The sequence below is a fragment of the Pteronotus mesoamericanus genome, unplaced genomic scaffold (assembly GCF_021234165.1).
Source record: "Pteronotus mesoamericanus isolate MK-2021 breed Mesoamerican mustached bat unplaced genomic scaffold, CSHL_Meso_final contig_40, whole genome shotgun sequence".
Taxonomy (NCBI): Eukaryota; Metazoa; Chordata; class Mammalia; order Chiroptera; family Mormoopidae; genus Pteronotus; species Pteronotus mesoamericanus.
Genome location: NW_026555150.1, coordinates 9558775 through 9702953, shown reverse-complemented (window position 1 = coordinate 9702953; position 144179 = coordinate 9558775). Strand labels below are relative to the sequence as shown.

The window sequence follows — 144179 nt, the reverse complement described above, 5'->3', positions numbered from 1 at the left end:
GCTGTCCTCCAAAATCCTCTTGGAAATGACAGCTTGTAACTATTATATTAACCCCAGAACTCTCCAACTGAAAACCCTGAAAGGCCCTACAGTACATTCTAAATGACAGCTCTTTTAATTTTTTGCCATGGAAAAAGATTCTTGGTGTCACCCAAATGCATTATTTCAGCAGAAAATACAATCAGACCTGAGACTCTGTGCAGAGAGCTAGGTGATTCTGGGTGCAGGTAGTTCCTTCAATAGGCTTTAAGGACCTGCTTTCTCCCCAGGATGGCAGCTCTCTGACCTGTCTCAAGGGTGCTAACCTAACATTGTTAATGTAAAATCTCTTCAAGATAACAGGTAGAAAGTATACTATGCAAATCAAGTCTGAGCACAGGGTAAAAATTCTAATTTACCATGTACCTTGTGGAGTCATTCATTTCTGTCCAGAAAGCCTTTACCTGTATCATGTATCAACCAGCATTTATGAAATGCTCAAAGTGCCACTCCTACTTCATAAACAAAACAGAACACTACAGCCACAATTTGAAGACAGTTTATAATGCCTCAAAATCCACCTATGTCTGTGCGTGTGAATGGTTTTCAGATTTGGCATCCCACCATGTGCAACTCTCTCTGCCGTGGGTACCAGCAATGTTAAGTCCTGCCCTGGCTTCAAGGATGGTGTAGTCCTGTCTTTCTGAACATTGTAAGCTCTCAAGAGCAGAAAGCGTGTTGGAACACACAGCGCACAGCCATGCAGATGACCACTTATTAAATGCCGTTGAGGGAAAATGGTAATTATGATAATCTATTTTCTCTTCAGGGACCCAGGGCACTCTTTTGAAAGTCCCTAGAGTCTCATCATTGTGCATTGTGTGTGGGTGGGCACAGACTTCCTCTCACAGTTGGTCTGCAGCACTTGCAGTAAGCTCTCCCTTCCAGTCCACCACAACTTACCTTTTGTTTCTTGCCTGTCCACTGGTTTGGCGTCCTGGGTAAGCCCCGATGTTTTCCTAAGTGATCGCCTTTCTTCAAATTCTTTCAACAGAACGTCTTCCTCTGCCACTGGTCTTTCTTCCCCCTCACTTTCAGAAGCCTTATCGGCCATGGGCTCTGGAAGTTGTTCAGGGTTTTTCTGGATTTCGGCCTCTTTTGCGTCACCAGGGTGATTCCTGACCATCCAGGGATTTAGTCCATCTGCAGTCATCTGTGCCTCATTCACCGCATCAGGGACAAGGAGTTCACCCTCTTCTTCCACACCTTCCACCTCTTCCTCGCTCTCAGAGACCACTTGGAGTTTCTGCGTCAGTTCTTTGTTCCTGGCTAACTGAACCTGCATAGCCTGGCGAGCCTGGGGGAAAGAGTCACAGCACGTATGCCTTGCCATTAGTGACTGCAATAACACCTTTCAGGATCCATTTCTTAAAGCTGCCTCCTCTCAATATGTGTCAATATGTGTTAACTGTGTTAATAGCTATGGAATATAATGGAAGACAAAATCTGTGTCCACATGAAATCAACATGTGAAACATGGTAAAAACAAACAAACCAACAAACAAACCAAAAACTCTTTTCTTCTTCTTTAACTAGACTTGCCTTCAATGTTCTTTCCCCTTTCATCTCTTCTTTCCCACCTTGTTCCTGTCATTTTGCTCTCTGCCTTAAATATTTTCTGATGCCTTTTTAGATTCCTGGTTTTCCACTCATTCTCATGGCTCTTACCAACTCTATTTCCTTTCCTCCAATTCCCCCCATTCTCTCATCCTGACGGTCTCTTACCTCCAAGTCATATTTGGCCATAATTGCCTTTGACTTTGCCCATTTTCCACTGTTCTGGTGTTTAAGGCTCATTCGCTCCTGGAAAGAAAGGTCAGAGTGAGATCCTTACCACTTTCTGGGGAAAGCTGGCTCAAGGGGTTGGGCAAGAGACAGCCTCACCATCATTCTGGCCTTTTCGAGTTTTTCTAGTTCTTCCAGTGCAGCAGTAGGATCGACCTTCTGCAGCTTCTCAAAGTCTTTTAGGGCTTTCTTGGCCTTTTCTTTCTTCATAACTCTGTGATACCTACAGGGTAATGAGAGGGGTATGAGGAAAGATATTTAGTGGAAACACTGATGCCACACGCACAAGTGTCCCCACTACCCAAGGGGTTTCCCTATACAGAGGCCAGAATGGATGTCACAGAGCTACGTGACTGGAGGGAGCCAAGTTTGGGACCTGAGAGAACTGGTAGGCCTCTCAGTCACTGCAGCCCACAGGGGCAGACCTTTGCTCAGCAAAGGGTTCCTCTGCTCCTATAGTATAAGGGAAGAATAGAACATGTTCCAAAGAAGCAAAAAGGTTGGAAGGAAGCTCCCCTGGCCTCAATAGCTGTAGAATTCAGAGCTTATTCTGCAGAATCACTCCATCATGTCCTGGAAAGGAGAGAAAGTAATCAAACAGTCCTTTTTTTTTCTTTAGCAAAACCAAGACAGAAAACCAGAGGAGAGGGCACTACTGAAGCAGGCAAAACTTTACGAGATTGGTCTGAGGGGAAAAAAGGCTCATCACTCTTATTTGTGACCTCTTCTATATGACCCCAATTGCCACACCCACATCAAAGGTTCTTTCCTAAAGACTTGTGATTATCCACCTCACTTTCTTTTGTGGAACCCAAGGTTAGTTAGAATGAGTCTCGTTTTTTACTTTTTAATTGAATTTATTGGGGTGACAATGTTTAACAAAATTATATAGGTTTCAGGTATATCTCCTTACTTTTTGCTTTTGATTTTCTTCTCTCTTCGAGCCCTGGCCTCATAGTAGGACTGCAGAGCCCGGGCCCTCTGAAGCTCTGCTCGGCGTATCTTAGCCTACAATGAGTGAGATTTACAGTGATTCCCGGGCTTGTGGGCAAATGCTGGGAGAAACAGACCCTGCCTGGGTGTATCAAAGGCCTATCACACTTACCTCTTCCAGGCTCATCGCTTTGAGAGAGGCCTTTTCCACAGGAGTCAGTAAAGGGTCTGTCACTGGCTGCTTGTTCTTAGAGAGGAGATTAAAAATTTCCTGCTCCAGAGGAGTTCTTGCCTTAAAGAGGTAACAAAATATTCTGAGTCTTAAGCCGTGCTCCCAGTCTCCCTATATCCAGCCCTACGACAATCTACTTTGACACCATAATTGGAAACACTAACTGGATAGGATTGGCTATTACAGCAAGAGAAGGGGTTCTGGGTTTGCTGCCTAGCTGTGGAGACAAAGCCTTACCTTATTCTGACTTAAGACCACTTCAGCAAGGGGACTCTGAGACTGCTCTCTAATATTACTGAGGGTATCACTCAGTGTTCAAATTATTCATGTATATAAAACAGAATGCCATTCTCTTAAGAATTGAAGCAGGACGCCCATAAGGTAAATGCTGGCAGGAGAGAGGCAGAGCGGTATCAAATGTTGGTTTTGATAGCTGCAAAACTAAATGGTCCCTGTGTTGTTATGTATACGATGTAGTTAGGAATCTCAGATTCATATGAGCCTCCTTTTAAAAATATTTCTAGAGGAAAGGGGAGATTAGGTCTAAGGTGAGCACAAAAAGACACTGCCTTTAAAAACATAACCTTCACGTCCTGACCTGTGTGTCTCAGTTGGTTGGGTGTCATCCCGCAAAGCAAAATGTCACCGGCTTCATTCCTGGTCAGGGCACATGCCTGGGTTTTGGGTTTGGTCCCAAGCTGGGCTGCATACAAGAGGCAGCTGATCGATGCTTCTCACATAGATGTTTCTTTCCCTCTCTTCTTCCTTCCCTTCCCCTCTCTCTAAGATAAATAAAATCTTAAAAAAAAACCCACACGCATGACCTTCATATAATTAGCCTGCTTCCTGACAATTCAAATTTAATTTGAATAATCTTTCAACTCTGGTCCTAATTCCTCAGTTACCAGTTAACTTCGCATGCTTGGTAGTCTCTATATGTATGAAATGAATGGACTGTGAACCAGGTACTTCACATGTCAGCCAAAGACCCCATTTATTGCTTGAGTGATAGTGTGAGGATGGCTAAAATAATGAGGCTGCTCATGACATGGTCCATTTTGGCAACGCACAAAGATAGCCCTGGGCAACAGAGCCAGTTTCAAACCTCATACACACTTTATACGTGGTTTTCTTCAACAGCCATATACATCATGGTCACTATCAAACTTACAAATATCTAGACAAATGCACAAACACACATCATCATACATTACACATTGCTATTGATTTAACCATAAACCTATTCCACTGAATAGTAAAGGTAGATGTCCTTCCATTTTTTAGTATTTGCAGTAGTGATCAATCACAGGCTGCAAAGTGATGTATATTACAATGTTGTAATCTCCCTCCAATTCAATTCAATTTACAAACATTTAATGATTTGCAGCTACATCCCAGGTACTTGTAGAGGGTGCTGAAATGCACAATTGATTAAGATCATTTCTGTCCTCATAGAGCTCACAGCCTTTCAGAGGAAAGAGGCACATGCATCACTAACAACATAATAGGTTAAATGTTAGTCCATAGGAGTAATCACAGAGGAACAATGAATTCTGATCAAGGGGTGGATTAGGCTTGGGGAAGGAAGAGACTTGACTTACTTTTTGAAATAAGCTTTGTTTGAGGGGTAAATACAATTCTGTAAAGGAGGGGGCCAAGTGCAGAGATGGGTATAAGCCAACACAGATATATGGAAGGGAGACATGTGTAAGGGAACAATGTGTTACCCAATTCAGCTAAAATGCTACGTATGTCTGTCTCATTCTCTAAGTGGAGAGCCTTTTGAAGGATTTTAAGCAGGTGAGCGACAACTGGTTTTCTGTTTCAGAAAGAAAATCCTGGTGATTGTGTAAGGGGATGTACAGGGTGGGGCAAAAGTAGGTTTACAGGTGTCAGTACACAAAACAAGAGTTTATACTTATATTATTACCTATTAATTATTGCATTATTTTCCACACAAACAACTGTAAACCTACTTTTGCCCCCACCTTGTATGTAAAGTGGCAAATGAAAGTTGAAAATGAAAATAGGAACCAGGGATCTGGGAGCTATTATAGAGACAGAATTTACAGACTAGTCCCGCCTGGGCTCGGGAGGAGAGTTAATGGGAGAAGTAGAAATTGGATGACTGAGGTTTCCAACCTAAGTGACTGGGGTATGGGGTTGTGCTGTCGACTGAGTTTCAGAATGAAGATGGTAGTACAGGGTCTGGCAGCTCAGGAGAGGAAAATGCCAGGTTGAGTTTGTTGTGTGTGGAGTTTAAGATGCATAGGGGAGACTCAGGTGAGGCCTGAGAGTCATGGAATCTGGGACTGGAGCTCAGAAGAAGGAAGGGGTTGAGAATGATTTGTAGCATATACAGGCGACAGTCAAAAGTCACAGAATTCACAGACCAAGAATAAAAAGGACTAAGAAAGTCAGATAGATAAAAATCAGGAGTATGTCACAGAAGCCAAGGCAGAAGTTTTAAACAATGTCATGTGTCCATAGTGTCAAACTGGCTGAAGACTTGGAAGGCTTGGGATGTGGTGACTAGGAGGTCTCTCATTAATGGCCTTTGAAAGAAGATTCAGGAGGGCAGTAGGGCAAGAAGGTGAGAGAACACAGACAGCAGTGGAGACCAGCCCTTCCCAGAGCATGTTCTTCATCAGCTAACAAGATTGACTTGATTTTTAAAAAGTTTAGAATTTAATTTATTTGATTTTTAGTAATATCGCTGTATGCTCTGGGTTAGAGTAAGTAAAAGGGGTTCCTTTACTGTTTTTTCATAGCCTTTAAAGGGCTAACGTACATTGTGCATTGCCAATCTCCAGGAGGGGCAGGCAGCGTTTTCTAGTGATGAGATCCCACCCTCCCCCTTTTGAGAGCATATTGAGAAACTAAGGTTTTGAGGTGGATACTCTGGGAAATGCTAGTGTAGGCTGCTAGCGGAGGGAAGGGGAGAGGCTGGGAGAAGTTGCCTTATATCATTGCTAGCACTTTGCAGTTTACAAATGCTTTCACATGCATCATCCCATTTAATTCTTCTCAGCTAGAGTCCAATGGAATTTTAGGAAGTTGGGCCAAAACTATAGTGCAGACTTTCTCGATTCTTAATCTCCAGAAATACTAGTATATTTACTAGTCCTTGGTACTTTAGACTTTTTTTTTAAGAGAGGGGAAGGGAGGGAGAAAAATGGAGAGAAACATCAATATGAGAGAGAAACTTTGATTGGTCGCCTCTTGCATGTGCCCCAACCAGGGACTGAACTTGTAACCCAGGCATGTGCCCTCACCGGGAATCGAACCAGCACCCCTTTGTTCTGTGGGACAATGCCCAACCAACTGAGCCACATCAGTCAGGGCAGTAATTTACACTCTTAAGCTCTAAGAATAGAACTGAGAGTTGCTAGCTAGAAAGTACCCCCTGGCCTAAGCATTTCCTTATTTCTGTGCCACACTGGCATCATTTTTCAAAAATGAGTTTTAGCATGAATGGTGCAGCAGATTCAATGGATAGTCTTTGGGCCACTGTCTTGCACAGGGAGTTTCTAGAGAGTAGGGGTGCCATTATTAGTGCAACCTTCACCTCCATCTCATCCTAATACCCAACTCAGTATTTCCCCGTGATCTCTAACATTACACTGTCATTTGGAAAAAGCAAGGTGCAGAAGAGTATGTAGTAGTTCACTACTAATTTTTGGTAAATATGACGTAAACGGAAATATATCAGTGAAATTCTTAAGTTAGCAATAACAGAAAAAACTTATAGAAGTGGTTATACTGGGTAAGTATGGTGGTAAAAATGATCAGATGGGGACAGGGGTGGGATCAGACTTTTCACTCTATATCATCTCTACTTTTACAATATTTTTGAATCCTGCAAATTATATTACCTCTTAAATTTTTTTCCTAAAGTCTCCCTTCCATCCTGCAGCCACACTTTAAACCTGATCTCTTTTTCATGTGCAAAAGGAAGCATCCTAGAAAGAGAATGGCAGAAACAGAGCTTATCCCCGCAATAAGCAACCACTTGCTTAATTTCTAGCTGTGGCAGCAAGCCACGTTTAGTTTGATCAGCTTTAATTATTTCAAGCACCTGACATACAGGACACTACCATTCCTGGATTTTTAGGAAAAAACAAAACCATTCTCACATGTGTTGGAGGATGGACGGATTCTTAGAAAACAGGAAAAGCATAAACAGGGCCATCTGCTCTTGGTTGGGCACTGCTCTTTTTGCCCATTTAAAAAAAAATTAAGACAGAATATTCCATTACAGACTCCATAACCAGTGGTGTATGGAAAAGAAAGGCTAGCTGTTCTGAAGCACTTGTTCACAGACTAAAGCAAAAAATTCTTGAGACTTTAAGGACCCATGTAGCATTACCATGTAGAAGAACTTTGAATTCTGCCAAGAGCATAACTACTGGTCCACCCTCAACTCCATCCTTTAGCACTACTATCATGCCATAAAAGAAAAGCTATTTAATACCATTAAAGTGGAAAGAATAACCTCATAATAAAGAGCTGGCAACCTTACACCCACCATGCTCACAATTACCCTTTGGCTTCAGATGGATGAAAAATTTGCCAGGGATCAGTGTTTGAGAAACTCAGCTCTAGAAAATCTTTTTTATTTTGTACAGCTCAGTCATAATAAGGTACTTGCTAAGATTCTACCAGCAATGTTATAATTTAACGTGATGTTCCTTCACAAGCAAACTTTGAGCCTGCTGCTCACATATCCATACTAAGGCATCAGTAATGCCACTGAGTGCCCGATTTTCCCCAGATCAGAATGTGATTTTAAAAGTTTTTTAAAGACTGGGGTGTCAAAAAGAAAACATGTTTCCTCTCTACAGGCAATTTGATATTTTATCACAAAAACATAGAAATAACCACGTGTGCTACAAACTGATGCTATAAGAGCAACTATATAGCCACTGTGACCGGCAACTGGGTGACTGACAAACTACAGTGACTGCAGCCGGAATTTGTTTAACACGTCCAACCAAATAAACTGCAGACCCTGCAATCTCCACACTGCACAATCTCACTTTCCAAGGTATGGTTTCTTTGTATTGCACTTACCTTCCAGCCATTGAGCACATGTTCAATGGGAGCAAAGGTTGACTGCTCCTTCTTGAGGGGGAAAACCAACTGCTCTGCTTGTCGGTTCTTCAGAACAATGGGATCCCATTTGGAGAGGACCTGTGAGGTTTTATTGAATGCCACTTCTCGGTGGATCTGAAACAGGCAAGGTACACAAAAGAGCCACAAAATTAGGCATCAAACTCAAAGGACAAGTGGGAAATTAGGAAGCCATGTTTCTTAGCACCAGGAAGAATAATCAGGATGCTAGAGATTAACTCGTGCTTACTTCTCAGGACTGCATTTTCCCCGAAATTGGTTTTAATTTTTTCCTCGGTGAGGCAATCACAACTTCCCCTTGCATTTGTCAGGCTTGCCCCGTTTTTCCTCCTTAGCTCAATTTCTCTCCCATATGGACACTTTGTAACTCACCCGCTCAACCTCTTCTTTGTAAAGGGGTAACTCCACAGTCTTCTTTGATTTCACTCTGTTCAGTTGCTTTTTCACAGTGGCCAATGAGGATGAAGTTTTAACCGGCTCAAGCAGATCTGAAAGGACTAGCCTTTCTCCTGATCCTGTAGAAAGGCCAAGCTTTCTGGTCAGGCTGAGAAGCGAGGCAAAGTCTCGCTATCACATAGGCAGATGCCTAAGTAGAAAACGCTGGCAGACAGGCAAATGTGCAGGGAAGTACAAATAATTTCTCTTTAATCACTAGCCATAGTGGCATCATCACTTCCTTACATTCTCACACATTTTGGAGGGTACAAGGAGAAAATTATTTACTTAAAAAGGTTATTTGCTTTCTCTCTTGGTCTTTCTGCTTTCACTCTTGTGCCTGCAACTCATTCTTCATACATTAACCAAAGTGATATTTTGAAAACATGAAGCACAGCATTTTGTGATCCTGCTGAAAATCCTCCAATGGATATAATTCCCTTATACTTGGAATTAGTCATCCCTTTATATCCATGGCAGATTGGTTACAAGACTCCCTGTGATATCAATATCTAAGGATGCTCAAGTCTGTTACACAATATGGTATAATATTTGCATGTAACCTATATTTTCCATATAAGCTACATAGGGTATATCACTCCATTTCCATGGATTCAGCCTAGTGCTTGGCACATGGCAATTTCAAGTTTCCCTTTTTGGAACTTTATGGGTCTCTCCCCCTTCAAATATTTGTAATCCAGTTAGTTGAAGGCAATGATATGAAAACCAGGCTGACTGTCTCGACCTAAAGGACACAACCCTATGTGATCTGGTCCCATATGGGATCTTGGTCTGTCACTCCAACCTTGTTATCCCCACCTCCACTATGCTCCAGTCACACTAGCCTTCTTCCTGTTCTTCAAACATGCTGAGCCTGTTTCTTGCTTATAGTCTTTGCACTAGGTCCCCCCTGGCCTGGAATGCTTTCCCCTATGTTTGCATTATTGACTTTTCTTGTCATTCAGATCTCAGCTTTTTGCCTCTTAAGAGACCTTTCATGACCAGCCAAACTAAAGCCATCACTTAGTACTTCATTGCATCACCCTGTTTTAATTCTTTTTGTCTCCACCCCCCATCCCCAATAAAATGCACATCTCATGAGATCAGTGTCTTACTCTTTACTATAGCCCAATATTGAAACCAGTGATTTTCAACCCTTTTGATCCCTCGACACACATAAACTTATTACTAAAATTCTGTAGCACACCAAAAAAAAAAAAAAAAGTTTTGGCTGATCTTACAAAAAATAGGTATACTTTTGATTCATTCACAATGGAGGGCTATCATGTTGGCTGTTGTCATTTTTTTTTTATGTGGCAATATAAGGGAAAAGAGGTCAGTGCCCCTGACTAAATTAGTCAGGTGTTGCATCTTTTAAGAATTCTTGTGGCATCATGGTGCTATTCTGAAACTGAAACATAGTAGAAACAAAGTATTTGCTGAATGAAGAAGCTTGGGAGAATACATTGTTATTTGTTCTGGGAAGTTACAGTTAATGGTTACTAGAAGAATGTAACTCATTCAAACCACTTAAGTTGTGACCATGGTGAAAAAGATTTGGCATCTAGACTTGGTATCAGGTTGAAATCCCAATTCTGCCATTTACTAGGTCATAAATTCTCAATAGGGGTGATAATCACTCTCCCATCCAGGGGTGGAAACTGGTTCTTGGTGGGGGGATGTGAAAAAAATCTTAATACAAAGTTTTGTGTCACTCAGAAGCTTAAGCCTGTCCAACAAAATCACATTCCTTAGTATTTGGTTTCCTAGCCAGGGTGGTAAGAGAAGGAGGCCGCGAAGGCCCTCAGCACCTGTAAGCTGAGCTTCCACAGGTAACCTTGAGGCAGCCTCCTATTGCTCTTCCTTCACCTTGGTTTGCTCCTGGCAACTCTGTGCCCTCTTCTTCCTTCAGCCTCTAGCCTGTCACCCCCCCCATGTCATCTAGCACCTACTGGAACCTTCTCTCACCCCTAGGGCCTCTGTACCCCAGGATTTCTGGGGAAGCAGCACCTCAGGCACCTTCTCTTCTCCCAGCAAGGGGCCCCTGCCAGGCCCTCTCTGCCCTGGATATGGGACTCACATGGCTGCCCCCCTCTCCTTGAGGTCAGGGGCTGAGCACTGCCATCTCATTCACAGGGAAGTAGTGCATGGGGCCGGGGGTGGGGGTAGTGGAGCCCTGGGGGCTGTTGGGCTGGGTATGGCAGGGGCTACAGGGGCTAGTTGTTTTTTAAGCTAAAAGTGCTGGGGTTTAGGGTGCATGGAACCCCCCTCCCCGGGATTGGCCTCTTCCATCCAGGGAGTTCTTGTGGGGGCAGTGCGACCTTCTGGGACTTGGGGGCCTGTGGACAGGGGTGGCCAGTGGGGGAATAACCTCATCAGGGTGTTGGGGCCTCCCCGCCCCTATCCCTGGCCAGGACTCTGGTGCTAGAGGTTGTTCTTGAAGGTGCAGAGGGGAGTCCCACAAACGCTGCTATGGGTGGGATGGGGCTGGGGTGCTGTGTAGCCAGTGCTTGATTTTCAAGTGAGGGCAAATGGGAAAGAACCTAGTGAGGTAAGTTCTCCCCTCTGGCCCTTGTCTGTCTGTCTGTCTGCCTGCCTGCCTGCAGTGGTTTCTGTTTCCAGGAGGGTATAGTGGGATCATAAGTCATTCCCCTCCCCTCCCAGGCCACCTGCTATATCTAGAGGACCTTTCTACCTCTGGTTTGGCTGCAGTCCCATGAGGATGTGAGACCCTTCAATAAAGGATAGCAAACATAAAAAAAAAAAGGCTCCTCAGGGGAGCAGTAAAGAGAAAAGGTTGAGAAACACTGTACTAGGTGAAGGTCCTTAAGTAACCTGACTGATTCAAGCTCCAGTGGGAAAAATTATCTGCCTGTCAGAACTCAAAGCACTGTGAGAACTAAAAGAAAAATGAAATCATGGACATGATTAAGCTAATGAGAGGCAGCTTTCTTCATTCATGTATCTCTATCCTAGAAGTAGCTCATCAAGCTCCATGGGAGACCTTGACTATGGCCTTCTAGGCTTTCTTCTAGAAATGAAATAAACTCAAGGACGTCTGACTGCCCTTCTTCACCCACTTAAAGGTAAATATTTATAGGATGACCCATTAATCACATTTAAAAAAAAAGCCAACTGTTCCTAGGTGTCCGGCGGGGGTCAGGGGGGAGTGAAGTGACCATTATACTTTTGGAACTCCACAAGCTCTGTGCAAAGACAGCTTCCTTTGTTAACTTACCTTCAGAACTGACAGTGAACTCTGATACCTTCAGACTAGCCTCAGATCTCTCAGCCAATTTCCGCCTGAAATTTAGGCAAAACAGAATATAGAAGGAATGGACACATTTTGCTGGGGAACAAATACTTATCTCTTCACACAGGCTTTGGTTTCATGTACTTCTCTTGTAGATTTAGGTTTTGTCACAAAGCAACCAGGAAATCTGTTCCTAACCTGGACTCGGTATTCTAACTATCTCTTAATGTAGACTTAACCCCTTAAAAACAGAAGGCAGTACAAGGGAGGCATAGTGGAAAAGGTATTGGCCTTGGATTCAAACGTACCTGGATTTGAATCTTGGATCTTGGACCACTTATGAGCACAGTGACTGTGAGGCAAGTCAATTAACTTCTCTAATGGGGATAAGTAATGTCTACTCAATGCTTCAAAAATGTAAGTGTGGATTCAATAAAAATTCATATGCATAGAGGTCTAACACAATAATGGCTAAAAATTACGTAACATTTACTATATGCTGGGCATTAGTTTAAGATCTTCACATTTATTTATTAACTCATTTAAATTCACGACAACCGTATAAGGTGGGTACTATTATTAATCTTATTTTCTAGCTGAAGAAATTGAGGTACAGAGGACACAAAATTGGCCTATGCATTCTATCTCCAAAGTATATACTCTTGAGGCTGGCACTTGTGTCTTCATTGTCTTAGGCACTCAGTGAATATTAGTTGCAGATAAATCCCATGGAATCAGCTAGTCTTAACCTGTCCAAAATGACAGGAATGTTACCTATTCTTTCCATCAAGGGAACTGATTGCTTCCAGAAGCTTTTGATGCTTTCGCTCTCCACTGTCCCCCTAGGAACAGAAAAGGAAAAACCGTAAGAATAAGGAGAGAGAAAAAAACAAGTGTGGAAATTGAAGCCCATGTAAAATGTCTCATTCTTTTGTTCAGTGGGGAGTCAGGTGAGGTCTGGTGTACAGGTCTGAAAGAACTGCTTCAAAAACCAAACTCCATCATTATAGAGCCTTAGTAACTGGGAGGTAATGTTATGCCTGTCTTAACCTGTTTTGGGATGAAAAGTGCTATGGGAATAGGTTTTCCATATGGAACATATAATGTGATCTGACACAGAAACTCTCATATTAAAGAAAAAAACAAAAACTAAGTAGTTTTGTCAAGAGAATAAAGAGTTGGAATTCCATAGCATCTGTTGGAGATCCAGCTTAATTATGTATACTGCAGTCAGACACTTAACTCTCCACAGAAATCCAAATCTGGGAAATAGGGAAATCCTATAATGAGGACCATATGTTTTGTTCTTACATATTCAACTATACTTAATCAACTTGAAGACAGTGACTATATTTTATATAGTCTTCAAACTCCCATAGCAGTCAATGCAGTTATCTTGTACACGAAACACTAAATTATTGTTTGCAATTTATTTGTAAGACCTGAACAAATATAACAATGTTGACACCCCTTTCCTTTCCAGGAATGTGCTGTCTATCCTAATTTTGAGGCAGAAGAGAACTGGAGATGATAGTTTAGCAGTGTTGCCCACCTCATCTTCACTGGCGCTCAAGGGGTGGTCATTTGGCAAATCCTCTAGTTCTTCCTGTTTGCTTAAAGCCATAAGGCTGTTAAAGGAAATAAAAGAGAAATATTATCACTTTAAATAACTTAACAAGAGGTGATCAGTGGTTGGAGGTACCCATACAGAACTGCATGAAGAAATCTAACATCTTCGGTGATTGGCACTGTGTTTCCCACTGACCAATGGAAGGCTGTAAAAAGATCAGAACCTAGGTAAGGTGACAGAAGATGCTGTTGCTGGCCCTCGAGGCAAGGCTGTCTCACCATTAATATTTCTAAGCATCCTCCACATGGAGTAAACCCTTATGGATGCAGCTTACTCAGAAGTGACATCTTGATCACTTGTTCCCAGGAATGAGGAAACGGGATTGGATGAAAGCAGCCGAGTAAGCCATTTTCCCTGGGGTTTGCTCGGCAAAGTAGGTTCTTTAAGGATATTGGTACCCAGACACAAATTACGGAACCTCTATCAGTCTTCGCAAGGCAAGCCGTGCTAAATTGATTATATTTACTTCCCCTATTGGGTGGGAATGAAACATCAGAGGAGAAAACGTCGCAGATGGCTCCCATCAGCAAAGGTTCCAAGGGAGTTTACAGCGCAGGCACTGCCTGCGCAGAGGACTGAAGCGCGCCTAAGCAGCAGTAGAAAAAGGAGTCACGTGACGAGAGCAATGCAACAAATTAACTTAGCGGGAGAGGGAGAGGCCGCAATAGGATCACAGAGATAAGGCTACAAAGCTGAGGAGCGCTGGGAACAAATTAAGTTAAAAGGGTTTTAAAGGATGGATCGCGGAAACGGAAACGAATGGCGAGGTTCTGGGAGAGGGGCAAGTGTCATCTATTTAAAGCGGCTTCCACATCTCAAACTCTAGAGAACCCAGCCTCCAACGAGACCCAGACTCCCCCATCCACCTTTACCCCTCACCTCTCCGCAGGCCGTATCACGCTCATCTCAGCAGCCTGTCTCTCACATGGACCAGGAGCGGAAGCTGAAAAGAAAGCAATTTCCGTACCGGCCGCAAAGCAATTTCTGTTTCCTCCAATCACGCGCGACACGACACGTCATTTCCGGCCCGTCCCAGGCTTGCGAGGAACTGGAGTCGCTTCGGGAGGGGCCTGCGGGAACCCAGGAGCTTGGAGATCAAAGCCTGTTAGCGGGCGGAGCTTTGTTTGCCCCACCCATCCCTCTTGTGTCCTGAGCACGGGTGTACGTCCTCCCGGCCCCTGGTTTCCAAGCCGCCCACAGTGGGGCTCGAGCTTTCGCTGTGCCTGATCCAAAAGGAAATGCTCCAGCTCTCCTGTTGGACGGCGTCCTGTGAACCTGCCACCGGTCAGCTCAAGGCTTTTGAACACCGGCGAAGTGGCCAGCATGGCGCTACGCCCCTGTGATTCGTCAGTGAACAAAGCAAGTTTCCTCCTAAGGAGAAAATCCTCTTTCATCCTGTGCCCCCTTGTCACTGCAGCTCTCTAGGTTACTCCTTCCCTATGTAACAAAGTTTCACCCAAGATTGGGCTGTCGATAGCTACAAAGTAATGTATAAGACATTCTTGGCATTGATTCTTTTAAGCCACTCCCATTTTGCTTTCACCCCACCATTCCACTGAAACCGCTCTGGACAAGATCATCAGCGGCACCCAAGGTTGTTAAATAAAATGGATACTTCTCAGACTTTGTCTTCCCAGGACTTTGTGTGGTATTTGATACTATTGGTTTGTTTTCTTATATTCAAGGAGTTTTTTTGATCATTTGGCATGACACTAGACTCTGGGGAGACATTGGTGAACAAAAGAGACACGTTTCATGGCTTCATAGACTCTACTTTCTAATGGGATTAAAGACAATTTTGTCTTTATTGAAAGCCCACCCTGGTTTCCATGACACCATTCTCTCCTGGTATCTTAGCTTTTGACAATCTTCCTCAGTTCTGTTAGCTACTTTTTCTGTACTTAACTTTCCAAATGATGATGATCTCCATATAGTGTTCTCAACCCTGTTTGTTTATTCTACTTGCTCTTCCTAAGCCTTTAACATTTGCATGAGAACTCTAAACCTCTATTTCTGGTCCAGGTCTCTTTCTTGAGCTCCAGACTAGCATCTCTGATTGTTTCCTGGCAATACTTTATGTCACACAGGCACATCAAACATGAAGCATTCAATAATTTATATTTTGCCCTCCAGAATTCTGTATTTTTACATCTCCATGACTGGCACCATCAGCTACCCAGTTAGTCAAGTCAAAAGTCTGAGAGTCACATTAGATTCTTCTCTTCCTTATGCTTCAGAGTTGTTCCCTCATGTCAGTTTTATTTCCCAAGTTTCTTTCACATATCTTTCTAACTTTCCATCACTTTTGGCATGTATCAGACCCTTGCAATTTCAAGCCTGTATTATTGCCCTAGTCTGTTATAGAAAAGGGGAGGATTAAAGCATATTGATGAAGAGCATAAGTTTTGAACTGGACTCTGGGTCTGAATCTTATCTTTGCCACTTAATAGCTTTGTAATTCTTGAGTAAGTCACTTAACCTCTCTGTACCTTTCTTCCTCATTTTTAAAATGTTTATGATAATAATACATTGCCCGATTGGGAGGGCTAAATGAATTAATATACATAAAGCACTAGAATAAGTGGAAAGCCCTTAGAATAATACCTGTCACACATTAAATGCTCAATAAATGTTAGATATAATAATTACTTTTTACTGGCTTTTCAGTCTTTCGTCTCTCTTCATCCAATCATATAAGTCTGACTATGTCCTGCCCCTAGTGAAATGATGCAAATAGACCCTCATCACCTTCAAGGCAGAAAATTTAAAGAAATCTTCTTTTGTTCTTGTCTACCTCTCTAACCTCTTTGGAATTGCTTGCCACTTTCCCCAAGGCACTTTAAATTTTTATGGACAGATGATGTTCTCTTAATCTTATATAAAGTATGAATGAAAGCATTTAAAAATTGACATTTTTGCTGATCTATACTTAATCTAAGTAAAGACAGTATGTTTGCTATGTAAATACAGCTTTGGGATAAGTCCCCTAGGTGTCCCTCTTCCCAGCTCTAAGCAGGTTGCTGTCCCATTTCCCTCTTTTGTAGACTGTCAATGCAGTGTTTCAGCTAAGAACTAAAGGAGGTAGAAGGAGCCAGCATTGCGGAAAGCTGGGGAAGAGTTCTGGGAAAAGGAAACAAGTATACATACACTGTCTGGGTTGGGAAGAGCTTGTTATAGTTTAGCTATTGAAAGGCTACTGTAGTTGATTGGAGGTGAAACAAGAAGATAAATATAACAGAGAAGGATGGAGAATTGGGCAAGGTTAAGGTCTTTTTGGACTTTGTGGGCCATGGTAGAATTTGGATATTACTCTATATAAAATGGACCATAAATAAAGGGGGTCCATAGGAGATAACATGATCTATTTTTAAAATTTTTATTTTATTTTTTAATTTGTTGATTTGAGAGACAGAGAGAGAGAGAGAGAGAGAGAGAGAGAGAGAGAGAGAGAGAGAGAGATACTGACTTGTTGTCGGACTTATTTATGCCTTCGTTGGTTGCTTCTTGTATTTGCACTGACCAGAGATTAAACCTGCAACTTTGGCATATCAGGACGATGCTCTAACCAGCTGAGCTACCTGGCCAGGGCTAAATTTTAATACAATCACTTTGGCTGTTATGTGGAGAATGAATTGGAGGCAGGCATGGTGGAAGCAGAGAGAGAAATCTGGAAGCTATTACTAGTACAGCAAAAGATGGTGATGGCTTGGAATTGTGTGTTGACTGTGGAGATAAAGTAATTGATGGCTTTACCAGAGGTATGTGGGAGGTAAGGGGAAGAGAGAGATTATGCCTATGTTACTGGCTTGAAGAAGTGCAGTAGACTACTAAGATGCAGAAGATTAGTGACGGAGGGAACAGATTTGGGGAAGGAGACCAAAAGTTCAGTTTAGTACTTTGAGGCCTGAGAGCAAGTTATGTAAGTGGGAATATCAAGTATGTAACTGGATACAGGAGCTATGGAAGATAATTAGTTAAGCACTTTTGGTCTTGATTAGAACTATTAGTGATTACCAGTAAATAAAAATATGTTTTCCCCCTAAAGTATGTTTATATTTCAACTGATTTACATTTCACAAAAGGAACCCAGGTTAGCCAAAATTTCCAACATGGTAACAATTGTGATTTTACCATAAATTCATGAAGCTGTATGCCATGTAGCATCTAACTTAGTCCTTGAACATAGTAGGGTTGCAATAAATGTTTTCTGAATTAATGAGTGAATAAAGTCATATTGTGTATCTTTCATTATTCTCATAAAAATGCACACAATAATTACTTGCACATAACTTTAGCATTAATAATGTGCTTGCTATGGTCTGAATGTTTGTATCCCTCCCAAACTCATATGTTGAAATTCTAATTCCCAGGGTGATGGTATTAGAAGATGGAGACTTTGGAGGTGATTATGTCATGAGGGTGGAAAGCTCTTGAACCCCCCTCCCCCATGGAGCTCTCTTGACCGCTTCTACAATGTGATGACATGGCAAGAAGGCACTGACTATGAATCAGAAATAGAGCTCTCACCCAGTTATGCTGGCACCTTGGTCTTAGATTATTAGCCTCCAGAACTATGAGAAATAAGTTTCTGTTGTTTATAAACCACCTAGTCTTTCGTATTTTGTTATAGCAGCCTGAAAGAACTAAGACAGGACTTTTACATTGATTATGCCAATTTATTGTTTTTTTAATTATTTATTTTTTGATTTTGAAAGCACATTTATTAAAGCTAGGGAGAGTGAAACAAGGAAGGGCTTAGGGTAGAAGAAACAACTGGAGAGAGCCTAGGTGGAGCTGCTTTGGCTCACTAAAAGGGGACCTTGGAGACAGGTTCAGGGGGTTAGACCGGGATGAGCTGCTGCTGCCCATTGCTCCCCTGGTTGCAAGTCTCATGAGACCCTGAGAGTTTAGGAGATGCACACCTGCAAGGGAAAAAGAAGGGGAAAGGGAAAGGTGCGGGAGCGTTCCCAGGTGGAGGAACACACTTTATTTTTTTTTCTTAAACTTTTTTTTTGGAGATAAATGTAGATTCACATACAAATTGTAAAAAGTAAAACAGAGATCCTGTGTATGCTTTACCCAGTTTACCCTAATGGTAACATCTTGCAAAAACTCTAATAGCACAACCAGAATATTGATATTGATATAGTCAAGGTACAGCAAAGTCCCATTGCCATGACTATGAGTCATGTGACTTTTGTAGCACACCCATTTTCCTCCTACCCCTCCCTCCTCCTTAACTCCTGGCAACTACTGATCTGTTGTCTATCTCTATAATTTTCTCATACAGATTCATAGAAAATGCAACTTCTTGGGATTGGATTTTTTTTCACTGGCAATTCATTCAGATTGTTGTGTATAGTCAATAGTTCACTTCCTCTTTTTTATTTTTTAAGTGTACAATTTAATGGTTTTTAGTATATTCACACAGTTGTGCAACCACTACCACAATAAATTTTAGAACACTTTCATCATCACTAAAACAAACCTTATGTCCCTTAGCCATCAATCCCTATGGTGTTTGTAATAAGAAATATGTTGGTTTTTGTCCCTGAGTCCTTGCACAAAGCTCCCAACACTCTTGCATGATAGGAATGTCTTTCATCATTCACAAGGAGTGCATTTAACACCTGAGTTTATGTTAATGAGGTAACTTTCATAAAGCCCCTAAGTAACCTGTGGGTGGGGGTTTGTTCCCAGGAAACCAATCAGGATTAATGGGTTGGAACTTCAGTTCCCCTTCTTCCCGCCTCTGGGGGAGGGCAGAGGGGCTGGAGATGAAATTAAATTACTAATAACCACTGATTTAATCAATTGTGCTTGAGCCATGAAGCCTCCGTAAAACCCCAAAAGGATGGGGTTCAGAGAGCTTCTGGCTTTGTGAACACATGGAGATGCAGAAAGAGTGGCATACCCAGAGAACGTGGAAGTTTTGCATCCCCATAGTTGGCACTATGCATCTCTTCCATTGGGCTCTTCCTAAGTTACATTATTTTTTAAATAAATTGTTGATCTAGTAAGTAAACTGGTTTCCTGAGTTCTGTGAGATGCTTTAGCAACTTAATTGAACCCAAGAAGGGTGTCATGGTGTAACAGTGGGGAATTGTAACCCACACCACCATTTTTTGGACATTATTTATGTAAATGCTGACTCTGATTCATATATACCTGTAGATAAACAACATGTTTGTATAATAATCCTAGAACTGACTTCAGAAGATACAGACCCTGATCTTCAGTCATCCCAGTTAATCATAAAATCAGGATGACATAAAACCAGGATAACAAAAACCAGAGTGGCTCACACCAGAAATTTGCTTGACCAATTTCAAGATCCTTATCAGAATGGGGTGTGCTAATCTGCACATAGAGAACTTTCCAACTCCCCACCTTGATCTCTTTGTTCTGCTTTCCCTCTTCCTCCTTGTAAAAACCTCTGCTTACACTGAGATGTTAAGATAGACATTGAAACAAGAATCACCATCTCCGATAGCTGATATTTGAATAAAACACCTTCTTTCTCACCAGCACCTGTCTCATGAGTACGCTTTTGTTGTGGCAGGCGGCCAGACCTGTGTTTAGTTACAGTGGGAAACACAGGTGACAACCTGGACTTGCTATTGGCTTCTAAAGTGGGGGCAATCTTGTGGGACTGATACTTTAGCCTGTGGGATCTGACACTATCTCTGGGTAGTCAGGATTGAGTTAAATTTGAAGGACACCTGGTCAGCATCTGCTGAGAATTGGGGAATTGCTTGGTGTGTTAATGAGAAAAGACACATACGGAACCCCCTGACCCCCAGATTCTTTTCAGCTCTAGGCAAACACTAATTGCTTTACATCTCTATAGAATTGTTTCTTCTGGGCATTTCATATGAGTGGAATAATGCAATATGTGATATTTTTTGACTGGCTTCTTTTACTTAGTATAATTTATCAAGGTTCATCCATCTTACAGCATGTGTCAGTACTTCTTTCCTTTTTATTTCATAATAATTTTCTGTTTAATAGCTATACAATATTTGACTTATCTATTCACCAGTTGCTGGACATTTGGGTTGTCTCTGCTTTTTGATTATTACAACATAATTTTGTGGTATTATTTTTGATATTATGTACATAATGAATATTTGTATACAGTTTTTGTGTCAACTTATATTTTTTGTTTCTTTTGGGTATATAACTAAGAATGAAATTCCTGGGTCATCTGATAATGAAATGCCAACTTGTTTTCCAGTGTGGTTGAACCATTTACATTCCCACCAGCAGTATATGAGGCTTCCAATTTTCCCAGATTCTTATCAAAACTTTGTTATTGTCTGTCTTTTTGATTATAGCTATTCTGATGGATGTGAAGTTATATCTCAAGGTAGTTTTGATTTGCATTTCCCTTATGAACAATGATATCGAACACTTTCCATTGCTTAACAGTCACTTGCATATATTCTTTGGAGAAATATTTATTCAAATCTTTTGCCCAATTTTTAATTGGATTATTTGTCTTTTTATTATTGCATTGTAAAGTTCTTTAAATATTCTTTTTATTTTTTAAATATTTTATATATTTATATTTTTATTTTTAAATTATATTTTATTTATTATGCTATTACAGTGGTCCCAACTTTTCTGCCTTTCCTCCCCTCCACCCAGCACCCCTGCACTCCCTCAGGCAATCTCCACACCATTGTTCATGTCCATGGGTCATCCATACATGTTCTTTGACTAATACCTTCCCCTTCTTTGCAACATTTCTCCCCAGCCCCCTTTCTTCTGGCCGCTGTCAGTCTGCTCCCTGTTTCCATATGTCTGGTTCTGTGTTGCTCATTAGTTTATTTTGTTCATTAGATCCCTCTTATAAGTAAGATAATATGGAATTTGTCTTTGACTGACTGGCTTATTTCACTTAGCAAAATAGTCTCCAGTTCCATCCATGCTGTTGCAAAGGGGAGTAGCTCTTTCTTTCTTTCTGTTGCATAGTGTTCCATTGTGTAAATATGCCACAGTTTTTAATCCATTAATTTACTGATGGGCACTTAGGCTGCATCCAACACTTGGATATTGTAAACAGTGCTGCTATTCGAACATATTGACACATAAGTTTTTTTGAATTGGTGTTTTGGGATTCTTAGGGTATAATCCCAGCAGTGGAATTGCTGGGTCAAAAGGCAGTTCCAATTTTAGCTTTTTGAGGAAATTCCACACTGTTTTCCACAGTGGCTGCGCCAGTCTGCATTCCCACCAACAATGGACTAGGGTTCCTTTTTCTCCACATCCTCGCCAGCACTTGATGTTTGTTGATTTGTTTATGATGGCCATTCTGACAGTTGTGAAGGGGTATCTCACTGTGGTTTTACTTTGCATCTCTCTGATGGCTAGTGATGCTGAACATCCTTTCATATGTCTCTGGGCCCTCCGTATGTCCTCCTGGAGAATTGTCTGTTCAGGTCCTTTGCTGATTTTTTAATTTGATTGTTTGTCTTCCTGAAATGAGGTTGTGTGAGTTCTTTACATATTTTGGAGCTCAAACCCTTGTCCGAGGTACCATTGGCAAATATATTTTCCCATACAATTTGTTCCCTTTTCATTGTGTTGATGTTTTCTTTAGCTGTGCAGAAACTTCTTATTTTGATGAAGTCCCATTTCTTTATTCTTTCTTTTATGTCCCTTGCTCTAGGGGACATATCGGTGAAAATGTTGCTGTATGGAATATCTGAGAGTTTCCTGCCTATGTTCTCCTTTAGGACTTTTATGGTGTCATGACTTATATTTAAGTCTTTTACCCATCTTGAGTTTATTTTTGTGTATGGTGTAAGTTGGTGGTTGAATTTAGTTTTTTTGCAGGTAGCTGTCTGGATCTCCCAACATGATTTGTTGAAGAGTCTACTTATATTCCATTTTATGCTTCTGCCCGCTTTGTTGAATATTAATTGACCATGGAGACATGGGTTTATTTCTGGGCTCTCGATTCTGTTGCACTGATGTATGTATCTGTTCTTATGCCAGTACTAGACTGTTTTGGTTACAGTGGCCTTGTAATATAATTTGATGTCAGGTATTGTGATTCCTTCATACTTTGTTCTTCTTTCTCAAAATTGCTGCCGCTATTCGGGGCCATTTGTTTTTCAAATAGATTTCCAATTTCTTGTTCTTTCTCTTTTCCTCTGGCACCTCTATGAAACAAATGTTGGACACTCAAAATTGTTCCAGAGGTTGCTTACAGTATCATCACATTTTTGGATTCTTTTTTCTTCTTGTTGTTTTGATTGGTTGTTTTTTGCTTCCTTATGTTGCAAATCATTGGTTTGATTTTTAGCTTCATCTATTTTACTGTTATTTCCCTGTAAATTGTTCTTTATTTCAATCAGTGTATCCTTCACTTCTGATTGGATCTTTTTTATACTGTTGAGCTTCTCACTGAGTTCCTTGATCATCCTTATAACTAGTGTTTTGAACTCTGCATCTGATAGGTGGCTATCTCAATTTCATTGAGCTCTTTTTCTAGAGCTTTGATCTGTTCTTTCATTTGGGCCATGCTTCTTTGTCTCCTCATTTTGGCAGCCTCCCTGTGTGTGTTTCTATGTATTAGGTGGAGCTGTTTTGACTCCCTGTCTTGTAGCATGGCTTAATGCAGTAGGTGTCCTGTAGGGTCCAGTGGCACAGCCTCTCCTATCACCCAAGCTGGGTACTCGAGGTGTGCCCTTAGTGTAAGCTGAGTATACCCTTCTTTTGTAGTTGAGTCTCGATTGCTGTTGGCAGATCAATGGGAAAGATTTACCCAGTCCAGTCAGCTGCAAGGGCTGGCTGTGACCACTGACTACCAACCTCTGCCATCCATGGAGGATCAGCTGTGCAGGAGCAGGGTGGTGGTGCTCCAATGTGGTCTGTACCTGTCCACTGGGTATGCTGGCCCTGGGGTTTCCTGAGTGGTGCAGGCCAAGGCCAGCTCCCACCTGTGTTTTGCCTGGGGCCACCCTGCATGAGCTATAAAACAATATAATATGGCTGCTACTTATGCTTGTCTTAGAGATTCCCAGATGCAGTCAAGCTGTGAATCTAGGCTGGCTGCTGCTAGTGCTGGGCCTGGGGCCACTTAGCAAGAGGTATGGGAACTGGGGGCTCACTGAGGCCGGCTGTTGCTTATATGAGAGGGTTTAGAAAGTTGTGAAGCATGAGCCAAGATCAGGCATTCATATGGAAAAAATCACTGTTATCAGCTGGGGTGGGCCTGTAAATTGGGTGGGATGGGTCTCAGGGGTTCTCCAGGGGAGGGCAGACATTGTTTGCCAGGTTTATGGAGTCTTCGATATGGCATTTGCCTGCTAGCTGTATGGCTCTGTCGGGGGAGGATTCAGGAAAGGGACAAGGGCTTCTGCCTGCCTTTCTGTTGGGGATAAAGCTGTCCCCCAACTCTCTCCATGATGTCAGACACTTCAGTTCCTCCCTGTATGCCACTGGTGTCTTTTAAGCTGCTACCCCAGTGCTGGAGCTCAGAGTGAGTGGGTCTGTGTACATCTGTGTATGGGTTCTTTAAGGAGAACTACTTAAGACTCCAGCGGTTTCTTCCACAACCTCAATCCTTGCTGGTTTTTGCAACCAGAAGTTATGGGGATTTATCTTCCTGGCACCGGAACCCTAGGCTGAGGGGCCTGGTATGGGGCTGGGACTCCTCACTCCCAACATATCCCTTTTTAATTTTTATCCATCACACATGGATATGCGGCCAGCCCATTCCGCATCTCCACTCTCCTAGCAGTCTGGATGGATGTGCTTTCTTCAATTCTGTAGTTGTCAGACTTCCATTCAACCTAATTTCGGATGGTTCTAAGTGATGGTTGTTCTATATTTTAGTTGTAATTTTAAGGTGGCTGTGTGAGGAGTCAGCCATGTTTACCTATGCTCCCATGTTGACAAGAAATCTTATTTATCTTTAGAGATAGGAGAAGGAGGGGGAAAGAAAGGGAGAGAAACATCGATGTGAGAGAGAAACTTTGATGGGTTGCCTCTCATATGGACCCCAACCAGGGACCAAACCCACAACCTAGGCATGTACCCTGACTGGGAATCAAACCAGCAACATTTTGCTTTTGTGGGAGGACACCTACCCAACTTAGCTGCACTGGTCTGTTGGGGTCCGCTTTGAGTGGTGTCAGGGACTGTAGTCCTGTGCAAGTTGGGGCCTGGGAGAGGCTCCGTTAGTCTTGGCCAGAAAACTGGTAATGTGGTTGATAGGCAGGACCTGGTAATAGCTCTGAGGGTCCCTGGGGGAAATCAGGCCTAGAAGTAAATTACACTCCTTGAAGCATGCTTTGTTTCTCCCTCAAGCTCTGTTATCCTCACACCAGATAACTGGTTCATGTTGGGAAGGAAATTTACATTATTCATGGACCCTGACCCTAAACCATTTGGTGGCATTATGTTTACGCTCATCTCAGAACCGAGCAATTTGGTGTGTTTCCTGCCATTTGTCTTCTTCAAAACATCACCTATTCTCTGTAAACATTAACATACTGACGTAATGTGATTACCTGTACAGTCCTGCTACCTATCCCCTGCTGGTAACCCTTTCAATAAAAGCCATTGAACACAAGGGCTCAGGGCATTCCCCAAAAGAATCACCTTCCCCTTTCTTTGACAGGTAAATGGTGTCTGGAATGATTCTGCCATCCATGGCGAATCTGGGGACTTTGCAGGCCAGAGTCCCACATACTGGTCAGTGCTCTTTATATATTCTTGGTACAAGTCCCTTATCAGATATATGATTTGCAAATAGTTTCTCCCATTTGTAGGTTCTCTTTTCATTTTTTAAATGGTATACAATGAAGCACAAGAGTTTTAAATTTTAATGAAAATTTAATTTGTCTACTTTTCCTTTTGTGTTTTTGGTATCATATTTAAGAAACTTTGCATAATCCATGGTCACAAAGATTTACTCTTCTGTTTTATTTAAATGGTTTTATAGTTACAGTGCTTATGTTTATTTCTATGGTCCATTTTTAGTTAAATTTGCATATGGCATGGGGTAGAGGTCCAAATACATTCTTCTGCATGCAGATATCCAATTGTCTCTCTATTATTTGTTGATTGTTTAGATTTTTTTGTGTATAATCGTAACAGATATTGGTTTGTGGTTTTCTGTTCTTATAATTTCTTTGTTTGGTTTTGATAGCAGGATAATATCAATACAAATCTCATACAATGAGCTAGGAAGGATTCCTTCCTCTTCAGTTTTTCTGAAAGAGATTGCATAGTATTGGAGTTTACTTCATCATTAAATGTTTAGTAGAATTTACCAATGAAGTCATCTGATATTTTTTTATGGGATGATTTTTTAACAACAAATTTAATTTTCTTTAATAGATACAGGGCTATACATGTTGTTTTTCTTTCTTGAATGAGCTTTGGTAGTTATGTCTTTTAAGGAATTTGTCCATTTTATATAAGTTTTCACATTTATTTGAATATTATTCATAAAAGTTATTTATTCTTTTATTCTTTTAATATCTATAAAATCTGTAATAATGTAACCTCTCTCATTAGTAGTAGTATCATTTGTATATGCTTTTTTTTCCCTGATAAGACTGGCTGGAGTTTATCAATTTTGTTGATTTGTAATTTATTTTTTTCTTACATTTGCTTTGGGTTTAATTTGCTCTTATTTTTCTACTTTCTTAAATTTAAAGCTGAGGTCCTTTATTGGAAATATCTCTTTTAATATTGGCATTTAGTACTATAGATCCCCTTTCAAGTAAAGCTTTATAAAATAGCTCACAATTTTCATTAATGTTTTTAAATTTCTTTAGTTCAAATTCTTTATAATTTCCAATTTGATTTATTCTTTGATTTTATAGCTTATATAGCAATGTGTTATTTGGTTTCCAAATATTTTAGGATTTTCTAGGAATATTTCTGTTCTTGATGTCTAATTTAATTTGTTATTAGAACACATACTTTTTATTACTTGAATCTTTACAATACATTGAGACTTGATTTATGGCTCAAAATATGGTATATATTGGTAAATGTTCTATGTCTATTTGAAATATGTGTTATTCTGCTGCCATTGGTTGGAGTGTTCTATAAATGTCAATTTGGTAAAGTTGATGGATAGGTTGAATTGGTATGGTCCTCATTCATACACCCATAAATAATGAACCACAAAGCTTTTTCCCTGTGTTTATTTCTAAAAGTTTTTAAAATTTTTATTTTTAAATCATGTTTATTCTATTATGGTTGTCTCAATTTTTCTCCTTCTGCCCTCCTCCACCCATCCCATCCTGCCCCCTTCTTCCACAGTCAATTCCCACTCTGTGGTCCATGTCCATGGGTCATTCATACATTATCCCTGTTTAGTCCCTTCTCCTTCTTTCCACCATTGTCCTCCTTCCCCATCCCCTCCGGTCACTTTCAGTCTGCTCCATGTTTCTTTGCTTGCAATTTATTCTGTTCATTAGTTTATTTTGTTAAATAGATTTCACTTCTAGGTGAGATCATATGGTATTTGCCTTTCACCGACTGGCTTATTTCACTTAGCATAATATTCTCCAGTTCTGTCCGTGATGTCACAAAAGGTAGGAGTTCCTTCTTTCTTTTTTTAAATGCAGATTTATTTTATTTATTTATTTTTAACTGTCAAAATCTATTATAAAATATTAAACATTTAAATCTATTATAAAGTCTCAGCAATCAAAACAACAAGACACCAACACAGAAATAATCAAGTAGATCAATGAAATAAATGAGCATTCTGGAAACAAACGTATATATCTGTCTAACAATGGAATATATGTTTAAATTGATATTTCAAATGAATGGGGGAAATAAGGCTTATTCAATTAAAAAGGTACATGGACCACTATTACTTGAAATAAAATAATAGAGAGCCCTATTTCACACATTATACACAAAATATTCAGGTGAGCTAAAAATCAATATGTAAAATCTAAGGAGTTTTAGGAGAAAATATAAAATAACATTTTCTTATTCTGAAGTAAAATATTCAAACCCAGAAGCTATAAAGTAAAATACTGACAATATGACTATATTAAACACTTAGGACTACATAGTAATATACAGATAAAAAAAGTTAAAGGGCAAGTAATAGAATAGGAAAGTATTGCAACATATCTAAAAAAGGGTTAATAGTTGGGTTTTATTTGATGGAAAAAATTCTACAAACATTTAATCAAAAAATGGATAAAGAATACCAAAAAGTTATTTAAAGCTTTTTTAAAAAAATAATAGAAATAGGCAAGAAATACACAAAAACAAGTTTAGTTTCAACAAATAATATAAAGTAACAATTAAAATAGTACATAATTGTCACAATCAGATGAATAAGTGTTAAAAATACTGGTAATGTCAAGTATTGGAGACTGTAAAAGTAACTGGGTATTCATAGACTCTTCCTTCATCTTCTTAAAGCAGTTCCTTTAGCTTATCTTGCAATGCTGGTTTGGTGGAGGTATAGTCTCTTAGCTTTCTTTTGCCTGGGAAACTCCTTATTTCGCCTTCCATTTTAATTGAGAGCCTTGCTCGGTAGAGCAGTCTTGGTGGCAGGCCTCTCCTCTTCATGACTTGGAACATTTCTTGCCATTCCCTTCTGGCTTATAGTGTTTCTGCTGAGAAGTCAGCTGCCAGCCATACTGGGGCTCCCTTATATGTTCCTACCTCTTTCTCCCTTGCTTGCTTTAGGATTCTCCGTTTGTCTTTGATACTTGCCATTTTAATGATGATATGTCTTGGAGTGGGCCTCATTGGGTTCCACTCGAATGGGACCCTCTGTGCTTCCTGGACTTGTGTGACTTTTTCTCTCCACAAATTAAGGAACTTTTCCATCATCACTTTTTCCAAAAGGTTTTCTCTCCCTTCCTCCTCTTCTTCTCCTTCTGGTATACCTATTATACAGACATTATTACGTTTCAGATTGTCCTGCATGACCCTAAATGCCTCTTCATTCCTTTTGAGTCTTTTTTAATTTTTCTGCTCTTTCTGGGAGCTTTTTCTACCTTATCATCCAGCTCGATGATTCATTCCTCTGCTTCATCTAGCCTGCTCTTGATTCCTTCTGCTGTGTTCTTCAATTCAGAAATTGTATTCTTCATTTCCTCTTGTCTCTTATTGATAATTTCTATGTCCTTTTTCATGCTGATATACTTTGCAGTAAGTTCCTCATAGTTTCCCTGTAGTTTCTGGTAATTCTCTCTGAGCTCACTGAGCTCATTGAGCTCCCTTAGAACCATTGTTTTAAATGCAATATGTGATAGTTTACTTTCTCTATTTCATTTTGTTCTCTTTCTTGGGATTCCTCCTTTCCCTTCAACTGGGGGGTGTTTCTTTGTCTTCCCATTATTTGTGAGACTCTTCTTTTTTGCTTCTGCTTCTCAAATTGATCTGTCTGATTTTTTGTGGTGTGAACTTCTATGGTAAGAGACCGCTTTTTTTTTTTTTTCTGGATCTGCCTCTGATGATGTGAGATGTTGACCTTGTGTGACCTTAGGCAGTCTGTTCAAGACTTCCAGGAATCTACTGTCTGTGGCTGTCTCCTTCAGCTGTTAATCTAGTCACTGCACTCTGCAGGCTGGCTTAGACACCATAAGGCTGGGCAGAGTCCCTCCTGGGGGTGGGGTTATTGGCTCCTTTCATGCTGCTGCTCCTCAGGAGAGTGGTCTGCCTGAGCCAGATGGCTGCTGCCATATATGGGAGGAGTCAGCACCAGGATCTCTCCAGCTACTCTCTCCATTCTCTCCCCAAAGCTTCCTTCCCCAGTCTCTCCTCAGGCATCTCTAGCCCACTCTGATCCCACCTTTGCTGGAGCTCAGGGTAAGTGGCTGCAAATACAAATGTATGCATTGGCCCCTTAAACAGCTCTTTGCATCTCCAGCCCCCTGTCTCTGGCAGAGAGAAATCCTGCTGTTTTTCACAGCTGGCTGTCATTTGTGTACTTTTTGGGCTCTGGTGCTGTAGGCTGGAGATCTCCACTTATGGTTTAGATCCTGCTCTTCTCGAGGGCATCCAACTGGCCATTTAAATATCTGTCTGATGCTGCCACGTGCGGGCACCCCACCTGCCTTCCTGAATCTCTCCCACACTCCTTACAAGTTAGGTTGTGCTAAAGCTGATTCTTCTGTCTGTCCGAGGTTAAAGGGCTGCTCTCTTGCTATTGTTCAGTTTTTGTTCCAGGTGGTTTCTCCACAATTCAGTTTTAATTCCAGATTGGTCCTGGGAGGTCAGTGTGACTTCCATTCACTCCTCCACCATCTTGATTCCCTATTTCTAAGAGTTGTATAATTTTAGCGTCTATCCATTTTTAGTTTATTTTTTGTGTGTGGTGTGAGATAAAGATCTTAAATTATATTTTTGCTTCTGGATATTCAATGGTCATAATACCTTTGTTGAGAAGACTATAATTTCCACATTGAATTGCTATATGATAGCAATAAAAATGTGGATGAAATTAGGAAGACAGTTCTTTCACAACAGCATCACAACAAATAAAATATTTTAAAATAAATTAGCAAAAAAGTGTAAGACATATGCAAAAACTATAAAAACATTGCTGAATGAAATTAAAGATCTGCATAAATGGAGAGACATTCTATATCATGAGTTGAAAGACTCAATATTGTTAAGATGGCAACTCTCGAGTGGGAGAGGAGCCTTGGAGCTGCGGACAGTGGATTTGACTCTCACACATCCCAACTGGTGAGAAGTGCGGTGGTGGCTCGAGAGGGTGGGCTGGGTGCCCACGGGCATTAGCACCAGAGGGACATTGAAACGGCCAGTTAGCTCCCTGAGAAGAACGGGGTCTGAATCATAAACAGGGACCTCTAAACTACAGCAGCTAAAACCAGGAAAATACAGACAAAATGCAACCCGAAAAGCTTAGGGGCGCTCTCTGCCAGAGACAGGTGGCTGGGGATGCAAAGAGACATTGAAAGGGCCAACGCAAAAATTGCAGTGGCAGCCACCCTCCTTGATCTCTGGGTAGAGGCATCAGCAGGGTGGGCTGGTGCCTGGGAGAAGATTGGTGAGAAAAACTTTGTGAAGAGAACTGAGACGGTGGCCGGTGGAGCCCCGGTGATAACGCACCTCCCACTCTGCTGCTACCATCTCGCTCAGGCATAAGGGAATCAATCAACCTGCCTTTTGTGCTCTCTGTGCACAGCTTGTGCGTGTGAGCTGGGGGGCTGAGTGCAGACTGGCTGGGAGAACCTTGAGGAGAGACTGGAGACAGAGGTGTTGGGGAAAGAACGGGAGGAGGAACTGGGGAGCCCTGACTCCCTCCCCATTCCATAGTCTCCATTGTGGGCTAGAAAGGCACGCCCCCAAAGAGGCAGAAGCGGGCGCGCATGAACCAGACTGCCTGGGATTGAAACGCAGTCCGCACAGGGGGTGGATCCTTGGCCGAAGGGGTCACGGAACTGCCTGGAGACCCCTGAGGAGAGACTGGAAATGGAGGTGTTGGGGAAAGAACAGGAGGAGGAGCCAGGGAGTCCCGACTCCTTCTCCTTTCCGTAGTCTCCAATGTGCGGGAAGAGGTCACACCCCCAAAGAGCCAAAAGCTGAAAAGCACACATAGACACCCCAAAGCCACCCAAAGCAGGCGTGCACACTTGCGTGGAGTGGCCGGCAAGGTTTGGTGAGCGCGGGTGTGACCCGCGTGGGCTGGTGAGGGCTCGCACCGGCTGGCAAGGCCTCCCACAGATTGGCACCGATATGGCCTGCGAGGGAGTGCACAGAGCGGCAAGGACAGGCGTAAATTGACCCACCCAACCTGCGACTGTGGAGTGGCTCAAGAATTAGAAGATCCCCGGCCAAAGGGGTCACGGAGCTGCCCAGAGTCCCTGGAGGAGAGACCGGAGACAGGATTAACCGGAGAGTCCTGGAGCTGACTTCCTCCCATTTCCGTATCTCCATTTGGCGAGGGCAAGCAACGTACCCAGAGCCAAAAGCAGGGAAAGCACACAATAAAAAACCCTAAACTGACCAGTGCCGGGGAGCCCGCTGGACAGGGGGGCCAGACGAGTACGTGAGGTCGCGAATAAGCCCCCTGGTCTGGGACAAGCACGCATGAGCCCAGGCAGGCGGGGGATCCTGACGCACCCGGGAACGCACTGAAGGAGCTGGCAAGAGAATGCAGAGCGATGCCAAAAAGTAGTCCATCCCTGACTGAAGGGGTCACAGAGCTGCCCCAAGCAGGAGTCAGGAACAGACAGTAGACTCCTGGAAGGCTCACACAAACAACCCAAGGTCATATAGGGTCAACAACTGACATCATCAGAGACAGGCCCAGAAAGAAAAGTAAAGGGAAAAATAAATAAATAAATAAATAAATAAACAATTAAAAAAAAAAAAGACCCACCTACTACCATAGAAGTTTAATCTACAAAGTCAGGAAATCTAGACAGCCCAATTGAAGCAGACGCAAAAATAAATAAATAAATAAGTAAATTACTTAACAGACTCTCACAAAAATGGGAAGAAAAAGAAGTTCCTCCCAAATGAGTGGAAAAAGGGACTCCACACAGAGAGAGCTAAATGTAATAGAACCAAGGTAAATATCAGATATTAAATTCAAAACAATGGTCCTAAGGAAGCTCAAAAAGCTCAGCCAGCTCAAAGATAATTATGAGAAACTTCAGAGAAACTATCAGGATCTTACAGCAAACTATAGCAACCTGGAAAAGGACATAGAAACTATCAAGAAGACACAAGAGGATATGAAGAATGCCATTTCTGAATTGAAGAACACAGTAGAAGGAATCCAAAGCAGGCTGGAAGAAGCCAAGGATCGAATCAGTGAGATGGAGGATAAGGTAGAAAAAAGCTCCCAGAAAGAACAAGAAATGGAAACACGGCTCAAAAAGAATGAAGAGGCATTTAGGGAAATTCAGGACAACCCGAAACGCAATAATATCCATATAATAGGGATACCGGAAGGAGGAGAAGAGGAGCAAGGGATAGAGAACCTCCTCGAAAAAGAAATGATGGAAAATTTCCCTAATTTGAGGAGAGAAAGGCTCTCATGGATCCAGGAGGCACAGAGGACCCCACTCAAGAGGGACTCTAGGAGGTCCACTCCAAGACACATCATGATTAAAATGGCAACTATCAAAGACAAAGAGAAAATCCTCAAGGCAGCAAGGGAGAAGGAGAAAGTAACATACAAGGGGGCCCCGATACGCCTAGGGGCTGACTTCTCAACAGAAACACTACAAGCCTGAAGGGAAGGGCAACAAATATTCCAAGCCATGAAAAGCAAGGGCCTACAGCCAAGGCTGCTCTACCCAGCAAGGCTCTCAATTAAAATAGAAGGGGAAATGCGGAGTTTCCCAGACAAAAGAAGGCTAAAAGAATACATCTCTACCAAACCAGCACTCCAACATATGCTAAGGGGACTGGTTTAAGAAGATGAAGGAAAAGAAGGAGAGAGAGAGGAACACAGGTACAAGGAGAAAAGATGAGTAAGTTTCTATCAGTGATATCTCTCAACGTGAATGGACTAAATGCCCCAATCAAAAGACACAAGGTAGCTGAATGGATAAGAACACATGACCCACACATATGCTGCCCACAAGAGACCCACCTCAGAGCAAGAGACCTACACGGATTGAAAGTAAAGGGATGGAAAAAATATATTCCAAGCAAATGGGCAAGAGAAAAAGGCCGGTGTTGCCATACTTGTATCAGACAAAGTAGATTTCAAAACAAAGGCCATAAAGAGAGACCCAGAGGGGCACTTTATCATACTTAAAGGAAGAATCTATCAAGAAGACATCAACATTGTAAACTTTTATGCCCCCAATATAGGAGCCCCCAAGTTTATAAGGAAATTGTTGGAAGACTTCAAAAAAGATATAGATAGCAACACACTGATAGTAGGGGACTTCAACATCCCACTGTCAAAAATGGACAGATCTTCCAAACAAAACATTAATAAACATATTGTGGCGCTGAATGACACACTGAATCAAAGAGACTTAACTGACATATATAGAAACTTACATCCCAAAGAAGAAAAATACACATTCTTTTCAAATGCTCATGGCAGTTTTTTACAGATAGACAACATGATAGGACACAAAGCAAGCCTCAGCAAATTCAGGAAAATTGAAATAATACCAAACTTTTTCTCAGACCACAAGGGCTTGAAACTGGAAATCAACCTCAAAGAGAAATCTTGAAAACTTGCAAACTCATGGAGACTGAACGGTAGACTATTAAACAATGAATGGGTCAATAATGAGAAAAGAGAAGAAATCACAAAATTTCTGGAAACAAATGAAAATGAACAGACAACTGTTCAAAACCTATGGAACACAGCAAAGGCGGTCCTGAGAGGGAAGTTCATAGCAATACAGGCTTACCTAAAAAATATAGAAATATTTCAAATAAAAGACCTAACACGACAACTTCAAGAACTGGAGAACAGCAACAAATAAATTCAGAGCAAGTAGAAGGAAGTAAATAGTCAAGATGAGAGCAGAACTGAATGACATAGAGACGAAAAGAACAATTCAGAGGATCAACCAATTCAGAAGCTGGTTCTTTGAAAAGATAAATAAAATTGACAAGCCTTTAAGCAGACTCATCAAGAAAAAAAGGGGGAGGACCCAAATTAATAATATCAGAAATGAAAGAGGAGAAATAACAACTGATACCACAGAAATACAAAGGATTGTCAGGAACTACTATGAACAATTATATGCCAAGAAATTTGAAAACCTTGATGAAATGGACAAATTTTTAGAAAAGTATACTCTTCCAACACTGAAGGAGGAAGAAACAGAAAGCTTGAACAGACCGATAACAGCTGGGGAAATTGAAGCAGTCCTCAAGAAACTCCTGGCACACAAAAGCCCTGGGCCTGATGGTTTCGCAGGAAAATTTTACAAAACATTTAAGGAAGAGCTAACCCCTGTCCTTCTGACTATTCCAAAAAATCCAAGAGGAGGGAAGACTCCCAGACTCTTTCTATGAGGCCAGCATCACCCTGATCCCAAAACCAGATAAAGACCCTACAAAGAAAGAAAACTACAGGCCAATTTCGCTGATGAGCATAGATGCTAAAATCCTGAACAAAATATTGGCAAACTGCATCCAGCAATATGTTGAAAAGATTACCCAACACGATCAAGTGGGATTCATCCCAGGCTTGCTGGGATGGTTTAATATACGCAAGTCAATAAACATAATACATCACATAAATGAAAGAAAAGACAAAAACCACATGATCATCTCAATAGACGCAGAAAAAGCATTCGATAAGGTACAGCACCCATTTATGATCAAAACATTCAGCAAAATGTGAATAAATAGGGCATTCCTCAACGTAATAAGGCCATATATGAAAAACCTACAGCCAATATTATACTTAATGGGCAAAAACTGAAAGCTTTCCCACTAAGATCGGGAACACAACAAGGATGTCCCCTTTCACCGCTTCTTTTCAATATCATATTGGAAGTCCTAGTCATAGCGGTCAGACAAGAGAAAGAGATAAGAGGCATCCAAATAGGAAAGGAGGAAGTAAAGCTATCATTGTCTGCAGATGACATGATAGCGTACATTGAGAACCCTGTAGACTCTACCAACATAATAAGTGAATTTGGCAAAACAGCAGGATACAAAGTCAACATTCAGAAATCAAAGGCATTTTTGTACACCAGCAATGCAATAGAAGAAGAAGAAATCAGAAAAAAAATACCATTCGATATAGCAAGAAGAAAAATAAAGTACCTAAGAATAAATTTAACCAAAGAGGTAAAAGACCTGTACGCAGAAAACTATACAACATTGAAGAAAGAAATTAAAGAAGACACAAATAAATGGAAGCATATACTGTGCTCATGTATTGGAAGAAATAATATCATCAAAATTTCCATACTACCCAAAGCAATTTATAGATTCAAGGCAATCCCTATTAAGATACCAATGACGTGTTTCACAGAAATAGAACAGACATTTCAAAAATTTATATGGAACCAGAAACGACCCCGAATAGATGCAGCAATTTTGAGAAAGAAACACAAAGTAGGAGGGATCACAATACCTGACATCAAACTGTACTACAAAGCCACCATACTCAAAACAATCTGGTACTGGCTCAAGAGCAGACACATAGATCAGTGTAACAGAATAGAAAGCGCAGAAATAAGCCCAGGTCTATATGGGCAACTAATATTTGACAAAGGGGGACAGAAGCATAAAATGGAGCAATAACAGCCTCTTCAACAAATGGTGTTGGGAGCGCTGGACGGCTACATGCAAAAAATTGAAATTGGATCATCAGCTGACACCATACACAAATATAAATTCAAGATGGATAAAAGACTTAAATATAAGTCGCAACACCACAAAAGTCCTAGAGGAGAACATAGGCAGGAAACTCTCAGATATCCCACGCAGCAATTTTTTCACTGATATGTCTCCTAAAGCAAGGGATATAAAGGAAAGAATAAACAAGTGGGACCTCATAAAAATAAGAAGCTTCTGCATGGCTAAAGAAAACATCAGCAAAATGAAAAGGGAGCCAACCCTATGGGAAAATATATTCGCTAATGATACATCAGATAGAGGTTTAACGGCCAAGATATATAAAGAACTCACTCGACTCCACTCTAAGACGACAAACGATCCAATCAAAAAACGGGCAAAGGACTTGGGCAGATGCTTTTCCAAGGAGGAGATACAGAGGGCCCAGAGGCATTTGAAAGTATGCTCAGCATCACTAGCCATCAGAGAAATGCAGATCAAAACCACCATGAGGTACCACGTCACACCGGTCAGAATGGCCATCATAAACAGATCCACAAACAACAGGTGCTGGTGACGCTGTGGAAAAAAGGGAACCCTAGTACACTCTTGGTGGGAATGCAGACTGGTGCAGCCACTGTGGAAAGCCGTGTGGCATTGCCTCAAGAAGCTGAAAATGGAACTGCCTTTTGGTCCAGTGATTCCCCTGCTGGGACTATACCCTAAGAATACCAAAACGCCAATACAAAGGAACCTATGCACCCCAATGTTCATAGAAGCACAATTTACAATAGCCAAGTGTTGGAAGCAACCTAAATGCCCATCCGTAGATGATTGGATCAAAAAAGTCATGGTACATTTACACAATGGAATACTATGCAGCAGAAAGATAAAAAGAACTACTAAACTTCGTGACAGCATGGATGGAACTAGAGAGCATTATGCTAAGCGAAATAAGCCAGGGGGCAAAGTACAAATACCATATGATCTCACCTATAAGCGGAACCTAACCAAGAATACAAAGATGCAAGGAAAATAAGACCAGCAACACTGAAAAGAAAGGAAATCAACAGAGACAAGAGGGAAGGAGGATGGGGGGCGGGCGGGGAAAAGGAAGGTAAGGGGAAAGTCAAGGAACATATAGCAAGGACTAATGGACAAAACCAAAGGGGAAGATCTGAGGGAGGGAAGGAGGGAGGGGGCAAGGGAAAGTGGTGGTGGGGGGAGGCAGAGACAAATGTATTTGAAAAAATAAATTAAAATTAAATTAAAAAAAATATGGCTAGCTACCTACTGGTTTTTCTTAAGAATAGAGACTCTCCCATACCTTGAGTCTGGGACCATCCATACTCAGCTGCCCATTATGCTTTGAGTCATGGAATCAGCACCACACAAACTTCGCATGGTTACAGAGGTATTCTTCTTCCCTTTTCTAAAGATTTTATTTATTTATTTTTAGAGAGAGGGAAAGTGGGGGGAAAGAAAGGGAAAGAAATGACAACATGAGAGAGAAACATCGAATGGCTGCCTCTCATATGGACCCCTACTGCCCAACCAGGGACCTGGGATGAAACCCAGGCATGTGCCTTGGCCAGGAACTGAACCAGTTATGTTTCACCCTGTGGAACAACACCCAAACAACTGAGCTACACCAGTCAGGGCTCCAGAGGCCTTCTTAAAACAAAATGCAACCAAACCTAGACACCCTGTCATATTCTTCTTGCAAGAGAGGATGGCTTCCCCTGTCCTCAGTTCCTTGCCAGATGCCAGGGTGCTGGAGGAAGTCACACCTCTACAGACTCTTGTCTACCTGCAAAAGTCCATGGAATTAACTGAGTGAACAATAATGGGAGTTCATAGACTGTCAATGACACTGTTAACCATCATATGTGATGGGGCCCAGCAGAATGTTCCTGTTTTCTGTCCCTTATCCAGGATATGCCTAACAAAGGAGGGGACCCCCAAAACAACTTACCTGGCCAACTTTCATGCAGCCATCTTAACACTGGATGCTTTAGCCAACAAATGCTACCATTTTCACATTTGTTATAGACTAGTGGGCATTGCCTAAAAATGATCTCTTTCAGGTTAAAGAACTGTGGGAATCTCTTGCCTCACAGATACTGAAAATACAAAATCATATATGTCTTTCTATATATTAAGTCACAATATAAGGTCTTGCAGGGACTCATTACCCTCAGAGTTATAAATATTATTAATATAATAGTAACCAAGGTGAACATTTCACTTTTCAAAATACACCATGCTGGGATCTTGGAAGAGACACACACTAGAACTTTCATGTCCTTAATAGGTTCCAAATAGCTTGTTTAACTAAGAGATAAAATGATCTCCTCAATTCTTTTTCACATTTCAGTCTAAATAAACTCCTAAATGGGTCTCTATCTTGTCCCATACCTTATGTTTATAAATTTTTGACCTTGCCTATCCCATAAAGGCTGGAGGCCAGATTGAGGGTACATATTTTCCTAGAACCCATGAACCACACATTGTCACATAGGCCAGGCAGTTGCTCATCTGATATAGGACCCATTTGAATCTAAAGTTCCACCAAAGCTCTGAAACTTGTCAAGCGCAGCTGCACACCATTCTGGTGTCTGTAGTCATATTACCACTGATCTGGATGCTTTTCACTGCTTTTTAATCCAGAAGCCCAACCTTCCAAGTAAACCACTGTTTCAGCCAAACATGGTAAATGCTAAGACCCACATCAACTTCAGTGGATATCCCCTTAGAAAGGATATTCCAAGTCCCACATACTAGGTGACATTGCTCTTGCTGCTGGAAATGACATCACCTCAGAGGACATCATCCCAACTTAAGACCTCACCATTGGAGATGACTTGACTCCTTGTGCCAGACGTCCATCCAAACAATGCTTACAGACTGCTTCTCCTAAGGCACAAATTGGGCATATGGCACTTTTGCTTTTCTGCCTTTGATATTAGGGATCTTATTACATTTCCTGAGCTAACTATCTTCTTAAGCGTACACTCCTACACTCCCATACCTAAAAGGAAATCTAGTTACTAGCATTTGTCATTCTAAAAATTAATGGAGATTATTGCTTTCATGAGGAGACACTTGCCTCCTACCTGTCAACTCCTTGACCCCTTGGGGAGAGGACCACTCACTCTCCAGTGCCTTCTACTTTCCCTCACAACCTTCTGCCTTGTGTCTCCGACCATGACCACCACAACATCTTCCCTTTAATTACACATAGATACTACTAATCTTTACATATATGTATCAGTTCATACCCTCTAACAACATAACTGCCAGACCTGCCACCTTGATGTGACTGTATTTCTAAGATGCTTTACAACAACCTGAATTTGAAAGCAGATCTTTTGAATTTGGAAGCAGATTATTTTTCTTTGTTTGTTTGCTTGTTTGCAAGCAGATCTTTCTTAAAACTTCTGGATTAAGAGGAAAGCCTGGCCAACACCTTGATTTTGGCTTTCTGAGACCTTAGGCAGAGAACCTGTCTTGGTCTTGTGACCTACAGAACTGCGAGCCAATAAATAGGCATTGTTTTAAGCTGCTAAATTTTTGGCAATTTGTTACACAGCAATAGAAAACTAATGCATTGGCAGAGCCACTTCAGCTCTCTTATGGTTACTGTTTGCATAGTATACAATTTCCATCCTCTTAACTTATTTGTGTCTTGAATCTAAAATATATATGCTCTAGACAGCAGTTAGATCCTGTTTTTAATCTAGTCTGATAATCTTTATTTATTTACTTATCCTTACCCAAGGACTTTTTCTCATTGTTTTTTGGAGAGAGAGGAAGGGAGAGAGAGAGAATTTGATGTGAGAGAGAAGCATCGATTGGTTGTCCCCTGTACACATCTGGACTGTGGATCACAATTGCCCACACCCAGACTGGTGATGGAACCCAAAACCTAAGCAGGTACTCCAACTGGGAATGGAAAATGATAATCTTTTCTTATTGTAGCGCTTATTTCATTTACATTTAATATAGTTATTGGTTATAATATAAATGTAATTACTTATAACTGCAATTTTCTATATGTATGTCCCCTGTATTTTTCTCCTCTATTTTTTCTTTATTGCTTACTTTTGCATTAGATATTTTCCAGTGTGCCATTTTAATTCTCTTTATTTACTTTATTTGTTGAATTATTTTCTTAGTTGTTTCTCTGTGTATTAAAATGTACATCTTAAGACAATATACTTCACATTAATGCTAATTTATTTCTCTTAGTATACAGAAACTGCTCCAATATAGTTCCCTTTCCTCTCTCCTCCTTTATGCTATTATTATCATAGACAGTGTATCTTTATATATTCAAAACCTAACAATATTTTAATAATTATTGTTTCATGCAGATGCCTTTTAAAGCAGTTGTGAAAAAAGAAAAATATATTTATATTGTATTCTATGTTTTCTTATGTAATTATTTTTAGTGGTGTTTGAGTTACAGTTTCTATTCAGCCTCATGAACTTTCTTTTATTTCCTATAAGGCAAGTCTGATAGCAATTACTTCTCTAGGCTTCTTTTTTTTGGGGGGGGTATGACTTTTTTGTGAAGACTTCATTTTTTAAGGGTTATTTTGCTAGGTATAGTTTTTTTTTTTTATAAAGTAAGAGCATTATTAAAATATAAATCATATAACATATGGTTAACCCAGTTCAATGTTTTTTTAATATATTCACAGAGTTGCACAACCACCCCTACAATAAATTTGAGAACATTTTCATCATCTCATAAAGAAATCCTGTATCCTTTGTAGCCTCTCTCCATCACCCACCCTCTCCCTGGCTCTGCCCGCTCCAGGAAATTACTAATCTAATTTCTGTCTGTATAGATTTTCCTGGTCTGGACATTTTATATAAATGGAATTATGCAATATGTAGTATTTTGTAGCTGGCTTCTTTCACGTAAGATATTATTTTCAAGGTTCATCCATATCAGAGCATATATCAGTACTTAATTTCTTTTTATTGCTGAATAATAACCCATTGTTTGGATATACTACAATTCACTTATTCATTCACCAGTTGATGGACATTTGGGTTGTTTCCACTTTTTCGCTATTATGAATGAATAATGGTGCTATAAACATTTGCGTGCAAGTTTTTATGTGGACATAGGTTTTCATTTCTCTTGGCTATATACATATGAATGGAATTTCTGGGTCATATGATAACTCTATGTTCATCAAAAACTATGAACAGTAAAATGACAACAAACTCACAACTATCAACAACTGAACCTAAAAAAAATCCAAACAAATCCTTTATTGTGATCTTTTTTTTTTTTCCTAACTCTGGTCCCATCCAGGTCTTTTGATTGTTTAAGGAATATTAAATAATCAAAAACTTTTACCTTTATAAGAGTTTATTGGGGCCAACTGATGACTTGCTTGGAAACAATTTCAAATGCTCCCCTTTCTTTACTGGATGTGATATTCATGGAAGGGTCCCAGTTAAAGAAAACCTCTCCTTGACTTTATCTGTAGAATTCATTTCTACAGGCCCTGGATTTTCCAGGGTGGGTTTAATTTCACACATTTTCTTTTACCACAATCTTTTCTTGTTTAGTTCTCTTACCTATATTGAGCTTCAGCTGGATGACAGGTATTGGGCAGGTGACAGGAATAATTTTGGAGTCAGGTTTAGGGATTGACCACCTGCTCAGCCACTTCCTAATTAAGTCACTTCACATCTTTGAGCTTCAGTTTCCTCATTTTCATAGTGGACAAAACAATGCCTATCTCCCCAGGAAAATCAAATGAGAAAGTGTGCATTTAGTGAGTCTTTGACACATACCAGGGGTTTATTATTATCATCATTATTGGAATACAGACTGTAATGGAAAAGGTATATAGTTCAAAGTGATTATATCATCCCAATATCAGAATATTTGGAATTTTCTAAAATTTTGTATGTGATTACAATATTATATTATATTGGATGCATATATAGCTACACAGTAAGTCTCTATGTATTTAATTCTAACTGCTTTGAACAATGTAAATACCCAATAGATGTTAAATAAATGTTAAATCTTCAGCCCTGTAAGACTGATGAGTGTTTCCATCTTTATTTGGCAATTTCCTTCACTTAAGAGGCTGCAGCTATAAACCCCTTCTCCCTTCCTTCCTCCACATTTGTGCATTGCATTTTCAATCACAATAATTATTATCACTTGGAGATTCCAATGGCACAATTGTATTACCTTGTTCTAAGTAGAAATGGTGAACATATTTTAACTATTACCAACTAACATAAATAAATATAAACAACTATCTCTTCCATGGAGTTTTCTTTAAACCACTACTATAAAACAACAACAACAACAACAAACCCTCACATGGCAAATTGTCTTCAGAGCTTAGAACTAGATAAAACTTTTTCTCTGGTATAAAGAAGTAAATAAATAAATATTTAATAAGTATCTTTGGAACTTCCAGCCAAAATGGAGGTGTAGGTGGTACACTTTGCCTCCTCACACAACCAAAAGAAGGACAACAAATTAAAAAAAATAACCAGAACTGCCAGAAAATCGAACTGTATGGAAGTCCGATAACCAAGGAGCTAAAGAAGAAGCATTCACCCAGACCAGAAGGAGAAGCAGAGGTGGGCAGCTGGGGTGGAGAGGGCACACAGCAAGATGGTGGCTGGAGAACCAGGTGGGTGAGGCGGCAGCAGGCAGGCCAGGTGGTCCCACATTTGTGTGTGGATAAACCGGGAGGAACAGCTGTGGAGCAAGATAGACCGTGCAATCCAGAGTTGCAGTGTGGGAAGAGAAAGTCTCAAAACGTCTGAAGATAAAAACTTGTGGGGGTTGTAGTGGCAGGAGAAACTCCCAGCCTCACAGGAGAGTCCATTGGAGAGATTCACGGGATCCTAGAACGTACATAAACCCGCCCACCTTAGAATCAGCATTAGAAGGGCCCAATCTGCTTGTGGGTAGTGGAGAAAATGACTGAAAGTCAGCAAAGAGCCAAGCAAGTGGCATTGTTCCCTCTTTGATCCCTCCCCCACATACAGCATCACAATTCAGCAACCTGGGTGAATACCTGAGGCTCCGCCCTTACCAGCATAACAAGTGTGCTGAGACAAAGAAATATGGCCCACATGAAAGAACAGATCAAAGCTCCAAAAACAGAACTAAGTGATGAACAGATAGCCAACCTATCAGATGCACAGTTCAAAACACTGTTAACCTGGATGCTCGCTGAACTGGTTGAGTATGGTTGCAAAATGGAGGAAAAAGCGAAGGCTATGCAAAGTGAAATAAAGAAAAATATACAGGGAACCAACAGTAAACAGAAGGAAACCAAGACTCAAACCAACAATTGGGAGCAGAAGGAAGAGATAAACATTCAATTAGAACAGAATGAATAAACAAGAATTAAAAAAAAATGAGTAGAGGTTTAGGAACCTCTGGGACAACTTTAAATGATCCAACTCCTGAATCATAGGGGTGCCAGAAGGAGAAGAGCAAGAAATTGAAAACTTATTTGAACAAATAATGAAGGTGAAATTCCTAAATCTGGTGAAGGAAATAGACTTCCAGGAGGTCCAGGAAGCTCAGAGAGTCCCAAAGAAGTTGGACCGAAGGAAGTACACACCAAGGCACATCATAATTAAGTTATCCAAGATTAAAGATAAGGAGAGAATCTTAAAAGCAGCAAGAGAAAAGGAGACAATTACATCTGTAAAGGAGTTCCCATAAGACTATCAGTCTGACTGGTGTGGCTCAGTGGGTTGAGCACCGGCCTGTGAACCTAAGAGTCACCAGTTTGATTCCCAGTCAGGGCACATGCCTCTGTTGCAGGTCAGGTCCCCAGTCGGGGGGCAAATGAGAGGCAACCACACATTGATGTTTCTCTCTGGCTCTTTCTCCTTCCCTTCTCTCTAAAAATAAATAAATCATTTAAAAAATCATTTAAAAAAAGACTATCAGCTGATTTCTCAAAAGAAACCTTGCAGGCAAGAAGGGGCTGGAAAGAGGTTTTCAAAGTTATGAAAAGCAAGGACCTACATCCAAGATTACTCTGTCCAGCAAAGCTATCATTTAGAATGGAAGAGCAGATAAAGTGCTTCCCAGATAAGGCCAAGTTAAAAGAGTTAACCATCACCAAGCCCTTATTATATGAAATATTAAAGGGACTTATCTAAAAAAAAGAAGACAAAAAACTACAAATAGTAAAACAGAGGGGATGGGGAGAGGGAAGAATGGAGGAAAAGGTACAGGGGACAAGCAGCATAAATAGTAAGTATAAAATAGGCAGGGGGAGGTTAATGATAGTATAGGAAATGGAGAAGCCAAAAAACTTATATGTACAACCCATGGACTGAACTAAGGAGGGGGAATACTGGGGGGTCGGACTGTTTAGGGTGGAGGGGAATAAAGGGAAGAAAAAAATGGGACAACTGTAATAGCATAATCAATAAAATAAAAAATGAAAAAAGAAAAAAGAAAATATCTGATTTAAAAAAACACTAAAAAAAAGTATCTTTGATCTGCACAGCCATCTCAAGGAAGTAGTTAGGTAAATATTTCCAACTGTATAAATGATAGAAGTGACACAATGAAAAGTGATTTACTCAGTCAGAAGCTTAGAAGTGGAAAAACTGGTATCAGAACACAGATCTTAGAGCATCTCCCATTTCAGTTTTTTATAGTACCCTACCAATATTCCATCACTCTAACACAGACATTTTCTAACATCTATAAAGTATTCCAAAGTAGCTCCTGTAGAACTAACACTTACACATGATGGAGTCCCCAGAATGAGATGTACAACTAACGTACTATTGCAATGATTGAGATAATTTTAAATGTTCCTCACTCAGGTTTCCTAGGACATTTTAAGAATTACAAATACTGCTATTAGAATTTTAGGGTCACCATAATTACTCTCTAAACTAATTTTTGAAACTAAACCAAATTACTAAGAAAATTACTTTCACACAAAGGAACAAACTTCTGAAAGAGGAGCTAAAGAGGTTTAATAGCTCTTCTTTATCTATTTCATTTCTCGAAAAAAATGTGTTGAACATTAACTTCACAAGTTAAATATAACAAATGAAAAGGGAAGAAATAGAAATCTACCCAATTCTTGAATCACGAGTTGAGTTTTGGAATATGGTTTTATCTTGCACAGTTTTTTGTTGGTCCTCTCTTGGCATTTACTATCTTCTGATTAGTTGTATTATAGCTTCCCATTTTCACTGGATTCTCTTTCATTCTGTGGAGTTCATTCATTTGTTGTCTTCTAGGAATATGGTTTAAACGAGAGATATGAGATAATTTAGCTAGGTATATTTGGCGTTCATCCTTGATCTTTTGGTAAGCCTTTGATTCTTCTTCCAGTTTAAGTAAATAGTATTTCACTTGATGTTCAAGACGCCTTTTTTCTATTTCTAGTTTTTCAAGTAATGCAACTAAGGATTTCGCTGGCATTTGCTCATAGACATGGATAGAAGATAGTCTATCTGAAGGATCTACATGGAGTTTTTCCAATTTCTCTTTAAGAGTAACTATTTGCTTTTTTAGATGATTATTCACTTCAAGTTGTATCTCATAACGGGTTTTCCATTCATTGCTTATATTAGCAATAGTGAGTTTGGCTTTCAGTTGCATTATTTTGTGTCTTAGTTCAATTATTGAGAGTTGTATTAAGTCTTTCATATGGATTTCTTTCGATAACTCCAAGTTCAGTTGCTCAATGCTCATACCTTCAAAGTTGTCATCTCTTTCATCTCCCATGTTGTCAGGTTAGACTTTCTCATGCTCTTCCCCTCAGCATCTCTTAGAGCAGAATACCTAAAAGGGCACCCAAAGCTGTTGAGAGGGAGTATTGTCATGAGCTGTTACCATGGCAAACTGAATTCTAGAATTCTTGGTTAAACTTCTGTCACTCTGTACTTTGTATATGTCATAACACTGGCTCTTGTCTCCAATGCTTTTTTCTTTCTTTTTTTTTTTTTTTGGTAACTGGTTATATATTTTTTGTTTTTAAATTACAATTTACATTCAATATTATTTTGTATTAGTTTTGGCTGTACAGCACAGTGGTTAAACAAGTATATACTTTACAAAGTATTCTCCCTGGTATTTCCAGTACCCACCTGGTACCATAAATAGTTATTACAATATTACTGACTATTTGTAAATAAATTTGTAATTTTTAAAATATTTTATTTATTTATTTTTAGAGAGGGGAAAGGGAAAGAGAGAGAGAGAAACATCAATGTGTGGTTGCCTCTCATGTGCCACCTACTGGGGCCCTGGGCTGCAACCCAGGCATGTGCCCTAACTGGGAATTGAACTGGTGATGCTTTGGTTCTCAGGCTGGCACTCAACCCACTGAGCCACATCAGCCAGGGCAATATTATTGACTATTACTATATTCCCTGTGCTATGCTTTACAACCCTGCAATTATTTTGTGACTACCAATTTGTACTTTAAAAAAATCCTTAACCAAGCATACGCTTATTGATTTTAGAGAGAGAGGAATGAGGAGAGAGAGAGAGAAAGAGAGAGAGAGAAACACTGATGTGAGAGAGAAACATTGATGGATTACCTTCTGTACACACCCTGACACTGGGGATCAAGCCCACAACCTAGGTATGTGCTCTGACCAGGGATTGAACCCAAAACCTTTTGGCGTATGGAACTATGATCCAAACAACTGAACAACCTGGTCAGGACCCAATTTATACTTCTTAATTTCTTCACTTTTTTTCACCCAGTCCCCCCAGCTCCTCCCCTTCTGGCAACCATCAATCTGCTCTCTGTATCTATGTGTCTGTTTCTGTTTTGTTTGTTCATTTATATTGTTCTTTAGATTCCACATTTAAGTGAAATCATATGGTCTTTGTCTTTCTCTGGCTTATTTCACTTAGCATAATGCCCTCTAGGTCCACCTATGTTGTCATAAATGGTAAGCTTTTATTATTTTTATGGCCAACTAATATTCCATTGTATACTCATATATGTACCACAACTAATTTCATCTACTCATCTACTGATGGGCACTTGGGTTGCTTCCATTTGTTTCCATTGTTTCTGATGAGAAGTCAGCAGTTAATCTTATTGTAGTTCCTTTGCATATTACATGCAATTTTTCTCCTGCTGTTTTCAAGTTTTCCTCTTTGGCTTTGGTTTTCAACAGTTTGATAAATATCTCTCTAGTTGTGAATATCTTTGTGATTGTTCTACTAGGAATTCATTGAGCTTCTTGGATATGTTGATTAAAGTTTTTCATCAAATTTGAGAAATTTCACCCATTATTTCTTTAAATACTTGTTATGTTCTTTTTTACTCCTCTCTTCTTCTGGCAGTCCCATTATGCATATGTGTTATATTTGATGGTGTCTCACAGGCCTTTGAGATTATTAAGTTTTCTTCATTCTTTTTGCATCCTGTTCTTTAGAATGGATAATCTCTATTGATTTACTTTTGAGTTTGCTGAGTTTTTGCTTCTAGAAGCTCAAATCTGCTGTTGAGTCCCCTCAGTAAATTTTTCATTTCAGTTGTTATACCCTTTAACTACAGAATGCCCATTTATTTCTATAATTTGTATCTCTTAATATTCTTTATGTGATGAGTTGGTGTCATCATGCATTCCTTGAATTCTTTATCCATGGTTTCCTTTAGTTATTTGAACATATTTATAATAGCTTATTTGAAATCTTTATGTACCGTATCTATTATCTGGGCCTTTCCAGAAACAATATATATAAGCTCTTTTCTCCTCTGTGTGGGCAACATCTCGTTTCTTTGTTTTGAAATATTTATTTATTTTAGTGATGTGCTTAGATTAATTATGTAGTGTCTATTTACCCTGCAATGTGTAACAACAGGAATCTCTGCTCAGTTTTTAAAAAATGCTTGTTCTTATATTTAAGTTTAGCCAACTAGGGTTCATTCACCCATGGGTCTTTATAGCTGGCACCATATATAGTTATTGCAATATTATTGACTATATTACCTATGCTGTACATTTTCTCTCCTTTGATCCCTGGGTTATTTGGAAGTGTATTTTATAATTATCAAATAGATATTTCCTGTTATCTTTTTGTTACTGATTTCCAGCTTAATTATACTGTGGTCAGATAATCTACTTTGTGGGATTTTAGTCCTTTGAAGTGTAAGACTAGCTTTAGGACTTCTGGTCAAGAAGGCAGCATAGGTAAACACAGCTCACCTCATCACACAACCACATCGAAATTACAACTAAATTATAAAACAACCATCATTCATAACTGTCAGAAATTGAGCTGAATAAAAGTTCTACAACTACAGAATTAAAGAAGAAACCACATCGAGAATGGTTGGAGGGGCAGAGACACAGAATGGGCTGGTCCTACACCCACATTTGGCAGATAAAAATTGGGAGGCATATCTCAGGAGTGAGGAGTCCCAGCCCTACATCAGGGTCCCCAGCCCAGGGTTCGAGTGCCAGGAAGATACGTCCCCATAACTTCTGGCTGTAAAATCAGTGGGGATTGAGGCTGAGAAGCACAGAAACTGCTGGACTCCTTGGAAGTTTCTCATAAAGGGCCCACACACAGGCTTACTCAGATTCACTCCCTCTGAGCTCCAGCATGGGGACAGCAGATTGAAAAGCAACAGAGATATATGGGGAAGAACTGAATTGTCCAGTACCAGGGCAAGAGCTGGGGGACAGCTTTCTCCCAGATAGAAATGTTGGCAGAGTCCTTAGTTCCTTTCCTAAGCCCTCCCTCTTCACGCAGAGCCAGCAGGCAGGCATCATATCTGAGACTCCATCAACCTGTCTCACACTATCTTCCCCACCCTGGTGATTCCTTGAGGCCCTGCCCCACCCAACTTTCAGGCCCACCCAAGCTATTTCCAGTGGTTTTTTCACAGAAATTGCTTGTTTTGGCCTATGCTTCAGGTTTTTCTAAATTCTCTCAAACAAGCAGCATCTGGCTTCAGCGAGCCCAGTACCTCTTGCTAAGTTGCTGCAGGCCCACAAGTTACACAAGTAGCAGCCAGCCTTGGCTCACAACTTGGCCTTGCCTGAGCTTCTCCAAGCCTAGAAAAAGTAACAGCCAACTGCAAATAGCTTTGTAGCTTATGATGGGTGACTCTGGACAGAACACAGGAGGTGGCTGACATAAGATGTGCCAACTACAATCAAGGCTCAACTGCAACAGGAAGGTGTACGTAGCCCACACAGGGGGCACACCATGGGCACCAGCTTAATAGATAGGGAAGGCTGAGCCACTGGACCCTACAAGACACCTACTGCATCAGGCCACTCTACCAGGCCTGGAAAATATAGCAACTCTGCCTAATACATAGAAACAAACACAAGGAGGCTGTCAAAATAAGGGGACAAAGAAACATGACCCCAATGAAAGAACAAAACAAAACTCAAGCAAAATAACTAAACAAAATAGAAACAAGCAAGCTACTAGATGCAGAGTTTGAAGCACTGTTTATAAGGATATTCAAGGAACTTAGTGAGAACCTCAACGATATGAAAAAAATCCAGTCAGAACATGAAGAATACATTAATTAAAATAAAGAACAATTTACAGGGAATCAACAGTACAGTGGATGAAGCTGAGAATCAAATCAATGATTTGGAATATAAGGAAGCAAAAAACAACCAATCAGAACAGTAAGTAGAAAAAAAATCCAAAAAAATGAAGATAATGTAAAGAGCCTCTGGGACAACTTCTAGCATACCAACATTCACATAATGGAGGTGCCGGAAAAAGAGAGAGAGCGAGAAATTGGAAACCTATTTGAAAAAATAATGACAGAAAACTTCCTTAACTTGGTGAAGGAAATGCACATACAAGTCCAGAAAGCACAGAGAGTTCCCCAAAAGATGAACCCAAAGAGGCCTACACCAAGACACATCATAATTAAAGCCAAAGCTTAAAGCAAAGAGAGAATCTTAAAAGCAGCAAGAGAAAAGCAGTTAGTTACCTAGAAGTAAACCCCCATAAGACTGTCAGCTGATTTCTCACAAGAAACTTTGCAGGCTAGAAGGTATTGGCTAGAAATATTCAAAGTGATGAAAAGAAAGGACCTAAAACCAACATTATTCTACCCAGAAAAGCTATAATTTAGAATGGTAGGACAGATAAAGTGGTTCCCAGACAAGAAAAAGCTAAAGGAGTTCATCACCACCAAATCAGTATTATATGAAATGTCAAAGGGTCTTCTTTAAGAGAAAGGCAAAAAATATGAACAATAAAATGGTAATAAATATATATATCAACAACTGAATCTAAAAAACAAAATAAACAAACAAACAGAACAGAAATCATAGATACAGAGAATGTTTTGATGGTTGCCAGATGGGAAGGGGCTGGGGAGATGGGTGAAAAAGGTGAAGGGATTAAGAAGTAAAAATTGGTAGTTACAGAATAGTCATGGGGATGTAAAGTACAGCATTGGAAATAGATGAGCCATAGAACATGTATGCATGATCCATGGACATGTACAACAATGTGGGGATTGTCTGAGGGAGTGGGGGATGCTGAGTGGAAGGGGGCAAAGGGGGAAAAGTTGGGACAACTCTAATAGCATAATCAATAAAATATAATTAAAGCCCTAGCTGATGTGGCTCAGTGGATTGGTGCTGGCCTCTGAACTGAGAGGTCACCGGTTAGATTCCTGGCTAGGGCACATGCCTGGGTTGCAGGCCAGGTCCCCCATTGGGGGCTTGCAAGAGGCAACCAACTGGTGTTTCTTTCCCTCTTTCTCCCTCTCTTCCTCTCTTTCTAAAAATAAATAAATAGGCACAATCTTAAAAAACAATCTTAAAAGACTTAAAAATATAATTAAAATTTTTAAAATATCTTAAAAATATAATTAAAAAAGACTGGCCCTGGCTCATGTGGCTCAGTGGATTGAGCTCCGGTCTGTAAACCAAAAGGTCCCAGGTTCAATTCCCAGTCTGGACACATGCCTGGGTTGCAGGCCAGTTTCTCCAGTTGGGGACATGCAAGAGGCAACCAACTGATGTATCTCTCACTCATTGATGTTTTTCTCCCTCTCTTTTTCCCTCCCTTCCTCTCTCTCTAAGAAGTAAATAAATAAAATCTTTTTTAAAAACACTGGCTTTATAGCCTATAGTATGGTAAATGTTGGTGAATGTTTCACTTTTATTTGATAGAGCATATGTATAACCTTCAATTTTTGTGTATAGTGTTCTGTATTCAGTAAGTCATCTCTGTTGATCATGTTCAATGATTCTCAATTTTTTTTACCTGTTTTTTCTACCAATTACTAGGAGAAATGCATATAAATCTACTAACTTGATTGTGAATTTCTTTATTCTCTTACTTTTGTTATTTTTTACTGTATATATTTTCTATGCTATTAGGTATATGTAAATTTTAGATTGTTATAATTTTCTGTTGAAACAAATATTTTCTAATTATGAAACATCTTTATTTATCTCTGTAGTGCAGATTCCCTTAAAGTCTATTCTGTCTGACATTTATATAGTTATTTTTTTATAGGATGCAATAGAAGCTTCCACTTTGCATATATTAGAATAGAAGGAAGATCTAAAATAAATAATCTAAGGTTCCACTTTAGGAACTAGAAAAAAGCAAATTGTAGCAAAATTGCAGGATACAAGGTTAATATACAAAAGTTAATTGATTTTATACACACACACTTCTCAATGGACACTTGGAATTTGAAATTTTAAAAAAGTGTGTGTGCTGAAAATAGAGAAAGTAGGAATTTTTGAGAGTGAGGAAGGGATAGAATAGACTAAAAGGATAAATTGAGGCTATATTATGAAGGACAAGGGAAAATTTTGGATCTGTTTTTTAGACTTTTCACAATTTAACTTGTGGCAGGAAGTGTACAGGATGGATTGGAAAGAAGACAATGGGAACTGGAATTCCTAGAGGCAGAGAAACTAGTTCAGGAGCTAAGAACATGATTGTGCAATTGGAAAGATAATGAAGGCTTGGATTGCATCCATGGCAATGAAGACAAGGAGGAGACGACAGGTTAATTCATTCAATATATGATTTGAGTAGGTATCTACTAGGTGTTGGGCATTATTTTACTCACTGGGGATATAACAGCTAAAAAGAGATCACCCATTGGAGGGGTATCAAGCGGAGTTTAAATGACAGTAGTTGGTGTCTGATTAGAGGTCTGGGGGACATCCAGATGGATTTATGCATATTTAGGGGGCAGCTGAAAAGACATTTTGAAGATTAATAGTAAGGAAGAAACTGGAAATACAGTCCTTGCATATAGGAGACAGTGAAAACTATGGGAGGAGATGACACCAAGAACAGGTGTATAAGATAGAACCTACATCTTGCAAAGCACCTACATCTGTAAGACAAGTAACAAAGAGGAAAAACACTGAAGTTTGTTGAATGCCTATTACATTCCAGGTGCTTTTACATTTTACCTGAATGAAATTTCACAATGTACCTATACAGTAGATAGTTTTGCCTTCTCCCTTCCTCTCCCTTCAACAAATGAAGTGGATTCAGAAGTGTAAGAGAACTAAAGGAAATTAAGAAGTGACATTTTCAAGATATTTATATACAGGGTCTGGCAGAAGTAATACTTGCTTGAGTGTGGTTGATAGGGCAATAATATGGATGCAATAATTTATAGTCTTAATTTGAACATTTCACCTAAAATGTCAAATGGTGTGCCTGAGTGTGATATTGTTACATTACAGAATTACAGGCTTCTGATTTTGTAATAAAAAGGGGTGTTTTTTGTACTGGACCCTTTAGTTATCCTGATTTATTTTGTTTATTGTTTGCGTGGTATATCATTTTGCCATTTGTTTATTTTACCATTTTATATCCTTACATTTAAAATGTGTCTCTTCTGCTCTGGCTGGTGTGGCTCAGTTGGTTGGACAGCGTCCTGTGAACCAAAAGGTCACCATTTGGATTCCTGGTCAAGGCACATGGGTGGGTTGTGGGTTTGGTCCCAAGTTGGGGCATGTATGGAAGGCAACCAGTTGGTGTTTCTCTCTCACATTGATGTTTCTCTCTCTCCCTTTTCCCCTCCCTTCCCCTCTCTCTAAAATCAAAAATTAAAATTAAAATTAAAAAGAAAATAAAATGTGTCTCTTCCATCTTTGTTAAAGTAGACAGGTTTGCAGGAATTATCAACTTCCAGAGACCCAAGGATCCAAATAATTTATTAAATGGCTGGTCTCAGAAACTGAAGTCACTGATGTCTCTAGTTAATAAAAGTACATATCTCATAGTCAAAGAAGAGATGATACATAATCTACAATAAGGATTTAAATGCCTTTAATGCCTTCAGAAAAATGTTTTAATTGGAAGTCATTAAATAAAGACTGTTAAGGTGTATATGTTTTTTTTTCTATTCTCAGACCCTTTGTCTAAAATTTAAATCAGAGTGAATGTGTTTGAGGATCCTTTCGACCTTTAATCTCCCTGATTTCATTGTTTACTTTTTATTTGCAATTGGTACAAAAATATAATACACTTTTATTGCCTGAGTACTCAAAAATTGTATCATAACTTACCCAATGTTCTTCTATTTTTTGAAATATTTGTAGCTATTATTTAGCTATTTTTTGTTTTCATTCAGCTAACAGCCATAATTATAACAAAAGTATATGCACATGTAAAAATTAAAATGTGTCTCTTGCAAGAAGCATATGGTTGAATTTTTCATATAGTTGGGCTGTTTCTTTAATTGAAGAATTAATTCAATTACATTTAATGGAATTATTGATACATTTAAGTTTATCTCTGTCATCTCTGTTTCTTATTTGTGATATCTGCTCTTTGTTTTATTTTCCCCTTTTGTATTTATGAAGTTATGTACTTTTGGATTTATGAAGTTTGTTTTACTTTTTTAATTTTTTTAAATGTATTTATTTTTAGAGTGGAGAATGGGGGGAGAGAGGGAGAGAAACATCAATGCATAGTTGCCTCTTGCACCCTGTCCCCAAAATGGGGACCTGGCCAGCAACCCAGGCATGTGCCCTGACTGGGAATCGAACCAGAGACCCTTTGGTTTGCAGGCCGGCACTCAATCCACTGAGCCACACCAGCCATTATTTTTTAAATGGAATATTATGAACACAAGTGAAGCTATAATTCCTTACCTAGCAGGTCTCTGCAGTGATATGACAAGTAGCAGAGAAACATAGAATAGCTTAATTCCCCTTTCAGTGTATAAACCATGGTAATATGTGTGATAATGTGTAAGGCTTGGAGAAGGTCTGCAAGGACAGTCAAGCTGACTCCTCCATAGGATTCTTGGGGCAGGTAGTTAAAATAACACAACAGCAAAATGCAAATATACACCTGAAGCTAATACAAAATAATATTGAATGTAAACTTTAATAGAAAAAAATGAAAAATGTAAATGTGCTTGTGTTCTGCTGTGAAGTGAAACATTTTCCTCTAATACTAATATTCCTACAAATATGTGAGAAGTGTCTTTCTTTTTAAATTTTATGTGCATATGTATGTGTATATATATTTATTTATTTTTAGAGGGAGGGTAAGACAAGGAGAAATAGAGGGAGAGAAACATCAATGTGAGAGAGAAACATCGATCTATTGCTTCTTGCATGCGCCCCAACTGGGGTCCGGGCCCACAACCTAGATATGTGCTCTGACCTAGAATTGAATGAGCAATCTTTTTTAAATTTTATTTTTCAATTATAGTTTACATTCGCTATTATTTTGTATTAGTTTTAGGTGTACAGCATAATGGTTAGACAATCACATACTTTACAAAGTGGTTTCCCCAGTATTTCAAGTATTCACCTGGCACTGTACATACTTATCACAATAATATTGACTATATTCTTCATGCTGTATTTTACATCCCCATGACTATTTTTTAACTACCAAATTGTACTTTTAACCTCTTCACGTTTTTACCTAAACCCCAATCCACACCTCTCTGACAACTATCAGTCTGCTCTCTGTATCCATAAGTGTGTTACGAAGTCTGTTTTAAATAAACTTTTTATTTTGGAATAATTTTAGATTTACAGGAAAGTTGCAAGTATTATACAGAGAGTTCCCATATACCCAGTTTCAATTTCCCTTAATTTTAATTTCCCCCAATGCTATTATTTGTTGAAATTAAGATATTCAGTGCCACATCATTAACTAAACTTCAGATTTTATTCATATTTCACTACTTTTTTCCATTAGTGTTCTTTTTCTGTTTCAGGATCCAATCTACAATACCACATTGTTTTTAATCATCCTGTCTCCTTAGTCTCCTCTAATCTGTGACACTTTCTCAGTCTTTAATCTTAACAGTTTTGAGCTCTGACTCCTAGACTCTGCTACCAGAGCCCTCTAGGCTTAGGCAAAGGTCTGATGATGAGAGCGCCAGCACCAGCAGTAGTAATTCAAATGCATACAAGTGAAACCCAGCTGCTCCAGTGCCTGAAGAATAAAAAGAAAGAAAACCTTTCACCCAGCAGAAGAAAAACACCAAACTCTGTAACGAAACCACTGCTAAGTTTTCCACTAGTGCTACAAGAATTCAGAGGGAGCTATCTGAAATAACTCTTGATCCTCCTAACTGGGTCTAAAGGATATAACATTTATTAATAGAGATGGGCTATACTTGCTCCAGGTTCTCTACATGAAGGTGGTATGTTTTTTCTAGATATAACATTTTCATCCAGTTATCCATTTAAGCCACCAAAGGTTACTTTCTGTACCAGAATCTACCACTACAACATCAACAGTCAATGGGTCAGCTGTCTGGACATTCTTAAAGACAACTGAAGTCCTGCTTCGACTGTTTCAAAGGTTTTGCCATTGATTTGTTCTCTTTTGACAGATTACAACCCTGCACATCCTCTGGTTGAAAGCATAGCCACTCAGTTTTTGACCAAGAGGGCAGAACATGACAAGATCGCCAGACAGTGGACCAAGAGATATGTGACATAATTCACATAATTTGTATGCAGGGTGAAGGAGTAAAAGGAAACTTCTCACTTTGCTGCAAACTTACAATACAGATTTCTGAATATATGTTATACTGATTCTACTCTCTGTTTTTATCCTTTGGAAGCTGGGAGGCACCTCAAAAAGGTAAATACTATCAATAGTAGAACTTCTTAGCTGTAGATTAGTTGTTTAAAGTGCCTACCTGCAAGCCTGGCTTCTTTAAGATATCAAAATTTATTTTGTGATATTCTAAGGGTATTGGTCCTGAAGGCTATCATATACCATAGTGCATTTTAGCTTAATTTGTTATCTGTATAAAGATATAAAAGTAGCCATAGGTGACTAGGGATTATGTCATTTGTATTCATTAAACCCAGATCTATTTCCAAGTATGTGGTAAATGTTGTTGTGAAAAATGTTTCACCTTTTACCTTTGTCAGTTTGGAATGAGTAGAATTTCTTTTACCCTTTGTAGCAGAAAAAGCATCTGATAGATCATCTCAAACACAATAAACATGCCCCTGAAAGTAAAACCATACTATTATTTTAAAGTCTATGTCTAAGAATTCTAATATCTGGATCTTCTATGGGTCTCTATCTATTGCCTATCTTTATCTTGATTTTCAGTCAGTGGTTGTCTTTTGCATGCTTCATTATTAGTGATTGAATGTTGGACACCATATAAAAAGATGAAGAGATAATTTGAGGTATTTGTTGTTGTCACCTTCTTCCAGAGAGAATTTATGTTTTTACACTAACAAGCACTCAAGATAGGGATAGATTACCTTAATCTGATTAGAGATCAAAACTGGGTTTCAGTTTTGGTTTTTTTAAAAAAAAAATTTTCAGCCAAGAAGGAAGTGTAGGTAGATATGCTTTGCATCCTTGCACAACCCAAAGAAGGACAACAACCAATTAAAAAACAAAAACAACCAGAACTTCCAGAAAATCAAATTGTATGAAAGTTTGACAACAAAAGAGGTAAAGAAGAAACATTCATCCAGACTGGTAGGAGGGGTGGAGATGGGCAGCCAGGGTGAAGAGTATGTACAGCAAGGGAGCAGCTGGCAGACCAGGCAGTCTCACATTCGTGTGTGGATAAAATGGGAGGAACCACTGGGGAGCGAGATAAAATGTGCAACCCATGGTATCAACCTGGGGAAATAAAGCCTCAAAACCTTTGGCTATAAAAATCTGTGGGGGTTGCAGCAGTGGGAGAAACTCCCAGTCTCACAGGACAGTCTGTTGGAGGGTCTTGGTCCTAAAAAGTACACAAAACCACCCACCTGGGAATCAGCACCGGAAGGGACTAATTTGCTTGTAGGTAGTGGGGGAAGTGACTGAAAGCAGGGCATGAGCTGAGCAAGTAGCGTTATTCCCTCTCTGACTCCTCCCCAATGTACAGCACCACAATGCAGTAAAGTGGGTTGCCCCGCCATAGTGAATACCTAAGCTCCACCCCTTACAATGCAACAGGTACACCAAGAAAAATAATTATGACCCAAATGAAAGAACACATCAAAACTCCAGAAAAATAACTAAGGGACGAGGAGATAGCCAACTTATCAGATGCAGAGTTCAAAACACTGGTAATCAGGATGCTCACAGAAATGATTGAGTATGCATGCAAAATAAAGGAAGAAGTGAAGGCTATACAAAGTGAAATAAAGAAAAATATGCAGGGGACCAACAGTGAAGGGAATGAAACTGGGATTCAAATTAATGATTTGGAACAGAAGGAAGAAATAAACATCCAACCAGAACAAAATGAAGAAACAAGAATTCAAAAAAATGGAGAGGAAAGATGGCGGAGGAGTGAATGGGAGTCACGCTGACTTCCTCCTCCCAAGACCAAATTGGAATTGTGACTAAATAGTGGAGTAATCACCTGGAAAACAATGGAACTATAGTGGGAGAGGAGCCTTGGAGCCACAGACAGACAGTGGCTTCAACTCTCACACATCCCAACGGATGAGAAGTGTGGTAGAGGCTCAAGAGGGTGGGCTGGGTGCACACGGGCACTAGCACCAGAGGGACATTGAAACGGCCAGTTAGCTCCCTGAGAAGAACGGGGTCTGAATCATAAACAGGGACCTCTAAACTACAGCAGCTAAAACCAGGAAAATACAGACAAAACGCAACCCGAAAAGCTTAGGGGCGCTCTCTGCCAGAGACAGGTGGCTGGGGATGCAAAGAGACATTGAAAGGGCCAACGCAAAAATTGCAGTGGCAGCCACCCTCCTTGATCTCTGGGTAGAGGCAGCAGCAGGGTGGGCTGGTGCTTGGGAAAAGACTGGTGAGGAAAACTTTGTGAAAAGAACTGAGACGGCGCCCGGCCGGTGGAGCCCCGGTGATAACGCATCTCCCACTCTGCTGCTACCATCTCGTTCAGGCATAAGGGAATCAATTAACCTGCCTTTTGTGTGCATGTGAGCTGGGGGTCTAAGTGCAGACTGGCTGGGAGAGCCCTGAGGAGAGACTGGAGACGGAGGCATTGGGGAAAGAACGGGAGGAGGAACCGGGGAGTCCCGACTCCTTCTCTTTTTCATAGTCACCACTGTGCGGGAAGAGGTCAGACCCCCAAAGAGCCAAAAGCCAAAAAGCACACATAGACACCCCAAAACCACCCAGTGCAGGCGCGCACTCTTGCGCCGAGTGGCCGGCGAGGGTTGGCGAGTTTGTGTGTGGACCTGCGCGGGCTGGCAAGGCCTCCCACAGGTTGGCACCGATGGGGCCTGCAAGGGAGAGCACAGATCGGTGACAGCAGGTGTAAATCGACGCATGCGGGCCGCGAGTGCAGAGCAGGCTGCAGAAATAGTGGATCCCAGGCTGAAGGGGTCACAGAGCTGCCCAGAGTCCCTGGAGGAGAGATTGAGACTGGATTAACTGGAGAGTCCTGGAGATGACTTCCTCCCATTTGGCGAGGGCAAGCAACACATCCAAAGAGCCAAAAGCAGGGAAAGCACACAATAGAAGACCTTAAACAGACCAGTGCCAGGGTGCCTGCCGGCCGGGGGGCTAGACGAGTACGTGAGGTCGCGAAGAGCCCCCTGGGCTGGGGGCAAGTACCCGCGAGCCCAGGCTGGCAGGGATCCTGCCGGGCCGGAGAGCGCGATCAAGGAGCCTGCAGGAGAGTGCAGAGTGATCCACAGATATAGTGGCTCCCTGGCCGAAGGGTTCACACAACTGCCCAAGAAGGAGTCAGACACAGACAGTAGACTCCTGGCAGGTTCTAACAAATGACCCAAGACCATATAGGATCAACAACTGACATCATCAGAGGCAGGCCCAGGAAGAAAAGCAAAGGAAAATAAATAAATAAATAAATAAATAAATAAATTAACCTGCCAACTACCATAGACGTTTAATCCACAAAGTCAGGAAATCTAGATGGCCCAATTGAAGCAGATGAAAAAATAAATAAATAAATAAATAAGTAAGTAAGTAAATTACTTAACAGACTCTCACAAAAATGGGAAGAAAAAGAAGATCCCCCCAAAGGAGTGGAAAAGAGGACTCCCCACAGAGAGAGCTAAATGAAAGAGAGGCAAGGGAACTATCAGATATGGAATTCAAAACAATGGTCCTAAGGAAGCTCAATGAGCTCAGCCAGCTCAAAGAGAACTATGAGAAACTGCAGAGAAACTATCAGGATCTTACAGCAAACTATAGCAACCTGGAAAAGGACATAGAAACTATCAAGAAGACACAAGAGGATATGAAGAATGCCATTTCTGAATTGAAGAACACAGTAGAAGGAATCCAAAGCAGGCTGGAAGAAGCCGAGGATCGAATCAGTGAGATGGAGGACAAGGTAGAAAAAAGCTCCCAGAAAGAACAAGAAATGGAAACACGGCTCAAAAAGAATGAAGAGGCATTTAGGGAAATTCAGGACAACCTGAAACGCAATAATATCCATATAATAGGGATACCGGAAGGAGGAGAAGATGAGCAAGGGATAGAGAACCTCCTCGAAAAAGAAATGATGGAAAATTTCCCTAATTTGAGGAGAGAAAGGCTCTCATGGATCCAGGAGACACAGAGGACCCCACTCAAGAGGGACTCAAAGAGGTCCACTCCAAGACACATCATGATTAAAATGGCAACTATCAAAGACAAAGAGAGAATCCTCAAGGCAGCAAGGGAGAAGGAGAAAGTAACATACAAGGGGGCCCTGATACGCCTAGGGGCTGAGTTCTCAACAGATACTACTAGCCTGAAGGGAATGGTAACAAATATTCCAAGTCATGAAAAACAAGGGCCTATAGCCAAGGCTGCTCGACCCAGCAAGGCTCTCAATTAAAGTAGAAGGGGAAATTCAGAGTTTCCCAGACAAAAGAAGGCTAAAAGAACACATCTCTACCAAACCAGCACTCCAACATATGCTAAGGGGACTGGTTTAAGAAGATGAAGGAAAAGAAGGAGAGAGAGAGGAACACAGGTACAAGGAGAAAAGATGAGTAAGTTTCTATCAGTAATATCTCTCAATGTGAATGGACTAAATGCCCCAATCAAATGACACAAGGTAGCTGAATGGATAAGAAAACATGACCCACACATATGCTGCCTACAAGGGACCCACCTCAGAGCAAGAGACCTACACGGATTGAAAGTAAAGGGATGGAAAAAAATATTCCAAGCACATGGGCAAGAGAAAAAGGCCGGTGTTGCCATACTTGTATCAGACAAAGTAGATTTCAAAACAAAGGCCATAAAGAGACCCAGAGGGGCACTTTATCATACTTAAAGGAAGAATCTATCAAGAAGACATCAACATTGTAAACTTATATGCCCCCAATATAGGAACCCCCAAGTATATAAGGAAATTGTTGGAAGACTTCAAAAAAGATATAGATAGCAACACACTGATAGTAGGGGACTTCAACATCCCACTGTCAAAAATGGACAGATCTTCCAAACAAAACATGAATAAACATATTGTGGCGCTGAAAGACACACTGAATCAAAGAGACTTAACTGACATATATAGAACCTTACATCCCAAAGAAGAAAAATACACATTCTTTTCAAATGCTCATGGCAGTTTTTCACAGATAGACTACATGATAGGACACAAAGCAAGCCTCAGCAAATTCAGGAAAATTGAAATAACACCGAACTTTTTCTCGGACCACAAGGGCTTGAAACTGGAAATCAACCTCAAAGAGAGACCTCGAAAACTTGCAAACTCATGGAGACTGAAGAGTAGACTATTAAACAATGAATGGGTCAATAATGAGAAAAGAGAAGAAATCAAAAAATTTCTGGAAGCAAATGAAAATGAACAGACAATAGTCCAAACCTATGGGATACGTGAAGGCAGACCTGAGGGGGAAGTTCATAGCAATACAGGCTTTCCTAAAAAAGATAGGAACATTTCAAATAAAAGACCTAACACGACAACTTCAAGAACTGGAGAAACAGCAACAAATAAATCCCAGAGCAAGTAGAAGGAAGGAAATAGTCAAGATGAGAGCAGAACTGAATGACATAGAGATGAAAAGAACAATTCAGAGGATCAACCAATCCAGAAGCTGGTTCTTTGAAAAGATAAATAAAATTGACAAGCCTTTAAGCAGACTCATCAAGACAAAAAGGGAGAGGACCCAAATTAATAATATCAGAAATGAAAGAGGAGAAATAACAACTGACACCACAGAAATACAAATGATCATTAGAAACTATTATGAACAATTATATGCCAAGAAATTTGAAAATCTTGATGAAATGCACCAATTTTTAGAAAAGTATAATCTTCCAATGCTGGAGGAGGAAGAAACAGAAAGCTTGAACAGACCGATAACAGCTGGGGAAATTGAAGCAGTCATCAAGAAACTCCCGGCACACAAAAGCCCTGGGCCTGATGGTTTCGCAGGAAAATTTTACAAAACATTTAAGGAAGAGCTAACCCCTGTCCTTCTCAGACTATTCCAAAAAATCCAAGAGGAGGGAAGACTCCCAGACTCTTTCTATGAGGCCAGCATCACCCTAATCCCAAAACCAGATAAAGACCCTACAAAGAAAGAAAACTACAGGCCAATTTCACTGATGAACATAGATGCTAAATCCTCAACAAAATATTGGCAAACCTCATCCAGCAATACATTAAAAAGATTACCCACTGAGATCAAGTTGGATTCATCCTAGAATGCCAGGATGGTTCAATATACGGAAGTCAATAAACGTGATACATCACATAAATAAAAGAAAAAACAAAAACTACATGATCATCTCAATAGACGCGTGAAAAGCATTCGATAAGATACAGCACCCACTTATGATCAAAACACTCAGCAAAATGGGAATAAATGGGGCATTCCTCAACATAATAAAGGCCATATATGAAAAACCTACAGCTAATATCATACTCAACGGGCAAAAAATTGACAGCTTTCCCACTAAGATCAGGAACACGTCAAGGATGTCTGCTTTCACCGCTTCTTTTCAATATCATATTGGAAGTCCTAGTCACAGCGGTCAAACAAGAGAAAGAGATAAAAGGCATCCAAATAGGAAAGGAGGAAGTAAAGCTATCATTGTCTGCAGATGACATGATAGTGTACATAGAAAACCCTGTAGACTCTACCAAAAAACTCCTCAACCTAATAAGTGAATTTGGCAAAACAGCAAGATCCAAAGTCAACATTCAGAAATCAAACGCATTTTTGTACACCAGCAATGAAATAGAAGAAGAAGAAATAAAAAAAAAATACCCTTAGATATAGCAAGACGAAAAATAACGTTCCTAGGAATAAATTTAACCAAAGAGGTAAAAGACCTGTACGCAGAAAACTATGAAACACTGAAGAAAGAAATTAAGGAAGACACAATTCAATGGAAGCATATACCTTGCTCATGGATTGGAAGAATTAATATCTTCAAAATGTCCATACAACCCAAAGCAATTTATAGATTCAATGCAATCCCTATTAAGATACCAATGACATATTTCACAGAAATAGAACAGACATTTCAAAAATTTATATGGAACCACAAACGACCCCGAATAGATGCAGCAATTTTGAGAAAGAAAAACAAAGTAAGAGGGATCACAATACCGGACATCAAACTCTACTACAAAGCCACTATACTCAAAATAATCTGGTACTGGCACAAGAACAGACCCATAGACCAGTGGAACAGAATAGAAAGCCCAGAAATAAGCCCAGGTCTATATGGGCATCTAATATTTGACAAAGGGGGCAGAAGCATAAAATGGAGAAATAATAGCCTCTTCAACAAATGGTGTTGGGAGAGCTGGACGGCTACATGCAAAAAATTGAAATTGGATCATCAGCTGACACCATACACAAATATAAATTCAAGATGGATAAAATACTTAAATATAAGTCGCAACACCATCAAAGTCCTAGAGGAGTACATTAGCAGGAAACTCTCAGATATCCCACGCAGCAATTTTTTCACTGATATATCTCCTATAGCAAGGGACATAAAGGAAAGAATAAACAAGTGGGACCTCATCAAAATAAGAAGCTTCTGCATGGCGAAAGAAAACATCAGCAAAATGAAAAGGGAGCCATCCGTATGGGAAAATATATGTGCTAATGATACATCAGATAGAGGTTTGATCTCCAAGATATAGAAAGAACTCACTTGACTCCCTTCCATGAAGACAAAAGATCCAGTCAAGAAATGGGCAAAGGATCTGGGCAGACACTTTTCCAAGCGGGAGATACAGAGGGCCCAGAGGCATTTGAAAGGATGCTCAGCATCACTAGCCATCAGAGAAATGCAGATCAAAACCACCATGAGGTACCACCTCACACCGGTCAGAATGGCCATCATAAACAGATCAACAAACAACAGGTGCTGGCAAGGCTGTGGAGAAAATTGAACCCTAGTCCAGTGCTGGTGGGAATGCAGACTGGTGCAGCCACTGTGGAGAGCAGTGTTGAATTTCCTTAAAAAGCTGAAAATGAAACTACCTTTTGATCCAGTGATTCCCCTGCTGGGACTATAGCCTAAGAATCCCAAAACACCAATTCAAAGTACCTATGCACCCCAATGTTCATAGCAGCACAATATAAAATAGTCAAGTGTTGGAAGCAACCTAAATGCCCATCAGTAGATGACTGGATCAAAAAATAATGGTATATTTACACAATGGAATACTACGCAGCAGAAAGAAAAAAAGAGCTACTAAACTTCGCGACAGCATGGATGGAACTAGAGACCATTATGCTAAGCGAAATAAGCCAGGGATCGAAAGACAAATACCATATGATATCACCTGTAAGTGGAACCTAACCAAAAATACAAAGATGCAAGGAAAATAAGGTCGGTAACACTGAAAGGAAATGAAACCAACAGAGACAAGAGGGAAGCAGGGAGGGGGGCGGGGGAAAATCAAGGGAAGGGGAAAGTCAAGGAACATATAGCAAGGTCTCATGGACAAAACTAAAGGGGAAGAGTTGAGGGAGGGAGGGAGGGGGCAAGGGAAAGTGGTGAGGCGTAGGCAGAGACAAATGAATTTGATAAAATAAATAAATTAAAAAAACAATAAACAAAACAATGAGGAGAGGTTAGGAACCTCTGGGACAACTTTAAATATTCCAACATCCAAATCATAGGGGTGCCAAAAGGAGAAGAGGAAGAGCAAGAAATTGAAAAGTTACTTGAATAAATAATGCAGGAAAACGTCCCCAATATGGTAAAGGAAACAAACATGCAAGTCCAAGAAGCTCAGAGAATGCCAAAGAAGTTGGAACCAAGGAGGAACACGCCAAGGCACATCATAATTACATTACTCAAGATTAAAGATAAGGGGAGAATCTTAAAAGCAGCAAGAGGAAAGGAGACAGTTACCTCCAAAGGAGTTCCCATAAGACTATCAGCTGATTTCTCAAGAGACACCTTGCAGGCAAGAAGGGACTGGAAAGAAGTATTCAAAGTCATGAAAGGCAAGGACCTACATCCAAGATTACTCTACCCAGAAAAGCTATCATTTAGAATGGAAGGGCAGATAAAATGCCTCCCTGATAAGGTAACGTTAAAGGAGTTTGTCATCACCAAGCCCTTATCATATGAAATGTTAAGGAGGCTTATCTAAGAAAAAGAGGGAGATCAAAACTATGAATATTAAAATGACAATAAACTCATAGCTATCAGCAACTGAACCTAAAAAACAAAAACAAAAGCTAAACAAACAACTAGAACAGGAATAGAATCTTAGAAATGGAGATCACATGGAAGGTTATCAGCGGGGAAGGGGAGGCAGAAGAAGGGGAAAAGGTACAGGGAATAAGAAGCATAAATAGTAGGTACAAACCAGTCAGGGGCAGGTTAAGAATAGTATAAGAAATGGAGAAGCCAAAGAACTTATATGTAAGGCCCATGGACATGAACTAAGGAGGGGGAATGCTAGGAGGAAGGGGGTACAAGGTGAAGGGGGATAAAGGAGAGGGAAAAAAATGGGATAACTGTAATAGCATAATCAAAAATATACTTAAAAATAAATAATTTTTTTATTTACCTATTTTTTAGAGAGAGGGAAGGGAGGGAGAGAGGGAAACGTCCATCAGCTCCCTCTCAATTGCACCCCAACTGGGAATGGAACCTACAACTCAGGCACATGTCTTGACTGGGAATCAAACCAGTGACCCTTCACTTTGCAGAATGACACCCAACTGAGCCACACTAGTCAGGGCTGGGTTTCAGTCCTTATGAGGGCTGCTGTGTTTCCCATTCTCTCTTTTTCCTAGGTTATGGCCCTTCAGTTGAAATTTTGTGGTGTTTACCAGAGCTCCTCTTCCTTCATGGACACTCAACTCCATTTTCCCCTCTCAATATCATGAGATTTCTGAAAGCTCTGCTCAGCTTCTCAGACTTTCAGTCGCTATTTTCTGCTCAGATTCTTAACTTCTCAATCCACAGCTTTCAAACCAGCAAATACCTTAAAAGCAAAAATGCAGTGGGATATCTGGCTCATCTCTCTCTAGATTCTCCAGTCTTGGCCTTTCAATTCCTTGCTACCTAGGTAGAGCTTCAATGAGACAAATTTTTTAATACATTGATAAGCTTTTATGCTTGTTTTCAATGGTATGGTTAGTCTGAAACAAGTTAGCAAGCCATTAACAGAAGCAGAAATTGATTCATACTCATAAAAGGTCACTGGCTATTATGTGGAGAGTTAAGAAGAGCAAAGAATTAAAATAGGTAGACCACATAGGAGGCTTGATAAGATGATGGCTTGGAGGAGTGTGAAAATAGAGATGTAGAGAAATGGACATAGGTTAGGAGGTAGGGTGACAAGAGGTAGAGGAAAATATAGGGCTCTAATGTCTTCATCTTACAGGGTGGGTAATTAGGAGAAAGTATGGTTGATCAAACAGGAAATAAAGTTTTATGAATATTTTTCCTTTTTTTAAAGTTAATCTGATTTTTATTTTTTTGAGTTTTATTTTTTAATTGTATTTTTCCCATTACTATTTAGTCCCCTTATACCACCCTCCCATGAACATTTTTAAAATGAAAAAGATACCATCAGTGAAAATAAAAATTATGTTAAAAGTATATTGGGAGGGCCCTGGTAGGGTTGCTTAGTTGGCTGGAGAATCATCCCATACACCGAAAAGTTTTCGGGTTCAATTCCCAGTCAGGGTACGTACTTAGGTTGCAGGTTTGATCCCCAGTCAGGGTGTCTATGGAAAGCAACTGGTCCATGTTTCTCTCTCACATCAATGTTTGTCTCTCTCTCCCCCTTCTTTTCTCTCTAAAGTCAATTAAAAAGACATATCCTTGGGTGAGGATTTTTTTTATTTATTATTTATTTTTTAAAATTTTATTTTAATTTATTTTTTCAAATACATTTGTCTCTGCCTACCCCCCACCACTTTCCCTTGCCCCCTCCCTCCTTCCCTCCCTCAGCTCTTCCCCTTTGTCTTTGTCCATGAGTCCTTGCTCTATGTTCCTTGACTTTCCCCTTCCCTTCTTTTTCCCCGCCCCCCCTTTCCTCTTGTCTCTGTTGATTTCTTTTCCTTTCAGTGTTGCACCCCAATGTTCATAGCAGCACAATTGACAATAGCCAAGTGTTGGAAGCAACCTAAATGCCCATCAGTAGATGATTGGATCAAAAAGTCATGGTACATATACACAATGGAATACTACGCAGTAGAAAGAAAAAAAAAGAACTACTACACTTTGCGACAGCATGGATGGAACTGGAGAGCATCATGCTAAGCGAAATAAGCCAGGGGGAGAAATACAAATACCATATGATCTCCCCTATAAGTGGAACCTAACCAACAATACAAAGATGCAAGGAAAATAAGACCAGGATTTTTTTTTAATGGTATTTTGGAAGGGATGAATAGGAAGTGGGAGTGTTGGAAGTAAACTTCATCATCATCTCTCTTGGTGTTATTTAATAGATAATGTCAAAGAAGAAACACAGAGGAGGGAACAAATTTGAAGAAATTTTAGGACCTAAAATTTGCAAGGTTTGGTGATTGATTTAATTTTGTGAATAAAATAGAGGGAACAGGCCAGGGTGATTTGCATATTTCTAGCTTGAGTGATTGGGTAGATGCAGTATTACAACTGAGATAAAGAATATGGAGGACTATCTAGTTCAAGAGAGAAGATGGTAAATTATTTTTAGTTGTATGTGGTACATTGTGGTTGAGATGTATAGTAGGTACATACATGTGCGCAAAGATTCTTACCAAAATAACAATAAAAGAGAAATAACAATAGAACCAAAGGCGAAAACATGGCCATTTGAAAATTTAAATGACACATCTAAAAACTCTTGGATTAAAGTGGAAATGAAACAAATTACAAATTGTTTACAAATAAATGATAATTATTGCAAAAAAGGAAAAAGAACCTATGCTGATGTTGTCATAGATATATATCTTCACTTAGTAGACCTCTGTTATAGACCATATGTTTGTGTCCCTTACAAATTTGTATGTTGGAACCTAAACCCCAAGGTTATGGTGTTAGGAGATGGTGCTTTGGGATGTGCTTAGATTATGGGGGTGGAGCCCTCATGAACAGGATTAGTGCCTCTATAAGAGAGACCCCAGAAAACTCCCTTGCGTCTTCCGCTATGTGAGTACATATTGAAAACATGTTGGCTATCTAGGAGGCAGTTTCTCTCCAGACACCACGTATGCTGGCACCATGATCTTGTACTTACCAGTTTCCAAACCTGTGAGAAATAAATATTTGTTGTTTATAAGCCCTCGGTTTATGGTATTTTGTTATAGCAGCACAAAAAGATTAAGACAACTTCATTTATAACTATTACTAGGATTCTGGTACACAGAGTGGGCAAATGAAATGAGCCTTTACTCCTCTGTGCTGTTAAGTGAGGCCTGTGTTTGTCTAGCAGTGTCATACATTTCATTTTTGCTTGCATTCACTTAAAACCCCCAGCAATAACTCCCTCCCCCAATACTTGGATATATATTTGCACCATACTGTAATAGAACTTGGAAATGTTGATATGCTCAAACTATGGTATCCTAATGTTTCCATAGTAACTAATGAACACCCAGAGGGGAAAGATGGAAAATAGATGAGAATAGCATTTTAACAAAATTAGTGAAGGACAAAGAAGCTTTAGACATGTGATTACCTCTTGTTTGGGAATATGAAGATATTCATCTCCTTAATGATGGGGTTATAAAAATTGTTACAATGAAACTTGTCAGTAGCCATTTATATTCCATTTTTTCTATAATCATCACTATCAAAAGCATTTTAATGCTTCTTTGGTCAGTAATATTGTAGAGAGTAAAAGGGACACAGTTGCCATGCTCTTGTGAGACTGCAATCAGGATGGGACAGGTTAGGCCAATGTTCATATTCCAGCCTGCTAGGCAGGACAAATCACTTTGCCCCAGTGATTATTGGGATTCAAACAAGCCTATTCAATCCCCTGGAATTTGTTCTCTTTGAGGCAAGACTCTACTAGCAACTCAAGGTTAAAGACTGCCAGCATAGGGTACTGCTGCTCCTCCTTTCCTCTTCCACCAGCAGATTTTTTCCTCATTCCTCCCTAACATTCTATTCCTCCTTCCCTTAATGCAGTCTGTGCACCATCCCCACCAATTTCCAAAACAACCTGTTCACTTCACCGCTTGGCCAGTTCTAAAGGCATGTTTATATGTAGGTAGATGTAGACACATGTTCTCCACATATATCTCCAACAACTTGCTAATTTACTCAGATATGAAACAGTCTGTTTTAATGTTAAGACAGTTGTTAAGGACTAAATTGTGTCCCCCCCACCGAATTCATATGTTGAAACCCTGACCCCCAATGTGATTGTATTTGATGATAAGGCCTATAAGGAGATAATAAAAGTTAAGTGAGGTTGCCCTAGATGATGTGGCTCAGTGGATTGAGTGCCAGCCTGTGAACCAAAGGGTCACTGGTTCGATTCCTGGTCTAGGGCACATGCCTGGGTTGAGGGCCAGGTTCCCAACAACAGGTGCATGAAAGGTGAACCACACATTGATGTTTCTCTCCCTCTCTTTCTCCCTCCTTTTTCCTCTCTAAAAATAAATAAATAAAATCTTTAAAAAAAACTTAAGCGAGGTCATAACAGTGGAGCCATAATCTGATAAGACTGATATCCTTAGAAAGAGAGGAAGAAACACCAAGGTCCTTTCTCTCTCCCTCTGTATGCCATGTGAGGAAACACCAAGAAGGCAGTTGTCTGCAAGCCAGGAAGAGAGGTTGAACCAGCAACCAAACTGGTTGACACTTTGATCTGGGACTTCTAGCCTTCAGAACTGTGAGAAAATACATTTTTGTTGTTTAAGCCACCCAATTGATGGTATTTTGTTGTCAGCCAGAGCATAATATATCAGTGTATGTGCACAACCAGTAAAGCTGTTATCAAATAAGGACAGACTTTGTGAGGGTGGAAAGATGACTTTTTATTTTAGGATAGTGGGATTTAAGTTTCTACAGATAAATATAATAGCTAATGGGATATTCTATAACCCAGAACAGAAGCACAGAGAATAGGACAGAGGTATACTTAGTACTGAATAGAGAGCCTTGTTTAGCTGATTCAGGTTAGTCTGATTCCTTCGTTATTTAGAAAAGGGGTTAAGAAGCACATTTTTTAACATACATCACCTTTTGAAAGTTAGTCTTCAGCTTATTTTCTCTGCAAATGAATTCAGAGATTATAAGCAAGATGTGATGGGAAATGCCAGCGGAATGAGGTTTATCAATGGGAATGAAAATCAGTTCCCTGGAGTTGCCAGGGAAAGGTACATTAGAATGTTGACCATTTACCTTGGATGACTAGATCTGGTAGATATTACCAAGTTCAGAAGGGCTTTAGAGGTCAGATAAAAAAGGAGTCTATCTTCATACTAGAGGCTCAATTTGGACAGAAACATTTCTATGTTTTGTTTTGTTTTTAACTTGTGATACTCAGTATTACAGTCACTAGGGTAACAGGGAAATTTTGAGGAAATGGAGTTCTCAATAAAGCATTCTTTTATGCCAAGAGATTTGGTCTCCATCATTAGTTACTACATCCAAATTAAAACAAGGCAAATAACTATTTTTAAATCCTCACCCTAGGATATGTTTATTGATTTTTGAGAGAGAGAGAGAGAGAGAGAGAGAGAGAGAGAGAGAGAGAGAACTAAGGAAGAGAAACATTGATTGAATTGATTGGTTGCCTCTCATATGCACCTTGACCAGAGATTGAACCTGCCACCTAGGTATGTATGGGGTGATGCTCCAACCAACTGACTCACCTGGCCAGGACAAAGCAAGGAACTTTTTATTCTTTAATAGAATGGTCTTCTTTTGTCATCTATAACACAGAAAGCTTAAACCTCCTGGTCAATTGATTATGTAGCATGTTAAATGTAATTAAAATTTTGTCACTGCATTTTTTCAGACCTTCAATTATCCTTAAAATTGTTGTGTTGTTGAGATATATGGATGTTATAGTCAGATCAGTTTCTTCTACTTATTTCCACATAATTTAAAGAAAATCATATCAACAGGAACATATCATTGCACACATTAATTTTTAAATTTTTTTTCTCAGTGTGGGATTCAGAGTCTAACAGTTTGCCAGAACATATTTAAATCTCAGTTTTGAATATAAGAAACATGATACACGCAGAGCAGGCGCGCGCACTTGCGCCGAGTGACCGGCGAGGGTTGGCGAGCGTGTGTGTGACCCACGCGGGCTGGCGAATGCTTGCACCGGGCGGCAAGGCATCACACAGACTGGCACCCATACGGCCTGCGAGGGAGTGCGCAGAGCAGCAAGGGCAGGCGTAAATTGACCTGCCCGCCGCGATTGCGGAGCAGCCCACAGGATTGGTGGAGCTGCCCACAGTCCCTGGAGGGGAGACCAGAAACAGGATTAACCGGAGAGTCCTAGAGCTGATTTCCTCCCATTTCCGTAGTCCCCATTTGGCGAGGGCAAGCAACGCACCCAAAGAGCCAAAAGTGGCGAAAATACACAATAGAAGACCCTAAACAGACCAGTGCCGCGAAGCTCGCGTGCCAGGGGGGCCAGATGAGTACGCGAGGTCGCGAATAAGCCCCCTGGTCTGGGGCAAGCACATGTGAGCCCAGGCAGGTGGGGGACCTTGCGGCGCTGGGAACGCGCTAAAGGAGCCCGCGTGAGAGCGCAGAGAGATCCCAAAAAATAGCCCAGCCCTGACCAAAGGGGTCACAGAGCTGCTCCAAGCAGGAGTCAGACAAAGGCACTAGACTCCTGAAAGGCTCAAACAAACAACCCAAGGCCCTATAGGGTCAACAACTGACATCATCAGAGGCAAGCCCGGAAAGAAAAGTAAAGGACAAAAATATTTAACAGACTCTCACAAAAATGGGAAGAAAAAGAAGATCCCCCCAAAGGAGTGGAAAAGGGGACTCCCCACAGAGAGAGCTAAATGAAAGAGAGGCAAGGGAACTATCAGATATGGAATTCAAAACAATGGTCCTAAGGAAGCTCAATGAGCTCAGCCAGCTCAAAGAGAACTATGAGAAACTGCAGAGAAACTATCAGGATCTTACAGCAAACTATAGCAACCTGGAAAAGGACATAGAAACTATCAAGAAGACACAAGAGGATATGAAGAATGCCATTTCTGAATTGAAGAACACAGTAGAAGGAATCCAAAGCAGGCTGGAAGAAGCCGAGGATCGAATCAGTGAGATGGAGGACAAGGTAGAAAAAAGCTCCCAGAAAGAACAAGAAATGGAAACACGGCTCAAAAAGAATGAAGAGCCATTTAGGGAAATGCAGGACAACCTGAAACGCAATAATATCCGTATAATAGGGATACCAGAAGGAGAAGAAGAGGAGCAAGGAATAGAGAACCTCCTCGAAAAAGAAATGATGGAAAATTTCCCTAATTTGAGGAGAGAAAGGCTCTCATGGATCCAGGAGGTACAGAGGACCCCACTCAAGAGGGACTCAAGGAGGTCCACTCCAAGACACATCATGATTAAAATGGCAACTATCAAAAACAAAGAGATAATCCTCAAGGCGGCAAGGGAGAAGGAGAAAGTAACATACAAGGGGGCCCCGATACGCCTAGGGGCTGGCTTCTCAACAGAAACACTACAAGCCAGAAGGGAATGGCAACAAATATTCCAAGCCATGAAAAGCAAGGGCCTACAGCCAAGGCTGCTCTACCCAGCTAGGCTCTCCATTAAAATAGAAGGGGAAATACGGAGTTTCCCAGACAAAAGAAGGCTAAAAGAATACATCTCTACCAAACCAGCACTCCAACATATGCTAAGGGGACTGGTTTAAGAAGATGAAGGAAAAGAAGGAGACAGGAACACAGGTACAAAGAGAAAAGATGAATAAGTTTCTATCAGTAATATCTCTCAATGTGAATGGACTAAATGCCCCAATCAAAAGACACAGGGTAGCTGAATGGATAAGAAAACATGACCCACACATATGCTGCCTACAAGAGACCCACCTTAGAGCAAGAGACCTACACGGATTGAAAGTAAAGGGATGGAAAATAATATTCCAAGCAAATGGGCATGAGAAAAAGGCTGGCGTTGCCATACTTGTATCAGACAAAGTAGATTTCAAAACAAAGGCCTAAAGAGAGACCCAGAGGGGCACTTTATCATACTTAAAGGAAGAATCTATCAAGAAGACATCAACATTGTAAACTTATATGCTCCCAATATAGGAGCCCCCAAGTTTATAAGGAAATTGTTGGAAGACTTCAAAAAAGATATAGACAGCAACACACTGATAGTAGGGGACTTCAACATCCCACTGTCAAAAATGGACAGATCTTCCAAACAAAACATGAATAAACATATTGTGGGGCTGAATGACACACTGAATCAAAGAGACTTAACTGACATATATAGAACCTTACATCCCAAAGAGGAAAAATACACATTCTTTTCAAATGCTCATGGCAGTTTTTCAAAGATAGACCACATGATAGGACACAAAGCAAGCCTCAGCAAATTCAGGAAAATTGAAATAATACCGAACTTTTTCTCGGACCACAAGGACTTGAAACTGGAAATGAACCTCAAAGAGAAACTTCAAAATCTTGCAAACTCGTGGAGACTGAACAGTAGACTATTAAACAATGAATGGGTCAATAATGAGATAAGAGAAGAAATGAAAAAATTTCTGGAAAGAAATGAAAATGAACAGACAACTGTCCAGAACCTATGGGACACAGCAAAGGCAGTCCTTGGAGGGAAGTTCATAGCAATACAGGCTTACCTAAAAAAGATGGAAACATTTCAAATAAAAGACCTAACACGACAACTTCAAGAACTGGAGAAACAGCAACAAATAAATCCCAGAGCAAGGAGAAGGAAGGAAATAATCAAGATAAGAGCATAACTGAATGACATAGAGACAAAAAGAACAATTGAAAGGATCAACCAATACAGAAGCTGATTCTCTGAAAAGATAAATAAAATTGACAAGCATTTAAGCAGACTCATCAAGAATAAAAGGGAGAAGACTCAAATTAATAATATCAGAAATGAAAGAGGAGAAATAACAACGGACACCACAGAAATACAAATGATCATCAGAAACTATTATGAACAATTATATGCCAAGAAATTTGAAAATCTTGATGAAATGGACAAACTTTTAGAAAAGTATAATCTTCCAATGCTGGAGGAGGAAGAAACAGAAAGCTTGAACAGACCAATAACAGCTGGGGAAAGTGAAGCAGTCATCAAGAAACTCCCAGCACACAAAAGCCCAGGGCCAGACGGTCTCCCAGGAGAATTTTACAAAACATTTAAGGAAGAGCTAACCCCTGTCCTTTTCAGACTATTCCAAAAAATCCAAGAGGAGGGAAGACTCCCAGACTCCTTCTATGAGGCCAGCATCACCCTGATCCGAAAACCAGATAAAGACCCTACAAAGAAAGAAAACTACAGGCCAATTTCGCTGATGAACATAGATGCTAAATCCTCAACAAAATATTGGCAAACGGCATCCAGCAATACATTGAAAAGATTATCCACCACGATCAAGTGGGATTCATCCCAGGAATGCAGGGATGGTTCAATATACGCAAATCAGTAAAGGTGATACATCACAGAAATAAAAGAAAAGACAAAAACCACATGATCATCTCGATAGATGCAGAAAAAGCATTCGATAAGGTACAGCACCCATTTATGTTCAAAACACTCAGCAAAATGGGAATAAATAGGTCATTCCTCAACATAATAAAGGCCATATATGAAAAACCTACAGCTAATATCATACTCAACGGGCAAAAACTGAAAGCTTTCCCACTAAGATCGGGAACACGACAAGGATGTCCGCTTTCACTGCTTCTTTTCAACATCGTATTGGAAGTCCTAGCCACAGTGGTCAGACAAGAGAAAGAGATAAAAGGCATCCAAATAGGAAAGGAGGAAGTAAAACTATCATTGTTTGCAGATGACATGATAGTGTACATAGAGAACCCAGTAGACTCTACCAAAAAACTCCTCAACCTAATAAGTGAATTTGGCAAAACAGCAGGATACAAAGTCAACATTCAGAAATCAAAGGCGTTTTTGTACACCAGCAATGCAATAGAAGAAGAAGAAATCAGAAAAAAATACCATTCGATATAGCAAGAAAAAAAAATAAAGTACCTAGGCATAAATTTAACTAAAGACACAAAAGACCTGTATGCAGAAAACTATACAACATTGAAAAAAGAAATTAAGGAAGACACAAATAAATGGAAGCATATACTGTGCTCATGTACTGGAAGAAATAGTATCCTCAAAATGTCCATACTACCCAAAGCAATTTATAGATTCAACGCAATCCCTATTAAGATACCAATGACGTGTTTCACAGAAATAGAACAGACCTTTCAAAAATTTATATGGAACAATAAACGACCCCGATTAGCCGCACCAATTTTGAGAAAGAAACACAAAGTAGGAGGGATCACAATACCTGACATCAAACTCTACTACAAAGCCACCATACACAAAACAATCTGGTACTGGCACAAGAACAGACACATAGACCAGTGGAACAGAATAGAAAGCCCAGAAATAAGCCCAGGTCTATATGGGCATCTAATATTTGACAAGGTGGCAGAAGCATAAAATGGAGCAATAATAGCCTCTTCAACAAATGATGTTGGGAGAGCTGGACGGCTCCATGCAAAAAATTGAAATTGGATCATCAGCTGACACCATACACAAAAATAAACTCAAGATGGATAAAAGACTTAAATATAAGTCGCAACACCATCAAAGTCCTAGAGGAGAACATTGGCAGGAAACTCTCAGATATCCCACGCAGCAATTTTTTCACTGATATGTCTCCTAAAGCAAGGGACATAAAGGAAAGAATAAACAAGTGGGACCTCATCAAAATAAGGAGCTTCTGCACCGCGAAAGAAAACATCAGTAAAATGAAAAGGGAGCCAACCTTATGGGAAAATATATGTGCTAATGATACATCAGATAGAGGTTTAACGGCCAAGATATATAAAGAACTCACTCAACTCCACTCTAAGATGACAAACGATCCAATCAAAAAATGGGCAAAGGACCTGGACAGACGCTTTTCCAAGCGGGAGATACAGAGGGCCCAGAGGCATTTGAAAGGATGCTCAGCATCACTAGCCATCAGAGAAATGCAGATCAAAACCACCATGAGGTACCACCTCACACCGGTCAGAATGGCCATCATAAACAGATCAACAAACAACAGGTGCTGGCGAGGCTGTGGAGAAAAGGGAACCCTAATGCACTGTTGGTGGGAATGCAGACTGGTGCAACCACTATGGAAAGCAGTGTGGAATTTCCTCAGAAAGCTGAAAATGGAACTGCCTTTTGATCCAGCGATTCCCCTGCTGGGACTATACCCTAAGAACACCAAAACGCCAATACAAAAGAACCTATGCACCCCAATGTTCATAGCAGTACAATTGACAATAGCCAAGTGTTGGAAGCAACGTAAATGCCCATCAGTAGATGATTGGATCAAAAAATCATGGTACATATACACAATGGAATACTACGCAGCAGAAAGAAAAAAAGAACTACTAAACTTTGCGACAGCATGGATGGAACTGGAGAGCATCATGCTAAGCGAAATAAGCCAGGGGGCGAAAGACAAATACCATATGATCTCACCTATAAGCGGAGCCTAACCAACAATGCAAAGATGCAAGGAAAATATGACCAGCAACACTGAAAGGAAAAGAAATCAACAGAGACAAGAGGGAAGGGGGGGGGGCAGGGAAAGGGAAGGGAAGGGGAAAGTCAAGGAACATATAGCAAGGACTCATGGACAAAACCAAAGGGGAAGAGCTGAGGGAGGGAAGGACGGAGGGGGCAAGGGAAAGTGGTGGGGGGAGGCAGAGACAAATGTATTTAAAAAGTAAATAAATTAAAAAAATAATAAAATAACAAAAAAAAGAAACACGATAATTTTACATCCATTTGCAGTTGGGTAGAAGTTCAGTTTAAGATCCAAGTACTATACTTTTGTACAATACACTGATATAAAACTTAATTAATATTTTTGTATAGCTAATACATGAACAAGGAGAAAATTTTCAAAGTTAAAAAGGGTATGCACTGGAAATTATGTCTTTCTCCCTCCCTTATCTCTAAGATCTTCAGTTTCCACTCCTAAAGGCATCCACTGTTAACAGTTTCTTGGGTTTCCTTCTAGAAATATTCCACAGTGCATTTCTTTGATTCTAGAACAGGACCTTTCCTCCTTCCCTAGCAGGCTCTTAGTATCTGGCAGCATGAATATATTTCTTTTTGAGACAAAACTAATGCTCTGAGCAGTAGCATGGAACAGTGACTACCCTTGATCCTCTAACCCTCCTTGTAAACTGTATTGCCCAAATAAATCACCATAAATTTGTCTAAACCATTTATAACTGGACATAACACTAACATAGACACATTTTTCATGAATACACAGTAACCAAAACACCTAACAGGTCCATACATTAAATATTTACTTAGGTGTATATCTGAAAAATAGGTGCTTTTTGCAACTTGTTGAGCAAGGAAGGGGTTCTGTTTCTATGTAAGACAGAATCAGTGAGAAATTTTCTCTTTTTTCCAAGGAGTAGGAGATTTCATCAGAGAGGTGCTGTGTAAATGACAGAAGGGAGAAACTTTGGCTCAAAGGTGCAGAAAAAGCATTCGAGGCCTCTCTTCTTGGTTTGCAGATGGCCACCCTCCTGCTTTCTCTTCACGTGGTTGTCCCTCTGTGCATGAGCACCCCTGACATCTCTTCATCTTCTTAGATGGATATCAGTCATACTGGACTAGGGTCCCATCCCAAAAGTCTCATTTTAACTTAATCACATCTTTAAAGGACTTATCTCCAAATATGGTTACATCCTGAGGTATTGGCAGTTGGGATTTGAACATATAAATTTAGGGGGAGGGAAGCAATTCAGCCCAAAATTAGTGCTAGCACCTGCTGGTGCTAGTCACTGTTCTCTGCACCAGGGATACAGCAGTGAAGAAAACGTAAAAATCCTCTCTTTTATTGAGGTTACATTGTAGCGGGGAGAGAGACAATATACATCATAAATAATTAAAATATATAGTACATTAAAAGATGGTAAGTGTTATGGAGAAAAATAAAGCAGAGAAAGGAGATAAGGAGTTCTGGGTGGGGATCTTCCATTCTAAATAGTGTAGCCAGGGCAAACTTCTCTGAGAACAGGACATTTGAATAAGAACTTGAAGGAGATGATAAAACAAACCATACAGATATCTGGGGGGAGAGAGCTTATTCTAGGGAGAAAGAATAGCTGGTACAAAGGGCCCATGGGAGAACATGCCCAATTTGTTCAAGGAACAGCAAGGAGGCCACTGGGGCTTGTGCGGAGTGAGCAATAGGAGGGGGTAGCAGGGTTTAGGGGATGGTAGGATGGATGGTTGTGTAAGGTCGAGTAAGTCATTGGAATGACTGGCTTTTGTTCTGAGTGAGATGGTGTGTTAGAAAAGCCTCATTCTTTCCTGCTGTTTCTCCTTTCCTCTGACACTACTACCACACTCACAACATTTTTGATACCAAATCTATGAGGAATTTTCCTTACACCGAGTAGTTCTCTGTGTCACCAGCTGAGTGCGTACACTTAAACTGAATTCTGACATTATTGACCTGGAGATAGCATCAGATTCCACAGGTTAAGAACTCATCTCATGAGACTGTTCCTACTCCAATTTAGATGTCAATGGAAAATTCAGGTTGTCATCTGTGCTTCTGGCCAACTGGCTATAAATTTGAGATTTCCATGACCTTGGGTTTGATTAACTTTCTAGAGCAGTTCACAGAACTCAGGGAAACACTTAAGTTCACCAGTTAAAGGACATCATAAAGGATACAGATGAATAACCATATGAGGAGATATACAGGGTGAGGTCTGGGAGGGTCCAGAGTGTGAGAGCTTTGGTCCCTGTGGAGACAAAGTGTGTCAACCTCGAAGAACATGGATGTGTTCTGCAACCTGGAAGCTCTCTGAACCCCACACTTTTGGGATTTTTATGGAAGCTTCATCACATAGGCACAATAAGTTATGAACTCCATTTATAACCCTTCTTCCTTCTGAAGAGAATGAGACTGTGGGGGCTGAAAATTCCAAGCTTCTAATTCCATGACTTGGTCTTTCAGGTGACCAGCTCTCATCTAGGAGCCACCCCGAGTCACCTCATTAAAATAAAAGATGCTCCTATCACCCAGGAAATTACAAGGGTTTCAAGAGCCCTGTGTCAGAAACTAGGGTCAAAGACCAAGGATTAGAACAAAAGATGCACCTGTAATAGTGTCAACAATAAAAATAAAGAAGAAAAAAAAAGATGCTCTTAGTGTTTTTATCAGTTAGGAATTTACAAGAGTTTTAGAAACTTTGTTCCAGGAACTGTGGGAAGAGTATATATTATTTCACAGATGGGAAGCCATTGAATGTCATAGGTGGCAAGGTCTGAGTTAATGGTTAAAGGAATATTTCTAGCTGTTGCGTTAATAGACCAAAAAGGGCAAAGGTGGAAGCAAGAAGACAAGTACAGAGAGTACTGTAACACTCCATTTTCTCTAAATGATATGTCTATACTGCACTTTCTTGGTTTAGCAGCTCTTGACAGCATCTAGTGACTTGCACTTTAATAGATGGGAAGTTAGTTCACTAACGCTGCAGCACCACCCTTTTCATTTCCCCTATTTAGTTCCCCTCCCTATAGACAACCATTTTAATGTGTGTCTTTTGGGTTATCTTTGTGTCCTTATATAAGACATACAAATCTCTATTTCTTGTTCCATCATTTGTAGATAGTATCTCTTGATTCTCATATTCTAAAATTAGAATATCAGTGCCTCTACACATCCTTGTACCTCCCCTAACTCTGTGTACTTTCCAAATTCTTTACACTATGCTTTTACATCAAGTTTATTAAAATTTACTTTATACTTTGTACTTATAATTAATTTTCTGGTAATTTGTCTCTAGGTTGGTTTCCAAAAATTGAAAGCCAACAAAGATAGCATTCACACTGCTATGTTTATATAAATATTTTTCAGTGTAAAGCCAAGGGATGGGCCTCAGTTACATTTTCTTCATTGTAGTTCCAATGTTACAACCTCCATTAATTGTTCTATATCATTCCAAGTTCTAGTTGCCTTCGTTGTTGGAAAATGGAATTTTTGAACAATTTATTATTTTCCTTGAGTTTCTGATTGCTTTTTTTCTTTCTATGGATAGGCTAAAAACATATGCTTTCTTTACCGTATCTTTGCTGTCTTCCAGCTTCTTTATAATTCTGTCTATTGCTCAGAATAAATTCTATTCTTCTTGAGACCCACTTCCTGTGTTAATTTGAAACAATTATTCACATTTGATCCATAGACTTCTGTATAGCTTTTGCTTTCCCTGGCATTTCTTTATTGTCCCTACCTATTTGGTCTATTTTTGCATTTTTGGCCTTTAAAAAAATTCTCCCCTGCGGATATGTTTATTGATGAGAGAGAGAGAGAGAGAGAGAGAGAGAGAGAGAAGAGAAGAGAAGAGAAGAGAAGAGGAGAGGAGAGGAGAGGAGAGGAGAGGAGAGGAGAGGAGAGAGAGAGAGAGAGGGGGGAGAGAGAGAGAGAGAGAGAGAGAGAGAGAGAGAGAGAGAGAGAAACATTGATGTGAAAGAGAAACATTGGTCAATTGCCTCCTGTATGCACCCTGACAGGGGATTGAATGTGCAACTTAGGTGTGTGTCCTGACCAGGAATTGAACCTGCAAATTTGTGGTGTACTGGACAATGCTCCAAGCAACTGAGTCACCTGGCCAGGGCACATTTTTGACTTTTAATGTATTCTCAATTTTCCTAGCTCTTAACCATACCATTTCTTTTGCTGACTTTCTTCTCTTTTCTGGAGTCTTATGTTCTTTATGGTATTTTGGTGGGGGGTGAGTTGGCTCCAAAATTGGCCTTAGCCTTTGTGTATTCAGTCAACACCTTTCTTTCCAATTTGTATCTTCCAGATATTAGTGAAATATATTGCCATCTGATATTGCTGCTCTCTTTTTTGTTGTGGGCTCATACATTTTAAATCCCTTTACTATAATTTTGATGGTGTCAAGAAAGAGAGGAGATGAATGCATGTGGTCATTCTGCCATATTGAACAAGAGGTATAGAATCTTATGATAATTTTTAAAGTCTCTATTTTAAAAAAGATTTTATTTATTTATTTTTAGAGAGAGGAGAAGGGAGGGAGAGAATGTGTGACAGAAACATCAATTGGTTGCCTTTCCAGTGCCTCCAACTGGGTACCTGGCTCACAAACCAGACATGTGCCCTGATTGGAAATATAACAAGTGACCTTTTGGTTTGCGGGATAATGCCCAGCCTACTGAGCCACACCAGTCAGGGATAAATCTCTATTTTTTGAGTCCTAAAATGAATAATACTCCTTGTGACTAATTCAGACATTAAAGAAGTGTATAAAGTAAAGCTTAATTGTTTGCTCATCATCCCTACTTCCGAGAGGTAACCACTGTTTGAGGAAAACTCTCCTTAAAAGATTGAAGAGTCTGCTGTGCACAGTTGAGACCTGAACTCTACACTGTTTTTTTATTTATCTTTAAGGACTTCACATGAACTGGTCTTTTATCCCTTAGAATATTTTAAATTCCTTAGAGGCTGGGATCATGTCAAATACTTCTTTGGTATTTCCCATAGTGCCTAGTATAGGCTGAACAAACTAGGTGCTCACTACATACTTAACGATTGACTGATAAACCAGTTTATGTTTTTGTGCAACACAATCCCTTGAGGTCAGCTCCTGGAATGAGAGGGCTGGGCAGAATCAGAGACTAGGGCTGTACTGGGCCAGTATCAGATGCTTTCACTTAGACATTAACTTTAAACCATAATCTAGGAACCAAATCTCTATAAAGCACATAGCACAATCTCTGATTCAGAAGAGGTCCTCAATAAATGGTGTTGTGATGACTCTTACTCAGTTACAGAGTAGTCTTAGGGTAGTGTTGGATGCTCAAGCACAGCACCTAAAACTATTCTGGGTAGAGTCAGAAATCCACAGTCTTGAGACAAAACAAAATTGAGAACCAGTAGGAACAGACAGGCAATAGAGGCAGAAACAGAGGCTTGGTTTAAGCAGTTCAGTTCCATTATGATATCATCTTCCTTGTCACATCAGGCAGTTTTTATTGGGCTTTTTGTATGTTTGCTTTTCACATAGTAGCATCTTAAAGGTGCTTCTCCGTCTCTGACAGGAGCAAACAATTCCAGCATAGTGCTGTGAACACAAGATGTGTATAATGAAAGAGGTCCCATCTATCCCTCATCTGTTGACACAGATAGTATGATGGTGATGGTTGAAGATTCACTTAAGATGATGGTGGTAGAGAAGAGCCATTCGACTAGAACAAGATTATTGTTCAAACTTTTCCCAGTCAGGGAATAGGGTGCCTCCGAGATTGGGAAATCAAGCGTTTAGTCAGCTAAGGGTTAGTATTAGTGATGAATTTACAGGTTATGAAAACACGGTGGCACGTGGCTGAAACAGGTTCAGCAAAGTGAAGAATAGGTCTGCTTTTTACCTCTCTACTCCCAGTCAGCAGTATAGTTAAAGGAGGGAGATGTGAGAGGGCAGTTACATATAAACATCATCCTAGCGTACTGCATTGGTTGTGTTTTTCAACTATGCCAGATATTTAGCACACCCTATCTCTAATTCCCTTTATAACTATAGGAAGTAGGTATTAGTTCTATTTTACAGATGAGGAAATAAGCTCAGAAAGGATAATTTACTTACTGACATTTATACTGAGTAGCAGAGCCAGGATTTGAACCTAGGTCTGTCTGGCCATAAAGCTTTTGCACTTTCTACTATGCATACTATCCTGACTCTTCTATAGGTCTGTCTGGCCATAAAAGCTTTTGCACTTTCTACTATGCATACTATCCTGCCTCTTCTAAGTCAATGATAGTAGTCCAAGCCTCAGGGAAACAGATGTTGCTTAAGAATACTAGTTGGTTTTGTGTGGGCAGGGTGTCCTGTGGTTCTTTCTTTAAAAAAAAAAAAGATTTTATTTACTTATTTTTAGAGGGAGGGAAAGGGAGGGAGAAAGAAAGGGAAAGAAATTCAATGTGTGGTTGCCTCTTGCACACCCCCAACTGGGGACCTGGCCCACATCCCAGGCATGTGTCCTGACTGGAAATTGAACCAGCGACCCTTTGTTTCACCGGCCAGCATTTAGTCTACCGTGCCACTTTCTTTTGCTCATCAATTTATTCAACAAATATGTATTTATTATAACCAGAAAGTAGGGAGAGGAGTGAAGGTCAGGTAGGTTGAGGTGGGGTGGGACACGTGTGTCGGAGGAGAAGGGCAAGGGGACATGGGAAGGTTGAGGCTAGAGTAAATATTGAGAAAAAAGGGCCATCACGAGCTTGAACACGGGATGGGGGCTGATTTGGTGAGTCTTACATACAGTACAGAACGAGTATCTGGGGGTTTGCAGAAGAGCTATCTGGAGCAACACTAGCTGGCAAGCTGCGACCCAGTGGCAGCACTCGGAATCTGAGACCATTCAAACAGCTCTTTGCACATATACATCAACAAATACACACTCACACAGGAACCATCAATATGGAAACAAGTATTTTTTTAACAGGCTTAATTAACTTTATTTTCTTGTATAAAATTATGTGGTGGCCACAGCTGGAGCCTGAGTCCTCTGCCCAGATACTCTGGGGTGGGTCTTTACAAGATGGTCAGTGAATTACTGATAGGGACACTTGGTGAACACGGTCTCTTTCCAGAGGTCAGGGGTGAGACAGCTGTATATCTTAGAGGTGGCATTGAAGGTGGCGTTGGTGAAGTTGGCCAGGGTGGCAGTGCAGTCTCTGGCTGAAGTGTAGCAGTTGTTGATACTGGCCATCATCAGTAGATTCTTGGGCACAAAGGCTGAACTGATGCCAGTGCCCCTTAGGATGAGGACTAGGTGCACAAGCACAGAGACATAGTGGCCAGCCACCTTGCAAGGAACTGCAAGGGACAGTGTGGGGCTTGCCCATCTTGTTCCCTCAGTAGCCTCGCCACACAGGGACAATAGAGAGTTTGGTCAGGATAATGGCCCCATGGATGACAGTGGTTAGTACCTTGGAGCATTTAATATCCAGACTTGCAGGTCTATTGTAGTCCCCAATGACGACAAGTGCCTTGAACCAGGTCCCCTGGCCAGCGCGAGTCTGCTTTTACGCTAGCATAATCTTCAACACCTTGTCCTTGAGGGGTGGCCCTAGGAAAAAGTCAATGATCTCTGATTCCTTAATGGGCATGGAGAAGATATAGGTCTTCTCCAGGGACTTGATCTTCATATCCTTGACCAGGTGGTCCAGTTTGGTGACAGGGTTATACTCCTTGTCTTTGGTCTTGTCTTGTGAACTCATTAGCCTGGGTCCTGGGTCCCCACCTCACCAGCTGTGACCTGAGGCCCAGATGCCACCACTAAATATTTCACAGAAGGCCCTTAGCTTCCTATCTGAGGGCCCTGGGTCCTCCCAGCCCTCCTGCAACACCAGCATCATTGGCCAATTGGTGTTTCCTGGGAGAAGAAGCTGGGGACAGGCATTTGTTTGTTTGTTTGTTTATTTATTCATTTAATTTATATTGTTGTGCTATTACAGTTGTCCCCATTTTCCCCCGTTGCTCTTCCCTGTCCCCCCTCCCCCACTCCCACAGGCAATCCCCACCTTGTTGTCCATGTCCATGGGTCATTTATACCTGTTCCTTGACTGGACCCTTTCCCTTCTTTCCTCCTTTATCCTCCTCCCCCTCCCTTCTGGCCACTGTCAGTATGTTTCTTGTTTCCATGCCTCTGGTTCTAGTTTGTTTGTTTTGTTCATTAGGTTCCTCATAGGTGAGATCATACGTATTTGTCTTTCACCAGGAGACAGGGATTTTTAAACAAGCGCACTAGAATGTATGCCATCACATACTGGAAGCCTGTACCTTTATTACAGTGCTATATCTACTGCTTACCACATGACTGTACCCCCCTTGAAAGGAGCCAATGCTGATTTAGGTGCATAAATAATGGAGGCTTGTTGAAAAGATAAAAGTCTAGAAAAGAAACAATGTCAGTTTATAGTCATAGTTTAGTTGTGTGTGTATTAAGAGTTTCAGGATTCTATAAAATGATGTAATTACATAGAAGGAAGTACTATGGGATGCTTGCCCACATATATATTTTTTATTTTTCTTTTAGTAGTGAACACAAATAACAGATTGTGTTAAAATAAGCCTGACCTACACAGCCACTTAATCCCATTGGGAATGTGCCCCAGAACAGGGAGGGGCAGAGCTTAGGAATGTGTTGCCATGACACATTGATTCCAAGACTCCCCAGGTTCTACCTGCATCTGATATATAGACAAAGTATGTTTGGGTGTTGTGGAGGTTTATTTTTGGCTGCTCTGTAGTCAGAAGGATGGCAGCTGGACTGACCATGGGAGTCTGGAGTACACAGGTTCAGGAATCCAGAGAACTGAAGGGGTGGAGGGAAGTTCCTATCCCTTCCATGCCAAGTATGTACAATATCAGTATCCTCCAGTATTCAAAGGGGGGAGAATTAGAGACAATGATATTGATCATATGGTTTATCACAATAAACTGCTGATTATAATCAGCATGAGTGCTAAGGAAAAATAGAAGCTTTATAAAAACATGCTTTCTCCTAGAAATTAACTGTAACATATTTCTATCATAAGGAAAATACCTAGTGATTTTTAAAAATCTTTACCCGAGGACATTTTTTTCATTGTTTTTAGAGAGAGAGGAAGGGAGAAAGAGAGAGAAACATCAATGTGAGAGAGAAGCATCAATCAGTTGCCTCTTGTATGAGCGTGGACCAGAGATCGAACCCTCAATGTTTCGGTTATGGGATGATGCTACAACCAACTGAGCCACACCAGCAAGGTCCTAGTGATTTTTTAATGCTTTTAAAATTTTCATGGAAGAGTGCCAAGAAAATGGTAAATGTAATTATCATTAAGTAGGTTTTTGTTTCATATCATATGGAGCCTTAATAGCGTAAAGGAGAAATAGTTCTTGACCATGTACGTGGCTCTTCAGCTAACACAAAAACCTGCCTTGGGCCTTTGGCAGTCTCTTCTGTATTACTTGCAAATGCCCTCACTCTAGAGAAACTTTATTCAAGCTCAGGAAAATAGCTGGCAACCTAGACAGTCTCCCCAACAGCATGACAGGTAAGGAGAGGCTACCTTCAGCCCTTTCAAATATTTCCCCTTATATTTATTTATTTAGAACCCCAGAGCCATACTAGTGGAAAGAGACCCAGTGCTTCTTAAAGTCCAGTTGTATAATATCAATGCCATGATTCTAAACTGTTTTCCTTACTCCAGTCTTGAACTTGTAAAGGATGTGACTCACTGGGATCAGTAGCAGTAGCTAATTGTGGAAGTAACTACATAGGAGGGGGGCAGAATCAATATGTTTAGCAGGTGAGGAATCTGCCTGGATTCCGGCTTCCCCCTCCCCATAAACTCTCCGAAGCGAATAGTAATTTCCAACCTTTTTGGCAATCTTTCCTTCGTTACCTACCTGGGTGAATTTATGCCCTGTCAGTAGATTTTCCTTTAACTTCCTCACTGTCAATATTTGTTCTCCGTACTGCAAAATGATTCTATGTTCTTGGGGAGAGTTATCTCTTTCAAGTTCCTTTTTATATTTGTTTGGTTTGTTCCGAAGGAGTAAAATCCCGAGTCGCCTTTGCTTTCGTGCAAGTAGGGCAGGAGAGGCCCAGGGCGGACCCAGCTTGGGTTGAGCACCCGGATCTGTGAGCCAATGCTGCTTCAGCGTCTCGCTGTGTGTTGGGGGGGGGGGCGGGGAGGATGGTCCACAGTCCTCCCTTATCTTATCTTATCTGAACTATCCTTCACCTCCGTCTCTGTGTAATTGTATTGATAGAAGGCGTACTTGACGTACTGGCGATTAGACCCCAAAGAGAGAATAGCGGCGCTTGGCAGGTGGGCACGGAGCCGGGAGATGGGTGGAGGAGTGGGGCGGAGGCACTCTTGAGTGGCGTTCAGAGTAGTCAATGGTAGTTCGGGGCAGGGGTGGTAGGGCGGAGACACTGAGGTTGGTCAGCCAATGGAGGGCGAGCAACTACTGGAACGACCTGGTGACGTGAGGAGCATTCCATTCGGCCAGCAGTGGGCGGTTGCCACAGCTGTTTTAGGGCCCCGATCATAGGGGCTCCTTGTCTGGAGGAGGCAGCCTCCGGGCTGGGGAGGAGAAGTCGCTGCCACCTCGGCCGGCCGGTGCAGTCCCCTGGGAGAATCCACTTCCTGTCGTCCATCCCCGACTGAGTTTGGGCTCCCAGGTTCAGGTAACAAGGAGTGGGGGTTGGGGTCTCCTGGGCTGGGCCGCCTGGTGGGCTGCCAGCGCCTCCGCTGCCTCGGGACGCGCAGACATTGACACTGCCCTGCTCAAGTCGCCAGCAGTGGAGCCCCCACCCGGGGTGACTACACGTGGCGGAGTGTGTGTGAGTGTGTACGAGCGTGTGAGATGGCGCGCGTCCCAAGCTGCCAGGGGCGGTGGTCCGCTGCGTGGCAGAGACAGGGCGGGCCTCCTGAGGCCGCGCCTGCCGCCTGCCCTGGACTCGGGCCTTGGCCCCCAGCGGGTGGGCCGTTCGCTGGTTTTGGATGGATTTTGATCTTTGTTCTCCCAGGCCCGGGTCCCCTTCCTGGTCTCTTCTCCCGCTGGGCCAGGTTATCACGAGATTGTTTTCCAGGTTAGTTTTACACAAAGGAAGTGTTCTTTGCACCTTGGAGCCCCCTCCGCTTTCTGAGGCCCTCCACCTTCTGATTGCTGGACTCATTGCCCAGTCTCTATTTGGACCCTTGCCCTTTCCAACCCGGGAATGATTTCAAGTTGCTTGTTTCTCATCAGTCAGTCGGGTTGCAGACTTCCGCCTCAGTCGTGCCAGCGTGGGGCATGTTGTGTCAGTAAACAGAGACCACAGCACCACACTTGAGAGTATGAGAAGGGTGGCAACGGTTGAGAAAGGGTTGGCCTGAGGATTCAGAATGCTTGGTAGAGATGGTATTTATGAAATGTCCCAGAAAACACCTTTATGACAGTTTTTAACTGCTGTCACCTCCCTGCCTCCAACCCTTTCAGAACCTCTCCTGCTTATTAAGTCAGCCTTCCATCTACAGGTCTGTGATGTGGTTTCATTAAGATTCCCACAAATGTTAGATTAGACTAGCCCAGCAAGACTGGGTCATTTCCCAATCTCAGGAAGTTACCAAGGGTCTGATAAGGGGAAATCTGTTTTTGAGTAAATACAACCTGGATCTGTGTCCAGAGCGTCCAAAACCTCCTAGCCTTCCCAGAGGGTGACTTGTTCCTTGGTGTGATTCATATTTGAGTGGCTAATTGAAGAAAGAAGGTAGAGAAATGGAGGAGGGGAGAGAATGGCTTCTTAAGGACAGAAACTCTACTATTATTTTTAGTCCTCTTAATGATGATTATAGAACAATCTGGTATAGTGGAGAGTGCCCTGGACTGAAAGTCTGCAGACATGTTCCTTTGCTTAGCTTTGTAGTTGTGTGACCCTGGATGAGTTATTTTCTCTCTCCAGTCTTCACTTTACTCATTTCCAACCAATTAATTGGGGTTTTCACCTATTAAAATCCTTCTGGCTCCAAGGTTCTATGATGAACAAATATCAGTATTATATTGGAAGCATGGGGGTTTATTTGTTAAGAAGATACACTAATCACCTTCTTCTTTTTCTACTCCTCCTCCTTCAAAACCTTTAACCTTTTCTCCTTTCATAGGACAAACATAGATTTCAAATATTTTCCCACTTCCCCACTCCCACCCTTTTAGGCTTATCTTCTGCCTCTGGGAAAAGAGGATTGAACTGAATTTTCATATTCCTGCCTTATTTTTTTTCCTTTTTCTTAGGGTTAGAAATTGGACTTTTGATGATGTTTGACCCAGCGGCAGCAATAGCAGGCAACGTGATTTTAAAGCTGGGCTTGACTTCCGTTTCTTCTGTCTTGTAATCACAAAGTGCATTTGGAGCAGGAATTCCAATCATGTCTGTGATGGTGGTAAGAAAGAAGGTGACACGGAAATGGGAGAAACTCCCAGGCAGGAACACCTTCTGCTGCGATGGCCGCGTCATGATGGCCCGGCAAAAAGGCATTTTCTACTTGACCCTCTTCCTCATCCTGGGGACATGTACACTCTTCTTCGCCTTCGAGTGAGTACCCATTGAGTAGAGTTGTCTGACAATGATTACTTTGAATCTAGGAGAAGAACCTTCTTTCTAGGGAGTTTGTGGGTGGTGCTTGGATGGTTGTCACTGTCCTCTTGAGCAGTGTCTATAGATCATGCCAACTGAATTCATTGCTTGATACTCAGAGTAGAGTACGTGTTGCCTAAAAAGACTGAGGCCTTTGCTACTAACATTATAGCACTGATATGGGACTACCCCTGGCACAATTGGGAAATAAAGGCATTTGTCTTTATTACTCACCTCCCCTTTTCAGTGGTCTCCTTAGGTACCTAGTGATAGACTGCTTCTTCACCTCTCATAAGCCCTGGGGAACCTCTTGTGGTCATAACTCCACCCTACCATACTCATCTTTTCTGTTACTCTGGGTCCTATGTACTCAGGGATCAGCTCTCAGCTAGTTGTGAAATTGAAAAGCCAACTGAATTGGGAACCTGTAGATTGGTTCCAGCCTCAGCTATTCTGGAAACTAGCTGCGTGTGTGGCACATGTGTGCTTATTAAGTATGAGCTGCTCCTTCTTTCCCTCAAAATCGCTCAACATAAACAACTCTATTTTGTGTGTGCTTGATTACAATTTTTTATGTGATGTAATAGCCAGTAATAGAGCCACTGTTCAAAATCTGTGTAGGCCACCTTGCTAGGGAGGTGGCTAGTTGGGTTCTAGGGTACTGTCACAGCACTACTGGTTGTACTGAGAATGCTATACACTCCGAGGATGGAAGCAATGCTAACTGGTTTGGGGTTATTATGAGAAGGGCCTTAAGGAACGAAGAAGTGTGTGTAGACTGCGAACCACACATGGCTTGAACCTTCTGTAGTTCATATATGTGGGTAACTTGGAAGTGGAGCTCCTATGCTGTGGCATGGCCATGGCAGAGAGCAGAGGGCTCCTTAGCCAGCCTTTGCAGGTAGTTAAAATAACCTCTGGTCTCTTCAGGCTCATTTTTGTCCTCCTGTAAGGGCTTCAGCCTTTCCCAGTGCATCAAGAGAGATTTTTTTGAGCTGCTTTGCTAGACTTCTTGATGATTGCAGCTGGCTTGAGTAATAGCAGGGGGAGGAAGGGGACCAAGTTTATAACAGGACTAGGAGAGTAATGTCAGAAGAACTCTTTGTCAAAGGCACTTTTGCTGCTGTCGACTTTGTGAGGTATTTGGCAAAGTCAGGCAATTTGATCATGATTTCTAAACTGCTTTCCAGTCTGAGTTTCATGGCTGAGTGTATGTGCATGTGTGTATGTATTGTGTGTGGTACAAGTGAGCATGTGCAGTCAGGCAGGCATATGCATAACATCAAAAAATTTTTCCCCTCGTTTGATCCATCTCTCCAAGTTTTCTTTGCTTTATTCCTGCCTTGCTTCTTTTGGAAGTGCAGAGCTGAACTTTGCTCTCTATCATCCTTTGCATCTTTTACTTCATCCCCTGCTGAATCACTAGCTCTTTTTGCTCCCACCCTTGCCTTGGGGTTAATTTCTTTGTTATTGAAATAATTTGAAACAGAAATGAAATTTTTTTCCAGATCTTGAGAGAGCTGGTAATTCTGGGCTCAGGAAATCTCTGGTTTGACTGGCCAGGAAAACTTGGAATTTGGAGCTATTGGTGTTTGGCTCTTTTTATATCTGGAAGCCACACAGAGTCTGATTTGGATCTATACCATTTAAACTCTGAAGGCTTCTGAAGAAAACTGCCTTTGGGATGAAGCTTATAATTAGAAAAGTTACAGTTTGACAGAGGCAGGTTGAATTTTCTACCAAGATGATTTTTCCCCTAAATTATTTCTCATACTTTGCCCTCAGATATAAAGAGTGATGTTGTTTGTAAACTACCCAGAGTTCCAGCTATCTGTGTGATAAATATTTTTGAGGGTAGAGCTGGGGGAAGGAGAAGAGGGAGGAGAAGGAAGTAAATATTAGCTGAAGAGTGGAATGGGGAAGTATAACTCTGAGCAAAGGGGAGAGAACCCTGGTGAGGAATCCTTTTCACTGTGTTTGTGAATGTGTGTGTGTGTGTGTGTGTGTGTGTGTGTGATATATAGACACACAGATACTCTAGATGGTGACTGCCTTGTGCCTTGCCAATGACAGATTGTACAAAGGAAACCAGCATTCCTTTGAAGAATGGAGTTGCTTTCTGGTTGACCTTTTTGTTTCGAGTCTGTAATTTACTACCAACCATACAGTGGCAGATAGGGTATAGGGGCAGAATATAGGCTCCTTCATTAGTATCAGAAGTTAGGAAGACCTCAGGGAGTCAGCTGATCTACTCCCCTGTCTTCAGGCAGGTGATGGTGACAAAGGGCTATTTATTTTCCTCCTCTGATTGTCCAGGAGCTTAGACTCCACTTCCTCTTGCTGCTGCATTTTTGCCTTGGGGAAGAGCATCTATATTCTGAGGCACATCTGGATCTTCATTTTAGTAACAGGGTCCTTCTCACAGCAGGTGCTTAAGAGCAAGTGTGAGTTGATTTATAACTGCCCATGGCATGGTCCTGAGTTGGCCAGATGGCTTGAGAAATCTGGTCAGGGCTGTGAGTGCCCCTTGATGAAAAACATGCAGTGCTGGTAGTATCAGTGGAAATCTTTTTATTTTTGGATTTTGCCTTAACAAATTTTGTCAAAGGATGGACCTGTGATTTTCAGTGGACAGAAAGGAGGTTGAATGCATAGAATGACAAAATGTTTTCCATCCAGGAGTTAGTTAGCTCTGTATTGTCAGAAATGTTTCTAAAGAAGCTGGATGGCCATGCCACAGGGCTGCTGTCACAGAGTGGATTTTTGCCCGGGATGGGAAATTCGTCTAGATTGTCATTAAGCCTCTTGCAACTCCAAGTGTCTGAAATTCTGTATAACTCTTATGTCTGTCTGGAAGAGTCAAATACACACAAAGAAAAGGAGAGGCTAGATTACAAGTAGGTATCTGTATTTAAACATGTTTATGTATTTAAGGATAATTATTTCTATGGTAAATGTATTTGAATTTAAATGCAGAGTGAAAATTGTACAGTGCTTTAAAAAAAGGATTTCCTAATTTATTCTTAGGGTGAGATATCTAGGCAATGAGTGAGTCTGCCAGTTTCAGCTTTAAGCATGTAAACCCTTCTTAGTCCTTTCTATCCAAACACTGTCCAGCTCATATGATGAACACATAGCCACCAGCTTGGCCAGGAATGTCAGGACACTAGAGCAGAATGGCACTGACATCATATGAGCTGTCCAGCTACTGAAAGGTGATTGTGGTATTTCTGTCAAATTCCTCTTCCTGATAAAGCTTGGGGAAAGGACCAAGTGCACTGTTTTCTGGAATTGGCTTCCTAGATGCTTCTTTTAACTTTGTGATGAGATTGCTAGAGAGGTCAAGGTCCTCAGACTTCTCTTGTGGCAAGAATGACTGCATGGCTCTTTACCACTGAAGTATTGCTGCTATGCTGTATACAGAAGAAATCTTATCAAGACACTATCAAACCTCACTGGACTGATCCTCAGGGCTACTTGTGATGTACAGATGATTTATTGAATTGGATGAACTGAAAAACACTTTGTAGCACTGCTTAGTAATTGTCCTACTTCTAGCCTCTCCAAATTCTACCTCTCTTTCAAGTCCCTTCTTGAGTCTTCCTTTACGGAATCTTTTTAGTAATTTCTGCATTTGTGGGACTAATTGTATTGTACATACTACTCATTTAACACATAATCATGTAACATTTCTTTTTTTTTCTTTCTTTATTTCTTTTCTTTTCTTTTTTTTTTTTTTTTTTGCCATTTCGGACAAGTTGGTTTAATTCCAGGTGGTACACAATTCTGGAAGGAACAAAGGCTGAAGAACACACTTTGACAGGATTCTGGGCTGGGTTTACTCTGACCTCACAGTTAAGGTTGAAATGGCAGAGGGAGAAGACCTAAGGAGATGAGCCACTGCATGACTATTATTATTTATTTTTACAAAAAGTTTACGCTTAAATGTACAGCAGACTCCAAGACAGCACTTCATTCTAGTTATAGGTGGCAGGAGATGTTATGACAGGGAATCCAGATGTTAAAACAGGAATATGGAATTGAGGATCACCATTGCCCCAGGCACAAGGAACAGCTCACTTTTTGCCCGATTTCTTAATTTTACCTGTGTTCAGTGGGCCATTCCCCATGGCCTACGCTTCTAGCTCCTCAAGTTTCTTCTGCTCCTCTTTTTGCTTATGCTTGAATGCCTTATCTTTCTCATCCATCTCCTTGGCCTGCTTCTTGGGCTGCGTCAGGTACTTCTTGCCACCTTTGCAGTCAGACATGGCATCTGCCACTCCATTCCCAGACGTTATCCTGACATTTCTTATATTTCTGAATTCTATGGTTATTGCACTTGGAGCTCTTTCAATGTCAGGGACTATTTTCTATGTCTGTGTGGCCCCCACAGTGTCCTTCACCAGACCTTACATAAAGTAGGTGGTCAGTAAATGTTGCAGAATTAATACATCCTGGATGCAATTAAAATATAACAGTCTTGACTCACAACATCATAGAATAATAGAGATAGAAGGGACCTTGGAGACTATCCCCATCTTTTTGCAGGTGAGGAAACCAGGCAGGCCCACAGAAGTGAGGTTTCTTCATCAAGATCGATTAGCCTTTCATTTCATTGTTAGCTTTTGAGCATGGAATTCTGAAGATATTCAGATTACTAAAGCTGTACATAGTGCTGTATGCTTGACCAGCATATTCCGGGTTCTTGGTAGCTAGTGTTTGTTACCTAGTGACATCTAGGTTATTTGGACATCCCTAGCTCATGCTTCTGGAAAATGAAGGTTTATTTGTGAAATACTGACAGCATTCTGGCATGGTATTCTGATAGCATTGCAAGATCAGGGAAGTCCATCTTTAAGGGTGAACCTAGAAAGTAAGTTTTGTGAGTTCTGATGGGTTATCACCTCTGTGGCCATCCCTAGTCCCTGCTGCCAGGATGAGGATGGCTCAGAGAAAAATTTAAGCAATGCAATGCTTCCTACCATGTTACTCTGTGGGTGATCCTGATCAAAGGGACACCATGTCCCTGAGGGAAAAATGGAAGAGAAAAGGCAATCTGATAACACAAAGTTACCAGGTTTGAGGAAACACTGGGCTATGCAAACCAAAGCCAACTCTGACATGACAGAATGCCTGTGTTTATAGTGCAAGGCTCAGGTTCCTGAAGTTCCTTAGGTGAGATTGGGAAGAGGAAAAAGTGACTTTATCATGATCTCTAACCAAGAGAACATTCTCTAGAGAATTGATTTGTAGGGGTTCAGTCCTGTACTTCATCTAGCCTAAGATTCTGTCTGTGACTTGGCCAACCAAATGACTCTTTTAAAAAGGAGTAGTTGCCTTTTTGATATCAATCTGTTATAGTCCTTAGTTAAGCACACCTTCCTGATGAAGCACATTCCTGGAGAATGATTAGGTTATGTCTCCTGAATAGTGTGCTTTCCTTTAACAATTCCTTGTGGTTCTGTAATTAAGAGTTTATCTGTATATTTCAGTCTACACTTTTAATGGTAATGAGTTTCATGCTGTCAGTCTCCATTGGATGCGTCTCCCATCTTTTCAGAATGAGTCTTAGTTGAGTGTAATGATCTTTTATTTTTGGAAAAGCGAGCACAAAGAACAGGGATGTCTAACAGCATGCTGACATCAGTTGAGGTATTTGAGGGAGAGAGGAGACATCCTAAATCTTTCTTCTCAGAGAGTATTGAGTTTAAGAACAAAGGAGACACCTTATGCCTCTTGCAACAGCAAGAAGCTAAAGAATTCAGGGTAATTAAGAGGATACTTCTAGAATGGAGCAACAAAAAGACAAGAACCTTCTGATGATGAGTAGATATGACCAGTTGATGGAGGGTCTTGGAATATTGACCTGTGGAGTTTGGGGCTTAATATAGTAGGCAACAGGAATTGTTTTAAGTTCTTGTGCAGGAGTATACTATGATTGAAATCTGTTACTTGTTATCACTGAAATATGAAATTTGTCATTATAACTGAAATTTGGTGACTACTTAGCAGGTTTGGATAGGAACTTTGGCCTCCCTCAGTAAGAGGATGGCTCATTGCCTCAGAACTGAAAATGCCCTGTTTGGTTAATTTTCCCTATTGCTACTGGAGCAAAACAGGGTTATGCATTTTCCTCTGACCTTCACATAGCAATAAATCTGGAGGCTGATTTTGAATTATGTTTTTAGTGTCCAAGGAAACTTTTACCTCTCAGCAGACTCAAGTGTCATCAGAGGAAACTCGAACCATTCTTATGGGTGGTCCTACATGTTTAGTGTGCCCTAGAGGTAGGTAGTATGTAAGAGGACAGACAGCTGTCCATATCAGGGAGGACTTATAGCAAAGGCTTATTTCTATTAGGTGGGACCAACAGCTATTGTGAGGCTCTCTATAATCCTTGGGTGCTTCCTGCTGTTCCAAACATAGCTCTTCCTTAAAGCCACCCTTAATAGCTGCTTTGGGAGCAGTTTCAGGCAGCCACCACCTTCCCAAGAGAGCTCTTCTCTAACCATTTATCATCCTTAGAGTCTGAAATACCATTTTAACATGTGATTATTAACCTTATCTTATTCTTTAGCTGTTTTATATGTTAGTTATGTTTTCCACAACAAAATTAACTCCTATTTCTCTTGTTCTTCATTTGCTATACCCATAAATACTTGTTGGTTGATGGAGTGTACTGATCAAAGAGCAACAACAACAACAACAAAAAAAAGAACAAAAAACATAGCAAGATAGCTATTAAGGAGACTTAGAAGCGGAATATTATATAGATGATCAGTTCATACTTCCAGTCTGTGAGGCAGAGCCCTGCCATGGAATCTGTCTGGTTTCTTACTGGCTCCACTTATGAATGTCTTTTGATTTTTTTTCATGTGAATTGAAGTCTATGTCATTATCATTGTCCCTCCAATGAACTTGCATCCTAAGAATGGGGGATGGTACATTACATACCAGCCCAGCCTGGCACTGCTGGTTACTGCTGGTCAGTACCACCATGTGGCCTGTGGGAGATGTGAGAATCTAGTCGTCTGGCCCAGCTATGGAAGCCTGAGGCCAATCAACAAGTTGGTAGAGGACGACTTAAAAGAATGATGCCTATTCAGGTGGCAGAAATGAAGACTTTGTGGGAGACATGGTTGTATATATGAAATTCACAGGAGAGAAAAGCAACTTCCAACACCCTGGAAAGGAAAGGTCTCTTGGTATTTGGAAGACAAAGGAGAGTTCTGTTTCCAGAAGTGTATGGATATCATTATTCTAAGAAGCGATATTGATGGAAAATACTAGGGAGTTTCAAAACCAGTTAGCTTGTATTTTGGAGTGGCAGATCCAGTCTTTTAAGACAAATTAGTGATATTTGAGGATACTCCTGACTTTTGAGATCTATGTTGGGAATTACGACTGAATCTTCACATAGCTTATTCCTGTCACGGATAGATCTCTAGCTTACTGCAATGATAGGACTAACCTAGGGGGATATTTTTGGTCATAACTATTAAAGACAGGCATGATAAGTTGTAATTCAAAACATTCTTAGCTGCTGGCTCTCTAAGTTTCTTCTTACTCAGAGTAGAAAGTCCTGCTGGTTCCACATCTGCCATCCCAGCCACACCCATTCGCTAGTGACAACTGGCTGCTAGTAGCCTCATCTCTGGAGAATCATACAATGGGCCTGTTGTGTACTTGTTGACATACAGAGTGGATTGTTTTAGCAGGTGCAGAAGATAATCTGTGTGGAGATTACAGAGACCTTTATCTGCGATAGTGTAGCATAATTCAAGTTGTTCTTTGTCTGATTGACAAGCAGGTGTTGGAAGGGGACTTAGTTAAACTTGGGCAAGTCCTTTGCATGAGAGCAACATTAATTTTGTGTCTGTGTGCATGAGGGTGTGTCTGTGTATGTGTGTGTGCATTTGTCCTATTCTCTTTGTAGCTTTCCCTGTAATAAAACAATTTAAACTTCTTTTGGTGTCCAATCAGATGGCTCTCAGTTGGAGACTGTACACCATGGCAGTTTGAGTCCTAGAGACATTACTTCTTTGTTTTCAAGAATAATTTTAGGAAGATGGTTGATTTCTGTTAGTGTGGTGATTTCACTTGGCTTGTTCATGAAATGGAGACTCATGTTTTTCCTGTGGCCTTTGTGTCCCTGGTAAGTGGAGGTGACTTTCATTTCCGAATTTATTTTTTGATTATCTGTACCAGTGAAGGGGAATAGTGGAAAAGAGGGTACTTCACAACTTGTGATATTCAGATTTTAATTACCCTGAACTCAGTTGGCCAGATCCTTGAGTTCTCCAAATATTTCCCCCTACCTTTGGCATTTAGGAGGAGAAAGTACACCATACAAAAGCAAGCTAAGACCAAGCATTTTGTTAAAAACAAATAAGCGTGCAAACAAACAAAAAAACACAAAAATCATTTTGCAAGTTCACTACATATGTTCACCTTCATGACAAATGGCTCAGCCTAATATTACAGTTAGTTTGCATGGAGTTGTGTGTGCAGAAGGGATGCAGGGGAGGATCTTATGGGGATTGTTCCAAAACCACACTGTATGTACAACCTGTGATTAAATGTTTGCTCAGAGTGGACAGCAGCTTGCTTGAGCCCCATGCCAATGAAGTAAGGCTTTTTCCTCAGCTTACTTTCTCCACTCTCCTTATGGCCATTGCTTATCTACATATAGTCTGCCTCCAAGAGGAGAGCTCTGTGTTGAAGGGAAAATGTGCCAGGAGGAGGAGATTAAAAATAGGTCAGTGATAACTCTCATCACATATTCCCATTTATTTGGTTTGAAATTCAGTTTTACTCAACAAGTATTTGTTGATAGCCTCCTTATTCACATACTTGTGTTAGGCTCTGGGAGATATAGAACCATGATGATAATGTTAGTAGTCAGCATTTACTTAGCATTTACTGTGTATCAAGTGCAGCTCTGAGCATTTTATTTATATTCATGCATTTGATCCACACAATGACCCCATGAAGTACTATTACTATCCTCATTTCACAGATAAGGAGACTGAAGTTAACTAAGTCACCCAACTAGGAGCTGGTAGAGCCAAAATTTAAACCCAAGCACCTCTTCTCCAAAAAGACAGGGTTCTTGCTCTTATGAAGTTGAATTGGGGGAGATGAAGTCAATAGAGTGAAAAAAAGCTAGGAAACAATACAAAGCTCTGGCAGTGAGGACAACAGGGACAGAGAAGGGAGAAATTAATGCAGCTTAGGATAAGCCTTTTGGAGGAGACAAGACCTCTCTAAATCCCATATTCTTCATCTATCAAATGAGTATAATAGACTCTCCTTCGTAGATTTCATGTGAGAGTTGGGTGAGATCATGCATATAAAGAGCTTAGTGCTGTGCCTAGAATATGGTGAGTGCTCAGTAAATTATGGTTGTTATGATAACAATGATGGCATTGATGTCTCTGGTAATTAACAGATGAATAGGGTTGGGATATCCAGAGAGGAAGAGCCAAGACCTTTCAGGTAAATTCTGAGGAAAGAAGGGAGCAAACATGATATTGGGAAGGGTACTCAGGAGATATACTTTTCTTATTTCCTTATGGCTATTAGTCACCTACTAGCTGAGCTAATTGAGGAGGGAAAAGGAATGGATGTTGCAAAGTCAGTCAGCATCCCTGGAGCTTTCTATTGGCCTTGAAACATGATGGACATACTCTGTGTCTGACACTGGGACCTCACTTCATGATTAGTCATCTTTTCTTCCTCTATCTGGAGCTCTGGTCTAATGCCACATGGGTAGGTATGAAAAGCTCAAGACATTCTCAGAGTGAGAGCAATCTGTGTTGCTTGCAAGTCCAGGCTCAGGTGCTTCCCTCACCCTAACAATTGTAAACTTTTCCTAAGGCACAGATGAAACATAACTCCCCGTAGGCTCACAGTAGGGGCTGGGCTGTATGTTATAGGTGACATCAATCAATTAAATATTTGTTGAGCTTCCACTATGTACAGAACCATATGTTGGGAGTTTTGGGTGATTCAAACAAACTAAAAAGCATGATCCCTGCCCTCAAGATACTGCATATTTTGTGGTGACCATATTGATTCATGGTCCATACAGGGTAGGTATAACTAAATGTTCAATTGCCTGTTTTCTCCAGATGTCGTTACCTGGCTGTCCAGCTGTCTCCTGCCATCCCTGTGTTTGCTGCCATGCTCTTCCTTTTCTCCATGGCTACATTGTTGAGGACCAGCTTCAGTGACCCTGGAGTGATCCCTCGAGCCCTACCAGATGAGGCAGCTTTCATAGAAATGGAGATAGGTGAGTTTTCTAACCACCTGGCAACACACTGTGCAGGGGTTGGCTTTAATTAGTAAGAGAATGGAATCATAATGGTGGTTACAGATTAGCAATCACTTCTAGGCTTTTCCTTCTGAGATCTTGAACTTGAATCTGAGATGATGACCATCCTGTGATTTTGCTAAGACAGGTATAACAAGGTTTGAGAGTCATATGCTTCCTTCTTCCTTGTGTTGGGTTGATTTTCAGTCTACTGTACTGTTCCCAAGAGGATTTTTTTTAAACCTTTGGGAGTCATCAACTCATTTGATTATTCTTGATGAAAACCATAAACCATCTCTTCATAAAAATATTCTTATATGCATGCACATTTATATAATTTTGGATGTACTTTCAAGGGTTCATAGAATTTCTGAAGCACATTCATAGGCCCTTGACCAAGAATTCTTGCTTTAGGAGAATACACAAGCTGAGAGGGGCCAGTTATGGTGCCAGGAACAATTGAAACTTCTAGGAATGGTAGAAAGAAGTTATACGTTCATTACAGAGCGGTCTGCAACTTAGAGTAGGACTTTTTGAGACAGCAATAAAATATTATACTACCTAGGAGCCAGGGTGGCTTTGTGAATTTAAGCAGAACACTGCAGAGCTAGAGGAGGGGATATCTTGGGAGCTCATACTCAGAAAGAAGGCTGTGATGCCAGGACTAGCAGGGACTATAAGCCCACTAGACCCAACAGCAGTGCTTGTCTAAATTGTTCTCAAGCCTGGTATCCAAGCAGATTGAGTCAGCATCCAAGCCAGATAGAGTAAAAGAAAGGGACCCAGGACTTCTAAGACTAAATTCTGTAGGAATTGAGCACCAGTCTGTGGTTAACCTTTAGCTTTTTAAGGTATGTGTTTGTTTTATGGATTTTAATATTTTATTTAATTAAAACCACAAACCTATTGGAGTTATAATAGGTATTACATTACATTTATGAATTATTTGTGAAGAAATTTACACTTTTATAATATCTACCTGTCCAAGAAGGTAGTATGTCTTTCTGTATTTTCAGATTGAATTTTGTGCCCATTAATACAGTTTTTATGGTTTTCTTTGTCTAGTTTCTGTACTTCATTTATTTATTTATTTTATGTATATTTTATTGATTATGCTATTATAGTTGTCCTGATTTTCCCTCTGTGCCTCCCCCCACCCAGCACCTCCCACTCCATCCAGTAACCCCTACACCATAGTTCATGTCCATGGGCCATGCGTATAAGTTCTTTGGCTACCCCATTTCCTATACTGTGCTGTACATCCCCGTGGCTATTCTGTAACTACCTATTTGCACTTCTTAATCCCCTCACCTCTTCACCCATTATTCCCCACCCCCCTATCTGGCAACCATCAAAATTCTCTCTTTATCCATGATACTGTCTCTGTTCTTGTTTGCTTAGTTTGATTTTTAGATTAAATTGTTGATAGATATGTATTTTTGCGATTTTTATTGTTCATAGTTTTGATCTTCTTTTTCTTAAATGTCCCTTTAACATTTCATATAATAATGGTTTGATGATGATAAAATCCTTTAATTTTTTTCTTATCTGAGAAGCTCTTTATATGCTCTTTGATTCTAAATGATATTTTTGCTGGGTAGAGCAATCTTGGGTGTAGGTCCCTGATTTTTATGACTTTGAATATGTCTTGCCAATCCGTTCTAGCCTGCAGTTTCTCTTGAGAAATCAGCTGGCAGTCTTATGGGAACTTCCTTGTAGGTAACTAACCTCTTTTCTCTTGCTGCTTTTAAGATTCTCTATCTTTAACTTTTGGCATTCTAATTGTGATCTGTCCTGGGTGGGCCTGTTTGCATCCATCTTGTTTGGGACTTTCTGTGCTTCCTGGATTTGTACGTCTATTTCCTTCCCCCAATTAGGGAAGTTTTCTTTCATTATTTTTTCAATAGATTTCCAATTTCTTGCTCTCTTCACCTTCTGGCAGCTCTATGATGCGAATGTTGGACCTCTTGAAGTTGTCCCAGAGGCTGCTTATACTATCTTCATTTCTTCTGTAAAGATTTTGTTTGTTTATTTTTAGAAAGGAAGAAAGGGAGAAAGAGGAGAGAAACATCAATGTGTGGTTGCCTCTCACGTGCCCCCCGCTGGGGGCCTGTCTTGCAACCCAGGCACGGGCCCTGACTGGGAATTGAAATGGCAACCCTTCGGTTTGCAGGTTAGCGCTCAGTCCACTGAGCCACACCAGCCAGGACCTATACTAATTTTTTTAGATTCTTTTTTCTTTTTGTTGTTTTGATTGGTTGTTTTTTGCTTCCTTATGTTCCAAATCATTGATTTGATTCTCGGCTTCATCTATGCTACTGTTGTTTCCTTATAAATTGTTCTTTATTTAAATTAGTGTATCTTTCGATTCTGGCTGTCTTTTTTATGCTGCTGAGGTCCTCACTAAGTTCCTTGAGCATCCTTATAACTAATGTTTTGAACTCTGCATCTGATAGATTACTATCTCAATTTCACTTCGCTCTTTTTCTAGAGTTTTGATCAGTTCTTTCATTTGGGTCATGTTTCTTTGTCATCTCATTTTGGCAGCCTCCCTGTGTTTGTTTCTATGTATTAGGTAGCACAGCTTTAACTCCATGTCTTGGTAGTGTGGCCTAATGTAGTAGGTATCCTGTAAGGCCCAGTGGCACAGCCTTCCATACCACCTAACCAGAGTACTCGAGGTGCACCCTTCATGTGGGCTGAGTATACCCTCCTTTTGTAGTTGAGCTTTGATCACTGTTGGCAGATTAATGGGAGAGATTTACCCAATTCAGTCAGCTGCAAGGGCTGGCTGTGACCACTGACCACCAACCTCTGCCCTCTGTGGAGGATCAGCTGTACAGGGGCAGGGTAGTGGTGCTCCAGCATGGTCTGTAGCTGTCCACTGGATGCGCTGGCTCTGGGGTTTCCCAGGTGGTGCAGGCCAAGGTCAGTCCCCATCTGTTTTGCAGGGCCACTCTGCCTGAACTATAAAGCAATCTGAGATGGCTGCTACCTGTGCTGGGTGTGGAGATTCCTAGGCAAAGCTAAGCTATGAATCTAGGCTGGCTGCTGCTAGTGCCAGGCCTGGGGCTCACTGAGGCCAGCTGTTGCTTGTTTGAGAGGATTTAGGAAGTTGTGAAGCATGAGCCAAGACAAGCCATTCATATGGAAAAGCAGCTTGGGTGGGCCTGTAAGTTGGGTGGAGTGGAGTCTCTGGGGATCTCCAAGGCAGGTCAAACAGTGTTGACTGGGTTGATGGAGTCTCAGATATGGCAACAGCTTTCTGGCTCTATGGATCTGTGGAGGGAGGGTTTAGAAAAGGGACAATGGCCTCTGTTCACCTTGACGCCCAACATTTCAGTTCCTCCCCGTATGCCACTGGTGCCTTTCAAGCTGCTACCCCAGTGCTGGAGCTCAGAAGCAGTGAGTCTGAGTAGGTGAGTCCATGTGTGGATTCTTTAAGAGGAATTGCTTGAGGCTCCAGAATTTTCCTCCACTGACTCAATCCCCGCTGGTTTTTGCAGCCAGAAGTTTTGGGGACTTATCTTCCTGGCACTTGGATCCTGGGCTGGGGTACTGGTGTGGGTTGGGACTTCTCACTCCTGAGATATCCCTCCCAGATTTTTATCTGCCAAACGTGGGTGTGGGACAAGCTAGTTAGTTGTCTGCGCCGCTCCTACCAGTCTGGATGGATGTTTCTTTCATTCCATTAAATGGTTGTCCATTAAATGGTTCTCTTGAATGGAGGTTGTCAGACTTCCATTTAATTTGATTTCTGCCAGTTTTGAGTGATAGTTATCCTATATTTTAGTTGTATTTTTGATGTGGTTGTGTGAAGATGTGAGCCATGTCTGCCTACACTGCCATCTTGACCAGAAGTCATGTACTTCCTATATTGAGTTTATTCTTAATGTTTCTATTCATGCTATTGTCAGTGAAATATGTTTCCCATTTCCACTTGATTTCTTTTTTCCCCTCCAGCTTTGTTGAGATATAATTGACCTATAACATTGTGTAAATTTAAAGTGTATAACATGTTGATTTGATACTCTATTTTAGAGTGGTTTGAAAACTTTCAAGCTTTGTATTTATTTTAGCTGTGTTCCCCTCTAGCTTCTCAGTGAATTTCTTTTTGAAAAATGTCATCTTGTTTTAGTTGAGCTATGGGTACATAGGTTTGTGCACATCTGAGCTTGAGCTATTGAGGTATGTGATGAGGATGGGAATGGTGGGAAGAAAGCAGAGGTGTGTTGATACAGCTGGAGTTCATGGAGACCCAGTACAGCCAGGATAGTTAGGAGCAAGATAGGGAGGGAGAGTTGTGAGTGCTATCTTTTCTCCACTTGGACGGTATTTTTCATCCCCTTTCCATTCATATATGGAGAAACTGAAGTTCAAGGCAGTGCCTTGACTTGTCTTTTGAATATTACATCAGTTTCCTTAGCAAGATTAGCTCTGTTTTGCCAGAACACTGAGCCTGGGGTCCAGGCTTGAGCCATTATTCATGTGACCTCTGCATTTAGCATACTTTTCTTGATAGAAGAGTGCATTCTTGAGTTAATACTCATACACATATTTATTTTTATGCTGGCATTCAGCATTGTCAACTTACATTCAGCATTCAGGCCTTACAGCAGGTTCTCAAATAACATTGTTTTGTGCAACATAGTTTTGTTATAACATGGATGAGATGCCATAAGAACTTAACTCTTGCTTATATTAATTAGCTGGCTTATGGTAAAATTAGTGTCATTATACATTGTTTCACTTAAAGTCACAGAATCTATTGAAGATGCCAAGTGAGAACGTACTGTACTGGGTATGCCATGGGTGATTCCCTTGCATCATAGCACTTCACAGGGAGAGCGAACCATGAACTTTATCTTACAGGTGCCTTCATGTAAAGTACATGGAAAGGAATATTAAGGTGGTATGCTGGTACTCATATCCTCTAATGAATAGCCATCCCTATCCTTTTAAGACTTGTGACACACTTATTGTTTGATTTCACAGCATCCACCCCACTCTGCAAAAAAGGGAAAAAAAGTTCCATATGGCAGATATTTTTAAAATCAAAATGAATTGAAAAAATATTCTGTTTTTAGAATTATCCTGCATAGCGAGTGTGCAATGAAACAGGCACTCTCATATGCAGATAGATGTGCATGCAAATTGATACAATCTGTTGAGAAGCAGTTTGGCAATAGTAATATGGGCTTTAAGGGTTCATACTCTTTGACCCAGTAATTTCACTTCTCTCAGGATTTAGCTAAAGGAAATAAACAGAGCTTTATACAAATTACTGTAGAAGGATTTTTAGTGCATTGTTTTTCTCTTTATTTTACTTAAAAAATTTTTTTATTGGTGTTCAAGTACTGTTGTCTCCATTTTCCTGCTGCCACTTTCCCCTGCCCCATCCATCCCACCACCCACTCTCAATCCTACCCAACTTTGGCTTTGTCCATGGGTCTTTCATACATGTTCTTTGACGACTCTTCCCCTTCTTTTCCCCTATATTCTCCTCTCTCCTCCCCTCTGGTTACTGTCAGTTTGTTCTTTATTTCAATGTCTCTGGTTATATTTTGCTTGCTTGCTTGCTTGTTTTGTTTAGGTCCCGCTTATAGGTGAGATCATATTGATACCTTGGACAAGGGTTTGATCTCTAAAATATATACAGAATTCACACAACTCCACTCCAGGCAGACAAACAGAAAGCCGAGAGACATATGAAAGGATGCTCAGCATCACGTTTCTCTCTCTCTCTTTTTTTTTTCTTTTTAATATGGGCCTAGCTATTTTAATGCTGGCAACTTCTTGTTACTTCTCAGACTTCAGCATGCTTTTATTTTTTCTTTATGTTTTAGAAATTAATTTTAACACATGAATATATTCTTGAGGAAGGAGGGGCTTGGAATTAGGGTGATGATCAAAGGGATTTAGCTTTATTTGTAATATTTTAATTTTGTGCATGCAGCATAATTTAAATAGTAAAAAACCAGAGGCAACTTAAATGCCCAACAATATGGAATGGTTAAATAAATAACAGTACATGCATATAGTGGACTATTATATTGCTACTAATAACATTTTCAGAAAAAAATTAATAGTCATGGGAAAAAGTGTACTGTATAATCTTAAGTAAAAAGTACAGGTTACAACATTGCATTTATAACATGATCTCAAATTTTAAAAAATCATGAATGTTTATCAGTTAAGAAAAGAGAAAGAAAACACACCAAAATGTATGACTATCCTTGAGTTAATATAGTGACAATGATTTTTATTTATTCTTATTTATATTTTGTTTTTTCCAAAATTTTTATAATAAGCATATATTACTCTTATTTTAAAATAATTGTTTTTCTGATTCTAAGTATTAGCAGCCTTCTTCATGCATATATTTTATTTTTTCAAGGTATATCCTTTTATACATGTGGCTGTTCAGTGTGCATTTTCATTTTGTAATATATTGTGAATATTTTCTTGTCATCATTCACTCATTTACACCATTTTAAATGGCTACATAATACTCCATCCTATGCATGTATCATAATTTACTTAACTGACCTCCTGTTGTGACATTGAAGTTATTTTCAGTTTTTCACTATTAAAAGGGACTCTGACAAATATCCTTGTGTCTACATCTTTTGTACATCTCTTTGTAATTTTGGTAAATTCCTAGAAGTAGAATTTCTGGGTCAAAAAATAAACATGTTAAGAAATTTGGTAGCCATTGCCACATTGCTTACTGGTAATGTATAAAAATACCTGCACCCCATCCTTGCCAATACTGAATATTTTTATTTTTCTTAATATTTGTTAATACAGTTGGTAGAAATGGTATATTTGTGTTAATTTTTATTTCTTTCATTATGAGTGAAGTTGGCTGTTTTTATTTCATGTTTTTTAGACTTTTTATTTCTTTTATGAATGTTTTTCTTTGTAATCAGCCAAAAACTTGAACACTTTTTACATGTGCAAAAAAGAATTGCATGGCACTCAGTGGAATTTGTAGGGGACACTCTGATGTTGAGAGTTAGTCTGGAAATGCTAGTTTGGAGAAGACAGTGGGCCTGAGAAACCTTTAATTACTCCCATTGCTTTTGGAAAACTTGTGAGACTTTTGGGTTCAAATAATGGCTAGTCGTGATATTAACTGTCTTTACGGATCTACAGAAGCCACCAATGGTGCAGTGCCTCAGGGTCAGCGACCACCCCCTCGTATTAAGAATTTCCAGATAAACAACCAGATTGTAAAGCTGAAATACTGTTATACATGCAAGATCTTCCGGCCTCCCCGGGCTTCCCATTGCAGCATCTGCGACAACTGTGTGGGTGAGTAGAACCACTGGGGCCTTGGCTGGGGGAAAGATTGCGTTGAAGAAGAGAGTCAGGGTAATTTTTTCATGGAAAAATCGGTAGGGATAGATAGGGAAAGGAGAATTAGATAGGAAACAAGCTTCTGAACAACTGTAAATCTAAATTGGAATTTAAATATCATCCAGTCTAAAATTTAAAAAAAACCCACCTTTTTGGTAAATGGGGAAAAAAAGGGCCTGATTTGATTTCCAAATCTAGTTTTTCCTCTACTGGGTTTGTTTCAAGTGGAACCCACCTTACATAGTGGGAGGAGAACTCTAGTCCACTGGAGGGCAGCATCGGGGTAGGAAGGGCCTTGTAAGAAGTAGTGTTCCCAAGAGGAAAGTTGCTAGCATTTATTGAGTTCCTACTATACATTAAGCACTGTGTGAAGTGCTTTCCTTTTTTCTTGTTTAAGACTTGTAAGAACCCCATGAGACAGATATTATCCCCATTTTGCAGATGAGGAAATAGATGAAACACCTTTGTGTGGGCTCATATAATTTGTAAAAATGAAGCTGGAACAGGTATGATTGCCAAACCTTCATTTCTTCTTTCTTTGCTGCTGTTGCAAGGGTGGTGGGTATATGTGTGTGCATAATAAATGAATCTGTGCTTTTATCCACATGTGTGAGGCTTAGTTGTAATCACTGCCTACTGTGTGCTAAGCCCTGGGAAAGATCAGAAACAGTAACTATGTCTATCAATAGGCATATGTGTACAATTCCTTATGTTATAAATAGACATAGTTAGAGCATTCTTTATATATGCCATGGAACAGACCTGAGTACATTGCTTTCCTCTTATTAACCAGTTCTTTAGACGAAGGCTGAAAAGATATATCTTATTTTATACGGCAAAAAGCTATATGTAGATAAGATTTTTATAAATTGAAACCCATTTAAAATGAGCCAGGAAACTTGACATTTCAAGATCTGATGTGAAGGTTTTCATAAAGAATTTCATTTCATTAATACTCTTAAACATAAAGAACATATACAAATTCATTTTTTTAAAAAGAAGCACTAACATTTCAGTAGAAATATGAGAGCTTATAAAACAGAAAATATAGTTAGCTGGTTAACGTGAAAAAAATTTGCTCTGGCTCGTGTGGCTCAGTGGATTGGGTCAGGGTCTGCGAACTGAAAGGTCACTGGTTCAATTCCAGGTGGGTTGGGGGCCTGATCCCTGGTTGGGGGCGTGCAAGAGGCAACTGAGCAATGTTTCTCTCCCTCTCTTTCTCCCTCCTCTCCCCTCCTCTCTCTCTATAAAATAAATAAATAAAATCTTAAAAAAATTAAAAATTTACCCTTACTAAATATCAAAATAAAAATTAAAACAAGATCTTTTTAAATCTAGAAAATAAGCAAGGAAAACTTGATAATGCTTAGTGCTACATTGGTAGGGGTGTAAATTGGAAGAATCATTTTGGAAAGCAACCTAGTAAGATTCATAAGAACCTTAAAACATGTGTACTTTTTGATGTCAGTGATTAATTTTCTAGAGATTCCTAAGAAAATGATCAGGAATGTGGTAAAAGATTTAAGTATGGAAATATTTACCTCAGCATTATTATAATAATGAATAATTGTCCACCAGTAAATAAATTGTCATATAAATTGTGGGACATTTATACAATGGACGTTTATGGGAAAATCTTATATCAGAAAGTAAAATGAAATAAAACAAAAGGTAGGCTACATGTACAGTGTGATCTCAGTTACACATTAAAAAACTATAAATATGTATAAAGAGATATTCAAGGAAATACTTTAGAATGCTTTTAGTTAGTTATTCATAGGTGGTGGGGTTACGAGTGATGCTATTTCCCTCATTTAATTTTTTTTAAAGTTTTCTGCAATGAGCACATATTGCTTATCTTATCAGAAAAAAAGTATGATTTAAAATACAGTAAAAATATGTCCATATAAATCTGTGTTTCCAATGTTTTTATATGGCAGGTTTGCTTAGAGTAAGGCTTGAATATGTCATTCTTTTCTACATTTTCCTTCACTTTTCTGAAAAGATATATTGTAGCCCTTTAACTGGGACATGCATCATTCTTACTGTCTTACTATTTTTTTTTGACAGTACACAGGTCATTGTCCTCTAAAAATGACATACAGGGTCTAGCAGAAGTAATGCCTACTTGACTGTGGTTGGTAGGGTAATAATATAGGTGTAATAGTTGATAGTTTTAATTTGAACATTTCTCCTAAAATGTCATATGGTGTGCTTGAGTATGATATTGTTATGTCACAGAATTACATGCTTATTGTAATAAAAGAGTTTGTAATAAAAGGGGCATTATTTGTGCCAGACTCTGCATTTTATTCTTTGTGCTTTTTTGGTTCATTAAAATAATACATTTTCAATGCAGAAAATATGGGGATTACAAAAAGTATAAATGAACTTAATCTCAAATTCACTCTCTATTTTGCTGTATTTCCTTCCAGTCTTGCTCTTGTTTGCATAATTAGATCACACATGATAAAGTTTTTATTGTTGGCTTTGTTACTTAATATTATATCTTAAGCATGCTTTTATACCTTTAATACATGTTTTTAAAATATTTTAGTTTAATGACTGTATAAGCTATCATATGACTGTATTCTAGTTTATTTAAGTAGTGTCCTTTCATTAGATATTATTCATAATTTCATTTTATTCATTATAGTAACACTATAATCAAAATTATTTAATTTACAGATATAGTAAAATTAGAACCTTCATACATTTCTGGTGGGAATGTAAAATATTTCAGCTACTGTGGAAAAACTTCACAGTTCTTCAAAAAGTTAAGTGTGGAATTATCATATGACCCAACAATTACACTCTTTGGTGTATACCTATATTAGCTTATTTGGGCTGCCATAACAAAATACACAGGCTAGGTGGCTTAAATAACAGAAATTAATTTTCTCACAGGTCTGGAGTTTAAAAGTTCAAGAACAAGATATTGGCAAGATTGATTTCTGGTGAAGCCTCTCTCTTTGGCTTACAGGCAGCCACCTTTTGGCTGTGTCCTCAAATGTCCTTTTTATCTGTGCTTGTGCAGTCCTGGTGTTTGTCCTTTCCTTTTAAGGATACTGGTCTAATAAGATTATGGCCCTACTCTTATGCCCTCATTTAACTTTAGTTACCTCCTTAGAAGCCCTATGTCCAACTACAGTTACATTGGAAGTTAGGGAAGTTAAGGCTGGGAATTTGGGTGTGTGTGTGCACAATTCTGTCCATAACAATACCGAAGAGAACGAAATCAGAGACTCAGCCCTGGCTGGTGTGGCTCAGTGGATTGAGTGCCAGCCTACGAACCAAAGGGTTGCCTGTTCCTTCCCCAGTGCAGGGCACATGCCTATAGATTGCAGGCCTGGTCCCCAGTAGTGGGTGCACAAGATGCAACCGCACATTGATGTTTCTCTCCCTCTCTCTCCTTTCCTTCCCTGTCTAAAAGTAAATAAATAAAATCTTTAAGAAAAGAAAACAGAGACTCAAACATTTTTGTATGTCAGTGTTCACAACAGCATTGTTCACAGTAGCCAAAAGATGGAAACAACCCGTGTCCATCAATAGATGAAAGGATAAACAATATATGGTATATCCATACAATGGAATATTATTCAACCATAAGGAGGAATGAAGTGCTGATACATGCTTCAACGTGGATAAACCTTGAGTGAAAACAATGTGAAGTGAAGGAAGCCACACACAAAAGGACACATATTGTATGATTCCACTTATATAAAATATCTAGAGTAGGAAAATTCATAAAGATAGAAAGAAGATTAGAGGTTACCAGGGCCTAGGGGAAGGGGGAAATGGAGAATTACTGTTTAATGGGTACAGAGTTTCTCTTTGGGGGTGATGAAAAGTTTTGGAAATAGTGGTGATGGTTGCACATTGTGAATGTAATTAATGCCACTTAATTGTACACTTAAAAATGGTTAAAATGGCAAATTGTATGTTATATATATATAATCACAATAAAAATTTAACAAAAATATTGAACTGGAATTTCTATGCATATCTCTATTTCCTCATGAGAAATTACTGAAAATGGACTTGTTGTGCTAAATGCGTGTGAGCATTGTTAAAACTCTTGATACATACTCCTAAACTACTTTCTAGAAAGGTCTTCTTGATTTATACTCACACCAACAGTACATTAGAATGTCCATTATACCTTATTCTACCTAGCACTGGATATTATTTTTATGTTTTATGTTCTTATGTTTACACTGAATTATTATTGGATCTGAAAACATTTAAACATATTTATTTATTTAAAGATTTTTATTTATTTTTATTATTTTTAGACAGAAGGGAAGGGAGGGAGAAAGAGAGGGAGCAAAACATCAATGTATGGTTCCTTCTCACATACCCATTGCTGGGGACCTGGCATGCAGCCCAGGCATGTGCCCTATGCTGGGAATCAATCCAGCGACCCTTTGGTTTGCAGGCCGGCGTTCAATCCACTGAGCCACACCAGCCAGGGCTAAATGTATTTATTTATTAAAAATTTTTTGATGATTGATTTTAGAGTAAAGAAGTAGGGGGAGAGAGAAAGACATTGATTTGTTATTCCATTTAGTTATTCATTCATCGGTTGATTCTTGTATGTGTCCTGACTGGGGATTGAACCCACAACCTTGGCATATCAGGACAATGCTCTAACCCACTGAGCTACCTGGCATGGCTGAATATATATATAACTAACTAACTGTTTTTGCCCTATGACTATTTTTTAAGGAGTATTTGTACTTTATTATTGATTTGTAAGAATTTTTCATATACTAAGATACAACATTTACTAAGATACTAAGATACATTTACATTCATATACTAAGATACCTTCCTGTTGGTTTTTTTCTCTTTAATTTTCTTAATAGTATTTATAACATATGCAAACTATTTTTTAAAGTTTATGAGTTAAATCTATTTTTCTTTGTCATCTGTGTTTTTCCTCATTACTTTTATGTTCAGAAAGTACTTCTCCATATGGGGGATAAATGTTCATCTATTATTTATGTTTTTTTTTTTTGTTTTACTTTGTTTTTTTTTTTTACATTTAACTCTAATTCATCTGGAATTAATTTTGATAAATACAGTCACACCTCAGTACTTGTCAGCTTCAGAACCCATCAAACACTGTACTCGTCACATTTTGATGAGAAAAAAAATGTTTCAGCACTCGGCGCTTGTTCGGGACTCATCACGCTTGCTAAAACTTGTATGAGTCACAATACCGCCACGCAAGAGAAAAATACTTTATTGTCTGGTATTGCTCAATTTCTGCACTCATCACGAGTTTTGGAACGAATTAATGACAAGTACTGAGGTACTACTGTAGTGTGAGAGGAAAAAATCTAACCTTATTATCCACCAAATAGCCAATTGTCTGAGTTGCTTATGGAAAATACTTCCTTCTACCACTGAAAATGTAATGCTGCTTTTATTAGACAGTCAATTCTTATATATTGCAGAGTCTGTTTCTGGGCACTTTCTGTTCCATTAAGCTATGCTACATCATTTTATAGTTTTTTACTAACTGGAGGTTAAGAAAAACGACACTAATTTTTTCAAAATTTCCATGACTATTTTCACCTAGATTTTCTTCCTGAACTTAGTAGGCCCATCTACCAAGATTTTTCTTTGGAAAAAAAAGTCTCTGCTGTTAGCTGGTAGTGAGACAGATCACTGAACCCCTCAGTTCCTTAGTTTTCTTCTTGATAAAATGCAGAAAATAATATCTTCTTTTGCCCAATTTCCAGGGTGATTGTGGGGATCAAATGAGATGGCTATGAAAACATTGTGAAAAATAAAAACCAGTTTTTTTTTTAACAGTTAAAACAGGCAATGATCCTGGGGTCTTTGAATTAGTTATTTAAATGTGAATGGCGGGGTTGCACTGTGTTTTGGAGGCGTTGGCACTAGATTCTCTCTTTTTCCCCCACTCCGCAGAGCGCTTCGACCATCACTGCCCCTGGGTGGGGAACTGTGTTGGAAAGAGGAACTACCGCTACTTCTACCTCTTCATCCTTTCTCTCTCCCTCCTCACCATCTATGTCTTCGCCTTCAACATCGTCTATGTGGCTCTCAGTGAGTATGCAGGGCAGTGGCTGTTGTTGGAGTTGGGGTGGGGTGGGAGAAAACTTGAGGCAGCGTAGGGGAGTGGTTGGGTTTTCTGGCAGGATTTTACCATTGCAAAGGTGCCTTAGGACCAGTTAGAAATGAGCACTACCATCTGCACATATCAATCAGTATTTACTGAGTATGTTGGTCTTCTCACTGGCCCTCTGCTGGGGAATGGGGCCATAATAACTTCTCTATACCCAGGGTACTGAGCATTTTTGAGGTGATCCCGAAGGTTGGGGATGTATTTTGCCTGTCTGCATCCTCTCTCCTTTTGCCTTGTAATACCTGCCCTGTGCTAAGTGGTAGAAAGTTATACCAGAGAAATTCCTTTTAGTAGCTTATGGTTTACTTTGGGAGATAGAAAATACATACCCATGTGTGTACATGTGCACACACACATAAACACACAAAAATTAACAGATAATAAATAAGGGCAGGTAGGATGTGGAATAAAAGGAGTGGTCTTGATCAATATAGCTTCCTGGAAAGAGATGAGCTCTCAGCTGAATTTTAAACAAGGGAGAACATGGATCAGTGAGAAGAGAGGATTTTTCTTGGATATTTGTGATTTATTTGATCTACTAATCAATATCCCCCTCCATGCCCATAGCTACAGGCTAGGGAAAAGGGAAGGGAGCCAGATGCTTGGCTTCTGCCCAACTCTCTAGACCAGTGCCAGGTCCTGCATTGGAGATGTGAACCCTTTAGTCAAGAGACTCCCTGCTTGGGAATGTGAGTCCCTTGTCTGAGTGAGGGCTTATCTCTTGACAGCTCGTAACAAGGGATAGGTAGGAAAGAAAGTGAGTAAATACTAGGATAAGTGTGTATTTTTTTTATTTTTTTACTAAAGTCACTAATTTTTTTCTCTACCCCTCCTCCCAATTTCATAGAATCTTTGAAAATTGGCTTCCTGGAGACGTTGAAAGAAACTCCTGGAACATATCCTCCCCTGGCAGTATGTCCCTGTAAATCCCTCTTAAACTACTTTCCAGCATGCTTTCTCTCTGCAGTTCTCCCATCGTCTCATTTTTCAGATGTCAGAGAGTGCCAAAGTCTAAATTTTTTAAAAAAGTGTAGTCTTCGTGGTAGCAACCAGAATGGAAGATGGCCATGACTTAAAGGGTGGTCTTTTCTTTACCCCCTTCCCTACTGCCTCCCTTCCAGTTTATTCTGATCCCATGCTCAGCCCTGCCTCATCTAGGGGGCTGTCTTTGCCTCGATATACCTCTTATGTCACTTGCTGGTAGTCTACCTTCACGTTATAGCTAAGGCTTATTTTGTGCAGCAGTTGGATTTCTGAAAAGGAGATTCAGATGTGATTTCTATGAATCACATCCTGTTTTTCCCACCAAGTTTTCATTTATAAAGTTTATTTTTGATGCATTTTCCATTGACAGTGATGGCTATCATTGTTTAGCTTTGGCCCTCTCCTAAACATCTCCTTCAAAAAGCTAATGATGAAAAAGCAGAGAAACACTTAAATACACTAGAGATGTTAGAGAGTTACTCATAGTGGATAGACAAGAGTCCTTTACCTGTCATAAGGGATGTACTCAGTAAGTTTAGAATTCATCTGTTATATATGGATACTTGGCCATATGTAATATGTTCTGAGAGGGAAAGATGGTATGACTGATGCTATTAGAAAGGCTGAAGCATTGAGTCTGCTTGTGTGGCTTCTTCAACATTCCTTAACATCACCTCACTGTTCTAGAAGTACTCATTTGCTTCTTCACACTCTGGTCCGTCGTGGGACTGACTGGATTTCACACTTTCCTTGTGGCTCTCAACCAGACAACCAATGAAGACGTGAGTCAACTTTCCCATCTCCTCATCACATATTCTTCTTTTTTCCCAAAGCCTATTCTCTTATTACCTGCTAGAGAACTGAGTTTCCAGGGAGTAGGAGGTTGAGGCAGGCAGAAACCTGGTGTGGGAGATTATTAAATCTGATGCGTGGAAGAGAAAGTAGACTGCTTTGTTTGGAGCCAAATGCCTGTAGAGCATTAGGAAGAAGTTGAATGGTTGAGGGGGGGGGTACAAAATCTTCGCTATTCATAGATTTTTAAAGGCTAGTTGATGCCCCTGGATTTGGAATACACAAGGACAGGTGCACTGAATAAATCCTTTCTTTTTAAAAGTTACCAATTAATCCATGTTCATTGCAGACAATCAGAAAATATAGATAAGCAAAAAATAGCAAATAATTCCCTGTAACTTTACCTCCTATAAATCACCATTGTTAATAGCATGACTTGAAGTCTTCTAGATTTGTTTCCATGTTTGTTTATGTGAATATATAGTTTTTATTTTTGGTTTTTACTTTATTTTTATTGTTTACACTATTACAGATATCCCTATTCCCCCCTCCCCTTGCTCACCTCCACCCAGCCCTTGCCCCACCCCCTTCCCTCAGACTACTACCACACTGTCATCTGTGTCCATGGGTTATGCATATATGTTCTTTGGCCAATCCTCTCACCTTTCTTTTATCCATTCACCCCTCCCCTCTCCCCTCTGACAGCTGCCTGTCTGTTCCATGTATCCATGCCTCTGTTTCTATTTTATTTGTGAGTATATTTTGTATTTTTAAATGAAAATAAATTATCTGCTCTTTTTCACTCTATTGTGGACATTTTCACAGGGCTCTGCATTGTATTTCTTTCTACTGTGGGAAGATACTCATTATATAAAATGTACCACCTTAACCATTTTAAGTGTATAATTCAGTGACATTAAGTACATTCATGGTGTTGTGCAACCATTACCATCATTTATCTCCAGAACTTTTTCATCTTCCCATGCTGCATGTATTTTTTCAACATAATTTTTAATGCAAGCCTTGGCTTTTATCTTGCAGATCAAAGGCTCATGGACAGGGAAGAATCGCGTCCAGAATCCTTACAGTCATGGCAACATTGTGAAGAACTGCTGTGAAGTGCTGTGTGGCCCCTTGCCCCCCAGGTACTCAGGGGACTAGAAGGTCCTGGGACTCTTGGGACAAGCAGCTCAACCTGATCCTGTTACCTAGTGTGATGCCTTCTTCTGATTGTGACCTCTTGGTGTCAAATAGGTCTTCCCAGGGATTGTCCCTTGGTGCCATATCTACATGGACCATACATAGACCATGGGCTGGTTGTTTTGAAGGGATGACCTTTCGTTTTTATTTCATTTGTTTTTTTCCCCCTTGTTAATGTGGTGTTCTCTGGTTTGTGGAAGATAGAGGCATGTGCTAGGATCAGGCTAGATAGCCAAAGAACAGGTTTATGTTTTCCAGTACACACAGCAAGGTTCTGTGGGTAGGTGGCTCACAGGGTGAATGTGAAGTGTTCTATTAACTGTCCTATTTCCTTCAGTGTGCTGGATCGAAGGGGTATTTTGCCACTAGAAGAAAGTGGAAGTCGACCTCCTAGTACTCAAGAGACCAGTAGCAGCCTCTTGCCACAAAGCCCAGTAAGTGTTCCCGACTTTAAGACTTTAAGGCTAAGCTGGTGATGGAGGGCGCAGGCTAAATTTACACCTTAGAGATATAGTTAGGCAATTTCGTGTCCAGTTGCTTCAGCTTCCCTGTCTGCTTCTGCTCTGACATTGCCTCAGATCTTTGTGCCCTTAAGGTAGATTAGGATCTAGTCATTTCTTTGACATTGTGTGCCAGCCACTGTGCTAGATGTGGGATATGCCAGTGAACAAGGCAAACCATGTCCCTTCTCTCAAGGAACTCATTGTCTAGTGGGGATTAGAGAGCAGAAAAACAGGCTCTTGCTCCATATTGTGAAAAGTGCCTTGAGGGAAGCATAAAATGCTATGAGCAAAGATAGGGGTTGGGGAGTAGGCTGGAGTTAGTGGTATAGATACCTTGGTAGAAGTGGGCTTCCTCACTGGAACATGCAGATGTGGGAGCTCTCCCAGCTGTCCTGCTGAAGATGTACTTTATCAAGTATATTCATAAAAGTTTATTATTTGAACTTTCTTTTTAAGTAATAGCTTTATTGAAATATAATTTACATACCATAAATTCCCTATTTAAAATGTATGATTCACTGGTTTGTTATATATTTATAGTTATACAGTCATGTCAACAATTAATTTTAAAAACATTTCATTAGCCCTCTCAAAAAACCCTGTACCCATTAGCAGTTACTCTCCCTCCCTACCCCCCACTAGTTCCCCTAACCACATCTCTGGGCAACTACTAACCTACTTTTTTTTTTTTTTGCTATAGATTTGCTCTTCTATAAATTTTGTAAAAATGGAATCATATAACACGTGGTCCTTTGTGACTGGCTTCTTTCATTTAGTATAATATTTTCAAGGTTCATCCATGTTGTAGCATGTAGCAGTACTTCATTATTTTATATGGCTGAATACTATTTTTTATTGAATTTAGTGAGGTAACATTGGCAATAAAACCATATAGGTTTCAACCGTACAACTCAATGAAACATCATCTTCATACTGCATTGTCGGCTCCTGACCCAAAGTCAAGTCTCTTTCTATCCCCATTTATCCCCGCTTTGCCCACTTCTACCTCTCTTGCTGAATATTTCATTATATGAATAAACCACATTGTATCTATCCATTCATTAATCAGTGGACATTTGAGTTGTTTCCACCTTTTGATTGTTATGAATAATGATACTATGATCATTCATGTGCAAGTTTTTGTATGTAAATACGTGTTTTCATTTCCTATAGCTCTATAACTGGGAGTGAAATTGATGGACCATATGGTGACTGTTTCACATTTTGAGGCACTGCTAGGCTGTTTTTCCAAAGTGGCTTCACCATTTTTACATCTCCACCAGTAGTGTACTAGGGCTCAAATTTCTCCATATCCTCGGAATCACTTATTATTTTTTTTAGAATTTATTTATTTATTTTTTAAATTTATAAATCATGTTTATTCTATTACAGTTGTCTCAATTTTTACCCCTTTACCCCCTCCACCCACCCCACCCCCACCCCCCACTCCCACAGTCAACTCCCACTCTGTTGTCCACGTCCATGGGTCATTCATACATGTTCTTTGTCTAGTTCCTTCCCCTTCTTTCTACCACTGTCCACTTTCCCCATCCCCTCTGGTCACTTTCAGTCTGCTCCATGTTTCCGTGCCTGTGATTTATTTTGTTCGTTAGTTTATTTTGTTGAATACAGTACACTTAGAGGTGAGATTGTATAGTATTTGTCTTTCATCAACTGGCTTACTTCACTTAGCTTAATATTCTCCCGTTTCATCCATGTTGTCACAAAAGGTAGGAGTTCCATCTCTCTCTCTTTCTTTCTTTCTTAAATGCAGATTGATTTTATTTATTTTTTAAATGTCAAAGTTAATTATATTAAAAAAATTAAAACCCTTATAAAGTCTCAGCAATTAAACCAACATGACATCAGCACAGAAATAATCAAGCAGATCAATGAAATATAATGAGCATTCTAGAGACAAATGTATATATGTAACAATATAATATATGATTAAGTTGATATTTCAAGCCAATGGGGAAAATAAAGCTTATTCAACAAATAAGGTGCATGGACCACTATTACTTAAAATAAAAGAAATATAGAGCCCTATTTCACACATTATACAAGAAATATTCAGGTGAGTTAAAAATCAATATGTAGAATCTAAGGAGTTTTAGAAGAAAATAGAACAAATATTTTTTCATGACCTGATGTATAATACTCACACCCAGAAGCTATAAAGTAAATATTGACAATATGACTATATTAAACATTTAACTATATAGTAATATACATATAAAATAAGTTAAAGGACAAAGAATAGAATAGAAAAGTATTTGCAACACATCTAAAACATGGTAAATAGGTTTTTTTTATTTTTTTGAAAAAAGTTCTACAAACCTTTAATCAATAAATGGATAAAGAATACCAAAAAGTAATTTAAAGCTTTTTTAAAAAATAATAGAAATAGGCAAGAAATATACTAAAACAGGTTTAGTTTCAACAAGTAGTAAAGGAACAATTAAAATAACATCATTGTCACAATCAGATTAAGGAGTAGTAAAAATATTGGTAATATCAAGTATTGGCAACTCTGAAAGGAACTGGGTATTCATAGAAACTTTTTCTTCATCTTAAAGCAGTCCCTTTAGCATATTTTTCAGTGCTGGTTTGGTGGAGGTGTAGACTTTTAGCCTTCTTGTGTCTGGGATACTCCTTATTTCACCTTCCATTTTATTTTATTTTATTTTTTTAATTAATTTATTTTTGCAAATACATTTATCTCTGCCTTCCCCCCACAACTTTCCCCTGTTCCCCTCCCCCCTCCCCCTTCCTCAATCCTTCCCCACTTTGGCTTCATCCATGAGTCCTTGCTATTTGTTCCTTGACTTGCCCCTTCCCTTCCTTTTCCCCCTCCCACCCCTCCCTCCTTCCCTCTTGTCTCTGTTGGTTTCTTTTTCTTTCAGTGTTGCTGGTTTTATTTTCCTTGCATCTTTGTTTTATTGGTTAGGTTCCACATATAGGTGAGATCATATGGTATTTATCTTTTGCCCCCTGGCTTACTTCGCTTTTCATAATGCTCTCCAGTTCCTTCCATGCTGCCGCGAAGTGTAGTAGTTCTTTCTTTCTTTCTGCTGTGTGGTATTCCATTGTGTAAATTTACCACAATTTTTTGATCCAATCATCTACTGATGGGCATATACGTTGCTTCCAACATTTGGCTATTGTAAATTGTGCTGCTATGAACATTGGGGTGCATAGGTTCTTTTGAATTGGTGTTTTGGGATTCTTAGGGTATAGTCTGAGCAGGGGAATTGCAAAAAATTGAAACTTGATCATCGCCTTCCATTTTAATTGAGAGCCTTGCTGGGTAGAGCAGTCTTGGTTGCAGGTCTTGGCTTTTCATGACTTGGAATATTTCTTGCCACTACCTTCTGGCTTGCAGGGTTTCTGTTGAGAAGTCAGCTGCTAGCCGTATTGGGGCTCCCTTATATGTTACTACCTCTTTCTCCCTTGTTTGCTTTAGGATTCTCTGTTTGTCTTTGATATTTGCCATTTTAATGATGATGTGCCTTTGAGTGGGCCTCATTGGGTTCCTCTTGAATGGGACTCTCTGTGCTTCCTGGACTTGTGTGACATTTTCTCTCCTCCAATTAGGGAAGTTCTCCATCATTACTTTTTTAAATAGGTTCTATATCCCTTCCTCATCCTCTCCTCCTTCTGGTATCCCTATTATATGGATAGTATTACATTTCAGCTTGTCCTGCATTACCCTAAACACCTCTTCATTCTTTTTGAGTCTTTTTTCATTTTCTTCTTCTTTCTCGAAGTGTTTTTCTACCTTATCCTCTAGCTCACTGATTCGGTCCTCAGCTTCATTGAGCCTGCTTTTGATTCCTTCTACTGTGTTCTTCAATTCAGAAGTTGTATTCTTCATTCCCTCTTGTCTCTTATAGAAAATTTCTCTGTCCTTTTTCATGCTGACATAATTTGAAGTAAGTTCCTCATATTTTCCCTATAGTTATTGGTACTTCTCTGTGAGCCCACTGAGCTCATTGAGCTTCCTTAGAACCATTGTTTTGAACTCAATATCTGGCAGTTTACTTGCCTCTATTTCACTTAGTGCTCTTTCGGGGATTGCTCCTTTCACTTCGAGTGGGGCGAATTTTTTTTTCAACATGTAATTTGACTTTATTTATTTATTTATTTATTTATTTATTTATTTATTTTTTCAAATACATTTGTCTCTGCCTACACCCCACCACTTTCCCTTGTCCCCTCCTTCCTTCCCTCCCTGAGCTCTTCCCCTTTGGTTTTGTCCATGAGTCCTTGCTATATGTTCCTTGACTTGCCCCTTCCCTTCCTTTTCCCCGCCACCCTCCCTCCTTCCCTCTTGTCTCTGTTGGTTTCTTTTCCTTTCAGTGTTGCTGGTCTTATTGTACTTGCATCTTTGTATTGTTGGTTAGGTTTCACTTATAGGTGAGATCATATGGTATTTGTCTTTCGCCCCCTGGCTTATTTCGCTTAGCATGATGCTCTCCAGTTCCATCCATGCTGTTGCAAAGTTTAGTACTTCTTTTTTTCTTTCTGCTGCGTAGTATTCCATTGTGTATATGTACCATGACTTTTTGATCCAATCATCTACTGATGGGCATTTAGGTTGCTTCCAACACTTGGCTATTGTAAATTGTGCTTCTATGAACATTGGGGTGCATAGGTTCTTTTGTATTGGCGTTTTGGTGTTCTCAGGGTATAGTCCCAGCAGGGGAATCGCTGGATCAAAAGGCAGTTCCATTTTCAGCTTTCTGAGGAAATTCCACACTGCTTTCCATAGTGGCTGCACCAGTCTGCATTCCCACCTACAGTGGACTAGAGTTCCCTTTTCTCCACAGCCTCGCCAGCACCTGTTGTTTGTGGATCTGTTTATGATGGCCATTCTGACCGGTGTGAGGTGATACCTCATGGTGGTTTTGATCTGCATTTCTCTGATGGCTAGTGATGCAGAGCATCCTTTCAAATGCCTCTGGGCCCTCTGTATCTCCTCCTTAGAAAAGCATCTGCCCAGGTCCTTTGCCCATTTTTTGATTGGATCGTTTGTCTTCTTGGAGTAAAGTCGAGTGAGTTCTTTGTATATCTTGGAGATCAAACCTCTATCTGATGTATCATTAGCAAATATATTTTCCCAAATGGTTGGCTCCCTTTTCATTTTGCTGATGTTTTCTTTAGCCGTGCAGAAGCTTCTTATTTTGATGAGGTCCCACTTGTTTATTCTTTCCTTTATGTCCCTTGCTTTAGGAGACATATCAGTGAAAAAATTGCTGCGTGGGATATCTGAGAGTTTCCTGCCAATGTTCTCCTCTAGGACTTTTGTGGTGTTGTGACTTATATTTAAGTCTTTTATCCATCTTGAATTTATATTTGTGTATGGTGTCAGCTGATGATCCAATTTCAATTTTTTGCATGGAGCCGTCCAGCTCTCCCAACATCATTTGTTGAAGAGGCTATTATTGCTCCATTTTATGCTTCTGCCTCCTTGTCAAATATTAGATGCCCATAGAGACCTAGGCTTATTTCTGGGCTTTCTATTCTGTTCCACTGGTCTATGTGTCTGTTCTTGTGCCAGTACTAGATTGCTTTGAGTATAGTGGCTTTGTAGTAGAGTTTGATGTCCGGTATTGTGATCCCTCCTACTTTGTGTTTCTTCCTCAAAATTGCTGCGGCTATTCGGGGTCGTTTATGGTTCCATATAAATTTTTGAAATGTCTGTTCTATTTCTGTGAAATATGTCATTGGTATCTTAATAGGGATTGCATTGAATCTATAAATTGCTTTGGGTAGTATGGACATTTTGATGATATTATTTCTCCCAATCCATGAGCAAGATATATACTTCCATCGATTTGTGTCTTCCTTAATTTCTTTCTTCAACGTTGTATAGTTTTCTGCGTACAGGTCTTTTACCTCTTTGGTTAAGTTTATTCCTAGGTACTTTATTTTTCTTCTTGCTATTTTGAAAGGTATTTTTTTTTTCTGATTTCTTCTTCTTCTATTGCATTGCTGGTGTACAAAAATGGCTTTGATTTCTGAATGTTGACTTTGTATCCTGCTGTTTTGCCAAATTCACTTATTAGGTTGAGGAGTTTTTTGGTAGAGTCTACAGGGTTTTCTATGTACACTATCATGTCATCTGCAAACAATGATATTTTTCTTCCTCCTTTCCTATTTGGATGCTTTTATCTCTTTTTCTTGTCTGACCGCTGTGGCTAGGACTTCCAATACGATGTTGCAAAGAAGCGATGAAAGCGGACATCCTTGTTGTGTTCCCAATCTTAGTGGGAAAGCTTTCAGCTTTTGCCCGTCGAGTATGGTGTTGGCTGTAGGTTTTTCATATATGGCCTTTATTATGTTGAGGAATGCCCCATTTATTCCCATTTTGCTGAGTGTTTTGATCATACATGGATGCTGTACCTCATCGAATGCTTTTTCTGCATCTCTCAAGATGATCATGTGGTTTTTGTCTTTACCTTTATTTATGTGATGTATCACGTTTATTGACTTGCGTATGTTGAAACATCCTGGCATGCCTGGGATGAATCCCACTTGATCGTGGAGGGTAATCTTTTTAATGTATTGCTGGATGCGGTTTGCCAATATTTTGTTGAGGATTTTAGCATCTATGTTCATCAGCGAAATTGGCCTGTAGTTTTCTTTCTTTGTAGGGTCTTTATCTGGTTTTGGGATCAGGGTGATGCTGGACTCCTAGAAAGAGTCTGGGAGTGTTCCCTCCTCTTGGATTTTTTTGGAATAGTCTGAGAAGGACAGGGGTTAGCTCTTCCTTAAATGTTTTGTAAAATTCTCCTGGGAAACCGTCTGGCCCTGGGCTTTTGTGTGCCAGGAGTTTCTTGATGACTGCTTCAATTTCCCCAGCTGTTATCGGTCTGTTCAAGCTTTCTGTGTCTTCCTCCTTCAGTGTTGGAAGATTATACTTTTCTAAAAATTTGTCCATTTCATCAAGGTTTTCAAATTTCTTGGCATATAATTGTTCATAGTAGTTCCTGACAATCCTTTGTATTTCTGTGGTATCAGTTGTTATTTCCCCTCTTTTATTTCTGATATTATTAATTTGGGTCCTCTCCCTTTTTTTCTTGATAAGTCTGCTTAAAAGCTTGTCAATTTTATTTATCTTTTCAAAGAACCATCTTCTGGATTGGTTGATCCTTTGAATTGTTCTTTTCGTCTCTATGTCATACAGTTCTGCTCTCATCTTGACAATTTCCTTCCTTCTACTTGATCTGCGATTTATTTGTTGCTGTATCTCCAGTTCTTGAAGTTGTCGTGTTAGGTCTTTTATTTGAAATATTCCTATCTTTTTTAGGTAAGCCTGTATTGCTATGAACTTCCCTCTCAGGACTGCCTTCGCTGTCCCATAGATTTTGGACTACTATCTGTTCATTTTCATTTCTTTCCAGAAATTTTTTGATTTCTTCTCTTATCTCATTATTGACCCATTCATTGTTTAAGAGTCTATCATTCAGTCTCCACGAGTTTGCAAGATTTTGAAGTTTCTCTTTGAGGTTCATTTCCAATTTCAAGCCCTTGTGGTCCGAGAAAAATTTCGGTATTATTTCAATTTTCCTGAATTTGCTGAGGTTTGCTTTGTGTCCTATCATGTGGTCTATCTTTGAAAAACTGCCATGAGCTTTTGAAAAGAATGTGTATTTTTCTTCTTTGGGATGTGAGGTTTTATATATGTCAGTTAAGTCTCTTTGATTCAGTGTGTCTTTCAGCGCCACGATATGTTTATTCATGTTTTGTTTGTAAGATATGTCCATTTTTGACAGTGAGGTGTTGAATTCCCCTACTATCAGTGTGTTCCTGTCTATATCTTTTTTGAAGTCTTCCAACAATTTCCTTATATACTTGGGGGCTCCTATATTGGGAGCTTACAAGTTGACAATGTTGATGTCTTCTTGATAGATTCTTCCTTTAAGTATTATAAAGTACCCCACTGGGTCTCTTTTTATGGCCTTTGTTTTGAAATCTACTTTGTCTGATACAAGTATGGCAATGCCAGCCTTTTTATCTTGCCCATTTGCTTGGAATATTATTTTACATCCCTTTACTTTCAATCTGTGTAGGTCTCTTGCTCTGAGGTGGGTCTCTTGTAGGCAGCATATGTGTCGGTCATGTGTTCTTATCCATTCAGCTACCTTGTGTCTTTTGATTGGAGCATTTAGTCCATTCACGTTGAGAGATATCCCTGATAGAAACTTACTCATCTTTTCTCCTTGTACCTGTGTTCCTCTCTCTCTCCTTCTTTTCCTTCATCTTCTTAAACCAGTCCCCTTAGCATATGTTGGAGTGCTGGTTTGGTAGAGATGTATTCTTTTAGCTTTCTTTTGTCTGGGAAACTCTGCATTTCCCCTTCTATTTTAATTGAGAGCCTTGCTGGGTAGAGCAGCCTTGGCTGTAGGCCCTTGCTTTTCATGGCTTGGAATATTTGTTGCCCTTCCCTTCAGGCTTGTAGTGTTTCTGTTGAGAAGTCAGCCCCTAGGCGTATCGGGGCCCCCTTGTATGTTACTTTCTCCTTCTCCCTTGCTGCCTTGAGGATTTTCTCTTTGTCTTTGATAGTTGCCATTTTAATGATGATGTGTCTTGGAGTGGACCTCCTAGAGTCCCTCTTGAGTGGGGTCCTCTGTGCCTCCTGGATCCATGAGAGCCTTTCTCCCCTCAAATTGGGGAACTTTTCCATCATTACTTTTTCGAGGAGGTTCTCTATCCCTTGCTCCTCTTCTTCTCCTTCCGGTATCCCTATAATACAGATATTATTGCATTTCAGGTTGTCTTGCATTTCCCTAAATGCTTCTTCATTCTTTTTGAGCCGTGTTTCCATTTCTTGTTCTTTCTGGGAACTTGTTTTTATCTTATCCTCCATCTCTCTGATTCGATCTTCGGCTTCATGCAGTCTGCTTTGGATTCCTTCTACTGTGTTCTTCAATTCAGAAATGGTATTCTTCATATCGTCTTGTGTCTTCTTGATAGTTTCTATGTCCTTTTCCAGGTTGCTATAGTTTGCTGTAAGATCCTGATAGATTCTCTGCAGTTTCTCATAGTTATCTTTGAGCTGGCTGAGCTCATTGAGCTTCCTTAGAATCATTGTTTTGAATTTAATATCTGATAGTTCCCTTGCCTCTATTTCATTTAGCTCTTTCTGTGAGGAGTCCCTTTTTCTACTCATTTGGGGGCAATTTTTTTTCTTCCCATTTTGTGAGAGTCTGTTAAGTAATTTACTTACTTACTTACTTACTTACTTATTTATTTATTTTGCTTCTGCTTCAATTGGGCCGTCTAGATTTCCTGACTTTGTGGATTAAACTTCTACGGTAATAGGTGGGTCTTTTATTTATTTATTTATTTATTTATTTATTTATTTATTTATATCCCTCTGTACTTTTCCTCCTGGGCCTGCCTCTGATGTTGTCAGTTGGTGACCTTATATGACCTTGGATCGTTTGTTTGAGCTTTCCAGGAGCCTACTGTTTCTGTCTGACTCCTGCTTGGGGCAGCTCTGTAATCCCTTCAGTCAGGAATGGACTATTTCTTTGGATCACTCTGCACTCTCATGCCGGTTCCTTGAGCATGCCCGTGGCAGGATCCCCTGTCCACCGGGCACGTGCGTGCTTGCCCCAGACCAGGGGGCTTATTCGCCACCTCACGTACTCGTCTGGCCCCCCTAGCCGGCGTGCTCCCCGGCACTGGTCAGTTTAGGGCCTTCTATTGTGTGCTTTCCCCGCTTTTGGCTCTTTGGGTGTGTTGCTTGCCCTCGCCAAATGGAGACTACGGAAATGGGAGGAAGTCAGCTCCAGGACTCTCTGGTTAATCCTGTCTCCGGTCTCTCTTCCAGGGATTCTGGGCAGCTCTGTGACCCCTTCGGCCCGGGATCTTCTAATTCTGTGAGCCGCTCCACAATCGCGGGCTGGTGGGTCAATTTACGCCTGCCCTTGCCGCTCTGAGCACTCCTTCGCAGGCCATATTGGTGCCAATCTGTGGGAGGCCTTCCCAGCCCGTGCGAGCCCTCGCCAGCCCGCACGAGTCCACACACACGCTCGCCAACCCTAGCTGGCCACTCAGCGCAAGTGTGCGCACCTGCACTGGGTGGTTTTGGGGTGTGTATGTGTGCTCTTCAGCTTTTGGCTCTTTGGGGGTGTGGCCTCTTCCCGCAGAATGGAGACTACGGAAAGGAGAAGGACTCGGGACTCCCTGGTTCCTCCTCCCGTTCTTTCCCCAATGCCTCCGTCTCCAGTCTCTCCTGAAGGCTCTCCCAGCCAGTCTGCACTCAGCCCCCCAGCTCACACGCGCACACGCTGTGTGCGGAGCTCACAAAAGGCAGGTTAATTGATTCCCTTATGCCTGAGCGAGATGGGAGCTGCAGAGTGGGAGGTGCGTTATCACCGGGGCTCCACCAGCTGCCGTCTGTTCTCTTCACAAAGTTTTCCTCACCAGTCTTTTACCAGGCACCAGCCCACCCTCTGCTGCCTGTACCCAGAGATCAAGGAGGGTGGCTGCCACTGCAATTTTTGCGTTGGCCCTTTAAATGTCTCTTTGCATCCCCAGCCACCTGTCTCTGGCAGACAGTGGGCGTATTTTTTTTGTGTTCCCATTATTTGTGAGACTCTTCTCTTTTGATTCTGATTCTTAAGTTGATCTGTCTTGATCTCCTGACTTTGTGGTGTGAATTTCTATGGTAGGAGACCGCTGTTTTTACTTTCTGGATCTGCCTCTGATGATGTGAGATGTTGACCCCGTGTGACCTTAGGCAGTCTGTTCAAGACTTCCAGTAACGTACTGTCTGTGGCTGTCTCCTTAAGTTGTTAATCTAGTCCCTCTGCACTCAGCAGGCCGTCTTAGACAGCTTAGAGTGGGGCGGAGTCCCTCCTGGGGGTGGGGTTATTGGGTCCTCTCATGCTGCTGCTATATGGAGGATGAGTCCGCACTGGGATCCCTCCAGCTGCTCTCTTTGTTCTCTCCCCAAAGCCTCCATCCCCAGTCTCTCCTCAAATGTCACCAGATGTCTCTGTGCCCCCTTTAGCCAGGGATCTACTATCTGTGGCTGCCACTCTGCACTCAGAAAGCAGCTTAGACAGCACAGGGCAGGGTGGAATCCCACCTGGGGGCGGAGCTGTTGGGTCCTTTGATGCTGGTGCCACTCAGGGGGAGCGGTCTCTGCCTGAGCAAGATGGCTACTGCCACATGGGGGATGAGTCAGCACCGAGATTCCACCTGCTATTTTCTCAGTTCTCTCCTCAAAGCCTCCTTCCCCAGTGTCTTCTCAGGCGTCTCTAGCCCACTCTGCCCCTGCCTTTTCTGGAGACCAGGGTAGGTGGCTGCAAATAAAATTTATGCATTGGCCCTTGAAACAGTTCTTTGTGTCTCCAGCCGCCTCTCTGGCAGAGAGCAACCCTGCCGCTTTTCGCAGCTGTCTGTTTTCTGTGTACCTTTTGGGCTCTGGTGCTGTGGGCTAGAGATCCCCACTTTTGGTTTAGACCCCTTTCTTCTCAGGGGGATCCAACTGGCCATTTCAGTATCCTCCTGGTGCTGCCTCCCGTGGGCGCCCTGCCTGCCTTCTCCGGTCTGTACCACACTCCTTACCAGTTAGGTTGCGCTAAAACTGAATCTTCTGTCACCAAGGTTACAAGGCTCCTCTCTCGCTATTGTTCAGTTGTTTGTTCCAGGTGATTACTCCCCAATTTAGTTATAATTCCAGGTTGCTCCTGGGAGGAGGTCAGTGTGACTTCAACTCACTCCTCTGCCATCTTGATTTTCTCCAGCATCACTTATTTTTTGACATTTGGCCATCCCAGTGGATGTGAAGTAGTATGTCATTGTATTTTTAATTTTCATTTCCCTGATGACTAATGATGTTGAATATCTTTTCGTGAGCATATCCATCATTTATATATCTTCTTTGGAGAAGTGTCTATTCAGATCCTTTGTCCATTTGGGTGGCTTGTTTTGTTTTTTTTTATTGTTGAGTGGTAAGAATACATTATATATTTTATATACAAGTCTCTTATCAGATATATGATTTGCAAATATTTCCTCCTGTTCTGTGGGTTCTCTTTTTTACTTTTTTGATGGTGCCCTTTAAAAGGTTTAAATTTTTATGTTCAATTTATCTTTTTTGTTTGCTGTTATTGCTGTGCTTTTGGGGTCAGATTTGAGACTATTGCCTAATCCAAGGTCTTGAAGATTTATGCCTTTGTTTTCTTCTTAAAGTTTTATAGTTTTAGCTCTTACATTTAGGTCTTTGACCCATTTTTAGTTAATTTTTATATATGGAATGAGAAAGGGGGATCCAAATTCTTTCTTTTGCACATGGCTATCCAGTTGTCTACGCATCATTTGTTGAAAAGACTATTCTTTTCACATTCAATTGTCATCACACCCTTGTAAAAAAAATCAACTGACCATAAATGTGAGTTTGTTTCTGGACTCTTAATCCTATTCCATTGATCAATATGTCTATTCTTATGCTAGTACCACACTGTCTTTGTTACTATAGTGTTGTAGTAAGTTTTGAGATTAAGAATTGTGAGTCCTCCAACATTACTCCTTTTTTAAAATGCTTTTAAAAAAGATTTTATTTATTTATTTATTTTTTAGAGAGCAGAAGGGAGAGAGAAAGAGGAGAGAAACATCAATATGTGGTTGCCTCTTGCATGCCCCATCCTGGGGACCTGGCCCACAACCAAGACATGTGCCCTGACTGGGAATCTAACCAGTGATCCTTTGGTTCACAGGCCGGTACTCAGTCCACTGAGCCATACCAGCCAGGGCTTATTCTTTATTCATTTAATTGTTTTGGCTATTCTAGGTCCCTTGAATTTCCATATGAAGCTTAGAGTCAGTTTGTCAATTTCTGCAAAGAAGCCAGCTGGAATTTTGATAGGGATTGCATCAAATATATGGATCAATTTGGGGACTATTGCCATTCTAACAAGGTTAAGTCTTCCAAGCCATTAACATTGATTGTCTTTTCATTTATTAATGGCTTCTTTAAGTTCTTTCAACAGTGTTTTTAGTTTTTAGAGTGTAAGTTTCACAATTTTGTTACATTTATGTATAAGTATTTTATTCTTTTTGATGTTATTATGAATGAGATTATTTTTCTAATTTTATTTTTGGATTGTTGTTTGGAAGTATATAGAAATGCAATTGATTTTTGTACATTGATCTTATATCTTGAAACTTTGCTGAACTTGTTTATTAGTTCTATATAATAGATTTTTAGTAGATTTCAACTTTCTTAGAAAAAATAAACAAATGGGACTACATCAAACTAGAAAGCTTTTACACAGCAAAAGAAACCATCAACAAAATGAAAAGGGAACCCACTGAATGGGAGAACATATTTGCCAGTGATACATCTGATATTTCCAAAGTATATAAAAATCTTACACAACTCAACACCAGGAAGACAAAAAACCCAATTAAAAAATGGGCAAATGACCTGAATAGACACTTCTCCAAAGAGGACATACAGATGGCCAATAGATGTATGAAAAGATGCTCAACATGACTAATCATCAAAGAGATGCAAATTAAAACCACAATGAGATATCACCTTACATCTATCAGAATGGCTATCATTAGTAAGTCGACAAACAAATGTTGGCAAGGATGTGGAGAAAAGGGAACCCTTTTATACTGTTGGAAGGAATGTGCATTGGTGCATCCACTGTGAAAAACAGTAAGGAGTTTCCTCAGAACATTAAAAATGGAACTGACTTTTGACCCAGTGATACCACTTCTGGGAATATATCCCAAGAAACCCAAAACACTCATTCAAAAGAATATATGCACACCTATGTTCATTGCAGCATTATTTGCAATAACCAAGATGTGGTAAACAGCTCAAATGCCCATTAGTAGATGAGTGGATAAAAAAGCAGGGACATATTGATGTAATGGAATACTACTCAGCCACAAATAAAGAAGGAACTCTTATCATTTGCAACAGCATGAATAGACCTGGAAATTATTATGCTAAGTGAAATAAGCCAGAGAAAGATGAGTACCATATTATCTTGCTTATATGTGAAAGCTAATGAACAAAATGAACTAACAAAATAGAAACAGACACATGGATACATGGGACAGACGTACAGCTGCCAGAAGGCAGAGAGGTTGGAGAATTGGATGAAAGAAGGTGAAGAGATTAAGGAAAGACGTGTGTGTGTGTTGGGGGGGGGGGTCTGTCCAGAAAGTATCCATCTATATAATATGGAAAATAGAGATATTTCTTGAAGAAGATATAAGATACAAGAAACATTGTACATAGGACAATTATGACAATGATGCCTCAGTCCCCTTCAAAGTAGGCCCCATTGCAACTTCACATAGTTTCTCCCAATCACCATCAACTGCCCTGTCATATTTTCCTGAATTTTTTCAATGGTTTGAAATCTCTTCCCTGTTAAAGGTGATTTTAGTTTTGGGAAAAGCCAGAGGTTGCAGAGCTCCAAATCTGGGCTGTAGGGGGGCTGAGTCACCTGGGGGATTTGATATTTTGCCAAAAACTCTGCACAAACGTGATGCATGAGCAGGCATAGGCACATTGTTGTGATGAAGCTGCCAATCCCCAGTTGTCCATAGCTGTGGCCTCCTGAATCATCCGAATAGTTTCTGCAGAGGAATGTTCAAGTTTAATGCAAAATTTGATGCAGATTTGTTGCTCTCCTTGCTCAGTCATTTTGGATGTGATGGCCACGTGGTAGACATGCTAAGTCAAAGGCATCTACCACCCCCGCTGACTAGTACAGTGAAATACTAGTCACACTCCTTGGCTGCCAGGGTACATCAATGTCACACAAACTGTTCTTGTTATTTTAACAGTAGGTGGACTGTGTGTGTGTGTGTGTGTGTATGTGTGTAACATATAACATGTAGACACAGAAAACGGTGTGGTGACACAGACAACAGTGTGGTGATAGTCAAAGGAAAAGGGGGGTGGTGAGTAGGTGGAGGTGGGCAAAAGGGGGGAAAACAGGGATGGAAAGAGACTTTGCTTTGGGTGATGGGTGCACAATGCAGCATGTAGATGATGTTTTATTGGGCTGTACACTTGAAACCTGAATGGTTTTGCAAACCAGTGTCACCCCAATGTGTTGAAGGAAGGAAGGAAGGAAGGAAGGAAGGAAGGAAGGAAGGAAGGAAGGAAGGAAGGAAGGATCCTACTTTTAAGTGAATGCTTTTTGTAATATAGGTCATTGTTCTCTACTGTGCTTTTCCTAAATTTTGAATTTTCTTTTTTGAATTACAGTAAGCCCATTTTTATGCATTATTATTTTCATTTTGAATATCATGTTTCTGATAAGTCTGGTCTTAAATCATAACAATTTAGGTTAGTGATTCTCAGTTGAATGTGGGGAAGGGGTGATATTTTAGAATCAGTCTGGGGGCATTTTGAAACCACATATCTCATATGAAAATTTGGTCTAGAGAACCAAGTGTTAAGCAGAAACAAGATTGAGAGCCACTGGGTCAGGCCTTGTTAAGCAAGTACTGTGCCTTCTAAACATTCTGTTGTGAAGGAGAGGTGCTTGTGTAATTATTTGTGGTCATTGTTATTATTATGAATAGTAATGGAAACATCTCTCCACAACAGTTAAGAACTCATATAAATGTCAATTGTGCTCTGCTGAGAAGACAACAATATTCTGGTCTTCGTTCTGAGTTTGGTGTTGGTAGTTGCATACCTATAACATCAGTGTGGTTGATGGGTTCACAGGAAGAGCTCAGTGTCTACTGATTATCTCCCTTTGGATTTTCAGGATGAGCTTTGTATTGAATTTGATGTCTTTTCCTTCTCAGGCCCTAACAGAACATCTGAGCTCAAATGAGATGCTGGAGGACACCAGCACACCTGAAGAGATGCCACCCCCAGAACCCCCAGAGCCACCACAGGAGGTGGCTAAAGCTGAGAAGTAGCCTATCTATGGAACAGACTTTTGTTTGTGTTTAATTAGGGCTGTGAGAGATTTAAAGGGAGAAGATAAACCTGAGACAAAGAACAAGTAAGGTGTTTTTCTTTGGTCTTTATTCACCCAATGGCACACTGGCATTTTCTTGCTGCAAGTTTTTTTTTTTTTTAATTATGAGCTCCAGGCAGTCACAGAAGATGTCAATGATCTCTGATAACTGGACAAATGGGTCTCTTGGGCCCTGGCACTGGTTTTTCACAGCCTCAGCCACGGAATCTCCTTGGACTCCCCTTTCTTCCCTCTGGACCTTAGCTCTCCTGCTTGGGGTGGTAGGTCCAATTCTGGGTTTAAAGGTTCTTGAAACTGGCTCAGTCCTCTCCAGCTGCTACATGACATGAGTCGAGAGATGGTCACAGAGAACTCTGGCCAGGGAATCCTAACTGGATTCTTGAGATCTTCAGAATTGAAGAAGATGGTGAGTGGGGTTGGAGGATTCGCCTGGCTACAAAGTGCCACCATTGCCAACAAATCCTTTCAGAAATGGGTCAGGTAACTTCCACTTGTATTTATTCATGTAGTTTCTTCTATCTCCCTTGTCCACTCTCTAATACCCAAGCCCCACTCTTTCCCAGTTAGATATATGTAAGTATTTGCAGTATAGATAACAATTTACATTTCTTGTAGACTACCCCAAAACTTTTTAATACCTGTGCCATCCTCAGTAAGAATTTATGAGATGCCAACAGCATCGCCCCTTGCACTCTCTGTCTCATCTCTCCTCTCTCATTAGCTCCTTTTCATTTTTTCTTCTTCTGAGTCTTGCTCCCATTAGGAGCAGGAATGGCAGTAATAAAAGTCTGCACTTTGGCAGTTCCTTTCCTCAGAGGAATTCTGAGTGCTCACTTAAACACTAACCCCCCACTCCCGATTCTCTGTGTAAGGCCTGGAGAGGCCCTGAATGCACAAAAGGGGAAATCAAGGCACAGAGAGGCTCTCCTCTCCTCTCCTCTCCTCTCCTCTCCTCTCCTCTCCTCTCCTCTCCTCTCCTCTCACACTATGTCCACTCAAAAAAGAAAACAAAAAGGCAACTAGTACTTCCATTAGGCCTCGGCTGAGTCAGGAGGGAAAGCCGAGCACTGCTGCCCTCCCGGGTAACCCACTCTAAGGCCTTGGCCCACCTCGGGCTTGGTAACCACACCGGGGGCTTCTGCCAAGCTTCACTCTTCCAGCACTTCCACCTGCAGAGTCCCAGAGCCACTTCACCCTGGGGGTGTGCTGTGACCCTCCCAGTCAGCTCTGCTCAGGACCTGCTCTATTTCAGGGAAGAAGATTTATGTATTATATGTGGCTATATTTCCTAGAGCACCTGTGTTTTTCTCTTTCTAAGCCAGGGTCCTGTCTGGGTGACTTATGGGGAGGGAGAAGTGTAAATCAGAACTTTTAATCTATTTGAAGTTGATTAAACTGTGTCTAATGCAAACTGCCTGCCTCCTCCTTCCCCCTTATATTTCAAGAATCATCATGGGGGTGTATGTCTTTGTGTAGTAGGGTGGGGATGGGGTGGGGGTTGAAGGGGTTGCTAGTTACTACCTATACTTTCATTTTCCAGGGGACCCTTGGGTTGGACAAATAGCTCCCAAACTCTCCATTGATCTCTACTACATTCTGGGCTGAAGCTTACCTTATTCTGGACTATAAAGAAAGGGCTTTCAATGCAATATACAATGTTAGCAAGATGGAGAGGGTTGGGGGATATATTAATGTAAGAGAACAAGTTCTTTATTGAGATATTGTGTCTATGCAGATGAATGCTGTTAATTGTAGATGTCTTGGTTATTAAAGCAGGGTCATCAGGACCTCCCTTGGGAAACACTTTGTTAGTGATTTTTAACAAGTGATGGTATTTATTTCATTTTAAATGGTCTATAATCAAGACTCCCTACAAATCTCTATCTTACTCTTTCCAGTTAATCAGAATTAATGAAATTTGGCTGCTTCCAGATTTTTCTTTACTTCTTTCTATTTTCCTTGTAGCATAATTTGAGTTTAGCAATTGAGAGATAGAGAGATACAGAGACAGAAACAGACTGACTCTGACTCAGATTCCTCTCTTCTCTGCCTCTACTTTACCATTCTCTTTCTGGCTCTCTCAATTTGTCCTTGTAGTTACATTTTAGTTCAAAATAAGGCCAAGCCTGGAGAGTTTGGAAGCTATTAGATTTTTCCAGCTAGCCTGTCACTCAGATGAATCCCTTTTCAGTCACTTCTCAGCCCATCCTGTCTCAGCCCATCTCCTCTCCTGGATTAGGATGGATTTCTCTCCTCCCTTGATTTACCTCAACTACTCTTCTCCTGATCCTTAGGTCAGTCACAGGAGCCTTCTCTTTCTAAGGTGAAGGGTCAACATGGAAATCTCATATCTCTAGTATGAAATAATGTTTTTTTTAGGTTTCTGCTTTTTCATACTCCCTGCCCCCTTTCTTTACCTGTATACATCTATATTTAAGATCTTGGCCTGAAGATCTTCCATTCATACCATGCACCTCCCTGGACTGTCCTTCATCTGAGTTTTGATCAGAGGGGAGACTGGAGAATTGGTCCTTTCAGCAGTATACATTCTCTCCATCTCTTCCCTTCTTTTGCATTCCTTAAATTTCCTACTCAGCCCACTTCCCCAGGCAAGGATGGTTGACACAGGTCCAAAACCTCTGGGGGATGGTGGGATTTGGCTATTTGTGACTATTTCTTCACGTCCATTTGGCTTTGGGGCCCTCCTTGCCCTAGCAGACAGCATCCACTCCCCTTTTGCTCTTTTCCCCCAGTGGCAAGTGGTGAGTTCTAGTTCTATAGCAGCCAAATTCCGTTTTTCCTGCCCTAACCTTCTGCCATTACCCCTAAATCCCTTTTCCTACTGACCAAATCACTTTACCTTGTTGGGGAAAGAAAAAGTATTTTGTTTTTAAATCTATTTTCTAACTTGAATGCAATTTAATATGTAAATCTCTGCACTTTTGTGTGAGCCTACAAATATGTATGTGTGGTGGGTTTTTCACTCTCTGGTATTTCCTAATAAAGAAATCTTTCTTTTCAGGGGAAGGCAATTAACGAAGGAGACTTGAATGGTTTTAGAAATACAGGGATGTCTGCTTCTTTGTGCTTCTGCCTCCTTTCTTTACTTGTGCCTAGCATGAGTGACTGGCCCTGTCCCCCACCTTTTGACCTTCTTCCTTTCAAAGGGCCCTCAGCCTAGTGGGGCAGATGGAAAGCCCTATCCTGTGTCTGCTGCCCCTCCAGGACCACTAAGATTGGCTCAAGAGGTAACCTAGCAACCTAGCCCTCATCCCTTTCCTCAGGGCCTGGCCCTGTTAGTCCTTTTCTTCCAGCTCAGTTGATTTTATGCTCCTGAGGCTGGGGCCAGGCTAGGGAAAATCATCAAAAGATCACAATAAATGGTATTTAAAAATGATAATTTGCTCTCATGCTTTGGTGCTATTAAAGAAGAGCAATGTTTCTAATAATTCAAAAAGCATTTGTGTCAGTTTTGAGAATACATTCTAGGAATTGCTTGTTGTTCTTAAGTGATAGGTTTTACAGATAGTATCAAAGGCTAACACTGAATATCATTAGTTTTAAAGGATGCAAGCTCATCTCGCAAAAAAGGAATCATTGTAGATTTCATATTTCAAATAAACATTAAAAAGGAATGGGAACTGGAAATATGTATCTGCAAACTTTTGAATGGCATATAGGACATCAACATAACTGGAAAAATCTAGTGTAATTAACTGGACCTAATTATTACACAAATAAACACAAAATATGTTTTTACAATTTTAACATATACACTGAATTTCCAGGAATGGAATCATTGTGTAAATGAAGGGACAGTGATACTTTATTTTGCTCAGAACTTTACCAAGAGTTATGAACTTTTGAATATCATATCACCAATAGCTATGCCACTCATGGATTTTTAAGTTACCAATACAGCATACCTGTATTAACCTTCCTTTGTAGCAGTTTAATTCACAGTGAATCTACATATGTAAGTGGAAGCATCTGATTATTTTCTTATATCTTTAAGTATAGTCTTGCTCAGGCATTTACATATTGAAATACGTATTATTTTACTATAAACCACTTTCCTTTTATTTCTCCTTTATATTATTGTTAGTGTATTATATTGCTTCTCTGGAAATTATATGTATATGCAGGTTATATTAACTATGAAATTCCTTTTAGGGTAGCAAAGGGTGCATTACAAAATATTGTATATACCCAGAAAAGGTTTGGGCTGATAGAATTGAGAACCATTGGACTAGATTATCTCAAATATTCATTTCTACTTCTAAATATTTGGAAAAGAGAGAAAATAAATAAACTTCTTCCTCCCTTCACACCTTTAATCTACTTTTATAAAGTAACACATGCCCATTATTAAAAATTGGGAAAGTAATAAGATCTTTAAAAATCACCCATAAACTCATTACTAAGGTATAATAATCACTGTTACTGTTTTGGTATATTTCTTTCTTGTCTTTTTTGATGCATGTATATTTTTAAACATGCATATTTTATAACTGGAATTCAGCTATGAATATAACTTTATAATCCTGCTTTTTTTCCTTAGCATTTTTCATATCATTAGAAACTATTTGAAAATATTTCTTAATGATTCCATAATATGTACATAACCCTTCCTCTATTGTCAGACATTTAGAAGTTCCCAATTTCTTATTATATTTTTACTGAAAACTAATTTTATTTTAAAATTAAGTGCATAGCACTCATCTAATTCCATTGGTGTGGACTTTAGCACTATACTCGCCATTTGCAATTAATGTTGTAACAGATACATTTTGGTTTGCAGTCCGTATTTGAGTAGTGTTTAGTTAGTGGACTTTGGTAAAGTCCTTTATACATATCATTAATCTCTTCACAGTACACATTTAATGATGGCCCAGTAATCTCAGGAAAAAAAGACTGTCTTTAAAGACTAGTCAATAAATTAAACAACATGAAATCCACATTAACCCTCCCCCCCACCTGCATCCCCCAAAGCTAGCAATTGTGTGTTGTATTTATACAGAGACCTAATGTTTAAAAAATATTTCTGGTTCTCCAAACAACCCATCCCACCCTACCCTGTGTATGTAGCAATAGTAACCAACTATTTTATTCTCCCGCCCAAAATTAATCAAGTGTTCTTTAGCTTTTTAAAATATAAACTGGGAAAGTGTTACTATAAACTTTTTTTAAAAGGCATATTCTGTAACAAGAACGACATTTAAACCAATCAATAAAAGCATTTGACAGTACATTAAATTACCGTAGGCACCAGTTGTTGTTTCAAGTTGGGATCTCCATTCAAATATCTTACATTCATAGTATTATTGAAGTACTAATACTGAAAATTGGACTCCAGGTTGCTGGGTTCTAAATATATGGGTTCATGAATATGAAATATATATTCCTTTGAATGCACTTCCCCCCAAATAATTCAAGTTCTTTTGAGGTAAGACGTACCAAAATCCAATTAGCAGTCTTCTATAAAGAGGAAAAATGATTATAGTTTCAGAAAACAATTTTCATGCTTGAAAATGGTCATGTGAGTGTTCTTACCTGAGTTATAAATATTTATTTACCAGACTAATAAATCCACATCATGCCTTATGTACTTAACTCCTTATTATTATAAATAATGTCATGATGAACTTTTTAATCTATGGGCATATCTGTGATTATTTCCTTAGGATAGATTCCTAGAAGTGGAATTACTGAGTCAAAGGAGGTGTTCTTTGGAAGGCTTTTGACAAATACAGACAAATTGCTTCACAGAAAGGCTGTCCCAGTTTGTCCCGCCAAGTAGTGTCTCATAGAGCTTGCTTCATGTCTCATTGAAATATTTAAACATTTAAACACATCTCATTTAAACATTCTGTAATTTTATAGTTGTAAACTGGTATCTCAGTGTCACTTAATTCCTATTCATTCTGTTTATAATGAGTTGAAACATTTTCCGTACCTCCCCTCTGCCTTAGGTTTCTTGACATTTGTATTCTGTGACTTGGCTGTCCAAATGTTGTGTTTACTTTTCTTCAGGTATTAGAGGGTTTTCTGCTTGGTTAATAAATGAGAGTTTAATAGTTCACACTCTACCACATGCCAGGCAGGAAATGAAGGTGGCCATGATTTAGAAGTGGTTTTATGACTCTGGTACCTGGAATAGAATTACTTCCCTAATATTCCATGCTCCTTCACTTTCTTCAAGCCTGCCACCCCTGTCCATTTTCAGCTACCTGGATGTTCTAACATGGCTAAAAGTGTTGTAGTTTTTTGCTCAAATTAGAGATATGATGATTATTTGTCATAAAACCTGGGCTCTGTTGGATATCACTGAAACATACTGATCATGTAGTGCATGCCACTTGCACTCTCTTGCTCTCTCATTGAATTAAGTACTGTGACTTAACATAGGTCACATAGACAGTTACTGGTAGAACCAAGACCAGAACCCAGGTGACTTGACTCCCTGTCAAGCAAGCTTTCCAGCATAACCCAGATATAAACAGATAAAGGGGTTCGAATAACTCTAAGTGCCACTTGAATGAAATGAGCCATTCTCTTCTAAGTGAGTTAAGAACCAACAATGATTTTATATGTATTTTTTGCCCTTTTGGATTAATTTGACCAATGATTTCTCCATTTTCAGCATAGGGAGGGCTTACTATAAATAGTCAAGCTGATATGGGGGTGGTTTGGGGGTTTGTTTTAAACTTAAATTTCTTTACTCTCTCTCCAGACCCCTGCACTTAGGCTGATGGTGGGGTTTCTTTAACACAGGAAGTCAGGAAGTTGCCTTGTCGGGTTCCCACAGTCAAGTTGGCTGTCCCTTTGTGAGGGCCACTGCCCTGGGCTCTTTCTGACGCTTTCCCTGGCAGGTCCCAGAGGCAATGGTATACAAATGCTATATTGGTAACTGTGAAGTTATAGGAAAAGGTGAAGCCTACATATGAAGTGCTATAGAATTCCGTTTATTTAAGGCCTTCCTAGAGGAGGAGTCTTGGCTGGGTCTAGAGGGAAGGCAGTTCCTTCCCACTTGATTGTGTTGTTGGCTGAATAATATAGAATGAGGCTGAAGTTGTGTGAGAAGCTAAGGTAGCCTCTATTGTGAAGGAGGTGGGAGAGCCACTTCTTTTCCCTAGCTGGGAAACCTTATACCTCATCCTGAGTTTCCTGACTTGGCAGCGGGGAAGGTGTTGAATCTCACTGAAACTATAGTGATCAGTGCCCATTTTTTCCCTTTAAACATCTCTTTTAGCTTTAGTTTTAATACCCTTGGTCTGTAATAGCCCCACTGCAGCCTATCACTTATGTGGAAAACCTGGGCAGGGGTCTCTGTGATTGAGAACTGGAAGCAGTGTCTGGGACCTGTGTTAGACCATGCTATTATAGGATTTGAGAGAATTTGTGGAGGTGAGAGCCTTCACTGTGGGGTTTTAGGGGAACTGATGAGAACCTTTCCGGAGAAGTCTAAGGCAAGGTTGTGAGAAATAGAGGCAGCAAGTGAGAGGGGAGAGAGTGTAGCTGGGATGTGCTGATACCCTCAACTGCTTCTCCTTCTTGCCCAGGAGGAAGAAGGCACATCTAACCTTGAATTGGGGTGAAGCTGGCTGGATTCTAAATTTTTCTTCTTGAATCTGGCCTTTATCATCTTCCTTCTAGCAGCCCATGGATGTCCAAGGGAGGTCCCTAAAACAAGTCTAATGTCCAGGGCTGATCATTGTGCTCTGAACTAGGGAGAGCCAGGCCACCCCAGGCTCCTCAGGTGGGCTTTCTCTCCATCACCAGCCTCTCTGGGTACCAGAGCTGGCACCCTTTACCCTGAATCCCAATGCTGTCTGGGACCTTGGATATCAATTTGTCTCTGGGCTATAGAAGTTAGCGTGTAGACAAGTACATATCAAGAGGGCCTTTATGCTGTCTCGAGCTCAGTACCCTGGATGTTACAAAAGGTCAAAAGCCAACATTTATTGTCACTATGTGCCAGGAACTTTATAAACAGTATCTCATTTATTTCTCTAACAACCTGAAGAGGTAGGTATTATTAGATCATTATTTTTTAAATTAAATTTTTATTTTAAAATTATTTTAATTGAAATATAATTAACATATAACATGATATAAGTTTAAGGTGTGCAATGTGTTGACTTAATACATTTATGTATTGCAATATAGATCATTATTCTTATTTTACAGAAAAGAAATATATATGTATGTAATTACCTGAAGTCAGGTAACTAATAAGTGGTGGAGCCAGGATTTGAAGACAGTTTAACTTCAAAGCCTTTGCTCTTGATCACTACACTAACATGGGGTCCAAGATGAAACTAGCCTTGAAGGGAGTGAAATGCAGGTAGCAGGGGGTTGAGGATTTAAAGGATCTGACATGTTGTCTTTCACTGAACATTGATTTTATGGGTGTTTTATATACTCTAGTTCATTTAATCTTCATAACAACCCCTTGAGGCTAATTATGTTATCCCTACTTTATTGATGTGAAAAGTGAGGCTCAAGGAAGTTAAGTGACTTCTCCATAATAGCCCAGCTTTTGAGTGACAAAGCCAAGACTTGAACTCAGGTGGACCCTAACTCCTAACTGCTAGGCCTCACCACCCCTAGAGGAGCTCCACTTGCTGTCCCCAGGCCATGGAGGACTCAAGGGCAGAAGAAGAGCTCCATTGCCCTCTTGAACCAGTCCACCCCCATTATCCCAAGGGTAGCTAGAAAGGGTACAGCTGCCTGGGCTTCTGACATCCCTGGATGGGGAGTGGGGGTATAAGGTCCCCATGTGTGAAGACTCAGAGTCTTGGACATCAGATCTTGGTTTGCTGAGCTCAGGGAGTCACTTGGCATCTTCTAGGTGTCCATGGGGCTGGACAGGAGCTTCTGTCAGCCCTGCCTGGAGGAAGAGCAGTGAGCCCTGGGCTGTAGCCATATCTGGCACTGCCTTTCAGACCAGGCCTGCAGTCTACATTTCCTTGTTGCCCTTCTTCACCTGCCTCTCCCAGAGTCCTTCAATCATTAGAGTCCTGGCAGAACCACCTACTTTCAGCCTCTATTCAGCCTACAGATCAAACTGGAGCCTGATAGCTCTGAATCCCATGCCCCCGAGTCCCTCCCCAAAGCAGGGGAGGAGTTCAAAACATACTATTATCAGTCTGACTTTTTCTGATATTTTTGTTTCCCCAGCTCAGACCTGATAAATAGATAGGTGCTACTCAGGGTTTTGAAAAGTTTAGGAATCTCCTCTGATGAGGTCCCCTTGGTGTGTGTGGATTTAAAACACTGGGCATTATGCACTCCCCACTCCCCATCTTCCCAGAAGTCTGTGCCAAAAGGCAGCAGGATAATGACTTTGCTACTACCCCAAATTGGAAGCCAGAGGCTTGGGCATACTGGTTTAAGTTTTTTGTTTTTTTTTTAATTAAGATATTTTTCTTTTTAAAATAGATAAAAAATATTAGGTACGTTTGAAATTGAAATAAAACAAGAATGTAGGAAGTGAACACTTCTCTTTATTAGGCCTTCAGTCCCATCCCACTCTCCTCACAAGATCATCACTGGTTACCATTTGGTGCAGATCTTTCCAGTCTTTATTCTTGTGTATGTTTTCCTTTTCTTAAATAAAAATGGAATCACTCTATAAATAATATTTTAGCACTTGCTTCTTCCCCATGATACAGCATGGACTTCTTTTACAACAAGAATGTTTGTACATTATATGTATAATTTTAAAATTTAAAATTAAACAATGAAAAATGATGACTATTTTCCCTGTGTCATTAAATATTTTTCTACAATATCATGTTTAATGGCTCCATGGCATTGTGTGAACAGACCATTATGCATCTAACTAATTCCCCATTCATGCTGTTTTCCGAGTCTTATAGACAAAGCTGTCACAAATGTCTGTCCATATATCTGTGTGTATGTGTGCAGTTCTTTCTGTTGATTGAATCCTTGGAGGGGAATGGCTTGGTCAAATGGTGTCAAAGTACATTACAGAGGGCCAGATTGCCCTCCAGAGGGCTGAGGGGACTCCGAATCAACTCCCTATTCAACTTCTTCATCCTTCCTTGTGCTCAGTTTTCTTCTCTGTAAACTGGGAAGGCAATAGTATTGTACCTACCTTGGAGATACCATGATGATTATATGAGAAAAGAAAGGCAAAGCGCTTGTTTGGCAAATGTGTCAATACTTACTCAGTCACAGCCATTATTCAGTACTATTGGGGCTTTGAGTTCTTTTGGGCTCTTCCTTGTTTCTTTGGTGAGGATAATGCTTACAGTTTCTTAAGGCTCACAGCCACTAGTGGCAGTGGGACGAGTGCAACAGAGAACAGAGCCTGGAAGCAGAGTAGCTTTGTTTTTACCCTGGTGGAAGCTCTAACTCCAGTTTGCCCTTCCTCATGCAGTTAATGCTGGCAGAAACAAAGGAAGCCAGGGGTTCTAGTCTCTATCCTACCTTACAGGAGATGGTACAGCTTCAATGAGCACAGGGTAGGGCCCAAGAAGAGGTAGCTTCAAAAGAAAGGTCCAGCTGAATCCAAAGTTCTCCTTCTTGGACACTGGACAACCTCCAGTTCAGGCCCTTCCTCACTGGGATAGAGGTCTTCAAGGCTTTTGGAAGAGATAAATAGCTACTCCCAACTCTTAGACCCAAGCAAGGCCTGTGGACCCAGGAGCCTGAGCTTTGATGGTGGCTGGTTAGTGGGAAGGGCAGAGCCAGCGAGGGCTTCAAACTGGAGCTTTAGGTCAGCAGGGTCAAAGGCACTGAGCATCTTTAGGGAAGGGACAGATGGTCCTGAAAGGACAATGGAGGACATTTTGCTGAGTCCAGCTTTGAAGGAGGCTGGTCTGCCCCCCAACCCTCTTTCCATAAGAAAGATAATTGGAGACGATAATTTCATCCTACTTATGTTTATTGTTGCCAATATGTCCCCCTCCACCTCCGTTATATTTACACTAAACCCTTACCCCCAAGCTAACTTTACCAAAGTTCCTGGTAGTAGGTCCAGAAGTGTGTCCATTAAGCCGTCAGTCCTAGATGTAGTAGGTACTGTTTGTCCCTGAGCCAGTTGGGCCCCGGGGAAGTGTTACTCCAGAATTGAGGGCACAGATTTGGTACTGGCACCAAGGGAGACCCCCATCAATAGATGCTATCCCTCTCCTTCTGGAGCTCAGGGTACATCAAAACCTTTAGCAAAGCAAAGTTGGGGTAATGGATTCCCTAATACCAAGTCTGTGCTTTCCTTGCTTGTAAGGACCCACACAAGAGGCCAAGCCTGGGCCCAGATCTGCATCTGGCTTCTGAGGAACCATTCTGTTCTTGGAAGCCAGGCTTGACCATCTGCCATCAGCCTTGAGGGAAGTGTCATTTGAGGGGGCCACGAGTGGAAAGAGAGGGTGCACATTGTATGAGGTATGGGCATTGTCTTAAGCTGGAGAAAGTTGCAGCTTGGCCTGAGTTATGTACAGAGGTATAGAACTGATGAGCAGGAAATGGCATTTCATTTGGGAGCCCAAGGCCCCGCCAGCCCCCTCAGTAAACCCCACTGGTATCCTGGGCCGCAGGTAACAAGAGAACAGACATTTAATGTCACAGAATGTCAGAGTTGGCAAGGCCCTCAGCGTCTATCCATTCTAATCTTGGCCAGGTCTAGACCCAAATTGGTGAAGGCACTTGATTCATGTTTAGTGATTTAGTGGCTAAATATCCCTGAAAGTTAAGGAGAAGGAAAGTAGGAAAAGTACATGTGGTTTTCTTGAAACCTTATTGAAGACAATCTGGATTTACCTGTGATCAATTAGAATCTTTTTAAATGGCCAGCTTCCTTAGGGTCCTGAGACTGATCTGAAACACTTCATCTCCTTTTCAGGAGCAGTGCTACAGGGGAGGGTGCTGTGGGGGT

The 144179-nt window shown here is 40.3% G+C and overlaps 3 protein-coding genes and 2 pseudogenes across 5 annotated transcripts in view; 2 read left to right on the top strand and 3 right to left on the bottom strand.

The window, feature by feature from the left end:
• UTP14A (UTP14A small subunit processome component) overlaps nt 1-14390 on the bottom strand; it is a 20137-nt gene extending 5747 nt beyond the window's left edge. Inside the window, exons 1-11 of the mRNA XM_054577008.1 lie at nt 14320-14390; nt 13363-13438; nt 12585-12652; nt 11796-11860; nt 8495-8637; nt 8063-8218; nt 2930-3049; nt 2738-2832; nt 1924-2047; nt 1765-1842; nt 943-1336 (exon numbers count right to left, since the gene is read on the bottom strand). Coding sequence (XP_054432983.1) covers nt 943-1336; nt 1765-1842; nt 1924-2047; nt 2738-2832; nt 2930-3049; nt 8063-8218; nt 8495-8637; nt 11796-11860; nt 12585-12652; nt 13363-13438; nt 14320-14345 — 1345 coding nt within the window. The 5' untranslated portion in view covers nt 14346-14390. The remainder of the gene's footprint in view (nt 1-942; nt 1337-1764; nt 1843-1923; nt 2048-2737; nt 2833-2929; nt 3050-8062; nt 8219-8494; nt 8638-11795; nt 11861-12584; nt 12653-13362; nt 13439-14319) is intronic.
• Nucleotides 14391-44848: 30458 nt separating this feature from the next.
• On the bottom strand, nt 44849-45466 carry LOC129073298 (coiled-coil domain-containing protein 169-like). Its single transcript, XM_054576956.1, has one exon. It carries the CDS (start codon nt 45464-45466, stop codon nt 44849-44851), a length of 618 nt encoding a protein of 205 aa, XP_054432931.1.
• Nucleotides 45467-49437: 3971 nt separating this feature from the next.
• On the top strand, nt 49438-55648 carry LOC129073338 (ubiquitin-conjugating enzyme E2 E3-like; annotated as a pseudogene).
• A 27684-nt stretch (nt 55649-83332) lies between these two features.
• On the bottom strand, nt 83333-84677 carry LOC129073337 (40S ribosomal protein S2-like; annotated as a pseudogene).
• A 2174-nt stretch (nt 84678-86851) lies between these two features.
• Nucleotides 86852-133703, top strand: ZDHHC9 (zinc finger DHHC-type palmitoyltransferase 9). 3 transcript variants are annotated; one of them, XM_054577007.1, is made up of 10 exons: nt 86852-87040; nt 88627-88927; nt 99103-99263; nt 106443-106601; nt 112587-112724; nt 113651-113699; nt 114467-114569; nt 115621-115724; nt 116117-116213; nt 132096-133703. In XM_054577007.1, exons 2-10 carry the CDS (start codon nt 88761-88763, stop codon nt 132210-132212), a joined length of 1095 nt encoding a protein of 364 aa, XP_054432982.1. In that variant the 5' UTR covers nt 86852-87040; nt 88627-88760; the 3' UTR covers nt 132213-133703. The 3 variants fall into 3 exon arrangements, with proteins under 3 accessions (XP_054432982.1, XP_054432980.1, XP_054432981.1); XM_054577005.1 differs by lacking the exon at nt 113651-113699 and having other exon boundaries at nt 86853-87040; nt 114475-114569; XM_054577006.1 differs by lacking the exon at nt 114467-114569 and having other exon boundaries at nt 86853-87040; nt 113651-113715.
• Nucleotides 133704-144179: the final 10476 nt, after the last annotated feature.

Excerpts from the sequence above, each read along its gene's own strand:
- LOC129073298 (XM_054576956.1), bottom strand. The coding sequence starts at position 45,466 with ATGGGAGATGAAAGAGATGACAACTTTGAAGGTATGAGCATTGAGCAA.
- ZDHHC9 (XM_054577007.1), top strand. The coding sequence starts at position 88,761 with ATGTCTGTGATGGTGGTAAGAAAGAAGGTGACACGGAAATGGGAGAAA. Across the intron at positions 88,928-99,102 it reads ACACTCTTCTTCGCCTTCGA|ATGTCGTTACCTGGCTGTCC; the intron begins GTGAGTACCCAT and ends TGTTTTCTCCAG. Across the intron at positions 113,700-114,466 it reads TTGAAAGAAACTCCTGGAAC|TGTTCTAGAAGTACTCATTT; the intron begins ATATCCTCCCCT and ends ACATCACCTCAC.